The sequence below is a fragment of the Pezoporus wallicus genome, unplaced genomic scaffold (assembly GCF_028554395.1).
Source record: "Pezoporus wallicus isolate ANWC-B61680 ecotype Strahan unplaced genomic scaffold, APGP_CSIRO_Pwel_v1 contig_4722, whole genome shotgun sequence".
NCBI classification, from domain to species: Eukaryota; Metazoa; Chordata; class Aves; order Psittaciformes; family Psittacidae; genus Pezoporus; species Pezoporus wallicus.
In genome coordinates this window covers 2,674,925-2,796,820 of record NW_026641840.1, presented here as the reverse complement: position 1 = coordinate 2,796,820, position 121,896 = coordinate 2,674,925, and the positions used below count along the sequence as shown (strand labels likewise).

Below are 121,896 nucleotides of genomic sequence, written 5' to 3'. Positions count from 1 at the left end.
CACCCCAGTATCTCCCCGAGGGCCGCAGTATCTTGTCCCACATCCCCCTACTCCCTTCTAGGACCCCAATATCCCACCCCAGTACCCTATTCTATGACACCTATTCTGCCCTGGATACCCCCAGCACTCTCAGGACCCTAATATCCTGCCCCACACTCCCTTAATGCCCCTGGTACCCCAATGTCCCACCCCATATCCCTCAGTGACCACAGCCCCCGACTCTCCCAGTGCTTTATTGGTGCCCCACACAGCGCTGGGTGCCGGGGGTCAGGGCACAGTGACGCGGTAGGGGCTGCCGGGGACGTTGTCCTCGCCCCAGCGCAGGATCAGGACGTAGTCCCCCTTCTCCTTCACCGTGTAGGTCACGTTGTAGACCCGGTTGCCCACGTGCTTGACGTACACCTCCTCGCAGGGGGTCTTGGGGCCATGCACCCCCACCATCAGCATGTTGGTACCTGGGGGGGCAGAGCCGGGCCCTCAGGATCACCTGGAGGGGCTGGGACACACACACCCCCACACACCCCACACTGGAGCAGGGAGACCCCGACCACAACATCTGCTCCTGGGTCACCCTGAACCATCACAGCCCCTGCCACAGGGCCCCCAAAACCCATCATATCCCATCCCAGGATCCCCCAGTTCCTCCTTGGGACCCCCATGACCCATCACCTCTTCCCCCCAGCACCCCCAGAACACCCCAGGACCCCTTTGGGATCCTTCCTGACCCATCACGTCCCCTTCCAGAACCCTCCAGTATACCCTTGGGTCCCTCCCAACCCATCACATCCCATCCCAGTACCCCCTGGGACCCTCCTAACCCATCCCATCCCATCCCAGGATCACCACTAGATCCCTCAGAAACACGTCATGGGTCCCACCAAAACCCATCCTATCCTCTTCCAGCACCCCCTGGGACCCCCAAACCCATCCCATCCCCTCCCAGGACCCCCTGGCACCCCTCAGAACCCATCCCGACCCCTTCTAGTTCCCCCAAGGACCAATCACACTCCTCCTAAGACCCCCCCAAGGACTCATCACATCCAGACCCAGGACCCCCCAGAGCCCTCTTGAACTCATCATATCCCCTCCTAAGACCCCCCCACCAAGGACACCCCAGGACCCATCGCATCCCCTTCGCCCCCCCCAGCCCCATCATATCCCCTCCCAGCATCCCCCATAGCCCATCCCATCCCCTCCCCGGACCCCCCCACGCACCGGCCTTGCTGCAGTCCACGGTGAAGTGGTTCTTCTGGCCCAGGAAGGCGGTCGCCAGCCCCGGTCCCCGTGCCACCACCTTGCCCGCGTCCGACGAGAACTTGGGGAGCGCCCCGAAGGCGGGGGGGGCCCGCGCTGCCCCCCCCCGCGTCACCGTCTCCACCAGCACCGTGGAGGTCTCGTGCAGGCTGTGACCCCCCGAGAGGCGCGGGCCTGGGGAGAGGGGGGGCAGCGTCATCAGACACCTCCAAACCCAATGGGAGCACCCTCAAATCCCATAGGGACAGTCCTAACACTGGGGGGACACACCAAACCCCATAGTGACACCCTAAACCCAATGGGGACACCCCAAATCCTGCTGGACACCCTCAAACCTCATGGGAACAACCCCCAGCACCATGGGGATGCCCCAAACCCAATGGGGAGACCCCCAGATTCCATGGAGATACTCCGAAACTCCATGGGGTCACCCCAAATTCCATAGGGACAACCCCCAGCTCCATGAGGACAACCCCAAACCCTATGGGGATACCCAAACCCCATGGGGACATCCCTCAACTCCATGGGGGCATCCCCAAACCCTATGAGGACACCCTCCAACTCCATAGGGACACCCCTGTCATGTCAGCTTGGGGGTTCTCCATCATGTCACCACAGGGAACCTCGATTATGTCACCCGGAGGACCCCTCAATCATGTCACAATGGGGACCTTGGGGAACCCCATTGTGTCATCCCAGGGACTCCCCATTATGTCACCTTGGAGCCCCCCCATTGTGTCAACCTGGGGTCCCTCTGTCACAACACCCTTGGGACGCCCCATAACATCACCTTGGGGACCCCCATCATGTCACCCTTGGGGTCCTCCATCCCATCACCTTTGGAAGGGACCCTCAATCCCACCACGCTGGGGATCCCCCACCATGTCACAATGGGGAGCCCCTGTCACAACACCTTTGGGGCCTCCCCATCTCATCATCCTGGGGCCCCCAAGCATGTCACAGTGGGGACTCCCCCCCCCATTATGTCATCCTTGGGACTCCCTTTCACATCACCTTGGGGTCCTCCACCACACCACCCTTGGGTCTCCCCCCTCCACCCCAGGCACCCTCCATGTGTTCCCCCCCATATCCCTACCGGTGACCTTGGCCTTGAAGGGGCTGCCCACGATGTGGTGGGGGCCGCCGTACTTGATGGAGATGAGGTAGTTGCCGGGGGCCATGGGTGTGTAGGTGACGCGGTGCCCCTCGGCGCACTCCACGCAGTCCAGCTTCACCTTGGAGGGGCCGTCAATGGTGACGGACAGAGCCCCAGGGCCCGCGTTGGCCGTTTGCACCAGGAACTCAGAGCACACCCCTGCGGGGACAGCGCCATGGGTGGCACCGCCATGGGGACACGGCACCGGGGACACCAGCCTTGAGATGTGGCCCCACTGACACCAGCCCAAGACATGGTCCCAGTGCCACCACCATTGCCACCAGACACGGATATGTCCTACAGTGCCTTCACCCCAAGACATGGTCCCATTGGCCATGGCCCCAGTGCCACCACCCCAAGATGTGGCCCCATTGTCACCAGCCATGGCCTCATTGTCATCACACCAAGCCATGGCTCGATGCCAGGTTGTGTCCTCACTGCCACCTTCCCATGGCCACATCCCCATTGCCACCACCCCGGGCTGTATCATCGTACCATGGCCATGTCCCTGCTGCCACCACCCTATAGCTACACTCCTACAGCCTCATCTCATTGCCACCACCTCAGAGCCATGTCTCTATGACCATGGCCATGTCCTCATGCGCATGGCCGCATCTCCCTCGCCACCCTCCATGGCCACAGCATTAACCATGACCATGGCCATGGCCACCACCCCATAGCTACACCCGTACAGCCACGTCTCCGCAGCCACCACCTCAGAGCCACATTCCTATGACCATGGCCACGGCATTGACCATGACCATGACCATGGCCACCACCCCATAGCTATAACCCTCCAGCCACATCCCTATGGCCATGGCCATGTCCCCATCACCACCCTCCATGGCATTAACCATGACCATGGCCACGTCCCCAGTGCCATCGCTGCCCACGGGGGTCACCTGTGACGCCGCCCTCGAGGCCGGGCCCATAGGCGGTGACGAGGCCGGGGTCCCCGGCCTGGCCCTGCTCCCCGACGCGGATGTTGAAGGGGCTCCCGGGTACATGGCGCCCATTGAAGCGCAGGTCAATGGAGTGCACCCCGTTCTCACGCGGCAGGAACCCGATCGAGTACTTGTCTGGGGGGGACACCGGGTCACACACTGCCATGGCCCTGTGGCACCGTGGCCCCACACATCCACGTCTACATCTCCATGCTCCAGCATCCCCATGTCCCCCCAACCCCTCTGTCCCTGTGCTTGTGTCCTCATGTCCCCACACCCCATGGCCTTGTTTCCTGTGTGCCCAAGCCCCATGTCCCCATGTTCCTGTATTCCCATTCCCCATATCCCCATGTCCCCACACCACGTGTCTCTGTGTCCCAATGCCCCCATGTCCCAACACCCCATATTGCATGTCCCAAGTCCCATGTTCCAGTGTTCCTATGTTCCCATCCATATCCCATCTCCCCATGTCCTGTTATCCCCCATAACACTGTCCCCACATCCCCCCACTGTCCCATGTCCCATAACCCCCCTCATGTCCCATGTCCCCATGTCCCATGTCTCATATCCCATATCCCCCCTCATGTCCCATGTCTCATATCCCCCTTCATGTCCCGTGTGCAATGTCCCATGTCCCATATCCCCCCTCATGTTCCATGTCCACCTGTCCCATATCCCCCCTCATGTCCCATGTCCCAATTCTCATATCCCATATCACCCTCATGTCCCAATTCTTATATCCCATATCCCCCCTCATGTCCCATGTCCTATGTCCCATGTCGCATATCCCCCCTCATGTCCCATGTCCCTTATCCCCCCTCATGTCCCATGTCCCCATGTCCCATATCCCCCCTCATGTCCCATGTCTCATATCCCCCATCATGTCCCATGTCCTATGTCCCATGTAGCATATCCCCCCTCATGTCCCCTGTCCCCCCACTGTCCCCATGCCCCGTGCCCCACCGCTGTCCAGCTCGCACACGCAGCACTCCTGCACCGTGCCCCCCGGGGTGTGCACTTTGGCGTCGATGACCCCACGCGCCCCATTGAGCTGCACCGCGAAGGACGCCGGCTGGTTCACCGTCACCTCCTCCTGCGGGGACACACGTGGCACCATGGACACAGCGGGGGACACCGGTGTGGCACCAAGGGTGGCGTGGAGGGGTCCCAAGGGTGACAGGGAGGGGATGGAGGTGGCATCAAGGGTGCCACAGGGGTGCGCGGTGGCCCCGGGGTGTCGTGGAGGTGATACAGGGGACACCCAGAGGTGACACAGAGCACAGAGATGGCACCAGGGAAGGGATAGAGAGGTCCCAAGGGACGCGGGGGACCCAGGGGTGACACAGGGTGGTACCGGGGAAGGGCCCAAGGGTGCCACAGGGGTGCTAGAGGGTGACACCCAAAGGTGCCACAGGGGTAACATCAGGGGTGGGATAGGGATTCCCAAGGTGCCGTGTGGGCTCAGAGGTGGCACCAAGGGTGCCATTAGGGCATCCTAAGTGTCCCATATGGACATAGGGTGGCCCAGGTCTGACCTGGCTCTGCCTGGGGACCCCATGGGCTCAGCGTAACATGGGATGGGGGTGACACCGGGATGCCCATGTACCTGCAGGCTGGTGACAGTGAGGCGCCGGGCATCGTCCGAGGGCGATGCCACCGGCACCACAAAGGGGCTGTCGGGGATGTGCTCCTCATTGAACTTGATGGAGACCTCGTAGTCACCTGAGGGGGACACACAGGGGTCACCCTGGCTCTGGGGGGCTCCAAGCACCCCGGGGAGGGGGGGTCAGGGGGTCCCCATGCCCATACCCGGCTCCTGCACAAGGTAGGAGACGCCGCAGGACCCGTCCTTGCGGTCCTCAAAGGAGATCTCGGCCTTGCTGGGCCCTTCGACGGCGATGGAGAGGCCCCCAGCACCTGCCTCCCGTGTCCAGATGCTAAACTCGGCTGGGGAGGACATGGGGGTGATGAGGGGGTCCCCCGGCACCCTGCACCTCATCCCACCAGTGCACACATAGCACCCCCATAAGCACCCATATAACCCTCATTGCACCCTTATCCCCCCATTGCACCCATAAGCCCTCCATTGCATCCATATCCACTCACTGCACCCATATATCTCCCATTGCACCCATAACCCCTCCACAGCACCCACATGCCCCCATTGTATCCATCTCCCCCCATTTCCCCCATATCTGCCCATTGCATCCATCTCCTCTTATCCGCTCCATACCTGTCTCCTCCCATACTCCTCAACTGCCCATACCCTCTATCTCCTCTCTATCATCCATCTCCCCCCATAGCACCCATATTCCCCATCGCCCTCACACCCAGTCTTCCCCCCAGCATCCATATCTTACCTCATACCCCCTATCTCCCCCCATACCCACCATATCCGCTGTGCCCCATGTCCCCATATCCCCATCTCTCTCATACCCCCCATTTCCCACCGTACCCTCCTATCACCCCTATCCCTCCCCAGCACCCATCTCTCCCCATAGCACCCATATCCCCCCAAGAACCCATATCCCTTCCACACCTCCCATCTTCCCCCATACCCCCCAGCACCCATCTCTGCCCATAACCCCATCTTCCCCCATACCTTCAATACCCCCCATTGCATCCATATTCCCCCAGCACCTATCTCTCCCTATACCCCCCATCTCCCCCATACACCCCATACCTGGCACTCCGGCGACGCCGCGCTGGAGGCCGGTGCCCCCCGCCCGCACCTTGTGTGCGCCGCCCTCGCCCAGCGGCCCCACGGTGAACTGGAAGGGGCTGCCGGGCACGTGCTGCCCGCGGTACTTGACGCTCACGGTGTGCGGGCCCATCTCCTGCGGCACGAACCGCACGCTGTACACCCCCGCGGCGCCCGCCACCACCTCGGCCTCGAAGCGCTGCCCCGAGGGGCTCAGCACGTGCGCACACAGCTCCTGTGGGGAGCCCTCGCCTGTGGGGGGACACACAGAGAGTCACCAGGGCACCAACAGCACCCCATCAACCCATCACCGCAGTGCTGGGCCATCCCAGGGCACAGCAACACCAGTGCCAGGACACACTGACACTAGGGCACCAATGGTACCCCAGCACTCCATCACCATGCCACCGCATCATCCCAGTACTGGGACAACCCAGCACCCAGCACCACTGTACTGGGGCACCCCAGGGCACAGCAACACCAGTGCCAGGACACACTGACACTAGGGCACCAATGGTACCCCAGCACTCCATCACCATGCCACCCCATCATCCCAGTATTGGGACAACCCAGTACCCAGCACCACAGCACTGGGGCACCCCAGTGCACAGCAACACCAGTGCCAGGACACCCTGACACTAGGGCACCAATGGTACCCCAGCACTCCATCACCATGCCACCCCATCATCCCAGTACTGGGACAACCCAGCACCCAGCACCACAGCACTGGGGCACCCCAAGGCACAGCAACACCAGTGCCAGGATACCCTAACACCAGGGCACTGAACCCCAGAAGCCCATCACCATGCACCCCATCACCCCAGTGTTCAGGCACCCCAGCACATGGCAAACACAGTGCTACAGCACCCGGACACCAGGGCACACACCACCCCGTCACCCTGGCACCCCATTCCCCCGTCACCTTGGTGCCAGGGCACCCTGACATTTCAGCACCATGTCACCCTGGCACCCCAATACCAGGCACCAGGGGGGTGCTGGCCCTTGTGCAAGGGCACAGAGTCCCCGTGAGCACACACGGCCCCCTTGCAAGGGCGTTCTGCTGCACCCAGCCCCGGTCCCTTGCGCAAGCCCCAGTGCCCCCCTGCACGCACCGTCCTGGCTGCGGGCGATGGTGCCGAAGGGGCCGAGGCCGTCGCGGGGCAGGAAGCTCGGGAATGCCGACGGGAAGGGGTCGGCGCCGACGCGTGTGGACTCCTCGACGCGCACCTCTCGCGTGGTCTCCCCGCCCCGGGTCTTGCTGATCTCGGTGCGCTCCGTGCGCGTGTACGTGTGGCTGCTGCGCGTGAAGCTGCGAGAGAGCCGCTCCTGCGCGGACACCATCTGGAACCAGCTCCCTGCCACGGGGACAGAACGGGACACGGGGACATGGAGCCATGGAGAGATGGGGATGGAGTCATGGAGAGATGACAACAAGGATGGAAACAGGGATGGACATGGGGATGGAGAAATCAAGGGATGGAGAGGTGGAGGGATGGAGACAAGGATGTTGAAGAGGATGGAGATGGGGATGGAGACAGGAAAGGAAACATGGAGGGATGGAAATAGGGAGGGGTGAAGACATGGAGGGGTGAAGACATGGAGGGATAGAGATGTCAGGGACATAGGGATGGAGGCAGGTGAGGGAGACACGAATGGAGACAGGGATGAATGGAGACAAGGATGGAGATGGGCATGAAGACAGGGAGGGACAGAGGCATGGATGGAGGCATGGAGGGACATGCAGATAGAGGCACAAGGATGGACACAGGGATGGATACAGGAATAGATGTGGGGATGGATAAAGGGGTGGAAGGATGTGAGGATGAATGAAAACAGGGATGGAGAGAGACAGGGTTGAAAGCAGGGATGGAAGTAGTGGTAGATGCAGGGATGGGTAGGCACGAGGATGGAGACATGGATGGACACACAATGGACATGGGTATAGATACAGGGGTGGAGAGATGCAGGGGTGAGTGCAGGGATGGATGGGCACGAGGATGAACAGATATTGGGTGGATGGGAGCAGGGATGGATGGAGACAGTGATGGATGGACACACAGATGTGTGGACACACAGATCACCACCAGCACAAGCAGCCACACATGGACAGATCCACCAATGGATGAAGGCACGAACAGATGAGGAGAGAAGGAATAAGAAGGTGGAATTCAGCTGGAGTGGTCAGGATGGGTCCCTGTGTCCATCCCTACAGAGGGTGATGAGGAGGAGGAGGATGGGGCCATTCCCTACCTGGGATCTTGAGGTTGAGGTCGCAGGTGCTGCCGATGGTGGCAATGGAGGGCGCCTGCCGCCGGCGCGTGATGCTCTCCTTCATGCGGCCCTCTCCCGTCACCTTCACCGTGAAGGGGCTCCCTGTGGGTCACGGGCACCTCAGGACATGGCCACCAGGAGGGGGCCCATGTCCCCAGCCCCCAGTGTCCTCCCCGTGTCCCCACCTGGGACATGCTTGTCAGCGAACTTGATGTTGATGATGTAGTTGCCGGGCTCAGTGGGGCAATAGGTCACCTTGCAGGTCCCATCCTCCATGTCTTCGCAGTTGATGTCCACCTTGCTGGGGCCCTCAATGGACAGGCCCAGCCCGCCATAGCCTGGGGAACCACAGGGACATGATCAGTGGTGTCCCACTGATAGTGTCACCATCCCAGCCATGGTCATGCCATGGCCACCATCCTCATCCTATTCCATCCCATGTCATCCTGACCATAACCATGCCACAGCCATGGTCACCACAGCATCACCCTCTAGGCTATGGCTACACCATGGCCACCATCCCTTCCTGTCCATAGCCATATCATGGCCACCACCCCATGCTGGCCTTGGTCACCACCTCATCTGGGCCTTGGCCATGCCACCACCATGGCCACCATTCACCTTCTGCCTCAGACACCATCTCACATTGGCCATAGCCAGTACTATACCCAAGTCATAACCATGGCCACCATCCCATCCTGGCCTTGGCCATGTCTCCATCCCATTTCAGCTGCGGCCATGGCCACCATCTCATCCCAGACATGATCATCATCCCATCCTGGCTATGCCCACCATCTCATCCCAATCACAACTAAAGCCATCATCTCACCCTAGCCATGGCCATTGGTCACCATCTTATGCCAGCCATGACAGTGGTCTCCATCCCATCCCCACTGTGGCACACCACAGCCATAACTGTGACCACCACCCCATCCTTATGTTGACCACAGCCAGCACATGACCATGGCCACCATCCCATCTTGGCCATGACCATGATCACCATTTCATCCCGGCCATGATTAGGGCCTCCCTCCCAACCTGGCCACGGCCACTACCCCATCCCACTGACCACCCCACAGTCCCCCCAGCCCATGGCCCCATGGATCATGGTCTCACCAGCACTGCGTGTGTCCACAATGAACTCAGCCACCTCAAAGGTGTGCCCTTCCACCAGCCCCTTGCCCCACACCTTCACCCTGCTGGCATCCCCGATCTCTGACTGCCCCACCAGGATCTTGAAGGGGCTGTTGGTGACGTGCTGCCCGCTCTTCTTCACGCTCACCACGTGCTCACCCACCTCCTTGGGTGTGAAGGAGATACCTGGAGGGGGGAAACACCATCAGACACCTCCATCTACCTCCTCCACCTCCAGCCTCTGGCCATCTCCAGGCCCTGGCCACAACCCCCATACGCTGACCCATGGCCACTGAGCCCTGGGCATCCAATACCCCAAAGCCACCCATCCATCTGACCTACAGCCCTGTTGTCCCCTGTCCCACATCCCCAGGTACCACATCCCCATGCCTGTGTACCCACTGTGTACCCACTACTCCGTGTCCCAGTTCTTCTGTCCCCACATCCCCATGTCCCATATCCTCACATCCCATATCCCTATGTCCCATGTCCCCATATCCCTAAGTCCCATGTTCCCCATGTCCCCATATCCCCATGTCCCATGTTCCCCATGTCCCCATATCCCCATGTCCCCACATCCCTAAGTCCCATGTTCCCCATGTCCCCATATCCCCATGTCCCATGTCCCCATATCCCCATGTCCCATGTTCCCCATGTCCCCATATCCCAAATCTCCATGTCCCATGTCCCCATATCCCATATCCCACATCCCCATATCCCCCATCCCACATATCCCCTGTCTCCCGCACCGATGTGGCGGTTGGGCAGCCTCTTGAGCAGGCAGGGCTCCTCGGTGCCGGATGGGGCTCTGATGCTGGCCGTCAGGAGGCTCAGATCCGTCTCTGTGATCTTCAGGGACACATCCGTGGAGGTGCCCACGTTGAGCTGGGACGTCCTCATGGAGTCGTCCCCTGGGGAGCTGCAGTCAGTGGGGCCATCCACATGGCCATGGGATGGGGTCCCCAAGGGCCAGCAAGATACCTGTGGCCATGCGATGATGTCCCCAAGGACTAGTGATGTCCCTAGGGCTATGTTATAAGGTCCTGGTGGCCAGGGATGGACAGGGGCGCCACGGTTTTTTGATGGGGTCCCAGTGGCCATGCAGGGGTCCCCATGACCACGTAGATGTCCCCATAACCACACAGGGGACGCATAACCGTACAGAAGTCCCAAGGACCTTGGTAGGACCTCCAAAGTCCCATGAAGTCCTTATGGCCATGTGGTGGTGCTCTGGTGGCCAGGGATGGACAGGGACACCACGTCTATGTGGTAGGTCCCCATAACCACACAGGGGTCCCCACGGCCATACAAAGCTCCCAGAGGACCTTGTTGGAATCCCCAGGAACATGGTTAGTCCTTCCTCACCAGTGATCTTGGCAATGAAGGGGCTGCCTTTATGGTGGCCACAGCCAACACATGGCCTTGGCCACCATCCCACTTGGCCATGGCCACCATCCCATCCTCGCCATGGCCATGGTCACCATCTGATTCCAGCCATGACCACGGTCCCCATGACCCTGCAGGTGTCCCCATGACCACACAGAGCTCCCAAGGACCTCACTGGGTCCTGGGTCCCATCTCACCAGTGATCTTGGCAGTGAAGGGGCTGCCCGGGATGTGTTTGTCATCGAAGCGCACGATGATGTTGTAGTCCCCGGGCGCAGTGGGCAAGTAGGACACAGTGCACGTCCCGTCCTTGTTGTCCTGGCACGTGATCTCCGCCTTGGACGGACCTTCCACTGCCAGAGAGAGCCCACCTACGGGACACAGCGTTGCCAGTTAGGAGCCATTGAGGGTCTCCAACCCCTTCCCAGCCCTTTACTAGTGTCATTGAGGAGGTCCCAGGACCCTCTTGGTGCCTCCTTTGGCCACTGCTCACCCTCGCCAGCATCCTTGGTGACGATGGTGAAGGTACAAGGCTTGTTGACCATCCCATGGCTCAACCCTGGCCCGTAGGCACTCACATGCCGGGGGTTGATGGCATCCACATAGAACTGGAGGGGACTCCCTGGAGACACAAAGAGCATTGGTCAAAGCCCCCCATGGGGACACCCCACACCATGATGGGCTGCTCAAGGCAGGGCTGCTCAACCCAAGGTGGGATCCACCTTGCTCAGCCACCTTCCAGTGCCCCTTAGTGCCTCCCAGTGCCCCCAGTTTGATGCCTCACCAGGGATGTGGTTGCCATCGTAGCGGATGTCCATCTCGTGCAGACCCTTCTCAGTGGGAGCGTAGCGCACGGTCACCGTCCCATCCTTGTTGTCAGTGATGTTGGGTCGTGCCGTCTTCCCCGAGGGCATCCGCACCTCCCCTACAGTCACCAGGTCAACCGGTCGTCACCATGGGGCTGGGTCCTGCCCCACCATGCCCTACGGCATGGTCAGTGCCCCCCACGCTGAGGTCTCCCCACCACATACCTGTGATCTCGCCCTTCTGCACTGTGAAGGGGATGACCAGGTTGAAGGGCCGCAGGTTCTCAGCGGTGGCCGGGGGCTCCTCTGTGGCCTGAGGTGTGGGGCACAGAGGAGGGGTGAGGAACAAGGTACCCATGGAGGCTGCCAACGCTACTGTGGCCATCGTGGACCCAAAGCTCTGCCCCATGGTGTCCACCATGGTCTCCCAACTCTATGGTTATCATCATGGCCCCAACTCCATGGTGACCATCATGGTCTCCCAACCTCATGATGCCCATTATAGCCCCAGATCTCTGCCCCATCATGACCACCATGGTCTAAACTCTTCACCCCACAGTGCCCACCATGGATCTCCTAAATGTAGGATGACCACTATGGCCCCAACTCTTCCCCAAGATCTCTTCATCATGATCTTCCAACCCTACAATGGCTACCATGGCCCCAGCTCTCTGCCCTATAGCACTTATCATAGACTCCCAACCCCACAGTGCCCACCATGCTCTCCCAACTCCATGAAGACCACTATGGCTCCAGCTCTCTCTGCCATTGTGCTCCTCATGGTCTCTCAACTTCATGGTGCCCCTTATAGTCTCACAGCCCCATGATAAATCCCACCATGGTGTCAGCTTTCTGCCCCATGGCACCCACCATGCTCTCCCTCCTCCATAGTCCTCATTGTGATCTCCCAGCTCCTTGGTGCCCATCATTCTCCCAAGGCCACAATGGTCACTTTGGCCCCAACTCTCTAGCCTACAGCACCCGTCATAGACTCCCAACCCCTTGGTGCCCACCATACTCGCCCAACTCCATGAAGACCACTATGGCCCCAGCTCTCTGTCCCATGGTGTCCACCATGATCTTCCAACTCCATGGTGCCCGTTACGGTCTCCCTACTCCATGGTGCCCATTACGGTCTCCCTACTCCATGGTGCCCATTACGGTCTCCCTATTCCATGGTGCCCATCACAGCCTCCCAGCCCGATGACATCCACCATGACGCCAGCTCTCTGCCCCACGGCACTCACCATGTTCTCCAAACCCCATGGTGCCCACCAAGGTCTCCCAGCCCTACGGTGCCCATCATGGTCTCCTAGCTCCTTGGTGGCTACTGTGGCCCCAACTCTATGCCCTATAGTACCTATCATAGACCCCCAACCCCATGGTGACCACCACGGCCCCAACTCTCTGCCCCATGGTGCCCACCACATCCTCCCAACCCCACATGGCCCCACCATCACGCACCAGGACGTGGAAGGGGCTGTTGGGGACGTGCTCGCCACCGAAGCGGATGGTGATCACGTATTTCCCAGGCTCGGGCGCTGTGTAGTAGATGTCGAAGGTGCCGTCGTGGTTCTCCACCACATCCACGTCCAGCTCGGCCCCGTCGGGGGTGGACACTTTGCAGGTCACCTTTCCCTGCCCGGCCGCTTTGGCGTCCACCGTGATCACCGTCTCCTCCCCGATCTGGATGGTGGGGCCCAGGCAGGCGCCTGGAGCAGGTTTGGGGGGGTCACGGTCATGGGGACACATCTCTAGACCCACAGGTGACCTCCCCAGCCCAGCCCCGGCAGCACTTACCCAGGCCATGGCCCCCAATGGACACTGCGGAGAGACCAGGGAGAGGCACGTGAGAAGGGGCAGGAGCAGGGAGGGGGCCATGGGGCAGCAGGATGTGGCATGCAGATGCCATGGGTCAGTAAAGGATGGCATAGGGAAGGATGGAGATGCTACGGGGCAGCCCAGGGATGCTGTGGGTCAGAGAGAGCTGTTGTGGGGCAGAGTAGGGGTGCAGTGAGACAATGAGGAGATGCCACAGGGCATTGTGGAGATGTTGTGGGGCAGCACAGGGATGCTGTAGGGCAGTACAAGGAATGCCGTAGAGCAGCAAGGGGATACCATGAATCAGCAGGGGCTGCCATAGGACAGTGAAGAGATGATATAGGTCAGCCATGGGGCAGGGTAGAGATGCCATAGGGCAGCAAGGGGATGATATGGGTCACTGGAAGTCAGTATGGGTCAGCAGGGGCTGCCATGGGGTAGTGGGGGGATGCCATAGGGGAGCATGGGTCAGTGTGGGTCAGCACAGGGCTGCTATAGGTCAACATAGACATGCTACGGGTCAGTGTAGGTCAGGATGGAGATGCTATGGGTGAGCACAGGGATGCTATCGTCGGTGTGGAGACACCATGGCTCAGTGTGGACATGCTGTAGGTCAGCACAAGGCTACTATGGGTCAGTATGTGTGCTATGGGGTGCTATGGGTCAGTGTGTGTGCTATGGGGTGCTATGGGTCAGCGTGTGTGCTCTGGGATGCTATGGGTCAGTGTGTGTGCTCTGGGATGCTATGGGTCAGTGTGTGTGCTCTGGGATGCTATGGGTCAGTGGGTTTGCTATGGGTCAGTGTGTTTGCTGTGGGATGCTATGAGTCACTGTGTTTGCTATGGGATGCTATGGGTCAGTGTGTGTGCTCTGGGATGCTATGGGTCAGTGCGTTTGCCATGGGATGCTATGGGTCAGTGTGCGCTGTGGGTCAGTGCATGTACCTGTGACGAGGCACTTGCTGGCGTCGCCCGCGGGCACAGCATGGGTACGGAAGGGCGAGCGCGGGATCTCGTCACCGCCGTACTTGACGGTGCTGGTGTAGCGCCCGGGCAGCGCTGGCACGTAGGACACCGCATACGTCCCGTCCCCGTTGTCCCGGATCGATGACGCCGTCGGCTGCCCCTCGGGGTCCTGCAGCACCCAGCAGGGTCAGGGCACACGTATGGGGCACAGGTGCCCTCCAGGGCTCAGCACCCAATGGCATGGGAAACAGAGCTCAGGACCCAAAGACAGGTGCCAAGGCACTTTATGGGTCCCAGCACCATAATGGGTCCCTGCACAATATGGGTCCCAGCACCCAACACAGCATGCAATGGTGTGGGTTCTAGAGCTGCATATAGGTCTCAGCACTCAATGGCAGGGGTGCCAGGGCACCATATGGGTCTCGGCACCCAATGGCATCGGTGCTAGAGTTACATATGGGTCTCAGCACCCATATGGCCAGGTCACCACATGGGTCTCGAGACCTAGTGGTTTGGGTGCCAGAGCTACCTGTAAGTCTCAGCACCCAATGGCACGGTTGCCAGGTCAACCTGTGGATCTCAGCACCCAATACAATGGGTTCTAGAGCTACACATGGCTCTCAATACCCAATGTCATGGGTGCTGGAGGTGTACATGGGTCTCAACGGGTCCCATGGGTGCTCACCAGGATCTGGACAGTGAGCAGCCCCTCGCCGGCGTCGCGGGCGTCGATGGTGAACTCCACGGGCAGGCTGGCGGGGACGCCGGTGGGGCTGAGCCCAGGGCCGCTGGCTCTCACCTTGCTGGCGTCATGGCCCGGCACTGCCTGCAGCTTGAAGGGGCTGCAGAGGTCATGCAGGTCAGTGGGGTGCTGGGACCCACAGCCCCTGGGGGTCCCATGGTCACCCCACGGCAGACTCCTCACCTGCGCGGCACCTCCTGGTCAGCGTATTTGATGGTCACGGTGTAGGGGCCATCGGTGGACGGGGTGTAGTTGACTTTGTGGGTGCCATCACCATTGTCACGGACCTCAACCGGCTCTGGTAGACCTGGGGAGAGGCGGTCAATGGGGCTGGGGGACCCTAAGGAGGGGGCGATCTATAGGGTTGAGCACCCTATGGAGCAGGACAACCTACAGAGAGTGGGATCTATGGAGCTGGGCACCCTATGGAGCAGCAAACCCTATGGAACATGGGGTCTATGGGATTAGATACCCTATTGAGTAGGACACTCCATGGAGAAGGGCATCCATGGGGTTGGACACCATATAGAATAGAACACCATATGGAGCAGGACAGCCCATAGAGGGTTTCAACACCATAGACCCCACCCTATCCCATAGATAGAACATAGATGGTGTAGAACATCCTATAGAGGGTGGTTCTGTGGGGATTGGAGACCCTATGGAGAAGGTCATCCATGGGGTTGGACACACTATAGAGCAGGAGACCCTACGGAGCATGGGATCTATGGGGTAGGACACCCTGTGGAGGGTAGGATCTATGAGGTTAGGCATCCCTATGGAGAAGGGCATCCGTGGGACTGGACACCAGGGAGCGTGTGCTCTATGGAGCAGGACATCCTACGAAGCACAACACCCTATAGATGGTGGGATCTATGGGGTAGGACAGCCCATGGAGAAGAGCATCCATGGAGCAGGATAGCCCATGGAGCAAGACATCCCAAGCACAAATCACCCATGGTGACCACCCTCCCTCCATGCCCCCCATCCCCACGAGTTCCCGTCCCCATGTACCAGAGGGTCCCAGCAGGGTGACCTCGAGCGGCGCCAGCCCCGCAGCACTGCAGTCCACTGTGAAGGTCTGGGGCACCCGCGCCCTCACGGTGGGGCCCAGCCCCGGCCCCGAGCACTTCACCTTGCTGGGGTCCACCACGTCCTTCACCGGCACCCGGAACGGGCTCCCTGTGGGGTCAAGTGTGGGCAGGGGGACAACAAGGGCATGGGGTCAGATTGTCCATGGGATCAGAGTGCCCATGGGGTCAACATGGCTGTGGGATCAACATATCTATAAGGTCAGTGTGGGCATGGGGTCAATATGTCCATGTGGTCATTGTGGCCATGGGGAGAACATTGCAATGAGGTCAACAGGGCCATGGGTCAGTGTGGCCATGGGGTGAACATATTCACAGGGTCAACATGGCCATGGAGCCACCAAAGCCATGGCCATGCGGCCAGCACAGTAGTGGGGTCCACATGGCCATAGGACCAGCCCATGGTTTTGGGTCGGCATGGGGTGGACATGGGGCCAGTAAAGCCACATGGTGGTGGCCATTGGAGGTCAGCACACCCATACCCACCCCCAGCACCCAGGGAGCCCTTTCCAAGCCCCAGCCCCATGGAGGGTCCCACAGCCCCACACTCTCCCCCAGGACCCCACTGCCAACGCACCAGGGATGGGGTGGCCGCCGAAGGTGATGTTGACGTCGTAGTCGCCCGGTGTGAAGGGGATGTACTCCACCATGCAGCTCCCATCCTTGTTGTCCTTGCAGGACATCTTGGCCTCGGAGGGACCCTCGATGGCCAGGCCCAGCCCTCCGGTGCCCGCACCCCTGCAGAGGGGACACAGATCAGGGGGTGCCAGGGGTGGGGGGGGATGTAGACATAGTGGGGAGATGGAGGTGCCACATCCAACATAAAGGACAGAGGTGGCACAGCCCCATTGCAAGAGGATGAAGGTGTCAGGTTAGTGGCATGGGCATGAGGCGGCACATGCACGGGAGGGGATGGAGGTGCCACATCACATGCAAGGGGATGGAGGTGGCACACCCAAAGGCAAGAGATGGAGATGCCAGGTTGGTGCTGTGGTGGCAGGTCTACGGGAGGGGACAGAGGGGGCACATCCAGTGAAGGAGGATGGAGGTGGCACTTCCATTGGAGGGAATGGAGTTGCCACATCACGTGCCATCACCACCCTCTTGGTGGAGGTGGCACATCCAAAGGCAAGAGATGGAGGTGCCAGGTTGGTGACACAGCAAGGAGGTGGCACACCAACGAGAAGAGATGAAGGTAGAAGGTTGGTGTCATGGTGGATGCACCTCCATAGATGGAGGCACCACATCCAATGGCAAGAATCAGAGGTGGCACATTCATATAGTGGGATGGAGGTGGCACAATAAATGGCAAGAGACGGAGGTGATGAGTTTGTTAATCGAGTGGGATGGAGGTGGTCTCTACTGTGAAGCTCTTGGTGTGTTGGTGAGTCAATGTGTTGGGTTGTTGGTGGGTTGTTGTTGGTGTGTTGTTGATGTGTTGGGTTGGTGGTGGTGTGCTGTGGATGTGTTGGGTTATTGTTGGGGTGTAGTTGGTATGTTGGGTTGTTGCCAGGTTGGTGTTGTGTGGTTATTGGGTTGCTGTTGCATTCACCTGGTCTCCACAGTGAAGTGATTGGGTGTTGGTGTGCCAATGTGTTGGGTGGTTGCTGGGCTGCTGTTGTGTTATTGGTGTGCTGTTGTTGCTGGGTTGCTGTTGTGTTACTGTTGCGTTGCTGTTGGGTTGTTGTTGTTGGCTTGCTGTTGTGTTATTGGTGTGTTGCTGTTGCACTCACCTGGTCTCCACAGTGAAGCGATTGGCTTTCCCCACAAGGCCGCCCTCCAGGCCAGGCCCGTGCGCCCGCACACGAGTGGGGTCACAGCCCTCGGCCACAGCCACGCGGAATGGGCTCTTGGGCACCGGCACCTCATCGTACATCACCTCCACACGGTGCACACCTGGGTCACAGGGACAACAGGACACAGCGTCAGAGCAGGAGGACACGGGGTACGACCCTGGTTGGGTTCTGGGGGGTCTCAAGAGGTTCTGTGGTCCCTGGTTGGGTTTTCGTGGGTTTCAGGGAGTTTGAGAGTCACTAGATGGGATTTCTGGGAGGTCTCAGAGGGCTTGGAGGTCCCTGGTTGCAGTTTAAGAAGGATCTTGGTGGTTTGCGAGTTCCCTGGTTGGGTTTTGGGGCATCTCAAGGGCTTTGGAGGTATCCGATTGGTGTCTGGGAGGGTTTCAAGGGAACTTATGGGTTCCTGATTGTTGTTTTGGGGGATCTCAAGGGGTTTATGGGTCCCTAGTTGGGTTTTGAGGGATCTCAAAGGCTTTGAAGGCCCATGGTTGGGTTTTGGGGGGTCTCAAGAGGTTTGGAAGTTTTGAAGAAGATCTCGGTGTTTTGAGGGGTCCCTGGTTGGGTTTTAAGGGATCTCAATGGCTTTGAAAGCCCATGGTTGGGGTCTTAGAGGGTCTTAAGGCGTTTTGGGCATCCCTGACCATGCTGCTGCATGATCCCTGGCTCTGGGTGCCCATGGGGATGTCTGTGGCCAGGGGGCTTCCCACAGGAAGTGACTATGGGGTGCTGGAGTCTCACCATCCTCGTAGGGGGTGTACTCCACACGGTAGGTGCCGTCGCCGAGGTCGGTGACAAAGGTGTCAGTCTTGGCGCCCGAGGGGTTGATCACCCGCGCGGTGACATGGGGCCCCCCCGTCTTGGTGAGTGCCCGTGCGTCCACCGTGAAGTCGGTGCTCACCTCACGCAGCACCCCTGCAGGACGGGACTCAGCACCCACCCGGCGAGCACAGTGGGTGCCCACACAGGGGTGGTACCTGTGGGGCTGCCCTAGGGGGCTCTGTGTAATGGGGAGGGCAGGGGTGGCCATGGGGGTGAGATGGTCATGCAAGGGTATGGTGGCCATGGGGACCTCCATGAGGAGAAGACATCCATGGGGAAGGCCATGAGGCAGACCTGTCCATGGAGAGGACCTGTCCATGGGGAGGAAACGGCCGTGGAGATATCCATGGGGAGGACAAGTCTATGGGGATGGCTATGGAGAGTAGATAATAGGGATGGCCATAGAGATGGCCACGGGAAGGACATGTCCATGGGGATGGCCATGAGGAGGAGATGGCCATTGGGAGGATGTGTCAATAAAATGGACATGGCCATGGGGAAGACATGACCATGAGAATGTCCATGAAAGGGAGATGGCCAAGGGGAAGACGTATCCATGGGAATATCCATGGGGAGGACACCCCTATGGGAAGGACATGTTCATCAGGAGATGGCCATGGGTATGGGTAGGACACAGACATGGAGAGGACATGAGGAGATGACCATGGGAAAGAGATGGCCATGGACAGAAGACAGTCATGGAGAAGACATGCCTATGGGAATGGCCATGGGGAAGACACATCCATGGGGAGGAGATGGCCATAAGCAGAAGGTGCCCATGGGGAACAGCTACCCATGGGCAGCACCTTCCCCTTGCCCTCACCTCGTGGTTCCACTCCTTTCCCATAGACCTTGACACCGCTGGTGTCCACAGCCGGATCCACGGTGACGTGCACTGGGAACTTGGGCACAGCGCGCCCCCCGTACTTGATGGTGATGGTGTAGGCGCCGGCGCAGGCCGGGGTGTAGGTGATGGTGTAGGTGCCGTCGCGGTTGTTCTGGATCAGCACCTCCGCCTTCACCCCCGCTTCTGAGATGATCTCAATGGTGAGCTCAGCCTCGCCGGCTTTGGAGCAGTCCACCATGAAGGTGGCCACCTCGCCTGCCTTGCCGTGCTCCAGCCCGGGGCCGCTGGCCGTCACCTTGTCCGGGTCGAACACCGGTGTGACCACGGCCTTGAAGGGGCTGCCCGGGATGTGCTGGTCGGCGAAGAGGATGTTGATGGTGTAGTCGCCGGGCTCGGTGGGCAGGTAGGACACGGCACACGAGCCGTCCCCATTGTCCTGGCACTCGATCTTGGCCTCGCACGGACCCTCCACCGTCAGCCCCAGGCCCCCGGTGCCGGCACCTTTGGTGTCGATGGTGAATGGGGCCGGGGTGTTCACGCGCCCGCCCTGGAGACCCGGCCCAAAGGCGCTCACCTGTGAGTGTGAGAGACAGGGGATGAGGGTGCAAGGAATGGGGTGACCATGGGGAGGGTTCAAGGGATGGAGGTGAGGTGGGGAGGGTGTGAGGGATGAACATGATGGAGGTGAAGGTGCAAGGGATGGGATGGCAATGGGAAAGGTGCAAGGGCTGGGAATCTGAGAAGGTGGAGTGGTGCAAAGGATGGAGACGGTGGTAAGCACGTTTTGGCATTAAGTGTGCAAGGCAAGAGCATGCCAGTGACAAGGGTGCAAGGGATGAGTGTGCCGGCCGTAAGTGTGAAAGGGATGGGGGGATCTGAAAAGGGGAGGTTGCAAGGGATGGAATTCGGCAGGTGACTGTGCAAGAGATGGAGTGGCAATGGGGAGTGTGCAAGGGGTGCTGTGCTGGTGGTACGCGTGCAAGGGATGGAGCGATGGAGGGGAGGGTGCAAGGGATGGGTGCTAGAAGTGAGTGTGCAATGCAAAAGCATGCCAGTGGTGAGGGTGCAAGGGATGGGGTGACAACGGGGAGGGTGCAAGGAGCACACACAGGCAGCGTGAGCGTGCAAGAAGCACAAGGGGCTCAGTGGTGCCCATGCTGTGGGTCAGTCGTGCGAAGGGGGTGTCAGTGGTGCCCCGGGGTCCTCGCACTCACCTTGTGTGGGTCAGGGGGCAGCAGTGCCTCCACGGGGAAGGGGCTCCCGGGCACCGGGTGCCCATCGTAGGTGACGTGGACACGGTGGGGCCCCTCCTCGGAGGGGGTGAAGGTGACCGGGTGGGCGCTGCCGGGGGGTGGTGGGGCCACCCTACAGGGCACGGGGCGGCCCGAGGGGCCGGTCACAGACACCTCCACCCGGCCCTGGCCCCCTGCGCCCTGCGCCTGCACCGAGAACTGCTGCGCCTGCCCCACGGACGCCTCTGTGGGGGGATACGGGGGTCAGGGGGGATCATCATTGACACAGGGGTCCCACCACCCCAGAGCGACCATAGACAAGAGGGTCCCACCCCAGGGGGCACCTATCCCACAGAATACAGCCATACCCAAGTGTCTCCAAACAAAGGGTGCACCTTACCCAAGGGTGCCCCCCCCCAAGGGTGCACACCATAACCAAGTGTCCCACCCGTGCTGCACCCCATACACAAGTGTCTCCCCACCCCAAGGTTTCTCCCACTCCATAGTGCAACTCACACTTAAAGGTGGTGTCCCCCGCACCCCATGGTGGCCCATAATGAATAGAGCACTCTCCAAGTGTCCCCTCCACTCCATGGGACACCCCACACACCAGTGTCCCCCTCACCCAAGAGGGTCCCCCACCACCCCAGGGTGCCTCATACCCAAGGGTATCCCTACCCCAGGGTGCCCCCCAACCGCAGGGCCCCATCACTCACTGCTGTTGAGCCCCTGCACCTTGACCTTGCTGAGCTGCAGGGGTGGGGCCACGGTGACAGGGAAGGGGCTGCGTGGGATCTGGTCACCCCCATAGGTGACAGCCACGGACAGGGGACCCTGCAGGGGGTGATGGACACAATGGGGATGGGGTGTCAGGAATTGGGTCAGTTGCGTGCCCCATGGGGAGGGGGGGTCAATGAGGGTGCCTTTATGGGGTGCACATGGGGATGAAGTGCCCATAGGTGCCCCATGGTGATGAGCCCACAGTGGCACCTCATAAGGGCAGGCCTGTGGGATACCCCATGGGGATGGGGTGCACATGAGGGTGAGGTGTCAATGGGGATGGGGTGTCCTTATGGGGACGGAGTTACCCATAGGGGTGCCCCAAGGGGATAAGGTACCCTTGGATGCCCATGGGGTGTCAATAGGGATGGGATGCTCATGGGGATGGGTTGTCAATGGAGGTGCCCATGAGGATGGGGCTCCCCAAGGGGATAGAGTGGCCCGTGGGGATGGGGATCCTCACGGGGATGGAGTGGGCAGTGGGGATGGGGTGCTCATAGTGGTACCCATGGGGGCAGCCCTATGGGCGTGGGGTGTCCATGTGGCACCCATGGGTGCCGGCCCGTACCTGCTGCAGCGCCGTGTACTTGACAGTGTAGGTGTAGTCGTGGTTGTCGATGAGCTCGAAGTCGGTGACAGCAGGGCCCGGCCCCGGCCCCCCAAAGTGCACGTCCAGGGGGGCTTTGCCTGCACCCCGCGTCTGCACCGTGAAGTGCGTCGGCTGCCCCACCTCCACGCCTGCACGCGGGGACACAGCATGGGGACAGCATCAGCATGATGCTGAGCGCACACATGGACCCACAGCACCCGGACCCATGGCACCCACCATCCCTGCTCTAGAGCACTCAACTGCACGGCAGCCAGCACCACAGCACCCAGAGCCACATAAATACAGAACTCATAGACCCCACAGCACCATCCATCTATGCCCCACAGCACCCACAGCACTCACACGCATAGCACCCGTGTCGCACAGCACCCTGAGTCTCTGCCCTACAGCACCCAACCCTACAGCACCCAGAGCCACATACCCACAGCACCATTCACCCCACAGCACCCATCTTCACAGCACCATCCAACTCCAGCCCCACAGCACCTAGCCCTGTGGTTAGGGTCTCAGTCCTATGGCACCCATCCCCACAGCACCCAGGGTTCCTCCCCCATGGCACCCAGCCCCACAACACCAAGGGATCTAGATCCAAAGCATGTAACCCCACAGCACCCATAACACATTGCCTTACAACATCCATCCCTACAACACCCATCCCTATAGCACCCAGAGCCACATCCCCTCAACACCCATCCCTACAGCACCCATGGTCCCTGCTCCACAGCACCCACCCCTGTAGCACCCCTCACCTGTCCGGCTGAGCCCGGGCCCCTCAGCCTTGACCTTGGAGGCGTCATGGGATGGGTCCACCTTGATGCGGAAGGGGCTGCTGGGGATCTCCTGCAGGACAGGCAGTGGCTCAGTGGGGACGGGGACACCCCTATAACCCTGGGGGGTGACCCCGCGCCGTGGGGATGGGGGTACCTGGTTGGCAAACAGCACCATGATGGTGTAGAGCCCCGCGCCCGGTGGCGTGTACTTCACCGTGAACGTGTCGTTGTCGTTCTTGATGATGTCGAAGTCGATGTCGGCCTCCACCGGCCCCACCACACCTGGGGCGCACTTGATCCCGATGCTCACATCGCCTGCAGGGTGGGCACGGAGGGTGTCAGGGATGGGTCACCCCGGGGTGGTGGTGATAGAGGAGGGGAGAGGGGATGTGACGTGGGATTGGGACTGGGGATGGAACAGGGACAACTGGATGAGAGGCCAAGACCAGGGATGGCGGACCAGGGACAGTGGATCAGGACCACAAATGATGGACCATGGATGATGAATGAAGACCGTGAATGATGGTCCAGGGAAATGGATCAAGACCATGGATGATGGACCAGGAATGATGGATCAGGATCAGGGACGTTAGACCAAGTCCAGGGACAATGGACCAGAGATTATGGACCAATACCAGGGATGTTGTACCAGGAATGACAGACCAGGACCAGGGATGATGGACCATGACCATGGACAACGGTCCAGGAGTGATGGACCAAGACCAGGAATGACAGACCAGGACCAGGGATGATGGACCATGACCATGGACAACGGTCCAGGAGTGATGGACCAAGACCAGGGATGATGGACCAGGACCGGGGACAATGGACCATGACCAGGGACAATGGACTGGAGATGATGGACTAAGACCAGGGATGATGGACCATGACCATGGACAATGGTCCAGGAGTGATGGACCAAGACCAGAGTTGCTGGACCAGGACTGGGGACAATGGACCATGACCAGGGACAATGGACTGGAGATGGACTAAGACCAGGGATGATGGACCAGGGACACTGAACCATGTCAAGGGGCCAGGTTGCAGTGCAGTGCCCACAGCGGTGTCCCAGGGGTGCTCACCCTGCCCGGCCTCGCTGCAGTCCACAGTGAAGTAGGTGGGTTCATTGGCCTTGAGCCCTGTCTTCTCCACACCCGGCCCATAGACCTTCACCCGCCCGGGGTGGCTGCCCTCGCCCACCGCCACCTGTGGGCACGGCACTGGGGTCACTGCTCCTGCCAGCATCCCATAGACCACAGCACCCCAAAGACCACACATCAACACCCCGCCTGGCACTCCCAACCCCACCTCTGACACTTCATGGGACTCCCATCACCCATGAGACCTCCATGTCCCCCACATGGGACCCCATCCCTCCCCAGCACCCCATAGGTCTGGGATCCCCATCTCCATGGCCATAGGATGCCTATCTCCATCCTTAGCACCCCATCCCTATAGGACCCCCATCTCCATCACCCCTCCAACACCCCATGGCACGCACCCGGAAGGGGCTGCGGGGGGTGTTCACGCCACCCCAGGTGACGATGATGGTGTGCTTGATGGCCTTGGTGGGCACGTACACACAGTGGTAGGTGCCGTCACCGTTGTCCTTCACCTTGATGTCAATGGGGAAGCCCTCGGCGTCCTGCAGGCATCAGAAGAGGTGAGGGGACCCATTGGCACCCAATGGTGCCCAATGGGACCTACTGGAACCCAACAGGAACCAGTGTCACCCAATGGCTCTCAGTGGCTTGCAACAGGACCCAACATCCCCCAGTGGAACCCAATGGCTCCCACCAGGACCCAATGACACCCAATAGCACCCAGTGGGACCCAGTGGCATACAATGGGACCCAATGGGACCAAATGACTCCCAATGGGACCTAACAGCACCCAACAGCTCCCAACTCCCAGCTGGATCCAATGACACTCAATGGCTGCCAACAGGACTCAGTGGGACCCAATGGGACTCAAAGGCTCCCAATGGCTCCCAGGGGGACCCAACAGCACCTGGTGGGACCCAACAACACCCAGTGGGATCCAATAGCTCTTAACATGACTCAGCGGGACCCAATGGCTCCCAACAGCACCCAATTAGACCCAGCGGAATCCAATGGCTCTTAACAGGACCCAGTCAAACCCAATGCCACCCAAAGGAACTCAATGGCTCCACCATCTCCTTACCTGTGCATAGAGCTTGAGAGGCCCTTTGCCGGCGCCGCGGGTGTCGATGGTGAACTCTGCCGGGCGCTCCACGATGCAGCCGCTGGGCTCCAGCCCCGGCCCAAAGGCCTTCACCTGTGAGTGGGGACCAGGCTGGCTCCGGCACCTCCAGCACCCATGGAGAGTGCAATGGGGTGCAACGGGCTGCAGTAGGGCACTATGGGGCACAGTGGGGTGCTATAGGGTGCAAAGAGGTACACTGGGGTGCAGAAGTGTGCTATGGGGCACAGCTGGGTGCTATGAGGTGGTATGGGGCACATGAGGGTGCAATGAGGTGCATTGGGGTACAGAATGGTGTTATGGGGCATAGAGGGATGCTATAGGGTGCCATGGGGTACCATGGGCTGCAGCAGGGTGCTATGGGGCACAGCAAGGTGCAGTGAGATGCTATGGGGGTGTTATGGGGAACAACAGGATGCAATGAGGTGCTGTGGGTTGTAATGAGGTGCAATGAATTGTTACGGGGTGCAGCAGGGTGCTGTAGTGTGCTATGGGGTGCAATGAGGTGCTATGCGGCACGGAAAGGTGCAATAAAGCGCTACGAGGTACAATGAGGTGTCATAGGGTGCTACAGGGTGCTATGGGGCTCCATGGGGTGCAGGGCAGCACCTTGTCAGGCCAGGAGTCCTTGGGGGCGGGCAGGATGTGCGCGATGAAGGGGCTGTCCTTGATGTCCTCGTCGTCACACACCACATGCACGGCGTAGTCCCCGGGCTCCGTGGGCCAGTACCGCACATCGCAGGAGCCGTCCCCGCGGTCGTCGCACTCGATGCGCGCCTGTGACGGGCCCTCGATGGAGAACCCTGCGCGGGGCACCAGGGGTAACCCAGGGACAGGGTGGGGGAACCCGTGTCCGTGTCCCATCATGGTGACACCCCGGCCATGGTGACCCCCTTCCCACGCCCATGTCCTCACCATGTCACCCACCCCGTAACCGCATCCGCACCGTGGTGTCCTCCAACCCGTACCCGTGTCCCCACCGTGGTGTCACCCACTTGGTGTCCCCACCGTGGTGCCACGCACCCTATGATGTCCTCCAGCCCATGTGCGTGTCCCCACCGTGGTGACACCCACCTTATGGTGTGCTCCAGCCCATGCCCACATCTTCACCATCCCATGGTGTCACCCACCCCATACCCATGTCCACCACCCCATATACCCACCCCACGGTGCTCCCCACTCCACACCCACATCCCCATTAAGATGTCACTCGATCGCCATGTCCTCACCATGATGCCACCCACCCCATGTCTACTCCCCACCATGGTGTCCCCCACCCCATGTCTGCACCATGGTGTCCCTGCCCATGATAGCACCTACCCCATGCCCATGTCCCCACCACATGTCTCCCACCCCACACCCATGTCCCCCCTCAGTGTCCCCATGTCTCACCCAGGGTCCCCACTTCGGTGCCCACAGCCTCCACCACGAAGTCGGCCGAGGCGCCCACGGTGCCGCCCTCCAGTCCCGGCCCCCAGGCCCGCACCTTCTGCCACCCGGGCGCGGGGGACACCTGCACCTCGAATGGGCTGCGCGGCATCACACGCGTGTTACATGTGTCATACGTGTCACACATCACATGTCACATGTCACACATGTCATAGATTTCACACATCACATGTCACGTGTCATACATGTCACACCACATGTCACACATCACATGTCACATGTCATACATGTCACACATCACATGTCATGTGTCATACATGTCACACGTGTCATACATGTCACACATCGCATGTCACATGTCATACATGTCACATATGTCATAGATGTCACACATCGTATGTCGTGTCATACATGTCAAACGTGTCATACATGTCACACCTCACGTGTCATACATGTCATGTGTCATACATATCACATGCATCATGTCACACATCGCATGTCACGTGTCCTACATGTCACACATCGCATGTCACATGTGTCGTACATAGCACACGTGACATGTAATGTGTGATTATGTATGACACATGTGTCATACATGTCACACATTACATGTCACATGTGTCATACATGTCACACACCACATCACATCACACATGACATGTCACGCATGGCCTCATGCAGCCCTTGCACACCCGGCACACCCCCCATGCCCCTTGTGCACCCCACTCGTTCCTTATGCACTCCTCGCCCCTTGCACATACTGCAACCCCCTGCGCCTACCACATGGCCCATGCACGCCCTTTACACACCCCTCGTGCCCCCCACTTGCTCCTTGTGCGCCCCCTCACACCCCCCTTGCACCTATTACAACCCCTCGTTCCGATCACACACCCCTTGCACACCCCCATGCACACCCGCCCGCCCCCGGGGCTGACCCACGGACGGGGATGTCCCATGGGCAGGGGGTGACCCACGGATAGGGGGTGACCCACGGATAGGGGGTGCTGACTGACCTGCGGGGGATGGCGTAGCCCCCCCACGTAATGGCCACCTGGTACTTGCCGGGCACCAGGGGGCGATACTCGCACTCGTAGACGCCGTCACCCACGTCCCGCACCGTCACCGGCTCCTCCGTGCCCTCTGCGGGGGAAGGGGGTCAGTGGGGGCACCCCCATGGGGCACCCCACAGCGGGGCCCACATGGGGGATCCAATTACACAGCCCTGATGGGCACCCACTGAGGTGTCCACCAACCACCGCGTGCATGAGGACCCCACAGTGATGGACCCCACCTTGGGCACCCCTATGAGCCCTCCCAGCCGTGCACCCCACTATGGGCACTCCCCAATATGCACCCATCCCACCCATGGGCACCTCCATGGCGATTCCCAACCATGGGCACCCCAATACTGGTCCCAAACCACGTATATCCCTCCATTGGGACTTCCCAGTGATGGACACCCCCCCCCCCCCAACCTGGACACCCCTATGGACACCACCAACCATGAACCCACCTGCGGGACCCCTATAGCCCCACAGCCATGGCCCCTCTCAAAAACCCCCCTACCATGAACCACCCATGGGATACCCCAACTAGGGGCACCCCCAAGACACCCCCCAATCATGTGCATCCATCCCATGGGCACCCATATTGCCCACAACCATGAACTATGGATGCCTCCACCAGTCATGGACCCCCAACCGTGCACCCACCCCACAGGCACCTCCAAAGCACCCCAGCCATGCACCCACCACCCGTGGGCACCTCTATTGCCCCCAGCCATTAACCATGGGTACCACCCAACCATGAACACCCCCATGTGTCCCCCGCCATGGGTGCCCCCCATCACTCACTGGGCCCCTTGACGACCACGCGCAGGTCCCCGGTGCCGGCGCCCTTGGTGTACACCTTGAAATCGGCCACTTCCTGCACCCGAACCCCCTTGGGCTGCAGCCCCCGGCCCGTTGCGCGGCACGCAGATGGGGTGCACGCTGCAGGGGCACAGGAGACATGGAACAACATGGAATGACATGGAATAGCACAGAACAATGGGGGGTGATGCGGAGTGACGTGGCACCAAATGATGCAGCTTGATGCACGATGACGTGGGATAACATGGCACCGAATGACATGGAACGACATAGCATGACATGGCACAGAATGATAGGGGATGGCATGGAGTGACATGGAATGACACGGGATGACATGGCACCCTCAGCACCCACACCACCTGGGAGCCTGGGAAGGGCTATGCGACACCGGGGTAGAAGCATGGGGGACACTCTAGGGACATACGAGATCCATGGGGACACCCTGAGGCATAAGGGTGCTGTTAGGGACACCCCGGTGACACCCTGTGCACAGACTGATCCCATGGGAACAGCCTGGGCGCAGAGGGGTGATACCCGGGGACAGGGGTGTGCCATGGGGTCTCCAGGGGCATAAGGGACCCACAGGGACACCCAGGGCCACCTTGGAACCATGAGGACAACCTGAGGACAGCGGGGTGCCCTGGGGCCACCTTAGGGCATAAGGGACCCATAGGGACACCCTAGGGATAGAAGGGTGCTACGGGGTCTCTAGTGGCTTTAGGGTTTCATGGGGACAACCTGGGGCTTTAGAGACCCACAGGGACACCCTAAGGAATAGAAGGTGCCATGGATCCAAGAAGGATCCATGAGACCCACAGGGACACCCTGGGGACATAAAGATGCTATAGGGATTCCCAGGGGACACCATGGGAACCAGTGGGTACCATGGGGCACTCTGTGGGCATAAAGGTGCTATGAGGTCCCCAAGTACTTAAGGGTGCCATGGGGACACCCTGGGGACATGAAGGTGCTATAGGGTCCCCAAAGGCATAAGGGCACCTTGGGGACAGCCTGGACCCATGGGGACACGTGGTGAGACGATGGGGGCCCTGGGCCAGGTCTCACCTTCAGCCACGTGGACGCTGAAGGGGCTCTTGGGGATGTTGGAGCCGGCGAAGGTGACGCAGACGGTGTGAGTGCCCTCCAGCACGGGCCGGTACGTGCAGCGGAAGATGTTGTCCCCCTTGTCCTCCAGCATCACCTCCACCGTGTCCCGCCGGCCCTGGGGGTCCACGATCACCACCCCGACATCCCCTGGGCCAGCACCTGCGCCGCAGGGACACGCTCAGACATTGCCACGGCACCAGTGCCACCAGGAGAGCATGGGCTCAGAGCCACGGGGACATGCAGTGGCCATGGCACCACAAGGACATGGTCCCAAGTGTCACCATGAGGACATGGTCCCGGAGCCACTAAGCCTTCCATGACCATGTTATCATGAAGACATGGCCTCAGTGCCACCAGGCCATGCCATGTCCATGGCACCCTGAGGACGTAGTCTCAAGTGCCACTAATCCACACCATTTCTCATGCCACCACGAGGATACGGCACCAGAACCACCAGGCTATGCCACAGCCATGTCGTCACAAGGACATGGCCTTAGTGCCACTCAGCACCTCCATGGCCACACCATCACAAAGGCATAGTCCCAAGTGCCACTAAGCCGTGCCATGGCCACACCACCGAGGGAAGAGGGCACCCAAGTCACCATGCCACGGGCTGTGCCACCACATGGCTATGGCCTTAGTGTCACCCAGCACCACCAAGAGGACACATCCCTCCAGCCACCAGGTCATGCCATGGCCATGGCATCATGAGGACATGTCCCCATAGCACCATGAAGATGTGGCCCCACAGACACCAGGGTACACCACGGCCATGCCACTGTGAGAAACAGAGCCATCAGCCATCCCATGGCCACGGCACCATGAGGACACAGGCTCAATGCCACCAGGCTACGCCATGGCCACACCGCCATGAGGACACGGCTTTGGTGCCACCCAGCACCACCACGTCCACGGCACTAGGAGGACACGGGCTCGATGCCACCAGCCCCGCCATGCCCACGGTACCAGGAGGCCCAAGCTCAGCACCCACCCGCGGTGTAGATGTCGAAGTAGGTGGGTTTGTTGGCCACGTTGCCAGTGGGCTCCAGGCCGGGGCCGCGCGCCGTCACCTTGCCCGCGTCGCCCAACGCCATGGCCACGGAGACCCCAAAGGGGCTCCTGTCGATGTTCTGCCCCGCGAACAGCACCGTCACCTGCAGTGGGGGGGCACGGAGGTCAGGGTGCCCTCGACTGGCACCATGGGGGGACACAATGGGAACCCCGGTTCCATGTGCTGAGGGGTGGCCCCAGCACTGACCCAGCAGGGGCACCCAAAGGTGCCTTCATGGACACTAATGGGAACCTCAAGGGACACCCCTATTGCATTGTCCCCTCATGGACCCCCATGAAACCACCCAGGACCCTTCAGTATGGCCCTCAGGGAGCCACTAAAGTCCCCTCAGGGTTCCCCTATTGCAATATTCCCCCCCCCCCCGAGACCCCCAAAGGCCCTCCACTGGACCTTAATGGGACTCTAAAGGTTCCCCTATTGCAATGCCCTCCCCCAGCAACCCCCAAAGACCCTTCAATGGACCCTAATGGGTCCCCCAACGGTCTCCCCAAGGTTCTCCTATTGCAATGTCTCCCCAAGGATCCTCCCCAAGGCCCCCAGTGGACACACAGAGACCCTAATGGGACCCCAGGGGAATCCCCAGTGCAATACCCAAGGGGATCCCTAATAGGGTCCTTATGCCACCCACCCAGAGACCCCCCCAAAACCCCCCAATGGACCCTAATGGAACCCTCTAGTGGTCTCCCCAAGGTCTCCCTATTGCAATGCCCCCCCCCCCCCCCCCCCCGCAACCCCCAAAGACCCCCAATAGACCTTAGTGTGACCCCAAAGGAACCAGTGCAATACACAAGAGAGATCCTAACTGGGTCCATATGCCCCCCCCATAGACCCCTAGCACCCATGGGTGCCCCTCACCTTATGCATCCCAGCCACCTTGGGCACATACGTGACGCTGTACGTCCTCTTCTTGTCGTTGTTGGGCACCACCTTGGCCTGGGCAAGGGGGGGGATCCCAGAACAGGGGTGATGAGACCTGGGTACCCAGTGGGGGGGGGGGCACCCCAGGGGTACCCCTTACCTCCTCAGTGTGGCCTTCAGGGTCCTCCACATAGACCAGGACCTCACCAACACCAGCATCCAGGGTCTCCACCGTGAACTGCGCCGGCTGCAGCACCACGTTCCCCTGCGGCTCGATGCCTACGGCGCCAGGGGGAGTCAGGGGGGGCCCACAGGGACCCAGGGTGGGTGCCAGCACCAGGGGCACCCATGGACATCAATGGCTTGGGGTGGTGTGGGCGGGGGGCAGAGGGACCGGGGCAGCCTGGGGATCCAAGGGGGTCACTGGGTATGGGGGGGACCCTGGTTACCAAATGGGGGGGTCTCTGGGTATGGATGGCACTTTGGGGTGTCACTGGGCATAGACAGGACCTTAGAGTTCCTTGGGGTGTCCCTGCACGTGGGGGGACCCTGGGGGGTCTAAGGGTGTCCCAGGGTATGGGTGGCATTCTGGGGCACCCTGGGGTGTCCCCACATGTGGGTGGCACCCTAAGGGTGCAAGAGTGTCATTGGAGGACCCTGGGGTGCTCCTGCTCATTGGGGGGGGGCTGGGGTACCCCTTGGGTATCCATGGGTATAGCTGGCACCTTGGGGTATCCCTGGTCATGGTGGGGACCCCAGGCATAGGTGGCACCTTGTGTGATCCTGGGGTGTCAATGGGCATGTAGGACCCTGGGGAGACCCAAGGGTTGTCCCTTGGGTATCCCTGGGTATAGGTGACACTTAGGGGTATCCTTGAGTGTGGGTGGCACCATGGGGGACCCTGGGGTGCCCCCGGCTTGGGTGACACCTTGGGTGTCAAGGAAAGGGTCCCTATTCTTGGAGGTCCCCATCCCACATCTCCAACCCCACATCACCCCACACCCCCTCTTCATGTCCCCCCGTATCCCCTTGTGTGCCCCACTGTGTCCCTATGTGTATGTGTGTCCCCAATGTCCCGCCCAGTGCCCCCCATGTCCCCATTCCCATACCGGGCCCATATGCGCGGGCACGAGCGGGCTGGGGCTGCCGTGGCCTGAGGGGCGCCCCGGGCTTGAGCTTGGCCTTGGGGAACTGGGACAGGTAGGTCATGACCGAGTGCTCATCCACGTTGGGGTCCACGATCTCCTCGGGGGCGATCACCTGGGGGCACCCAACAGCACCCGTCAGAGCGCCTGGGGCACACAGCGACCTCTATGGGGACCCTCAGCACCACCCTCCCCAGCGGCACCCACCCAGGGGTGGTTTGTGCCATGGGGCACCCCAAGGGACCACTCTGCACCCCCAGGGCCCCCCTAAGCCCACAGGCACCCCCCATACCCAGGGACAACCTGAGGACCCTCCTGTACTCACAGGGACCCTCCATGCCCATAGATCCCCCCATGGAACCCCAATGATTGGGGACCCCAACACCCAGAGACACCCCCGGGGACCCCCCAGTTCCCCATGATGGGACTCCCCAGCACCCCCTGCCCCATGCCAGGGGGACACCAGTGCTCCCAGTACCCCCCGCACCTGGGGCACCCCGAGCCAATCGTCCGCCTGCTGCATGGCCTCGCGCGCATTCTGCACCGGCTGGTTCGGGTCCCAGCTCTCCCAGTCTGGGCACAGGCCTGCGAAAAGGGGGGGGTCAGCACCACAGGGACACCCCCACAGCTCTCCAGTGTCCCCTTCACCCCTAAGGTGCTCCCCAAGACCCCTTTACACACCCCAGGGCCGCCCCCAAGCCCCATCTGCCCCCAGTCAGGCCCACCTAATACCCCCAAAGACCCCTCTAAAACCCCCCAAGATGCCTCTGAGCCCCTGATACACCCCAAGACACATCTAAGACGCCCCCCAAGATCCCTCTAAGCACCCCTCATCTAAGACTCCTCTACCCCACCCCAAGACCCTCCTAAGCCCCCTCTGCCACCCCTCTAAGACCCTCCCCAGCCCCACCTGCACCCCATAGCCCCCCACCCCGTGCCCCCGTGGCCGCTGACCGGGCGCGCAGTTGTCCACCAGCGCTCCCAGCGCCTTCCCGTCCTGCCAGTCCCGGTGGAAGTTGGTGATGGGCAACTGCGGGACCTTGTGCTGGATCCAGCCCAGCAGCCGCTGCTTCGGCGTCTGCCGCCGCGCCTCCTCCTCCTCCTCGTCCTCCCACATGGGCATGGAGATGGAGTAGTGCAGGATCAGCGTCCACACCAGCCCCAGGATCAGCTTCAGGTTCCCGTCCACGATCGCTTTGCTGTCTGTAGGGCGGGGGAGCCGTCACCCACCGGACACCCCCATCGCCGGCATCGGGGCGCCCCACACCATGGGAACACCCCAAGACAGCAGGGCAGGGGGGTACGGTTACCCCATTGCAGCGGGAGGAGGGGGACACCCCAAAACCATGGGGACACCCTGAGTCCATGGAGCAGGGACCTGACACCATGGGGGCACCCCGAAACCATAGGGCAGGGGCTGACAGACCATCGTCAGCACGGGGACACCCCGAAAGCATAGGGTAGGGACCTGACACCACACCACCATCATCGGGGCACTCCAAACCATGGGGAAGGCACCTGGCACCATGGGGACACCCCAAAACTATGGGAACACCCAAAATCCCTGGGGAAAGGGACCCTGAACCCTTTGGGACACCCTAAAACCATGGGACAGGGGCCCTGACACTATGAGGATACCCCAATACCATGGGACAAGGATGAGGGGTTCCTGTGACTCTGGGACACCCCAAAACCATGATGGGGACATCCCAAAACCCTGTGACAAGAATATGGGGTCCCACCACCCTGGGGCACCCCAGAACATGGGAAAGGGTCCCTGTCACCCTCGTATCAGGCTGCGGACACCCCAAAACCCCCAAGGCAAGTATGGGGGTCCCTGCCACCTTGGAGACACCCCTAGAACACGGGCAGGGGTGCCTGCCACCCCAATACCAAGAGGGGGACACCCCAATACCCCCCCCACTGCTCCCCTGTCTCAGCAGAGCACCCCACAGCACCCCGACCCCCAGACCCCCAAAATCCCACCAGAGAGTGCTGGGGGGGGGCACACCCTGACAGCACCATGGGGTCCCCCCACAAAGCACCGTCACAACAGCTTGGGGGAGCTCTAAACCCCCCAGCACCATGGGGATCGCCATCAAAGCACCGTGGGGGTCCATTGGACCCCCCTCCCCAGCACCTTAGGGTTCCCCCCCATACCACTATGGGGGTTCCATGACCTCCCATAGGCTCGGGGGTCCCCCCACAAGGCACATTGGGGGTCTCCCTGTGGTGCCCCCGCAGCACCCTGGGGACCCCTGACCCTTGTGAGGGGTCCCTGGATGGGGAAACTGAGGCATTGGGGGGGGGTGTTGAACAGAGGGCGGGGGAGGGGAGCCCCAGGCATTCCGCCCCTCCCCCCCTCCAGCCCTGCGCGCGGACCCCGCGTACCGGCCCCTCCCCCTCCTCCACAGCCCCTCCCCCCAGCCCCCCCCCCCCCCCCCCCCATCAGCGATCGTGTTTCGGGCACGAACCCGCTGCAGATGCGGCCCCCCCACAACATCTGGGCACGAGGGGGGGAGGGGGGAGTGTGCAAGGGGGGGGCACGAGTGGGTGTGCAAGGGGGGGTGTGAAATCATCACCCCCCATGAGCAGGCGGGTGGGAGGTGAGGGCGCAAACGGGCGTGCAAGGGCCCTGCACACGAGGTGAGCGTGCAAGGGGTGAACCCACCAGCGCAGGCCCCGAGCCAAGAGCGAGCTCAGCGCGGCCACCCCTTGCGTGGCCCCTTTGCACACTCACCCCCGGCTCCGTTTGTGCTTGTTCTTTGCTCTTGCACGCTCAGCATCACCCCTGGCCTTGCACGCTCACCCTTCATTTCACCCCATCACCCGCACACACTCACCCCTCACTGCCTCTCGGCCATCACTCCCACCCTTGCACACTCACCCTTCTGCCACCCCTATCCTTGCACACTCACTCCACCCCAAACCCCTCACCTTTGCACACTCACCCCTCTCTTAACCCCTCCATCACTTCTACCCCTGTGCGCTCACCCCCATTTCACCCCACCACACTCACACTCACCCTTCTATCACCTCTGCCTTTGCACACTCACCCTTCATTCCCACACCACCCCAACGCTTGCACACTCACCCCTCACTCTCACTCCTCTCCCAACACCTCCATCTCCTCTACCCTTACACAACCACCCCTTCCCTTGCACACTTATCCCTCACTCCACCCCATCACCTTCACACACTCACCCGTCATTCCCACTTGTCCATCAGCCCTGGCCTTGCACACTCACCCTCACCCCTTACTCCCACTCTTTCATCACCCTTATACTCGCACACTCACTCCTACATCACCCCAACCCTCACACACTCCCCCTTCACTCCCACTCACCATCACCCCCCCTTGCACGCTCACTCTTGTCCATCACCGCAACCCTTCACTCTCACCCTTACCCTTGCACACTCACCCTCACCCTTCTATCACCCCTCCCCTTTCGCACTCACCCTTTACTCCCTCTTATCCATTATCCCTTCCCTCACACACCCACCCTTCACTCCCAAATCACCCCTTCCCTTGCACACTCATCCCTCATTCCACCCCATCACCCTCACACGCTCACCCTTCACTCCCTCTTATCCATCACCCCAACCCGTGCTCACTCACCCTTCTATCATCACCCCCCTTTCACGCTCACCCTCACTCCATCCAAACCCTCTCTCCCATCCCCATCGCACCCCCGTTGCACGCTCACCGATGGACACCAGCTTGATGTGCTCCCGCTCCAGGAACTCGAGGGCCACGGAGACGTTCTCCAGCTTCATCTGTCGGAAGTTGGGGCGCGGGTGGTACTTGCGGCCCATCTTCTTCTGGCTGAGCACCTCGAGCAGCGCGATGAGGCGCAGCCCGTCGCTCAGGTCCCGCTGCAGGTCCCCGATGCGCTTGTGCACGCACTTGAGGTGCTCGTTGCACCAGCGCGTGAACGTGTTCTGCTGGATCTTCTTCCACGGCGCATCCTCCGCCAGGTCCTTCTCGGTGGCCGGCAGCTCCTCGGGCTCCTCGCCCGGCTGAGCCTCCAGTGTCGAGTTCATGCTGCTGGCGATGGGGGGCCTGGGGGTGATGGGGTGGTGCTGAGGCCCAAATGGGGGGGCTTGGGTTGGGTGTTGGGGTCCTTATGGGGGTGCTGAGGGAGGGTCAGTGTCCCAGGAGAGGGTCCTGGGTGGGTGATGAGGGTCCTGTATGGGTAACAAGCTCCTGGGTGATGGCTCTGGGTTGATATTGGGGTCCTTATGGAGGTCCTGGGTGTGTATCAGGGTCCTTATAGTAGTTTTGGGCTGGTATCAGTGTCCTTAGCAGGGTACTGGGTGGGTATCAGGGTCCTTATGGGGACCCTTATGGGTATCAGGGTCTTTATGGGGGCCCTGGGTGGGTATCAAGATCCTTATAGAGATCCTGGGTGGGTATTGGGATCCTTATGGGGGGATTGGGTGGGTATCGGGGTCCTTATGGGGGTCCTAGGAGAGGATCAGTGTCTGCGGGGAGGACCAAATGGGGCCCTGGGTTAGTACCTGTGTCCTGTGGGGGGTCCTGGGTTGGTTTCGGTGTCCTGTGTGGGAGGCCCAAAGAGGGGTCCTGGATCAGTATTGGGGTCCCGGGTTGGGGGTCAGTGTCCTGGGTGGGGGTTCCAAGTTGGTGGCCCAAATGAGGGTCCCGGATGAGAAGCCGAAGGAGGGATCCCGGATCAGTATCAGGGTCGTGGGTCAGTACCCGTGTCCTTGGGGGGGGGGGGGTCCCAAGTCAGTGCCGGTGTCCCAGGTGGAGGTCCCGGATCAGTGCCAGTATCCTGGATGAGGGCCCCGGATCTGTATCGGTGTCCTGTGGGGGGTCCCAAGTCAGTCCCAGTGCCGGGAGGGGGGTCCCGGATCACCCCCGGTGTCCTGAAGGAGTCCTGGGCCAGTCCCAGTATCCCAGCTGGGGGGCTCCCTCCTCAGTCCCGGTGTCCCGATGGAGGTCCCGTCTCAATCCCGATATCCCGACTGGGAGGGTCCCGGCTCGATCCCGGTGTCCCGGTTGGGGGGGGGTCACGGGCGGGTCCCGGTTCCCGGCTCAGTCCCGGTGCCGGGGGCGGTTGTCCTGGGGCAATCCCGGTGCGAGTTCCCGGTAGCGGAGCTGGTTCCCAGTGGAAGCAGGGTCCGGTCTGATCCCGCTCTGTTCGCGGTCGGTTCCCGGCGCTGAATCCGGTCGGTTCGCAGCCGGAGCGGGGCTCAGTGGGATCCCGGCCGCAGCAAGAGCGAGGTCCGGTCGGTTCCCGGTGCGTTCCCGGTCGGAGCAGGGTCCGTGTGTCCGGGGTGTCCCGGGGGGCGGCGGCTTTAAGCGCTGCCCCGGCCCGGCCCGGCCCGCCCCGCATGGGCCGGCCCGGGGGGGCGGGAGTGACCGCACCCGCTATTTATAGCCCTGCCGCACCCCCCTGGGCCCGCACCCTCAAACCAGCACCAACCGGCACCGGTACCCCCAAACCCCAGACACCGGCACCCCCAAACACCGACACCCCCAGACACCGGCACCCCCAAACACCGACACCCCCAGACACCGGCACCCCCAAACACCGGCACCCCCAAACACCGGCACCCCCAAACACCGACACCCCCAGACACCGGCACCCCCAAACACCGACACCCCCAGACACCGGCACCCCCAAACACCGGCACCCCCAAACACCGACACCCCCAAACACCGACACCCCCAGACACCGGCACCCCCAAACACCGACACCCCCAAACACCAGCACCCCCAAACACTGACACCCCCAGACGCCGGTACCCCCAAACACCGACACCCCCAGACGCCGGGACCCCCGAAACAACAGAGACTGGCACCCACAGACACCAGCACCCCCAATCCCCGGCACCCCCAAACGCCAACACCCCAAACACCAGCACCTCCAAAATCTGTCAAGCTGAAACACCGGTAACCCCAAACTTTGGCACCCCCGTACCCCGAAACCCCCGTGCCCTGAAACGCCGACACCCCAAACTCCAGCACCGCAATAGCCCAGACACCCCAACACCCCATTATCCCGATCTACCCGTAGCCCGACACCCCAAAACCCAGCACCCTGATACGTGGGTACCACTCTGGGTGCCCCAACACCCCAGCACCCAAGGAACCCCAATAACCAGCACCCCGATACCTGGCACCCCAATATCCTATTACCCCAGCTATTAGGCACCAGGGCACCCCAATACCTGGCACCCTGAGCACCCCAATACATGGCACCCAGCACCCCAATACCCCAGCACCCTGACACCTCTGGCACCAGGGCACCCCAATACCTGGCACCCAATACCCCGGGGCCCCTGAGCACCCCCTTACCTGCCACCCAGCACCCCAGTACCATGAGCACCCCAATGCACCCCAGCACCATTCGCACTCCAAACCTCCCCCCAGGAAACTCACTCACTCTGGACCCCCTAAAGCCTGCTGGGCTCCCCCAGAGCCCCCCAACATCTTGGTGCCCCCCCCTTTGGTGCTTGTTTAAGGGGGACACACTTGGGTGAGTGCCCAGTGCTCCACATCCGGGTCCTTCACGGGGGGGTGATCTGGGGGGGGGAGGATATCAGCTTCCCCCCAGTTCCGGTGTGTCACCAGCCCTGGAAGCTTCCAGTGGGTGCAGGGGGAGCACCCATGGGTGGTGATTGGGGGGGGGGGGGGGGGTGTCAGGAGTTGGGGTCCTCCCCATGGCACCCCCCACTTTGTGACTCAGTTTCCCTGGGGGGGGCACCCTGCAGTGATGGGGGGTGACAAAGAGGGTGACAAAGGGGGTGACAAAGCAGGGGGTGGCTGGGAGGGGGCACGGTCCCTGGCTCCTGCGCCAGCACCTATAAATAACCCATGGAGTCACAGCCACGCACCCGGCACCCAAAATACCCGGGGAGGGGGGGGACAAGTCCTGGCTGGGGGGGTCACACACACACAGACACATTGGGGTGCACTCATGGGTGACACCCCCATCCCAAGGACAGGGGACGGTGTATAGGGTTCAGGGTGCTCCACTGGGGGGCAGTGGGATGGGAGGTGGCCAGTTGCTCCAATGCTTCAGGAAGGGGAAGATGATGGTGGAGGCCATGATGAAGAGGATGGAGGGCTTGAGGCTGATGATGCTGTCTTGGGGAGGGACAGGGACAGGGTCCATGATACCGCACACGGTGTCTCCCCGAAACCCCTGTGTGCCCCCCCCACCCCGTACCTGGCCCAGGGTCCCCTCGTGGTTGGGGTCAGAGACGTCAATGGAGTCGTTGAAGCAGGGGGAGACGCTGAAGGGGTTCTGGCCCCTGGGGCACCTGCGGGGGGCAGGAGGTGGGGGACAGATGCAGGCATGTGGGGACATGGGGACACCAGCAGGACTGGGGCACTGGGACATGGCCAGGGGACAATGGGGACATGGCCATGGGGCAGAGGGAAATGACTGGGGAGTACTGGGGACATGGACAAGGGGACACTGGGGACAATGGGGACATGGCCATGGGGGCAATTACAGGGACAAGGGGTACCTGGCCATGGGGACAGGGGGGACATTGCCAGGGGGCATAGGGGATATGGACAAGGGGACAAGGGGGACATGGCCATGGGAACAGGAGCCACTGGGACACGGTCACAGGGACAGGGGGGACATGGGCTGGTGGGACATGGCCTGGGGGCAGTGGGGATGTGAATGGGGCCATATCCAGGAGGGAACAACCATGGGGCCATGTAGGTCCTGGGGGGTCCCATGGGGTCTGTGGGTCCAGTGAGTTCGATGGATGCTGTGGGTGGTACCGGTGGCAGCAGACGTGGTGGCAGGGCTGAAGCTGCCCTCCCCTGGGCAGGGTGCTGGGGCAGAGCTGCAGCGCACAGGGCTCCTTCTCCAGGTTCCTGCGGCACCGGTGGCAGCACCAGCTCCTCTGCACGGCCCATGAGGCACACCTCAGCCCCACAGCACCCACCTCAGCCCCACAGCACCCATCTCAGCCCCACAGCACCCACCTCAGCCCTACAGCAGCCCCATGGCACCCACCCCATGGCATCAGCCCCGCCATGGCAAACACCCCCTGTACCACAATGTCCACCACCCCATGTCCACCACTGCCCCATGCCATGCCCACCACCCCATGAGCACCATCCCACCACAGCTACCGCTCACCACACCATGCCCACCACCCATCCCACTGCCCCATGTTCACCATCCCGTTGCTCAATGACCACGTTCTCACCATGGCCACCATCCCACCACGCCATGCCCACCATCCATCCCGCTGTGGCAACCTTCACACCCCACCGTGCCCCCCATTGCTCCTCGCGCGGGGCTGAGATCCGGTCCCGCAGTGCCTGCAGGCTCTCTGGGAGCACTGCTAGTGACGCCGCATAGCTCTGCATGGCACCCACCTCGGGTACCTGCAGCACCCATAGACCTGCTGAACTCAGTGTCCCTGGCCCTGGCACCAGCACTGATACCAGCCTATGGGTGCCCCTCCTTTGGGTGACCAACCCTGGGGTGCCCACAGCGCCTACAGTCCCACTGGGAACAGCGTCATCAACAGGGCATGGACATGGGGACCAGCACCCACCCACGGGGACATCCTCGGGGGGGACCAACCCTGTGGGGTACCCGCAGCACCTGCAGGTCTGCTGAGCACAGCATCACCAACAGGGTCACCATCACCAGCCCTGTGGGTGCCCCTGTTTAGGGTGACCAGCCTTGGGGAGACCAGTCCTGGGGTGACTTTTACCCTGAGGTTGCCAATACCTATGGGTACCCCTCTTTGGGGTGCCCATCATTGAGGTGTCTATCCATAAAGGATGCCAATACTTATGGGCGACCCTCTTTGGGGTGTCCCTCCTTGGGGTGACCACCCCTTGGGTGACCAGCAATGAGGTGACCATTGTTGATGTGCCGTCCTTATGGGGTGCCAATAGTAATGGGTGCCCCACTTTAGGGTGCTTATCCCTGAGGTGCTGGTATCAATGGGTGCCCATCTTTGGGGTGCCAGGCCTAGGGGTGTCAATACCTATGGGTGCCCTTCTTTGGTGTTCCACTTCTTATGCTGTAGCCTTCCTTATGGGTGTCCCAAGTATTGATGCTCATCCTTATGGGATGTCCCTCACCCTGGGGGTGCCAGTACCTGGGAGTACCTCTCTTTGGGGTGCCCCTCCTTATGGGTGCCCCTGTTTAGGGTGACCAGCCTTGGGGAGACCAGTCCTGGGGTGACCTTTACCCTGAGGCTGCCAATACCTATGGGTGCCCTTCTTTGGGGTGCCCATCATTGAGGTGCTCATCCTTATTGGGTGCTCCTGCTTAGGATGCCCGCTCCCATGGGTGCCCGTTTTATGGGGTACCCATTTGGGGGTGCCCTCCCCGGGTGGGGGTCCCACTGCAGCACTTACTGCCCATGGACAGGGACTCTTTAAGCTCCATGCCCCCCCCCCCCGCCTGCAGACCGGGTGCTCCTAAGTCATGGGGGACTGACCCAGTACAGCCCAGTACAGCCCAGTATGACTCATTACAGCCCTATATGACCCAGTACAACCCGTATGACCCACTCCAACCTAGTATAGCCCAGTCCAACCCAACGCAATATGGTACAACCCGGTGCAGTCCAGTCCTGTATAACCAAGTACAGCCCAGTACAGTGTGTTTTGGTACAGTACAACCAGACCTGACCCAGTACAGACCAGTACAGCCTGGGACAGCCCAGTATGTCCCAGTAAAGCCCAGTAAAGCCTGGTATTCTCTAGTACAGCTCTGTACAGTATGGTTTGGTACAGTACAATACAACCAGACCTGACCCAGTACAGCCCGCTGTGAACCAGTCCAACCTAGTACAGTATGGTGCAGAACAGTACAGCACAGTATGACCCAGTCCAGCCCAGTCAGACCAGTACAGTATGGTACAGCCCAGTACAACCCAGCACAGCATGGTTTGGTACAGTACAACCAGCACTGTCCCAGTACAGCCCAGTATGGTCCAGTATAGCCTGGTCCAGTATGGTACAGTCCAGTACACTCCAGTACAACATGGTGCATCCCAGTAGACTCCAGTACAGCCCAGTAGAGCATAATACAGTATGGTTTGGTACGGTGCAGCACAGCCACCACCCCACTTCTCTGCACCAGGCTTTATATGAACCCCCAAGCCCGGGGGGAGCGGGGTGGGGGGGGAGCCCAAACGCCCTTAATCCCCCCGCTAAGAGGCTTGTGCTCATGCTTCCTGCCCCACTGAGGCCCCACGGCGAGGGAGGGGCAGGAAGTGGGGTGCATGAAGGGGGGGAGGGGGGAGAAGAAAAAGAAGTGGGCTCGTCCGGGATTTGAACCCGGGACCTCTCGCACCCTAAGCGAGAATCATACCCCTAGACCAACGAGCCGCTATGTGGGAGTGCGGCGCGGCTGCGTGCTGCGGGGGGGGAACGAGAAACACCCGCACTGCGGGGACACCCCTGAACGTGAATCCCAAATGAACCCCCAATGAACCCCAAATGAGCACACACACCCCTGCAGGGAACCCCAAAGTGACCCCTAAAAGGGCACCCCAAAATGAACACACAGACACGGCAGTGCAGCCCTAAAGTGACCCCCCCAAAAAAGTGCACCCCAAAGTCACCCCCCCATCAATGCATCCCCCCCCGTAATGCATCCCCGATAGTGCACTCCTCAGCACTGCACCCCCAAAGTGAATAAACAGCCATGCATCCTCGGCCCTGCACCCCAAAGTGATGCCCCCTGAAATGCACCCCCAATCGTGCACACCCAGCAGTGCACCCCCAAAGTGATCCCCAGCCATGAGCTCTTCAGCAATGCACCCCCTAGAAGTGCACCCCCAAAGTGAATGCTCCCCTGCAGTGCACCCCCAAAGTAACCCCCAACTATGCACCCCCAAAGTGCCCCCTCATTAATCCCTCCCCCAGGGTCCTCTCCACCTCTATCCATCCCCTTGGAGCTCTAGGACCACCCTGAGGTTGCCCATGGTCCCATTGGGGGCACCCCATCACCTCTTCTCCCCCAAGCCACCCCTGACCAACATCACCCACCTTGGGGTCCCTGCTGTGTCCCTGGGGTGTGAGTGCCCCAGACTCCTCCTTTACTCCCCAAATCCCCTTTACCCCCCCCAAACCCTTTTTTACTCTGCCTTTACCCCCCAAAATCCCTCGGGAGCCCCACAATCGCCTCAGCCCGGGTTAAGGAGCAGGATTAGGACCTGAGCCGGGCTTAGCCCCTCCTAATCCCCAAGTTTGCCCCTGGCTGAAGCCCTGATCCCTCCTCAGCCCATAAGCGGCTTTGGGACAAGGGTATATGAGAAGGGGAGGGCTGGGACCCCCAAGCCCCCCCCCCTTCAGCAGCCCCGAGCACGATGTCGGGTGAGGAGGAGTTCTACCTGTTCAAGAACGGGTCCGTCGGTGGCCCCTGGGACGGTCCCCAGTACCACATCGCCCCGCCATGGGCCTTCTACCTGCAGACAGCCTTCATGGGCTTCGTGTTCCTGGTGGGCACCCCCCTGAACGCCATCGTGCTGGTGGTCACCATCAAGTACAAGAAGCTGAGGCAGCCGCTCAACTACATCCTGGTGAACATCTCCTTCTGCGGGTTCCTCGCCTGCATCTTCTGCATCTTCACCGTCTTCGTCTCCAGCTCGCAGGGCTATTTCGTCTTCGGCAAGCACGTCTGTGCCTTTGAGGGCTTCATGGGGGCCACTGCAGGTAGGTGGCCGGGGGGGTGGCCATGGTCATACAGGGGAGCTGGAGGTGGGGGTGACCACTGAGGGCTGGAAGAGTTGGGTTGGACACCATCAACTTGTAGGGTTGGAGGAGTTGGGGTGACCACCAGGGTCTGGGGGGGCTGGAAGACAGGGTGACCACCATCATCTAGTAGGGTTGGAGGAGTTGGGGTGACCACGATGGACTGATGGGGGTGGAAGACTTGGGGTAGACACCATCATCTTGTAGGGCTATAGGAGTTGGGGTGACTGTCATGGTCTGGTGGGGCTCACGGTAGGGTTGACGGTGGTCTGGGTGGGTTGGAGGAGTTGCGGTGACCACCATGGCCTAATGGGGCTTGACCACCGTGGTCTGCTGGAACTATAGGTGTTGAGGTAACCACTATAATCTGGTGGGGCTGGAGGAGTTGGAGTGACCACCATGGTCTGAGGTAGGCGGTTGAGGTAGGGTTGATCTCCACGGTCTTGCAGACCTGTTGGAGTTGGGGTGATCACTATGACCTGGTGGGGTTGTAGGCAGGGGTGACCACCATGGTCTGCTGGGGTTTAGGAGTTGGGGTGACCCCCATCATCTGGTAGTGCTGGAAGTAGGGTGACTGCTGGAGTTCTGGGGGTTGAGGTGACCACTGCAATCTGGTGGACCTGGGGTGATCACTGTGCCTTTCTACACCTGTAGGAGTTGGAGTGACCATGATAGACTGGTGCAGCTGTAGGTAGGGGTGACCACCATCGTGTGCTGGGGCTGTAGGAGCTGGGGTGACCATCATGCTCTTCTGGACCTATAGGAGTTGGGGTGACCACTATAATCTGGTAGGGCTGGAGGAGTTGAGGTGACCACCATGGTCTGATTGGGCTCGAGGTCAGGTTGACCACCATGGTCTACTGGACCTATAGGAGTTGAAGTGACCACCACGGTCTGATTGGGCTCAAGGTAGGGTTGATCACTGGGGTCTGCTGGACCTGTAGGAGTTGAAGTGACCATGAGCAGCTGGTGGGTAGTTGATCATGGTGGGTAGTTGATCATGCCGGTAGGTAGGGGTGACCACCATCATCTGATGGGGCTCAGAGGCGTTGGGTTGGTCTGACTGGGATCAAGGCAAGGTTGACCACCAGGGTCTACTGGACCCATAGGAGTTAGTTTGAACCCCATGGTCTGGTGGGGCTGCCCGAGCCGGGTGAGCTGGTGCTGGCTGCGATGCTGGTCCGAGCCCCCTCCGCGGTGTCCCCAGGGCTGGTCACGGGCTGGTCCTTGGCCTTCCTGGCCTTCGAGCGCTACATCGTCATCTGCAAGCCCCTGGGCAACTTCCGCTTCACCTCCAAGCACGCACTCGTGGTCGTGGTGGCCACGTGGGTCATCGGCATCGGCGTCGCCATCCCTCCATTCTTCGGGTGGAGCAGGTGGGACATGGGGGTGATAACATGGGGGGACAGGGGGGGCACTGGGGGATAGAGAGGGGTATGGGGTGACATTAGGGTGCCATAGGATGACATAAGGGTGCCATGGAGTGCCACTGAGGTAGCATGGAGGTGACACAGGATGACAGAGGGTGACATGGGGTGACATGGAGGGGTATGAGGTGACGTGAGGTGGCACGGGGTGAAATGGGTAGCACTAGGGTGACATGGGAGTGACACAGGAGAGTCATAAGGTGACATTAGAGTGACACAGATATGCCATGGAGTGCCACAGGGGTGCCATAGGGTTCCATGGGAATGCCATAGGGTACCATGGGAATCCCATAGGGGTGCCATAGGGTACCATGGGATACCACTGGGATGCCATAGGGATACCATAGGGTGCCATGGGGATGCCATAGGGGTACCACGGGGTGCTGTGGGGTGTCAGGTGCGGTGCTGAGTGCGGTGCCCACAGGTACGTGCCCGAGGGGCTGCAGTGCTCCTGCGGCCCCGACTGGTACACGGTGGGCACCAAGTACCGCAGCGAGTACTACACATGGTTCCTCTTCATCTTCTGCTTCATCGTGCCCCTGTCCCTCATCATCTTCTCCTACTCACAGCTGCTCAGCGCCCTGCGTGCCGTGAGTGCTGCACCGGGATGGGACAGGACGGGAGGGAGGGATGGACCTGGAGGGATGGAGACTGAGGGATGGGGATGGAGGTGGAGATGGTGGAATGAAGGAAAGTAGGGATGGCCAAAGGAGGAGAGAGAGTGCTGCTGGGTAGGAGGGAGGGAAGGAGTGATGGAGAAATGGAGATGGAGATGGAGGGAAGGAGAGATGGAAAGATAGATGGAGGGAAGGAGAGATGGAAAGATAGATGGAGCGATGGAGAGATGAAGGGAAGGAAGGAGGAAGGAGAGATGGCCAAAGGAAGGGAGGGAGGGAGCGAAAGAGGGATGGGAAGCAGCAGAGATGTAGGGATGTAGATGTAGGGAGAGAGACAGGGGGAGGAAGGGAGGTGGGATGAAGATGGAGATGTGGGGAAGGAGAGATGGAGGCAGGATGGGGCAGGAAGGAGGCAGAATGGATGTGGGATGGATGCAGGTGCCCATGGGTGTCCGTGCCTGGGTGGAGGTAGGATGAATGTAGGTCAGATGAATAAATACAGGGTGGATGGATGGATGTGGGATGGATGCAGGTGTCGGTGCCTGGTTACAAGTGGAATGGATGGATACGAGATGAATACGGGATGGGTGGATATGGGACAGATATGGGATGGATGGATGCAGGATAGACACAGGTGTTGGTGCCAGGTTGCAGGTGGATGGATGGAGGTGGGATAGATGCAGGATGGATGGATATGGGATGGATGGATACAGGATGAACAGAGGTAGGATGGATGCAGGGTGGATATGGGATGAATGAGGGTGGTTCCCATGGGTGTCAGTGCCCAGGTGCAGGTGGGATGGATGAATACAGGATGGATGGATACTGGATGGATGGATGGATGGATGTGGGATGGGTATGGGATGGATGGATGGATGGATGGATGTGGGATGGATGGATGGATGTGGGATGGGTACGGGATGGATGAATGTGGGATGGAAGGATGTGAGATGGGTACGGGACGGATGAATGTGGGATGGAAGGATGTGGGATGGGTACGGAATGGATGGATGCAGGATGGGTACAGGATGGATGGATGTGGGATGGGTATGGGATGAATGGATGTGGGATGGATATGGGATGGATGGATGTGGGATGGATGGATGTGGGATGGGTATGGGATGGATGGATGTGGGATGGGTACGGGATGGATGGATGCGGGATGGGTATGGGTACGGGATGGATGGATGCATGCGGGATGGGTATGGGATGGATGGATGGATGCAGGATGGGTATGGGATGGATGGATGCAGGATGGGTATGGGATGGATGGATGCAGGATGGGTACAGGATGAATGGATGCGGGATGGGTACGGTATGGATGGAAGGATGCGGGATGGGTATGGGATGGATGGATGCAGGACGGGTATGGGATGGATGGACACGGGATGGGTACAGGATGGATGGATGCGGGATGGGTACAGTATGGGATGGATGGATGCGGGATGGGTACGGTATGGATGGATGGATGCGGGATGGGTACAGGATGGATGGATGTGGGATGGGTACGGGATGGATGGATGCGGGATGGGTACGGTATGGATGGATGGATGCGGGATGGGTACAGGATGGATGGATGCAGGATGGGTACGGGATGGATGGATGGATGCAGGATGGGTACGGGATGGATGGATGAGGGATGAGTATGGGATGGATGGATGCGGGATGAGTACGGGATGGATGGATGCGGGATGGGTACAGGATGGATGGATGGATGTGGGATGGGTACAGGATGGATGGATGTGGGATGGGTACAAGATGGATGGATGCAGGATGGGTATGGGATGGATGGATGCGGGATGGGTACGGGATGGATGGATGCAGGATGGGTACGGGATGGATGGATGTGGGATGGGTACAGTATGGATGGATGGATGCGGGATGGGTACGGGATGGATGGGTGTGGGATGGGTACAGGATGGATGGATGCAGGATGGGGTTGGTCCCCGTGCCTGGCGCAGGTGGCTGCACAGCAGCAGGAGTCGGCCACGACGCAGAAGGCGGAGCGGGAAGTGTCGCGCATGGTGGTGGTGATGGTGGGGTCCTTCTGCGTCTGCTACGTGCCCTACGCGGCCCTGGCCATGTACATGGTGAACAACCGCGAGCACGGCATCGACCTCCGCCTCGTCACCATCCCCGCCTTCTTCTCCAAGAGCTCCTGCATCTACAACCCCATCATCTACTGCTTCATGAACAAACAGGTGACACCCGGGGACACGGACACCACGGGGCACGGCAGGGACGTCCAGGGACACACAGGGAAAGCCGGGTGGTGGGGACAGCACAAGACACATGGAAAATGGGGACACCATGGGACACAAGGGCAACGGGGACACCCCGGGGCATCCAAGGACATCTGGTGAGCAGAGACACCCCAGGACACCCAGATAATGGGAACATCATGGGATACACAGATGATGGTGACACCTGGACAATGTCCTGTCGTGAGACACCTGGATAATGGGGACACCATGGGGTACACGGACGATGGGGACATCTGCTCGAGAATATGTGGGGACCAGGGACATCATGGGATATAAGGATGATGGGAACATCTAAGCAAGGTTGGGCTATGGGGACACCACAGGACACAGGCAGTGGGCACATCCAGGGACACATGGACAATGGGGACATCCAGGGGTTGGGGAACATCTGGAGACCAGGGACATTCCTGGACACATGGGCAATGGAGCATTGTGGGACACAAGCATGATGGGGACACCCAAGGAAACCTGGATGTTGGGGCCATCACGACAATGGGAACACCCCGAGGTGCTCAAGGACATCTGGGGACCTGGGACATGTGGATGATGGGGACATCATGGGACACATGGACAGTGGGGACACCCAGGGGTTCAAGAACATCGGGGGACATAAGGATGATAGGGACATGCAAAGAAACCTGGGTGATGGGGACACCCAGGGACACACAGACAGTGGGCACATCCAGACATCAGGGCAATGGGGACACATTGGGGTGCTCAAGGACATCTGGGGAGGGGGCCACCCCAGGACACCAGGGGAATGGGGACACCACAAGGCACACCAGCAATGGGGACACCATGGGTTTGATGGAGACATCCAATAGCTCAAGAATTATCTGGGGACCAGAGGCACCATGGGACATAACGATGATGGGGACACCCCTGGCTGCCCAAGTATATCCAAAGACACCAGGGCAACGGAGGCACCACAGGACACATGGATGATGGGGACATCCCAGGACACCAGGGCAACGGGGACACACTGGGGTACCCAAAGACATCCATGGACCAGGAATGTTGGGGACGTTTTTGGACCAGGATCACCCAGGGATGCCTATGGAGACCAGGGACACACAGGGACTGAGGACATGAAGGAGCACCCAGACACCGGGGACACCCTGGGTTGCCCATGGGGACAAGGATGACTCAGGGATGCCCATGGAGCGGGAACCATGAACACCTTGGGATGGGCATGAGGGACACTTGGGCATGCCCAGGCCATCTCCACATCCTCTGAGCCAGGAGATGCTACCAAGGTGCCACCAAAGGGGTAGAAGATGGTGCCAGGGATGGGGACCATGGGGCTGATCCCCTCCATTCCCCCCGCAGTTCCGTGGCTGCATCATGGAGATGGTCTGTGGGAAGCCCATGACGGATGACTCGGATGTGTCCAGCTCTGCCCAGAGGACAGAGGTCTCCTCTGTGTCCTCCAGCCAGGTCAGCCCCAGCTGAGGAGCCGCCAGCCACAGCCCCCCCTGCCATGGGGCTGGGGCCACCCCAGGATGTAGGTGCTGGTGGAACAATAAAGCACCACCCTGGTCCCAATTCAGTGAGGAGCTTCTGTGGCCCCACAATGGGGTGGGGATGGGGGGACTATGTGTGGGGCTCAGCCCCACAGTGCTGTGTGCCATGGAGGTGTCACTGTGGGGCTTTGCACCATTGGCCTGCCCAGGACACACAGGCAGGGATGTGGGATGGTGTCCACCATCCATCCATGCGGCTGAGCTGCTCATCTGTGGGGCTGAGGTGGTTCTGGACCCCTCATCCATGGGGCTGGAGTGCTTCTGGATCTCATCTATGAGGCTGGGGTGGTCCTGAGACCCCCACACATGGGGCTGGGCTGGATCCCAGCATGAGATTGAGGCAAGGATGGATCCCATCCATAGGGTTGGGGTGAAGCTGGGGCCTCATCCATGGGGCTGTGGTGGTTCTGAGCCCCATATCCATGGGGCTGGGGTGGTTCTGAGCCCCACAGCCATGGAGCTGGGGCAAGACTGGACCCCATCCATAGGGCTGGTGTGGGGTTGAACTGCATCCATGGGGCTGGGGTGGTGCTGGGAGCTCATCCATGGGGCTGGAGCAGGACTGGATCCCATCCACAGGGCTGGGAACCAGTGGGCAAGACCCCCCCATCCCCACACATTCCCTCATGGTCTCGGGACCCCCCCATCCCAACTCATGGCGGGGGTGGGAAGCGATTCTGGAGCCACATCCACCCTCTCCAGCCACGTAACCACTTCCAAAGGAAGCGATGCCATTGGTGCCCATCCCGCTCCAGGCAAGCCAAGGGGTGGGCACCCCTCCAGGGCCTGACTTTGGGATAAAGCCAAAGGAATTCCATTAGGAGGCAGCGTGGGATGGATGGAGCCGGGATTTATTGAGCCACAGTTGGACACAACTGAACCCATCCCAACAAACACCCAGGGAATAAACATGGTGGGATGAGGGGATGGGAATTTGGGAAGGAAATTAGTGTTTGGAGTCATTAATGCTGCTCCCAGTTTCAAATCCATTTGGGAAGAGGAAGTTGGAGTCAAATCCCAGACCGGGATCACTGCATCCACCACTGAGCTCTACCCAAATCCAACTGGGAAGAGCACCTATCCCTGTGGTTGGTGGTTTAACCCCTGGAGTGGGATTGAGGGCAGAATCCGGGTGGATTTTCCATACATCCCCTCAACCAGTGACTGGCACCAACCTCTCAACCAGAGTCAGATCCATGTTGATGCCAGCTGGTGCCAGGATGGAATCATGACATTCCCGGATCCACATGGTTTAAAAACAAGGGAATTATGGATAATATTAATATTAACATTATTCATCATCATCCTGCCCTGGCTGGGCCGTTTCTCCTCGGAATGGGGGTGTTTGGCTGGATTAAAGGCACTTGGAGCAACATTCCGGGGTGGAAAAGAGGGAAAACACTTGGATGGGCAACAAGAAGCCACCACCACATTGATGGTTCATTAACAGGCCCATTAATGACTGGAGGACACGATGGTGGCCAACTGAAGCCAATGGAGAGGGAGTTTGGTGGTTCCAGCTCTTCCAGCAAGACAAGAGCGGTTGGGTTGGCCAAGCTGGGTCCATCCCAATCCTGGCTCTACTCCAGCTCTGGTTTAGTGCTGGGTTTCCATCAGGTTCAATGGATTTTGGGCTTAGTAAAGTCAATTACTTGGATCTTGATTGGTTGAATTTGTTGGAGTCCACCCCAAGGAGGAAAGGCCAAGAGCGAGGGTGGGTGAAGGGGAAGCCAGGAGGTGGCTTCTTGGGAGGAGGAGGAGGAGGAGGAGGAGGAGGAGGAGAAGTTCCTTCACGTCACACGGAACCCTCCTAGTATAAAACCCAGACAACGTGGCTCAAACCACCAGAGAATGAGTCAATCTAAAAAAAACACCCCCCAAAAACCCCCAACTGAACCCCAAAAGCGCCGTTAAGAAGCGTTGGGTCTCCCAACGGCATCTCCCCATCCCTTCGGGAAGGAAGGAGGAGATGGAAAGAGGACGGGAAGAGAGGGTTTCGTTGGCGACATTGCACCTCAGTGCCTGACCCCACCGGGCTCGGGAGCCCCCAAATGTTTCTGACCATCAATCCCAGGAATTGGAAGCAATAAATTACGTGGGAATGGCTCCAGGCTCAGAACTCGTCGTGTCTCACCAAGGCCTCCCCGAAGTCCGTGGCCTGGCTCCCCACAAACAGGTCGTACTTCTCCACGATCTCCTCCTTGGTCAATTTGCCATCCTGCAGGGAAAGAGGGATATTCCCATCCTCAGCCCTCCATCGCATCCCATTTTCCCATGGTTCTCCCTTCTTTTGGTCTACCAAACCCAACTCAACCCCTCCATGGATGCTCAGCACAACCCTGGTGGGACACCCAAGCGTCCTCCTCACACCACGGTGCCATTCCCACCTTGTTCTGGTCGGATTCGTAGACAAGGTGCCGCGCTTCCGCCTCGGCGTGGTCGTAATCGGAAGGGAGGATCCAGTCTTTGGTTTCCTCTTTGTCCATCCTGCCGTCGTGGTTCTTATCCCGGAATTCCACAAACTGCTCCCGCTCCGTTTTCACCCACTCGGGTTCGTCGGCATCACCGTCGTGGCTGTACATGTCACCTATAGGACACAATTATCTGCTTGGACACCATCCCAACACCTCTTCCCAAGGGAAGAACCACCGCTGAGATGCCTCTGTTGATGGACACGTTGACAAGATGCCCCCTTCCACCTTCAAGTATTCACTTTATATCCCTAAATCCCTCTCCAAACCCACATGGAAAGGAAAGCAGCATTTCTCCTGATGTATTTTGGAGTTAGCAGCCCCGCACCACGGATAAATCCCAAGTTTTGGGCAGATATAGCCACCCCTCTGGGATCTGGGAGCTGCTTTTCCCACCCTGAGCCCCCAGTACCAGGATATAACACAGGAATCCCACCATGAGGTCAAAGCAAGGTCTAAAGTCAGGAGGTCAAGAGAGATAAAATTCCAAGGGGGGAAGGGATGGGACAGCACATTCCAGCAGCAAATTTCAGGCTGGATGAAGCAAAGAAGGGACAACAGTGATATCTCACCTATGTACTCCTCCAGGTCAATGAAACCATCTCCATTCTTGTCTATGTCCTCCATGGTTTCCTGCAAGGAGAGGATGGTGGGTCCCATGGAATCCCCCTCCTTTCCCAGCACTGATCCAGCCACAGGATGTCCAAAACCCCCCAGTATCCAGGATCTTACCACAGGCCAGCTCCTGGTGCCCACCCAACCTTCTCCATCTGCTTGCTCAGTACCAGCAGGACGAGGCCACCCACCTGCACAACAATGTCCTTCATGTAGTCGTACTCCTCGGGGTGCAGGAAGGCCGTGAACTCTTCCTTGGTGGCCGTCAGGTCCCCATCCTTGTCGGCCAGCTTGAAGCGCCGCTCATCCCGCACCATCATCTGCTTGTAGTTGAAGCCATCGTCAGGGTCCGGGTCATCTGAGGGGAAGAAAGGAGCCAGGGGTCAGCTTGGGCAGGGGGAGGTGGCTCATGGGCATGAGAAGCACAACACAATATCAGCAGCGTGACGTGAGGCTCCTCAATGCAACTTCAACATCCTCAATGCTCCTCAACCCAACCTCAACCTCTTCAACGCAACCTCAAGCTCCTCAATTCAACTCCCTCAACCTCAACTCAATCCCGATGTCTCAATGTCCTCCACTGAACCCCAAACTCAACATCCTCAACTGCCTCAACCCAACCCCAACCTCAATCCCAGTATCTCCAACTTAACCTTCTCAACCCAACCCCAACATCCTCAACGCTATCTTAACATCCTCAACTCAACCTCAATATCCTCAATGTCCTCCACTGAGCCCCAACCTCAGCATCGTCAACCTTCTCAATCCAACCCCAACCCCAACATCTCCAACTCAACCTTCTCAACCTAACTCCAACATCCTCAATTCAACCTCAACCCCAATATCCTCAATGTCCTCCACTGAGCCGCAGCCTCAACATCTCCAACCCAACCTTCTCAGCCTAACCCCAACCCCAACATCCACAACTCAAACCCAACATCTCCAGCTCACACTTCTCAACCCAACCCCAGCATCCTCAATGTCCTCCTCTGAACCCCAACCTCAACCCCAACATCTCCAACTCAACCTCAACCCAACCCCAACATCCTCAACATCCTCCACTCAGTTCCAACCCCAACATCCCCACCTCAACCCCCTCAACCCAACCCCACCCTCCTAACCCCTGTCCACAGCAGCCTCACTTTTATCTGCCAGCAGCTACCACATCCCTCCTGCACCAGCCCCAGCAGGAGCTGCCGGGAGCAGCATTCCCAGATCTCTGCTGGACCCAGGGAGCCATGGCAGGGTGGGGGGGGGTTATTTTGGCTGTCACGGGCCCGGCGGCTCAGCCCGGGCTATTTCTGGAGCAGAATGTGTAAGGGGATATTGCTCCAAAGCCCGGGATCCATCACCCACAGCAGGAATAGCTGGGCACATATGGACACCCGATATAGCCACAGCGACAGCAGGATACCGGCAGCAGCTTTGTTTGGGAAGCCTATAGGGAAAAGAGGGATGGAAGAGGCTGGAGCCGAAGGTGAAGTTAAGCAAGAGCCAAGGCCTGGACTAAGATCAGGCTCAGTCCCTTCCCTGTTTTCATCCAGTACAAAAGGGGGGATTCAGCTGCTCTAAAGCACAATTAAACCTCATGTTTCCTATTGTATTCCCGAGGTTTCACCCCAAAAGCAAAGGAAAACCATAGGATTGGATTGAGCTTTAACTGAGAAGCGAGCAAGATGCTGGTTTAACTGGATTTGGGGCTTAAGCTGCCCCCAAATACTTGGAATTTTAGTCTCTCTGACCCTGGTGGCACAAGGGAAATGTCTTCCAGGGCAGGTGGAGGGATTGAGAGCCAGGGAATGACTCTGGAGCAATTCCACAAGCTCCAGTTTTATAGGAGAAACAGGGATATTTGGGGTTTAGCAGCCAGCAGTGAGAGCCTGGGGGGGGCTGAAAGAGGGAAAAAATATGTGTTATTATTATTAGAGTTCCTATTTTCAGGAAGTTTTAAAGGGAGTTTCACTCCCAGATGCAGCTTTGGGACTCTTTTCACTTCAGCATCACATTTTATCTTTGGATGCTTGGGAATGGATTGAAACCTGGCACCAACTTGCTCTGAGCTGCTTCATCCCGACAACGGGTGACTAAAACCATCCCAAATCCACCCAAAAGCATTGCTCCAGGATGACAAAAGGCCGGCATTCCTGCAACCCTCAGCAGAGCAGCAGAGAGGGAGGTGCCTCGGCTCCCACGCGCCGGGATTGGGATGTGCTCACTCCAGGCCGGGATCAGAGGCCTCTTGGCCGCCTCTCAACTCTCCCGAGGTATTTCCAGAGGCATTTCCAACGCTGCTCTGGGTGGAGAGGGGAGCAGGGAGGGGAGAGCTTTGTGCTCTGCTCCAGCAGAGAGGAGAGGTGGAAAAGCGATTCCAGCTGATACAAGGAGCGTGGAAGCGTGGCATTAGGCAGGAGAATGGGGAGATTGGGATGCTCCCAGTGTTCCATATGGGTAAAATACGTGGGAGCAGCTTGATGAGCATGTGCCAAGGGCACTTGGCAGCAGACACCAGGCCTTGGTGGCACCTGAGTGCCCTGAGGCACTCCCCTCTCTTGCTATTGAAGCTTAAGAACTGGTTTCCTCATCGAGGCTCTCCTCACTAAGGGGGTTTAACCCATTAAGGTGGGGTTTATGAAGGACTGTACACCCCCAGCTCATAAAACCCACTGCATGGACCCCAAAAAGCACAATCAAACCATCCTAGGACCTTTCCTCCTGCTTGAAGCCTGGATTTAGAGGAGGAGATAGGCCAGACCTTCTCAACACCCAACTAATGGATAAGAGAAGCTGTCCCAGCCCTGAGGAGCTCAGTGAGACCTGGTGGGGTTTTGGGGGGCTCATTTCTCCAGCCAAACCTCAACTTTCCCCCCAGTTCCTTCCAAAGGAGCCTAGAAACAAGGATGATGGATGAGGCAAGAGCCTCCATAGGTCCTGCAGAGCATTTGACCATCTTTGGCAATATTTAGTCAATGAAAACCTTATCTCATGCTCTCAAGCTGGAGCTCATCACACCATATATGTCAGCGTTCCAAGAGGCAGGAACAACTGGCAGAGGAGCTGGGAGAGCTTCCTCATGTCTTAACCCCCGAAGAGCTTCTTCTTACTTCACTCCTTGGGGTGGTTTAAGTCCTCATGGGGGCTCCTGACCTGACTTGGGTGGCAAAACCTACAAGCTCTGTGGATAAGGGGGATAGGGGGATATCCCCTTGATAAGGGGAAGGAGGGAGATGTGCACAAGGAGAAGACTCTTTGCTAAAGATCTTCCAACGATTTAGGTGGAGACACCCAGAAAGAGGCTTCTACAGCCAGGGGTTAGTTGGTGTCTCTCTGCAGGGGCTAAATGCCACCAGGAGCTTGAAATTCAGAAGGAAGAAGGTGGAATTTAGATGGGATCTGAGGGAGTTCTTCACTATGAGGGTGGTGGGACACGGAATGGTTTGAACTCCAGCTGCCCCATCCCTGGCAGTGTTCAAGGCCAGGTTGGACACAGGGGCTTAGAGCAACCTGCTCTAGTGGAAGGTGTCCCTGCCTGTGGCAGGGGGTTGGAAATGGAGGAGTTTTAAGGTCCCTTCCAACACAAACCATTCTCTGATTACATAATTCCATGCCAAGAAGCACTCCACAAGGGCCTTGCCCCCAACTGAGCGTTGAGCTCCATTCCATAGTGAAGCACATCAATAAAGCAGAGTTAAAGCCACGTGCTGATGCCCAACTTCACTCAGGGGATGGTTTCTCCCCCATCTTTAGTTTTCCCTTTGATTAATGCCACCAGAAGGTCAATTTGGAGTTTTGGGAGGGGGGAGGCTGGAGCTCCTCATACCTCTGCTTTATTGATTCGAGCCCACCACCAGCCGGGGCCACCTCGTCCCTTACCGAGGTACGTGCCATACGTCACGTTCCTGTACTCATCCCAGGAGATAAATCCATCTTGGTTCATGTCAAACTCCTGCCACTGCCGTTCCACACTGTCATACACGTATTTCTTCTGGGCCTTCTTAATCCAGGCTTTGAGCTCCCCCTCGGTCACAAACCCATCCTTATCCGTGTCTATTTTAGCTACAATCACTCTACAAAAACAAAACAGCAAGTTTCAAGCGCCGGCTCCATACAGGTTGTATCCCATGAGTAGGAACCTACCTAAGATGTAGCCGTAGGTGGCATTTTTATACTCCTCCCATGAAATAAGGCCGTCCTCATTGAGGTCGTGCCCCTTCCACTGCCGCTCTACGTCCTCGTAGATCCACCGTTTTTGGGCAAACTTAATCCAGGCTTTGAGCTCCTCCACCGTTACAAACCCGTCCTTGTCTTCATCTATCTTACTTACAATCTTTCTGTGGGGAACGCAGAGAAAAATCCAGCACAAGTTAAAGGAAATGAAGGGGTTGGGTCTATACGGACAGGCCAAGGTGGTTCATCCCCATGACCACATGGAGAACTTGTCTGTACAAGTAAGGAGTGGCTGAGGTGGTTGAACCTCCTTTGCTCACTGCTGAGCACATCAGGGGTTGTGCTCTTTGGGAATGAGGTGTTTTAGGGAGGAATGTTTGCTCCTTAGACCTTGGGAAATGAATCTGTTTACACTTCGGGGTGTTAGTGCATGAGAAGCTCAACAGAATCCATCATGTGCTGCACCCCCCAGAGCATGAGCAGCAGCTCAGGGAGGGGATCCTGCCCCTCTGTTGCGCTCTGGGGAGAGCCCCCCTGCAGTCCTGATCCAGCTCTGGGGCAGCAGCACAAGAGGGACGTGGAGCTGTTGGAGCGAGTGCAGAGGAGGCCACGGAGATGCTGCGAGGGCTGGAGCAGCTCTGCTCTGGAGCCAGGCTGAGAGAGCTGGGCTGGGTCAGCCTGGAGAAGAGAAGGCTCCTGAAGGGGAGACCTGAGAGCAGCTCCAGTGCCTAAAGGGGCTGCAGGAAAGCTGGAGAGGGGCTTGGACAAGGGCCTGTAGGGACAGGCCAAGGGGAATGGCTTTAACCTGCCAGAGGGGAGACTGAGATGAGCTCTTAGGCAGAAGCTCTTCCCTGTGAGGGTGCTGAGGTGCTGGCACAGGGTGCCCAGAGAAGCTGTGGCTGCCCCATCCCTGGCAGTGTTCAAGGCCAGGTTGGACACAGGGGCTTGGAGCAAGCTGCTCTAGTGGAAGGTGTCCCTGCCTGTGGCAGGGGGTGGAGCTGAAGGAGCTTTAAGGTCCCTTCCAACCCAAAACCATTCTGCGAGTCTAAACTGGGAAGGAACACAAAGGCTGTCTCTGGGGCTGAGCACACCCTCCCAGGGCACTGGTGGGACACATCCAGGTCCAATCCCACCCGTTTATCCTGAGGCAGAAACCGGAGCCGCTGGCACGGGGCCGCTGTTATTTATAGCAGCAGCTGTGAGGGAGGAATGTGGATCCATAGGCAGATGCACACGGGCCAGGAGGGGGGAGAGGGTCTGCTTCAGCCTCACCATTCCTCATGGTTTACTCCTAGGAGCAGCCGTGGGGTTTGCAGGGTGCGGAGCCAGCACAACACATCACAGTGCTGGGTGCTGAGGCCCAGAGATGAGAGCTCCAAAGTGTTCTTATCACAGAAAGCAAAGCCCACAGATGGCCCAAAGGGCATTCCCAAAAGGTGGAGAACTGGGATAAAACCATTGCTTAGAGAAGCGTCTTTATACTCCATTTAACCAGTTTGATGACCACAATTTAACCCGTTTGATGACCATGCACCGTGTTTTGGATGCCAGAACCACTTTAATACACATTATTCCTGACTGGTGGGCATCATCCTTCTCTGGATTATCCCACAATGGGCTCTGAGGACTGGACTCCCTGGGGAATTTCCCCCAGCTGCTTCTCGGTGTTAAATCAGAGCCATTGTGGTTTCTGTGATACCAAAGCGCGCAGTGGTTGCAGCAGCAGGAGGTGACAGAGCAGAGGCTACACCAGGAGGCTGGGACAGGGGCAGATACCACATGAACCCACTTTTTGTGGGAATTCTGGCCAGGAATGATGGAACACAGCCCCCAGCTGCAACCTAAGGGGCTGCTGGGCACCGGGACAAGGCTACATTGGAGCAGAACCAGCCTTCGAGCTGGTCTAGCGGCTTCGTGCCCAAGCCCGAAGTTCCCAGGCCGGTTTCCCAGGGCAAGAGCCACCAAATCCATGAGTTTTAGGCAAAATAATCCCGTACTCTAGCACTTTGGTCACGGAGGGAGGGGGTGGCAGCAGCTGCTCTGCAGGGCAGGCAGCTGGAAGGAAGGAAGAGGATTCGTGTGCTCTGTGCTATCACTGAGAAACTCAGAGCATTCCCAGAGCGTTGCCTTGATCCTGAAGCTTTTAAGGAACAACCAGAGCAGGGGAACGCTGTTCTGAAATCCCGATGACCTCACGAAACAGGGAAAAGAGCCACAGTGAAAGGAGCCTGGAAAACCAGGTCCTTCCCACAGCCTTAAAGCCACGGCGCCATCAAAACATTCCAAGTGGAAAGTCTGAGGCAGCCCCGCTCCCAGCTGCCAGCTTGTTCCAGGAGATAACTCAGCAGAACAATGGAATTACAAAGCGTGGAGCAGTGAACACAGCCTCGGGGTCAGGAAAACAATCCGGGGAGGGGGGGAATTCCCAGTGTATCCCTATATCCCAGAGCAACATGTTGCCCTTTTGCATCCGCTCCGGCTTTTAGGGGGAGGGAGAGCTTCTTTCCAAGCTGTTTTCCTTGTAAAAAAACACCTGGATTGTCAATTTTGAAGTTTCGTGGCTGATATGGACAGATCCAAAGGGGTTTTCCCAGTTTAGAGCCTCAGGGTAGGGGGGAAATTCCCATTCCAGCCTCTAGAAAAGCCTCTTTTATAGGAGGTGGCATTGGCTTTGCCTCACCTTTATCATGAGCCAGCAGCCTGGACGGTCCATATGGATGTTAAAGCACATGGGAACGCTCAGGTTTTGCCTGGCAAATCCAGGGCTGGAATTAGATGAGCTCTAAGGCCACTTACAAGCCAAACCGTGGGGAAAAAAATAGGGAAAACAGAGGGAAACCAGGCAAAACTGGAGGGTTAACAGGCAGTTTGGATGGTGACAAACCAAGACCTTCAGCCTGACATGGTGAGGAACATCCCACCACAAAGCCAAGCCTTTTCCAAAGGTTTAAGCTTTCCTAAAGCCATTGGGAACAACTGGGAGAGCAGCTGCTGTCGGGAGCACAAAGGAGGAGGTTGTAGTGCTCTGGATCCAGGGATTTGCCAGGGCTGGAGCTGGGAGTCTCCAATAACCCCCGCTGCTGATGGCTGCAGGTGGGAAGGGGGGAAAAAACACTGGAGGAGAAGTCAGTTTTCAAGGGATTGCCTGTCTTCCCTGACTTGTGGCTCTCCAGCTGCTTCCCAAGTGGGAATAACAACATACAGGAATCCCATGGGCCTTCCAGTGGTAACTGGAGCCCTGTGAGGTCATGTGGAGTACGGCAAAGTGGGGGACGCTTCATATCACATGGAATTCCTAAGGTTTGGGGGCTTAGGAGCAAGTGGGAATGGTTGGGATGACTCAAATTGACCTTGAAGGCCAAGCCCAACATCTCCAGTGGAGAACTCAGCACCCTGCATGCTAAAATGATGCTTTCATGGGTCTACCTGAGACAGCTCAAGGTGCAAAAGACAGAGGTGAAGGCCAAGGTGAGGGTCATGGCCCAGGTGATCCATGCTGGATCGGTTCCTTCCCAACGTGGCCTTACCCCAGCCTCTCCTTGCTCTCCTCCGGCGTGAGCTGGTCGAAGGTCTTGGCCTCATCAGCGCCCAGGAAGGCATCATGGTCATAGTCGAAGCTCTGGGCATCGTCATGGACCTTGTCGCTGAGCTGGGGCTCGTGGTGGACTCGGTCCTTCTTCTCCGTGGGCTTGGAGGAGATGCAGAGCATGGACAGAGACAGGCACAGCAGGAGCTGAGGGATGCTCATGGTGGCTCCGAGGCACCTGCGGGACAGGGAAGATCCAGAAGGTCACTAAGGGAGGATAAAGGAGGGATTCTGGCATCAGAATGGGCAGAGATGAGGGGTTGGTGCAGGATGAGTGGGAAAAGTAGAGTTCATCCAGGTTTTGCACGCAAAGTGAGGCGTTACTGTGGGATATGTCAGGAAAATGATGGATTAATCTGGGTTATGTGGGAAAATGATGACTTCATCCAGTTTATATGGGAAATAAAAAAGGAATTAGTCCATAATTATCCAGGTAAAATGAGTTAATCCAGGTTATGTGGGCATAGTGATGGATTGATATGGATTATCCAGGCAAAATCATGATTAATATGGATTATCCAGACAAAGTGATAAATCAGTGATTATCTGGGAAAAAATGATGGATTAATGGAGACTCTATGGGAAAAATCATTAATCCAGGTTATCCAGGCAAAGTGATGAATTAGTTCAGTTTATGCAAGCAGAATGAGGAATTATTATGGATTACCTAGGAAGAAATGATGAATAGATCCAGATTATGGGAGCAAAATGATTCATTAATATTGATTATCCCAGCAAAATGACGAATCCAGGTTATCCAGGCAGAATGATGGATTAATCCAGGGCATGTGGGCAAAATTCCTACAGATTTACCAGGTAAATTTATGTACAGATTATATGGGAAAAGGATTATTTAATAGAGGAAACCTGGGCAAAATGCTTATTTAAGTCAGGTTATGGGGACAAAGTGAGGAATTAATGGGGATTATCCAGGTAAAGTGATATGTTAGGACAGATTATCCAGGGAAAGTGATGAGCTAACACAGCTTATGTAGGAAAAAACACTGAATGAATCCAGGTTACCCAGCCAAAGTGATGAATTCATTAAGGTTATGTGGGCAAAGTGATGAATTAACACAGGTTAACTGGGAAGAACAGTGAATTGATCCAGTTATGTGGACACAGTGATGAATGAATCCAGGTTATCCAGGCAAAGTGATAAAATAATCCATATTATATGCTCAGAACAATAAAATTAATCCAGTTATGTGGGGAAAATGATGAATTAATCCAGATTACTGGTGCCTGGTTACAGATAACACAGGTCTCAGAGCTTCCTGGTGCCCATGGAACCCCTCTGAAGTGCCCCATCCCACCTCATTCTCCACATAGAATTCCATTGGTGTGATCCTGCCCCAAAACTGCCTAAATTGATATTTTCCCCGGTGGAAATGAGAAGTTTAAGTGTCCATGCAGCTCAAATCACTCACAGAGGTCAGAAAGGAGAAGCAGGAGAGGGGGGGGAAGTGTTTCTAATGGAATAAAAGGAGTTTCCTGCCACGAGGGGTTACTCTCGGTGTGAGGGCAAAGGAATTCCTTTTATTTAAGTCATTCCCATTAATCTGTGCTTGGGATGAGGTGGAGGAGTCCACTGAATCCCCAGGGATTTATCCAGATGCATTTATCTGCACAGGCTGAGGCACTGAAGGAGAGAAGCCAAATGCTGAGGAGGCTGGAGCATTGCCAGGTTTCCTGTTGGGAAAGCTGGAAACCAGGAGGAGAACCCAAAAGCAAGAGGAATCTCATTGCCACGACGGCATCCAGCAACGTGAGGATGCTGAGGGGAGAGGGATGGGATGAGGGTGGAGAGCTAAGAAGAGAATGAGGAAGGATATGTGGAGCCAACCAGAGGGGGAATTATGACATTGGATGTAGGGACAGGACACAGTGAATGGCTTTAAATGGGACAGCAGGGAGAAGATCTTCACTATTAGGGTGGTGGGACACAGAGAAGCTGTGGCTGCCCCATCCCTGGCAGGGTCCAAGGCCTGGTTGGATGGGGCTTGGAAGGACTGGAAAGGAAAGGGGATGAGGAACAACCCTCTTTGCGATCCAAGCTCAATCCACATGGAAAACCCACAATTCCCATCCACCTCTGATGCAATTCAGCATGGCCATGACCTCGGGAATGCCACCAGATCTGTATTTACACACAGCCCAGGCTCTGGCTCGCTCTGAGCACATCCCAGTGCTGAAACCTCCTGCTCGTCCCAAGAGCAGCCCGGCCTGGAGCGTGGGCTGACCTGGAATACTGGAAAGAGCCTGATTTCTATCTCCAATGTCCACACGGAGCAGCCTGGAGATTGCTGAAAGGGACAACCTGACCTCAGAGCCACATCCTGGCCTGGTGCCAGGCGCTGGGAGGCAGGAGCCTCATCTCTGCAGGTGGAAGATGCAGGTTTAGTGCTTGGAATGATGAAACCCCCACAGATCAGCCCATTATGCATCATCAGTTCACAGTTGTGCTGCTCCACCAATGGGATTGAGTCCCAAGATCCCAAATTTTCCTTGGAGCTCTGTGGTTTAGGAAGCAATGAGGCTTTGAGGGGTGTTACATGTTACTCCACAGGGAAGCAAACCACAAACCAGGGATATGGTGGCAACGCTTCCCCCTGTTCCCAGATAAAAGGGTCTTGGCAGCAAACCACAGGGAAGTGGGAAGCAGCAATTAGCAGTGGGAAGTGTTCCCTTGGAGCAGGGTCTCCCGAGGAACTGGGGACTGTGGCTGGTTTGGCTGAGATGCTGCTGGAGAAAATGGGATTCCATGCTGGGCTTGGGGTTGATGTGATATTCCAAGTGGATTCACAGGTGAAAACCCCTTTGGAAGCCTGGATCCAAACCTGGAAGCCCAGCTAACCTCATGGAATAAAGCCCTACAGAGGAGAGAATTAGGCTGAAATTTGGCAATTAGAAGCTAGTTTGGCTTGGAAGAGGTTCAGGCTGTCAGGTAAACCTGGCTCACCAGACAATGGGCTGAACTGGGGAATTCCAAGCATCTGTTTTGGCTTGGAAAGGGTCTGGGCTGCCAGGTAAACCTGGACCACCTGCTAACTGGCTGGAATATGGGAATTAGCCCCTCTTTTGGCTTGGAAAGGGTCTGGGCTGCCAGGTAAACCCAGGTCACCTCTGCAGCGCCCGTTACAACCAGCCACAGCACCGAACGGCCAGGGGGATGCAATGGGAGACACGGTGGGGGGTACACAGAGCCCTGCACCGGTCACAGCTCCTTCGGAAGTCCCTTTGATAAGCTATCAGCAGCGTGTGGTGTCACCAGCGGCACCGACTGAGGCCTTATCTCCACCCATGGGGCTTATCAGGCGCTAAAATATAACAGGGAGAGGGGGGAAACCCCATTTGCACCCCAAAACAACCGCTCACAGAGGAACAGGCCGGGCCCCGGTTGGTCACACTGAGGATGATGGACGGCGGGGGACGAGCCCCCCACACCCCCTCTGCAGCCCGTTATCCCGGTGCTGGATGGGGACACCGGGATCAGGCACCTGGGCCGGGGTTCCAAGATGAGGACGGACCCCGTCGTTCCCCCGGGATGCTGCAGGGACCCGCGGGAGGGAGCAGCCGGCTGCTCTGCCCCCAGTCCCTATGGGAACAACACTGGAAATGGGGTGCGGGGGTCACACAGCGATGCCCCCCCCCGCCTTGTTCCCATAGCGACCAGCCCCGGCGGCGCTCCGAGGCCCAGCGCGGCCGGTCCCGCGGCACCGCTCGCACACAGCGGCCCCGCAGAGCGGCCCCGGCCGCTGCCTTCCCTCCGAGGGCCGCGTCCCGCCCTCCCCGGCCCCGCTCCGCTCCGCTCCGCTCCCGCCGCCCGGCCCAGCCCTCACCGTGACCGGAGCCGCCGCCGCCCGCTCTGCCTCAGCCGCTCCCGCCGACCGGAAGCAGGCGCCGCGCCACGCCGCACGGAACCCCCCGACACCGCGCGATGACCAATCAGAACGCCGCTCCGCCTCTCCCGCGGCTACGATCCGCGTTCTCATTGGTGGGTTCAGCTGTCCATCCTCTATTCCGCCCGCGGACGTTGATTGGCTGGAAAGCGCCACGTCCTCACCCGCGCGCCGGCAGGCGGCCACGCCCACAGCTCTGGCGCGCTCCTCACCGCGCATGCGCCGCGGGAAAGTTGGCGCGGGGGCGCGGACTGCGGTGGCGGGAAAGGGGGTGAGGCGCCACGTTGTGCGGGTGGATGGCGATGGAGGCTGTGGGGTCCAGGCATTAACACTGACCAGCCCATCACCAAACCGTAGCCATAAGCACCGCATCCCTGCCCTAAAGACCCTGAAGTGGTGGTGACCCCACCACAGCCTGTCCCAGTGCTTCACTTCCCATTCCATGAGGAAATGTTCCATAATCTCCAGTCTAAAACCTCCCTTGGTGCAGGTTGAGGCAGTTTTCTCCCATCCTGTGTATAGAGTTGAGTCACCTCACGCTGCTTTGTGTCTGTTCTGTCTCTAGCATGTATGTATCCCATTCCATGTCCCATAGCAATAGAAGCAACAGACTCTGGGCTGCCTCTTGGAATCTCTAGGGAATGGGGATGCTCTCCTTTGTATCCCATTCCCTGCCCAGAGACGCCTCCAGACCCATGGAACCTACTACCTCCTTCATCCTCCTGCCTCTCCCGTGTCCCTCCCTATCCCCATTCCTCTCCAAAGCCCCTTCCCTGATGGAACCGAACACAAACTCAACCCCAGCACTTTCTTTTGTTTTATTTGGGAAAAGCCCTGGAATTCAGGGTCAGTTTGACTGTGTACCTGCCCTAAAACCCTGTTCAATGTGGATCTGTGCTGTCCCATCCCTGGCAGTGTTCAAGGCCAGGCTGGACGGGGCTTGGAGCAACTTGCTCTAGTGGAAGGTGTCACTTCCAACCCAAACCATTCCCTGATGTTTTGTGTCTGCCTTCAGCCTGTTCCCTGGCCCTGCTCCATGTCATTCCCAGAGCGCAGGTCCATGGCATGGAGCCCATCACGAGCGTGTGGTGACTGCATCGATCCCAAAAATAGCTCAGGAGAGTGCGCAGGGATCCAATGCCGGGAGCCGGGAGCCACAGCCCCATCACTGCTGCGTGACCCCATCAGGAGGGAATGTCTCAGTCTAGCACATCCCCCCAGCAGCATCACATCACCATTTCACTCCATGACACATCCCGGCTCCCAGTCCAAATATCAGCGTGGATGAGGTCAAGCCTTAATCCCGTTGGATGCGGTTCAGGCGATGAGACGCGTGTGTCCACATCAGCACTGGCTCCTCTTGGAGTCACTGGGAAGAAATAGGCACTTTCCAGGGCATGATTCATCTCATCCCGCAGCAAATGCCTAAATTAGGGCAGAGGAATGATCCCAGAAGAGCTAGTTTCTCTGGAGGGAGCTGATCCGCACCATCCCTGGCAGATCCTCATACCAGATAGTGCAGGACGCTGAGATAATTCCCACCAGGATCAAGCTGACACATTAAATCCCATCCCAACCATTAGGTCATGGGCTCAAAGGGCCAGTGTGGAAGTTCCTTAAAGCACTCAACGCTTCATCCTCCTTTGGTATCTCTGGATAGCGGAAGATCTCAAGGAGATAATGGGATGTGTAAGGATACATCCCTGTTCCACACTGGGGGTTAATGGTATGTGGTGAACCTGGTATGGGATCAGAAGATAATGGGTTAAAACTGGTTTAGATTGGATATAGGGAGGAGTTACCCTGTGAGGGTGCCTGGGACAGGGGAATGGGATGATGGAGAAGCTGCCCCATCCCTGGCACTGCTCAAGGCCAGGTTGGACACAGGGGCTTGGAGCAAGCTGCTCTGGTGGAAGGTGTCCCTGCTTGTGGCAGAAGCTAGAGCTGGAGGAGCTTTAAGGTCCCTCCCAACCCAAACCATCCCAAGATCCATTCTGTATAAGAATCCTGGTTTTCCAAGGACTGATCACACATTGGACTCTTCCAGAACCATGGAATCAAGAGCACATGTTACTGATTAACTGGCTTTTCATTTGTCACCGTGTTCACCTCTGCTCTGGGCAGCAGAGGGTTTGGACGCATTGACCTTGGTGCCTGGACAAAGCAGAGGGAATTCCATCATCCCATTGGCGTATCCATCACCACCCCCACCCCCCCAGCACCAATCCATGGACCTGGCTCAGGTGCTGGTTTCAGCTCAAAATCTTTGTGAACCCCTAGAGAAACATCTCTGGAGGTGAATCCATGATGGAGAGGGACCAGGAGCCTCCTGCGGGCTGACCCAGCCCAGCTCTCTCAGCCTGGCTCCAGAGCAGAGCTGCTCCAGCCCTCACAGCATCTCCATGGCCTCCTCTGGCCTCGCTCCAGCAGCTCCATGTCCCTCTTGTGCTGCTGCCCCAGCGCGCTGAGCCCCTCACTCAATCCCCAAAGTCAAACCTGATTCATTCCCGATGTCTATGGAGCAAACACTGCCCCTAAACCACCTCAGTCCCAAAGAACACAGTGAGCAAAGGGGGTGCCACCACGTCAACCATCCCTTGGTTGTATGGATGAGTTGTCCATGCGGTTGCATTCCCATCACTGGGATTAAACTGCCTCAGTTCACCCCAACAAGAAACCAACATATAAGACTGCCCAAACACACTCCAGTGGCTCATTCCTGGTTTATTTGGGAATAAGGCTCCTGAAGGGGAGACCTTAGAGCAGCTCCGGTGCCTAAAGGGGCTGCAGGAAAGCTGGAGAGGGGCTTTGGACAAGGGCCTGTAGGGACAGGCCAAGGGGAATGGCTTTAACCTGCCAGAGGGGAGACTGAGATGAGCTCTTAGGCAGAAGCTCTTCCCTGTGAGGGTGCTGAGGCGCTGGCACAGGGTGCCCAGAGAAGCTGTGGCTTCTTCCCATGACGCCTGTGTGACAAAGCCTGAACCCAGAGCCAGGCCCTTGGCTCCTCCTGGGATCCACGTGGATAAATCCTTGCTCGGATCAGCCCCGTCACCACGCTGGCACTGGTGGGGGGTTATAAATACCCTCCATGAGCCGTGCCAGGAGGTGCTGAGAGGGGACAAGCACAAGCCCGCCCTGGGAACAGGCACAGAACAACCCATGGGATCACGGCATGGGATGATGGGAAATTAAAGCTCCTCCAGTTCCAACCCCTGCCACGGGCAGGGACACCTTCCACTAGAGCAGCTTGCTCCAAGCCCCTGTGTCCAACCTGGCCTTGAACACTGCCAGGGATGGGGCAGCTTCTCCATCACCCATCCCAGTGTCCCGGCACCCTCACAGGGATAACTCGCCTCTGATTTCCCATCTCAACCTCCCCTCTCTCAGCTCGAACCCATTCCCTGCTCTGTTCCAGAGCCTGGGGGTGTCGGAGGAGCCAAAATCCCGCTGCCCGGAGCCGGGATGAGTGCAGGCTTTAATATAGCCATGAGCAGCACATCCCAGGGTCAGCGCCCGGGGGCATAGGAATGCCCCAGCTAATCCCGACGGCTATTTAGGGAAGCAGAGCAGAAGGAGGCCCTTTGCACAGCGTCCTGGCATTCCTCCGCGTCCCGCCTGGCTGCATTCCCAGCCCGGCACCCGCTCCTTCCCGGCCGCTCCGGGACCAAACCCGCACGGATCCGGGATGGAGGGGAGCGGGCCCTCACCCCACAGGCACTAACATCCATAGGGATGGGTGAGGAGCGGGTCCCCGGCCGCTCCTCCGCCCTCCCGCGGCGCTCGGGGCAGTGGGATGATCCGTCGGGAAGGCATTCGGAGCCGGTGATCTCAGGGAGCAGCAATGCGAGGGAGCTGCCAACGCGCTGCTGGAGCCCCGGGAGCGCCGCTTCCACAGGGAGAAATGTCCTTGTCCGTGCACGGAGCCGTAACCGGGCACTCGGAGTGGGGCTCCGGACAGGGGATGAGGGTGGGAATGATGCTTCCAGCTCATCCCTGCTCCCACTGCGAGCAGGGTGCTGAACCCCCCAAATCCCTCCCGCTTCCCATCCCAAACAGCTTGCTGCAGGCACAGTGGAGGGGAGCACGGAATGAGTGTGAAATGCCTGAAACTTGGATTAGGATTTGTTTTCCTGGGTGGTTTTTTAAGGAATAAAGGAGTTCTGTGCTCTTGACCTTGCCCCCTCCACTGGGACGCGTCCTCTTCCCGATGCTGTTGAATGAAGCTGCCTTCCCATGCTCCGGGGTGTTGGATTTTCCCATCCCCTGGCTCTCTGCTGAATCAGGGATCTTAAGCCAAAACCAATAGAGAAAACAGGGAATTCCTGTTTCCGGAGCAGATTGATTGAATTAAAGCCATTTAAATCATTCCAGTGAATCTCCAGCTAAACCCTCCAATGAATCCCAGCCCGTAACCGTGGTGTTTGCCTGTTTTAATCAGTTCCTTATGGATACTACCAGGGAGCAGCGACCGGGATGTGCCCACATCCCGACGCAAGGGATGGGAATCCCCTGAGGCCAACCGTGTGTCCCCAGAGGGGCCATCCCAATGCTGCAGGATACCCTGGACTCAATCCATGGATCCCCTCCTCCACCTCTGGTGATGAGGAGCCAAAGCAAAGCTGATCCAGTCTCCCTCTCCTGGAAAACTGGGATATTTCTGCATCATTTCAGCCTCTCAAGCACACAACACCCTTAAGGAGCTCTTTGCCGTGGTGCTTCCATGTTATTCCTCCAAAGGGAAGACAGCAGCACCCCAGTGGCACATGGGGTCTGGTGCTGGTGCCTGCCACATGGGGACCCCTCTTGGTGCTTCCTGACTGAGCTCATCCCTTAAATCAGCGCCGGGATCCGGCCTTGGGATGGATTCAGCCGCCGGGAGTTAAACACAAGCAGCTCCTGCCCATAAAAAGAAAAGGGCTTTGGGCTTGGAATCACGGAGCCGCGCACGCAAGCAGCGGGGAATGCTCCCGAAGGATGGGTGCTGGGAGAAGGGACCTGGCACCGGCCTCACAGCGGGGCTTCATCCCTGCCCTCCGAGGGGGAAACACGCTCAAAGCTTCACTTTGTGTGATTCCACTCTTCGGGAACATGGTCCTGCTGCCCAACACGCATCCCGGACCTGGGGTTAGGACTGTGGAAGTGGTGGTGTCCATCTATTCATCAAGCGGGCCACAGATTCCTGCCTATCTCATGGCACTGGGGCAGAGCTGCTCCAGTCAGGGCACAGCCCAAACTGATGGTCCCTGGGAGCCGACTGGACATTCCTTCCTGGAATGGGGTGAGGAAACCAGGATCAGGACACCAAATCACCTGCAGAATCAGCATTGGGACCCACTGGAGGAGCCTGAATGAGGGGAAGGAAAAAAAGGAAGTCATTCCCATTGGAAAGCCACATGTTCCAGGCAGGAAGACGAACATCACCTCGCTGGAGACATGGCCGGGGAGATCAAATCCACACTTAAAGGGTTGGGTAAGGAGGTGTTTGCATGAGAACAAAGCCAATCCCACCGGTGACCATGTATCTACTGCACAGGAAAACGAGGTGCTGAGGTTCTCCTCATGGATCTCCTCATTGTCCTTGTCATCAGCACTGGGTGCAGTGCTGGTGTCCTCAGCATAAAAAGGACATGGAGCTGCTGGAGCAAATCCAGAGGAGGCCACGAGGATGCTCAGGGGCTGGAGCACCTCCTGTATGGAGACAGGCTGAGAACATTGGGGCTGTTCAGCCTGGAGAAGAGAAGCTGTGTGGAGACCTCAGAGCAGCTTCCAGTATCTGAAGGGGGCTCCAAGGATCTGGAGAGGGACTCTTCATTAGGGACTGTAGCGACAGGACAAGGGGTGATGGGTTCAAAGTGAAACAGGGGAAGTTCAGGTTGGAGATAAGGAAGAAGCTCTTCCCTGTGAGGGTGCTGAGGCGCTGGCACAGGGTGCCCAGAGAAGCTGTGGCTGCCCCATCCCTGGCAGTGTTCAAGGCCAGGTTGGACACAGGGGCTTGGAGCAAGCTGCTCTAGTGGAAGGTGTCCCTGCCTGTGGCAGGGGTTTGGAACTGGAGGAGCTTTAATGTCCCTTCCAACACAAACCATTCTGTGATCCTTCCTTTCCTCTTCTCCTTCATTCACCACCCACAACACCCTCAACCACTTCTGATGTCCCCAGGATCCATCCTTCTGTCCACCCTTAGGTTGATCTCCACCAGCCGGACGGCACGGAGCAGGACAGCGACCTGGGAGCAGGCATGGGCCAGGATGTCCATGAGGGGATCCCCCAGGTCCCGGAGGCCACGGAGGAGCTGGAGCAGGAACAGCAGCAGTGGCTGCAGGAGGCTGCTGAATGTGGCCACCAGGAGGGGCTTCAGGACGTGGTCACCGATGGCTGTCACCAGCCCAACCAGCAGCACCTGCAGAGAGGGGAGTTTGGGTTGAAATACTTGGGTATTTGGTGGCTTTTGGTGGCCTGAGGCGTGGTGGGGACACTGTGAGGAGCAAGTTAATGGCAAGGACCTCCCCAGTCTTCTGAGAGACACTAAAACCGAGACCAAGAGGCAAGAATCTCACTATGGGAGAAGATGGAGGTAACTGAAGAACATGAAGCTTCTCCTCCCAAAACTGGAGTGTTCTGACATGGAAATACCCACAGGAAAGGAAGGAGAAGGTTCGTCCTCAGGGTGGTCACCACCCCTCATCACCTCCTTTTGCCTTGTCCCCACTGAGCCACCCCAGACCGGGCATATCAATGGTGGGATGGTTCCTGGTTTCGTGATGTCACCGGGGGGGTTGGAGAGAAAACCTTCTGGGTCAGCCTCAAACACGGTTCCCGTTGCACCCAACCTGCTCAAGGCCAGGCTGGACACAGGGCTTGGAGCAAGCTGCTCTAGTGGAAGGTGTCCCTGCCTGTGGCAGGGGTTGGAACTGGAGGAGCTTTAAGGTCTCTTCCATCCAAAACCATTCCATGGTTCCATGATTCCACCATCAACCATTTTGTCTTTCTGGCCTTGGGGCTTTGGGTTTCTTTAGAGAACAAGCCCATAAACACCTCCACGCTGAGCCTGAGCTTCAACAAGCCGCAGATCATCAAGGCAAAGGGGACTGATGGATAAAACTCAACAGAGATTCAATAAGATGGAGGAGCCTCCATTTGAGGCTGGAGGGACCAAGTTCTCACCTGGACCACGGATTCACCAAGGAACCGAACCAGCTCGAGCAAGAAGGCAGCGAAACCATTGACCAGAAGCCGTGGGATGGCGAAGCATTCCCTCAGCTTGTGCTGAAGCATCTGCTTGGAGCTGTCATGGAGAGAAGGAGATGTGAACCCATGGAATGAATGGAGCCCAGGACAGCAGCGGTCTTGAGGAGCATTTGGATGTCACAGAAGCCTGGAATGGTTTGTGTTGGAAGGGACCTTAAAGCTCCTCCAGCTCCAACCCCCTGCCACGGGCAGGGACACCTTCCACTAGAGCAGCTTGCTCCAAGCCCCTGTGTCCAGCCTGGCCTTGAACACTGCCAGGGATGGGGCAGCCACAGCTTCTCTGGGCACCCTGTTGTCTCACCAGTGCACACTGGAGCATCTCCCACCCAAGCTGGTTTTGAACCATCCTGGAGGCACCATCCCCAGTGCTGCGGGACCTGGATAATGATGGGATGCCTGGAAAACCCCCTGGAAGAGAGGTGTTTCTCATCCTGATCCAGCTCTGGGGCAGCAGCACAAGAGGGACGTGGAGCTGTTGGAGCGAGTGCAGAGGAGGCCGTGGAGATGCTGCGAGGGCTGGAGCAGCTCTGCTCTGGAGCCAGGCTGAGAGAGCTGGGCTGGGGCAGCCTGGAGAAGAGAAGGCTCCTGAAGGGGAGACCTTAGAGCAGCTCCAGTGCCTAAAGGGGCCAGGTTGGACGGGGCTTAGTGGAAGGAGGCCATCAAATCCGGGATGAGAAGGAGCCAAAGGGGGTGTCTTACCGCCCTTTAATTAACTGATGATTCAGTAACCCCGTGCCCTGAGGCACCCGCCGCATTCCCGGAGGTGGGAATGCCGCGCGCTCCCTCTCACGGCCGCCGGGAGAGACTGAACCGAGATTTCCCTTGCCATGAATACAAACAGAGCTGGAAAACGCTGGGAAGGGGGAACCGGTGCCGGGTCGGGAGCAGAACACGCTCTTGGGGACGGTTTCCGTTCCCGGTGGATGGAGCGAAGGGGGAAGCGTTTCCTCTGGGATTTCATGCGGATAACCCCAAAATACCTTTTTTTTTTTTTCCCCAAAAATAAGAAAATGAAAAGGAAAGTGAACTCTCTGCACTTCCCGGAGCACGGAGCGGGTGGGAACGGGGGTGGGGAGGGGGAAACCCCCCGCCCGTCCCGTTTCCTTCCCCTTTCCCCAACCCTCTGCCCGGAAGCACCTAAAAATACGTGGAAAAGCCCCAAATTTGCAAGTTAAAACCGCGGTTCTCCCCAGAAGGGGAAGCGCGCCCGGCCCCGCACCACGTCACCCCCGCCGAGCAGCGGCAGCGAGCGCGGGCAGGAGCGCGGTGAGTCCCGGAGCCGGTTCCGACGGGTGGGACCGTGTGTGACCGTGTGTGTGTGTGACCGTGTGTCCATGTGTGTCCGTGTGTGACCGTCTGTGATCATGTGTGTGACCGTGTGTGTTTGTGTCCGTGTGTCCATGTGTGTCCGTGTGTGACCGTCTGTGATCATGTGTGTGACCGTGTGTGACCGTTTGTGTCCGTGTGTGTGTCCGTGTGTGACCGTCTGTGATCATGTGTGTGACCGTGTGTGACCGTTTGTGTCTGTGTGTGTCCATGTGTGACCGTCTGTGATCATGTGTGTGACCGTGTGTCCGTGTAACCGTGTGTGTCCATGTGTGACCGTGTAACCGTGTGTATCCGTGTGTCTGTGACCATCTGTGTGACCGTTTGTGATCATGTGTGTGCCCGCGTGTGACCGAGTGTCTGTGTCCATGCCCTGTGTCCCAGTCCCATATTCCCATATCCTCATGTCCCCATATCCCCATGTCCCATATCTCATGTCCATGTCCCCATTACCATGTCCCACGTTCATTTCCCCATACGCACATCCCATATTCCATGCCCGTGTCCTCATGTCCCATGCCCATGTAGCCCCACACCCCCTTGTCCCCCATCAGTTTCGTTTCTCTGCAGCAGCTGCAGGTTCTGCTTTCGGGTGCTGGCTCACGCGCGTGCCCCCACCCATGCCATGAGCTGCCCAGGCCTCAGCCCTCACACACGTGTCACAGGGCAGATGGGCCTCAGCACCTCGTACCCCTGCACACACACCTCACAACCCAGCCAGGCTTCAGCCCCTCACACGTGTCATGAGCCACGTGGGCTCAGCCGCTCGTGCACACACACATTGCACACACACACACACACATGACCTGGCAGAGCCTCAGCCCCTCATTTGCACCTGTCACAAGTTATCCAGGTCTCAGACCCTCACCCATGTCCCACAGCTGTGTCCTGTGTCCCTTAGCCTGTTATCCTGTATCCGTTAGCCCGTGTTATCCCATGTCCTGTGTCCCTTAGCCTGTTATCCTGTATCCGTTAGCCCGTGTTATCCCATGTCCTGTGTCCCTTAGCCCATGTTATCCTGTGTCCCTTAGCCTGTGTTATCTCATGTCTTGTGTCCCTTAGCCTGTTATCCTGTATCCATTAGCCCATGTTATCCTGTGTCCTGTGTCCCTTAGCCCGTGTTATCTCATGTCCTGTGTCCCTTAGCCTGTTATCCTGTATCCATTAGCCCATGTTATCCTGTGTCCTGTGTCCCTTAGCCCGTGTTATCTCATGTCCTGTGTCCCTTAGCCTGTTATCCTGTATCCATTAGCCCATGTTATCCTGTGTCCGGTGTCCCTTAGCTCGTGTTATCCTGTGTCCTGTGTCCCTTAGTCCATGTTATCCCCTGCCCTGTGTCCCTTAGCCCGTGTTATCCCATGTCCTGTGTCCCTTAGCCTGTGTTATCCCATGTCCTGTGTCCCTTAGCTCGTGTTACCCTGTATCAGTTAGCCCATGTCCTGTGTCCCTCAGCCCATGTTATCCCATGTCCCTTAGCTCATGTTAACCTGTGTCCCTCAGCCCATGTTATCCCATGTCCCTCAGCCCATGTTATCCCATGTCCCTTAGCTCATGTTAACCTGTGTCCCTCAGCCCATGTTATCCCATGTCCCTTATCCCACATTATCCCATGTCCCTTAGCCTGTGTTAACCTGTGTCCCTCAGCCCATGTTATCCCATGTCCCTTAGCTCGTGTTAACCTGTGTCCCTCAGCCCATGTTATGCCATGTCCCTTAGCCTGTGTTATCCCATGTCCCTCAGCCCATGTTATCCCATGTCCCTTATCCCACATTATCCCATGTCCCTTAACTCGTGTTAACCTGTGTCCCTCAGCCCATGTTATCCCATGTCCCTTAGCCTGTGTTATCCCATCTCCCACAGCCCAGGGTATACCTGTGTCCCTCAGCCCATGTTATCCCATGTCCCTTAGCTCGTGTTAACCTGTGTCCCTCAGCCCATGTTATCCCATGTCCCTTAGCTCGTGTTAACCTGTGTCCCTCAGCCCATGTTATGCCATGTCCCTTAGCCTGTGTTATCCCATGTCCCTCAGCCCATGTTATCCCATGTCCCTTATCCCACATTATCCCATGTCCCTTAACTCGTGTTAACCTGTGTCCCTCAGCCCATGTTATCCCATGTCCCTTAGCCTGTGTTATCCCATGTCCCTCAGCCCATGTTATCCCATGTCCCTTAACCCACATTATCCCATGTCCCTTAGCTCATGTTAACCTGTGTCCCTCAGCCCATGTTATCCCATGTCCCTTAGCCTGTGTTATCCCATGTCCCTCAGCCCATGTTATCCCATGTCCCTTAACCCACATTATCCCATGTCCCTTAACTCGTGTTAACCTGTGTCCCTCAGCCCATGTTATCCCATGTCCCTTAGCCTGTGTTATCCCATGTCCCTTATCCCACATTATCCCATGTCCCTTAGCTCGTGTTAACCTGTGTCCCTCAGCCCATGTTACCCCTGTCCCTTATCCCCCGTTACCCCTGTCCCTCAGCCCCCGTTACCCCACGGGATGAGCGCCCCTCCGCGCCGCGTGCGGCTGCGGCCCTGGCTGGAGGCGCAGGTCAGCAGCCGGCGCTTCCCCGGCCTGCGCTGGCTCGACCCCGGGCGCCGCCGCTTCGCCATCCCCTGGAGACACGCGACCCGCGGCCCCCCGGAGCCCCCCGACCAGCACAGCATCTTCAAGGTGAGCGGCGGGGGCACGGGGGTGACAGCGGGGACACGGGATGGGGACATGGGCGGGTACGTGAGGGAGGCGATGGGGTGAGAAGGGGACATAGGGTGACAGTGGGGATGGGGGATAGGGGTGACAAGAGGGACATGGGGGACGTGGGCTGGGGGTAGTGGAGGGACAATTGGGACGTGGGGTACAAGACGGAGGTGACATGATGACATAGGCTAGGAATGAAGGGGTGACATGGAGAATGGGGTGATAAGGAGGACATGGTAGATGAGGAGATGATGGGGTGACATGGGAAACAGGGAATAGGGGTGATAGTGGGAACCCAGGATTGGGTGACAGGGAAGATGGGGTGACAAGGGGGACGTGGGGGACACAAGATGGAGGTGATGGGGTGGCAAGAGGGACACAGAACGGGGGTGATGGGATGACCAGGGGGATGTGGGATAACAGCGAGGGGGTGATGAGGAAGAGGTGGGAGATGGGGGTGATGGGATGAGAAGGGAACTCGGGCCGGGGGTGCAGGCGCTATGGGGTGACCGTGGGGACCCGGCATGTGGGTGCAGGCGCTATGGGGTGACCGTGGGGCTCCGCAGGCGTGGGCACAGGAGACAGGGCGGTTCCGGGAGGGGCAGGACGAGCCAGACCCCGCCAAGTGGAAGGCAAACCTGCGCTGCGCACTCAACAAGAGCCGTGACTTCCGCCTCCTCTTCGATGGCACCAAAGCGGTGCCGCTGCGGCCCTACAAAGTCTATGAGCTCTGTGACCGGCCCCCCCGTGGCACCGGTAACGGGGGACAGGGGGAACTGGGGGTTTTGGGGCATCCCGGGGGGGGGGGGGGGGGCAGCACCACACAAGGAGGCAGCACCCTCTGAAGCTCCAGCACCCCATAAGGATGCAGCACCCCATGAGTTCCTCACACCCCATAAAGATCCAGCACCCCATGAGTCCCCCACATCCCATAAAGACCCAGCACCCTACAGTACCCCAGCACCCCAGGATGCTTCAGGTGCCCCATAGTGACCTGACACCCCATGAATCCCCTACACCCCAAGAGGCTTCAGCACCCCAAAAAGCTTCAGCACCCCACAAGGACACCACATCCTGCGGTGCCCTAGCACCCCATAGGGACCCAGGACCCCTCAAAGCCCCTGCACCCCAGGGAGGCAGCATAACCCTATGAAGCTCCAGCAAACCGCAAGTCCCTGGCACCCCATGAGGTCCCAGCACCCTACAAGCCCCCAGCACCCTGTGGAGCCTCAACACTCCACAAGTCCTTAACACCCCACAGCTCCCCCTGCACCCCAAAATGCCCCAGCACCCTATAACCCTCCTGCACCCTAAGCCCCCCCCCCATCCATCTCCCCTTGCAGATGGGGGGCCCGAGGACGACTACGCTGAGGAGGAGGAAGATGTCAACCAGGTACCTGGTGATGGGGGGTCAGGGTGGGGGGACCCCAAAGTGGGGACCCGTTGGGGATGTCCCTGCACCCCAAATCCCCATAACCACCCGTTGTCCCCCTGCAGCTGCAGATGACAGCTCTGAGCATCAATGGTGAGTGGGGGCAATGGAGGGACATGGGGAGCATCAATGGGACCATGGTCACCCTCTGACCCCTGCTCTGTGCCCTAGACACCCATCATGGGGGGGACCTCCTGCCCCCTTTCAGCAATGGCTGCTCCATGGGACCCTTCTTGCCACCCCCCCTGGCTGCGGAGCTGGGGAGCACGCATGGGACCCTGGTGGAGTTGGGGGATGCTTACGGGACCCCCAAGCTGCCCCCCCTGGGGCCACCACCTGCCTGCCCACTGGAGCCACCCCTGGAGGACCCCATCCCCAACCTGCTCATCAGCCCCCACATGCTGCCACGTGAGGACAGGGGCACTGGGGGGTGGCCACGGGCATGGGGTGACCATGGGTCGGCCACGGGTGGGACTGGCTATAGGGCGGCTGGTTGGAGGTGGCCATGGAAGTGCTTGGAGGTGGATGGTTGTGGGTGTGGGGTAGTTGGATGGAGGTGGCCATGTGCATGGGGTGGCTATGGGGTGGCCATGGAGTGGATAGATGGAGGTGGCTATAAGTGTGGGATAGCCATAGGGTGGCTGGTTGTAGGTGGCCATAGGTGTGGGGTGGTTGCGTGGAGGTGACCATGGGTGGTGGGTGGCCATGGGGCAGCTGAAGGAGGTGGCCATAGGTGGAAGGTTGCCATGGCTTGTCTGGAGGTGGTAGCCACGGGGTGGCCACGTGTATGGCGTAGTTGGATGGAGATGGCCATTGTTGTGGGGTGCCTATGGGTGGCAGGTTGCCATGGGGTGCCTGGAGCCGGAGTCCATGGCTGCGTGTGCCCATGGCTTGCTCCCCACCCCTCACCTCTGCGTGGCCCCGGCAGTGACAGACCTGGAGCTGCAGTTCCAGTACCGCGGGCGCCAGGTCTGCGTGCTCACCGTCAGCAACGCGCAGGGGTGCCGCCTGTTCCACGGCAGCCTGGAGCCCAGCGCCGCGCAGGAGGAGCTCTTTGGGCCGCCGGCGCTGGAGCAGGTCCGGTTCCCGGCCACCGACGCCATCCCCAACGAGAAGCAGCGCTTCTACACGCACCAGCTCCTGGACGCGCTGGACCGCGGCCTCATCCTGGAGCTGCAGGGCCAGGATCTCTTTGCCACGCGCCTGTGCCAGTGCAAGGTGTTCTGGACGGGGCCCTGCGCCACGCACCGCGCCGGCCCCAACCCCATCGAGAGGGAGAAGAAGACCAAGCTCTTCAGCCTCGAGGGGTTCCTCAATGGTGGGAGGAGAATGGGGCTACGTGAGGATGTTGGGGGAGATGGGGGGACACGAGGTGGCACATGGGGATGTGGTGGGATGAGGTTGTGATGGGGAGATAGGGCCATGGTGGGACCAGCTTGGAATGGGGGACACCAGGTGGCCCATAGGGATGTGGTAGGACCAGACTGGGATGAGAGCACACCAGGCAGAACATGGGAATATGGTGGGACCAGGTTGGAATAGGGGACACCAAGTGGCAGACAGGGATTTGGTGAGACCACGTTGGTATAGTGGGACACCAGATGGCCCATAGGATGTAGTGGGACCAGACTGGGATGGGAGGACACCAGGCAGGATATGGGGATGTGGTGGGACACCACACGGCATATAAGGATGGGGTGGGACAAGGTTGAGATGGGGGACAACAGTGAGGATGGTGGTGGGATAGGGTTGGGATGGGGAACACCAGGCAGCACGTAGGGATGTGGTGACACCAGTATGGGATGGGGGACATGAGATGGCACATAGGGATGTGGTGGGACCACAGTGGGATGGGGAGACACCAGGCAGCATGTGGCACATATGGTGGGGCACCATGTGGCACACAGAGGCGTGGTGGGATCGGGTTGGGATGGGGGACATCAGGCAACACATGGGGCCATGGTGGGACCAGGTTGTAATGGAGGACACCGGTGTGGATGGTGTTGGGACCAGGTTCGGAGGGAGGACACCAGGCAGCACATGGGGATGCGGTGGGTCCAGGTTGGCTTGGGGGCCACTACATGTCACACAGCGATGCGGTGGGACAAGGCTGGAATGGGGAACACCAGGCGGCACAAAGGGACATGGTGGGACAAGGCTGGGATAGGAGCACACCACCAGAGATGCTGGTGGGACGCACCGATGGGATGTCCCATCCTGCCCCTCACCACGGTGCCCAATCCCTGCAGGCCTCATCCTCTTCCAGAAGGGCCAAACCACCACCCCCCCTCCCTTTGAGATCTTCCTGTGCTTTGGGGAGGAGTGGCCGGACCAGAAGCCCAAGGAGAAGAAGCTGATCACGGTGCAGGTGAGGGGCCGGGAGGACACGGGGGGGGTCCCGGGGTCGCACCGTGCTGACCGTGGTGGTGATTCCCAAGGTGGTGCCAGTGGCGGCGCGGCTGCTGCTGGAGATGTTCTCGGGGGAGTTATCCTGGTCGGCCGACAGCATCCCGCTCCACATCTCCCATCCGGACCTCAAGGACAAGATGGTGGAACAGTTCAAGGAGCTTCACAAGCTTTGGCAGAGCCAGCAGCGGCTGCCACCACCACCACCACCACCAGTGGTGGCACAACCAGCGTCTGGCCCCGCCGCTGGTACCTGGGTGCTGCCCCAGTGATGTGGAGGGACACAGGGAGGTGGGAAGCACCACCATGAAGGCCTTTGGGGTGGTGACCCTCCATCCTGGCACCATCCAGGGCGATGGAGCTGGGGCCACCCATCCCGATCCCTTGGGTGCCACCACCTCCTTGGTGCAGCGTGGAGGTGGGATGAGGCCACGCTGGACCTGGAACCCCCTCAAGCTGGAGTTGTGGCCACCAGCTCAAGCTCCTCAATGAGGAAGCTCCCATGAGCTTGGAGAGAAGACCCAGGGCGGGATTTGGGGTTTTCAGTTCTCTTTGTTCCAGGTTTTTTGTGGTTTTTATTGTTCTCGAGATGGCTACAACACCCCTGGAGGGCCCAGCATGCGCCCCAGCCCCGGCCCCACGCGCAGCTCCACCCCGCCATGAAACCCAGAGAACCCCAAATCAAACCAAAGAAAACCCCAAAACAAGAAAAAAAAAACCCAAAATAGAATATATATTTCAAGAGTCTGGCCTGCCTGCGTCTTCTCCAGGAGGTCACCACCAGGCAGGACGCGGCAGCGCAGGGAGGACCGAGCCGTGGCCTTCCACTAAACCTACTTTAAACCCTGACCTTGTCTCAAATAATGCTCAATTCTTGCTTTTCTTGGTCATTTTTTGCTGCTTTTCCAATTTTTTTTTGGTGTGTCTCCATAGCACAAAGTTCTTCCTCTTCATGCTCTTCTACCGAGCGAATCCGTTTCCCTCTGGTTGGTGTTTTGGTGGTGAGGGGTTGGTTGAGCTGGTTGTTGAGTTGAGCTGGTCGTCGAGTTCAGTTGGTTGCTCTGTTGGTTGTGTGGTTGAGTCGGTTGGGTTTGTTGAGTTGACTGGTTGACTTGGTGGTTGAGTTGGCTGGGTTGAGTTGATTGGTTGGTTGAGTTGGGCTGGTTCATTGGTTGAGCGGTTGACTGGGTTGGGTTGAACTGTGGTTGAGTGGTTGGTTGGTTGGGTTTTCTTCTCCCCTCCCTATTGTTTGGTTTCTCGTTTCGGGAGCCGACCTTCAGGAAGTGAATCCGCCGGGATACTCGCGCTGTCCTCCCGCCAGCTACAGGCAGTGGAAGAGCCCCGTGGCCACGATGAACTTTGCTGATGGTGGGACACGTTCTTGGGGTTTTCTTTGTTTCCTGTCTTTGAATTCAAAGACATTCCTAGGCATGTTGGGAAGAGAAAGGCAAGTCCCTCTTCCCATCTGCCTCTTCTGGGTTGGCACAGCACCATGGATGTGACCAGCACCCACTTGTGGTCTCACTGGTGGCTCTTACCTGGGAGACAGGCGCCATGCCGGAGCTATCGGAACAGGCGGGTGAAGTCCCTCAGAGCCCAACACACTTGTCTACATTCCTCACCGCTGCAAGACAACGGGCAGGACATCAGGGAGACATCATGGGGTGATGTTAAGGGGATGTTTGGGAAGTGGGAATGGTGTCCTGCACCCGGCATGGGACATCTTGAGGGTACACGATAGTGACCAGGAGCATGGCAGTTTGGCACTGGGATGGTGGGCAATGGCAAATGTTGGATTTGCGGTCAAAAGCCCCCATGACCATCACTGGAGGGGACACATAACACGAACCCAGCTCTGAAGGGCTCAGAAGACCAGATAAACCTGCTCAGTGATGGAAAGGGCAACATTGTGCCCCTCAAAGCAAGGCTTTGGGAGTGTTCAAGGCCAGGTGGAACGGGGCTTGGAGCAACCTGCTCTAGTGGAAGGTGTCCCTGCCTGCGTCAGAGGGTTGGAACTGGATGTTTTAAAGTCCCTTCCAATCCAGCCCATCCCATGACTCTCACCTCGTGACCTGCTTGTGGAAGTCCGTGAGCTGTTTGTGTGTAACCTGGATGGCTCCTCCCGTCGTTTCCTTTGGTAGACCCTTCAGTGAGTTCTCCAGCCAGCGACAGAAGGTCTGCAGGAAGCAGGACATAACTGAGGCTATGGAGCCACAGCCAGCTCCTGCATCCTGGTTTGGGGAAGTTTTGGGATCCATCCATGCCCGTCACCACCTCCCCATGCTGTCCCCTCACCGGCCGGTCGATCTGCATGATCTCCCAGAGCACCTCGGCGACGTCAGGCAGGGTATAGGGTGGGAGGCAGAAGCAGCACGTGTGCAGGAGCTGGTTGACAAGCTGCTGGCCCAGTTGGTTCATCACCTGGTTGATGAGCTCCTTTCGCACTTCAAAGTCTTCCTCATGCTGCGGGAGGAAGGAGAAAGGGGGTGAGAAGAGCCTGGGGATGGGGACATGGTGCTCCTTGCTTGATGGCTTGGCTACAGCAGTGGGACAACACTCATTGGGGACAATGGCAAAGGATGATGAGGATGGCATTCCAGCTCCATGGAGGAAGACCTTCCTCACTGAGGAACACAACTCACATCATTGGCCACCCCGGTGTGGATGAGATCCCGTAGGAACTTCATAACGCTGCAGTTGGCATCCCGGTGATCCAAGGTGGTGGCAGCAATGGCCCATTGCAGGATGGGGATCATCACTTGGCTCCGTAGCAAGGTGACAGGGCTGCGCTGGATAAACCTAGCCAGGAAGAGCACACACAGTCACCACCACCCTGCCCATCCCCAGGAGAAGGCAGGACCTTCTCCCACTCTATGATTGCCCCCATGGGTGCTTGAGGACCAAAGTTGGGGTGTCCCGGTGCAGCAGAACGTGGTTACCTGGCTGCTAGTCGAAAGAGGTCATCCACGGTGTCGGGGTGGTTCTGAAGGCCGTTGGGTTGCTCTAGGAGTTGGAAGGTAGGGATGCACAGAGCCTAGGACAAGGGTTGTGGGGAATCCATTAGTTGGGATTACACAACAAACTGCTCTGATCTCTCTGACAGGGAGATGTCCAGCATGGACCACAACAGAGTGGATCAGGCCCTGGGTTCTCCCAACAGCCACCATTTACATTGGATATTAGGAATTCCTTCACCCAAAGGGCTGTCCAGCATTGAAAGAGGCTGCCCATGGCAGTGGTGGGGTCATCATCCCTGGAGGGGTTTAAGAGACGAGTAGATGTGGCACTTGGGGACATGGTTTAGTGGTGGGCTGGGTTAATGGTTGGACTCAATGGTCTTAAAGATCTTCTCCACTCTGTCCACTGGGTGGTTGAGGTGGGAACCCACCTGCAGCATGTCGAGCAGCCCCTGCCTGCAGCCTTCCTCCATGCCGTACTCATCCACCAAGATGCTGCCCAGGTAGAGGAAACAGGAGTGCTGGTGGGCCCTGTAGACATTCACCATCTGTGGGGAGACACAGGAGACACTCCATGGTGAACCATGGGAGGATGAAGCCGTCTGGTGACCTCCCAGCATCTCGAACAGGATCTCCATGATGTTCCCACCATCTCCCTTAAGAAAATCCAGCTCTTGTTGAGCACCAAGACAACATCCCAGCTTGAAAGACCTTCCCCCAGCCCCATGGGATGGTCTGAAGTACTTGCTCTGGTCTCAATCTGGTCCTTCAGAGCACCTCCATTCTGCAGCTCCCAAAGCCAACACAGCTTCTCCTTGCTTTTCACCCTTCCTTAGCCCCATGGAAGCACAAAGAGGACACCCAATGTTGGACTGAAGAGTCACCTCTTCAAGGAGCCTCACCATGTGGAGTTTCACACATACCTTTCAAATCACAGCTACACCTACAGGGCTCCAGCCTACAGAGCTCCAGGCAGAGCTCAGCTCTTTCCTGCAGCTAAAGGGCTCTCTCTGCTCCTCAAGGATTTATGTAGGAGCTTCCCAAGACCACCAGCATCTACCACAGCCTGGCCATGCACCACTGTGTGACCAGCTGCCCACACGACCAACTGGAGACTGGTAACAACTGATGTCCCTAGGGGGTTCGTGTTGGCCTAATCCTGTTCAACATCTTTGTCGTGACATGGACAATGGGATCGAGCAGCCTCAGTGAGTTTGTGATGACACCAAGCTGTGTGCTGTGGTCAACGTGCTGGAGGGAAGAGATGGGATCTAGAGGGACCTGGACACACTTGAGATGTGGCCAGTACTTGAGCTCAGAGTCCCCTTTGTGCTGGGCTGCATCAAAAGGAGTATGAGCAGCAGGTTGACGGAGGGGATCCTGCCCCTCTGCTCTGGTGAGACCCCACTTGCAGCACTGTGTGCAGTGCTGGTGTCCTCAGCATCAGAACGACATGGAGCTGTTGGAGCAAGTCCAGAGGAGGCCATTAGGATGATCAGGGGCTGGAGCAGCTCCTGTATGGAGACAGGCTGAGAACACTGGGGCTGTTCAGCCTGGAGAAGAGAAGCTGCGTGGAGACCTCAGAGCAGCTTCCAGGGCTACGAGGATGCTGGGGAGGGACTCTTCATCAGGGACTGGAGTGATAGGACAAGGGGTGATGGGTTCAAACTGAAACAGGGGGAGTTCAGGCTGGAGATAAGGCAGAAGCTCTTCCCTGTGAGGGTGCTGAGGCGCTGGCACAGGGTGCCCAGAGAAGCTGTGGCTGCCCCATCCCTGGCAGTGTTCAAGGCCAGGTTGGACACAGGGGCTTGGAGCAAGCTGCTCGAGTGGAAGGTGTCCCTGCCCGTGGCAGGGGGTTGGAATTGGAGGAGCTTTAAGGTCCCTTCCAACACAACCCAGTCTGGGATTCTGTTGTTCTAAGAGGTTTCTGGATGCAACCCCCAAGCCAGGGGTGTTGGGGGGGAGAAGAAGGTGCTGAGGAGGTGGTGTCCATACCTGGGTGACGAGGGGCTGCAGCAGGGCAGCAGAGCCTTTGCCCACGCAGCGCACGGCAAAGCGCAGGCAGCGGCAGCACCGCTCCACGATGCGGTTATCGGCACTGTGCTTGTTCAGGGTCTCCGACAGCACGGGCCAGATCTGGGGGTGGAGACATGGGAGAGGGGTTAAAGCTCAACCTGGTACATGGGGTATCCCCATCACGTCACCCTCATCCCTGTACCCTCACGTAGATGCCACTCGTGTCCCAAACCAAGGGGCACCTCTGTTCTGGGACACATAAATCAGCTTTATGGAGGAGTAAGAACCTCAAGAGTAGGTTAACACCTCCAGTGCTCCAAACCTCACAAGAGAAGGGACGTTAAAGAACCTGGGACACTCCCAGGGCCAGGTGGGGTTTGAAGACCCAAATCCCTGCTTCCAGGAGGGAAGGGGCTCCACCAGCAGCTCCTCTCCCCAATACAGAGGTGATGTTGGAGACTTCCATCCATCCCCCTGCGGAAATTCCTTCCCCAAATCCATCCCCAGCAGCACTTACTTCCTGAATGACTTTTTGGCACGGATGGATCTGTCCATTTTCTACAATGGGGTTAGTGTGTCTGTGGAAAGGAGTGAAGATTCCATGTTATCTTTATCAAACGCGTGGGTTTGGTGGCCAGAAGATGGGTTTGGAGCCCCAAGCACCCACCAAGGCTGCTGGAAAAGGACCAAAAACTGCCTTAGAGGGTCTGGAAAACCTTCAACCTGGTAAAGAAGGCCATAAGAAGAAGAACCCCGTTCTTTTTGGGTCTAGAAGGAAATGAGCCACCACTAACTGGGTTTAAGTCCTGGGACGGTCAGGTTGGACTCACAACTCATGTCCCAGCCCCTTGTTCCTTACCTAAATATGACAGCGAGTCGATCCAGGGGCACAGTAGGGTCTGAGGAGAGGCCATTGCTTGGCTCCTGAGAGAGCAGCTGGAAAACAAGGGAAAATGATGGGATCTGGGGACTTTGGGCAGCCCCATTCCAAATGAAGACTGAATAAACACTGCCTGGCACCAGAGCCCACCAGCAGCACCTTCACATCTCCTCTGGACCCGAGCAGAGCAGACAGCTCCTCAGCCCTTATCCAGGCAGGTCCTAGCCTCAGCCACATGCATGAGGTTATTCTGAAAGCTCAGAGCAGCTTCTTTTCGCCTCCTCTCCATTCAGAACCTATTCAAAGGGGTCTCTGAAGGAGCATGGAGAAGAACCAAGGTGGAAGAGAAGCCTGGGAGCTGCTAGGAGCGGGCAGGAGCTCTGCAGAACCCCTCTTGTGCAGCTCCAGGTCACCCTGAAAAGACACAGGATGGACACATCCCTTTTCTTGAGGCTTCCCTCCCTCTTCCTTGCCATTATCTGAGATTTCTACTGTGTTATCGTGGATCTGCATGGAAGTGTCACTAAGGGCCACCATGTTTTGGCAACAGGCGGAATGTGACCTTCTGGGACTATGTGTGCAACAGGGGGGTCAAATTCCCATGTCCATCCTGGAGATGCAGGGTAAGTAAGAGCTGCCAACTGCATTCGAGGTGGCTTCAGGAAGGCTTTTTGGCTTCTAGCACCTAAACTGACATCTAGGGACCGTTTTCTTCTCATTTAACCCATCCCATGCTCTTCCAGCTGCATAGTTCTCATCCAGAAGAGACTTAGGGACAAGTTTGGTCTCAGTTCTGGTCTCCTCATACACCTCTGACTTTGAGGACACACAACTGCTGCAGCAGATCAAGCCACCAGGCAAAGATGGAACCACAGCAACTTGATGGTCTCCATCCATCCCACCCAAACCAGTGATGGACAAGGAGCAGGTCAAGGTAGCTCCAACCAGGATATACCTTCTTGAGCGCCATCACTTGCACGGCACAGAGTTCACTGAGGCATTCTGCTATCTTCTCCAAGGGGAGCCTGGCCAGGACCAAGGCTGTCCCTGCAAGGCAAGACAAGACAGGCTCAAGGAGCAGGAATGCAATGTGGGAATGTGGCTGGGGAAACACAGCATGAGGGAGGTTCTCAAACAGCTCTAGGGAAAATCTTCCTGAGACTGAAACATGCTTCTGTGCAGCCTGTTCTTGGATGGAACCAGACACCAAAATACCTCTGTAGGGCGAGAAGAAGGAAGGGAAGCTGGAATGTGGGAGAATTCGAATGATCCTTGACAGGACAAGAGGAAATGGCTTTAACCTGCCAGAGGGGAGACTGAGATGAGCTCTTAGGCAGGAGCTCTTCCCTGTGAGGGTGCTGAGGCGCTGGCACAGGGTGCCCAGAGAAGCTGTGGCTGCCCCATCCCTGGCAGTGTTCAAGGCCAGGTTGGACACAGGGGCTTGGAGCAAGCTGCTCTAGTGGAAGGTGTCCCTGCCCGTGGCAGGGGTTGGAAGTGGATGAGCTTTAAGATCTCTTCCAACACAAACCATGCCAGGATTCTATGATTTCAAAGTGTTTTCCTCTTACATTTCAAGTTCAGAGCAGGGATGGAGATAGATAATAAACCCACGAAGTGTCTTTTCTACCTCCTAACCGAAGAGAAGACTAAAGGGGACACATGGGGTGCCTCAGGACAAGCTGAGCCACTCTCATCGAAGAAAACCCATGTGAAAACAGGCTTGACCCACAAAATACCCCCAGCTTGATGTGCTCACCCTTGAGGAGCCCCACAGCAGCCTCTGGGGAGAGCGTGAAGGAGTCGAGGGACCGGGCGATCTCCAGCAGCCCATTGAAGTGCTGAGCCATGTGGTCCCGGCACACGGAGCAGATGTTGTGGATGGCCTTGGCCGCCGCTGAAGCCAACCTCCTGTCACACAGCCCCTTCATCAGGTACCCCAGCACGGGATCTGCGGAGGGAGGGAGGTGAGGAGGGTCCTGGAGCCCCTGCCTGGCCATGGGGCAGCGCGGTGGGGTGGCAGGAGGAGACTCACCCAGGAACTGAGGGTTTCTGTCCACCACCTCGCTCATCTCGCCCACCAGCTCGATGCTGGTGTAGCGCACGGCCGTGTGCACTGTCTCAGGGAGGCGAACCACTCCCTCCAGCACCTCCACCAGCGTCGGGTTGTTCTCCCTGGGCAGGGGAAGAGGCAGCCAAGGTGGGCTCCATGGATCAGTTCCATGGGGAAGGTGTTGTAATGAACATGGTCTGACTGCTGGGTTGCTTGGAACCAGCTGGGTAAACACTGTGGTGGGGTGGGTGTTGTTGATGTGGGTTGGGTACAAGCCTCCTGGGAGACCTTAGAGCAGCTCCAGTGCCTAAATGGGCTGCAGGAAAGCTGCAGAGGGGCTTTGGACAAGGGCCTGTAGGGACAGGCCAAGGGGAATGGCTTTAATCTGCCAGAGGGGAGACTGAGATGAGCTCTTAGGCAGAAGCTCTTCCCTGTGAGGGTGCTGAGGCGCTGGCACAGGGTGCCCAGAGAAGCTGTGGCTGCCCCATCCCTGGCAGTGTTCAAGGCCAGGTTGGACACAGGGGCTTGGAGCAAGCTGCTCTAGTGGAAGGTGTCCCTGGAGGTTGGACTCAATGATCTTTAAGTTCCCTTCCAACCAAAACCATTCCATGATTCCATTATTCAAGTCCCCAGTGCATGCAGAAGAGACCCAAGAAGGCCCAACTGCTTCACACAGTCCCAGCTCCATGCTGGACCCATATTCCTGGCCAGGAAGCTGAAACCTCCAAGAAAGAGCCATGCTATGATTCCGTATTAGTGGTGTCCCCACAAAACTCACTTGGAGGCAGGTCCTGACCCCACAGCCCCTACAGACACGAGCAGTGTGGTCATCACTCACTGGTCAACGCTCTTGGCTATGGAGGCCATGATGAAGAGGACAGCTTCCGTCACCTCCCAGGGGGGGTTCCCATCCTTCAGCGTGGCATAGAGCTGCAAGGGAGACGACTGGTCACAGAAGAAGCTACAAACACATCTCAGGGATATGTGGTTGTGAATCCCACCCTGTGAGAGCACCACGTGCTCCTCACCTCCTCCCAAACACCTGAAACACCAGGCTCCAGGCGTGGACCTGCACAATGCACACACAACCCTGGAATGCTGGGACCACAGGAGCTTTCCCATGTGGTGTGAGACCTCCTGCTCCTCCTGGAACTGTCTCCTCCACCTACTTCACTTCCTTGTGCATGAGATGTGTGTGACCTCCTCCTCATCCCAAAGGCCATCAGTGCTTCATGATGCTCCTGCAAACCCACCTGAGCAAAGCACTCCACTGAGCCCACCAAGAAGATGAGGTCTTTGACCAGGTCCGACACCCGCATCCGGAACTCCCCAAAGTCATCTGTCTCCTCTGGGACACCTTCCTAAAGGGATGAATAACAGGGTGTGAAGCTCAGAGGAATCCAGGTTCTCACTCAATCACAGAAGATGATCACAGAAGATCCATCATTCCTGCCCTCTTCTCCCTGGATTAAGCTACTGAAGGGTATTTGAAGGAGATCCATGCACACACACTGTGTATTCCTGCTCCAAAACATAGATGAAGCGATGGGAATCAAGGGGATGAGGAGCTTCAAGGAGGATAAAGCACCCCACAAGGAGGAAGAGCTGTGACTTATGCAAGCTTTATCCTGACCAAAACACCCCTGAGCAGGGAATGAAGCAAGTCCCAAAGTGGGAACAACCTAGGGAAAAGCAGGAGAGGGTCATCCTGCAGGAACCAGACACCAGGTAGCTCTGTTAGGACAAGACTTCATGAGAAGAGCTTTAACACAACAGTTCTCATCACTCCCAATTGTCCCTCTCTGCGGTAACTCCTGAGCCCTACAGCTATGGAAGGTCAGCAGTGAGGATGGGCACATCCCACCATCCCAGCTGCTTCTAGAGGGAAGGAAAACCAAGGCAGCCTTACGTGGTCTGAGTCAAGCTGGCAGTGTCTGGCCAGGGCATGGAGAAGGCGCTGGATGTAGGCTTTGAAGATGCTGTGGATGATGGCATCATCCGTCTTGTAGAGGTGCTCCCCAAGTCTGTACCAGAAGTTAAAGGAAATTTCTACCACCTATTTGGGGAGAAAACTTGTTACCAACACAATTCTCTCTCCCCTTTGCTCTGCTGATGCTCCCTAAACCTCTCTGCATCTGGGGTACCACCAAGTCCAATCAGTGCTTCACCACGAGGAGCAGCTCCAAAAGGGACCTGAAACAGGCTGAGTGCACTTGAAAGCCTGTGAGCAGTGAAGCTCTTCTGCAAACCTAACACTGGAGCACAAGAAACATCTCTTCCTGCCATCACCTCCTTTCACATCATTAAACCTGCCGGGAGGAGGTTTTAATCTGCCTGATCCTGGCAGGATTTGTGCCCTTCTGCTGTCTCTGCTCATCCATCAGGAGGTGTTTAACACTTAGCCTGACCCAATGAGCTACAGAGCATTTTGCTCTCCCCACCAGAGCCACACTGGCGGAAGGATTTCACCACCTACAGCTGATCCCCACCAACCACAGCCTTGCATCTGATGGCCTGATGGCCACCACGGGGTTGGGCTAACAACATGAGGGAGATGGCAACACCATACAGAAGCAAACATCTCCAAGAGAGCAGCTCAGGCTGGAATGGGATGTTGCTCCAAAGCCTGCTCTGGACAGGGCATTAGCTCAGTCTAGACCCACCTCCCATCCATCACTTGAGGGGCTGCATCCCCCCCTTAAGTACAGAAGGAAGGACGAGCATCCCAAAAATCCCAGTTGGCACCCCTCTGCTCCCCACATTGGATTGAGCCCCTCCACAAAGGAACCTCCATCTGCTGAAGTCTTACAGTGCCTAAAGGGGCTGCAGGAAAGCTGGAGAGGGGCTTTGGACAAGGGCCTGTAGGGACAGGCCAAGGGGAATGGCTTTAACCTGCCAGAGGGGAGACTGAGATGAGCTCTTAGGCAGAAGCTCTTCCCTGTGAGGGTGCTGAGGCGCTGGCACAGGGTGCCCAGAGAAGCTGTGGCTGCCCCATCCCTGGCAGTGTTCAAGGCCAGGTTGCACACAGGGGCTTGGAGCAAGCTGCTCTAGTGGAAGGTGTCCCTGCCTGTGGCAGAGGGTTGGAACTGGAGGAGCTTTAAGCTCCCTTCCAACACAAACCATCCCATGAAATCACCCAGGGATCAGCTACTAGGATTTAGCAAAGCTTTGGAAGAATAAATTGGGGTTTTAAGGAGCTCATCTTACACATAAAGCTCTGTACTTAAGGCAGGGTATTTGGGAAGCTCTGATGCACAACGTCTTTTCACTTCCTCAGAGGGCAAAGTTTCCCTGAGCCACACTGCAACCCCCACAGAACTTCACTTGCACACGTGCAGAGAACACTAGGGAGGGTTTTGGTGCTGTACTCACAGCCCCACAAATCCAGAGGCTGGGAAAGGGAAGCAGAGCTGGATTCCTGCCTCAAAACCCAGAGCTGGTGCTCCAAAGCCAGCAGCTCACAGGAACTGAATCCTCCCAAGAATGTGGCCATAGAAGAGGAAGGTTTCCTTCCTGCTGAGTCAACTCTGGAGCAGTGAGAGCTGGTGAGGACAGGAACCCTGACTCACCTCGTACTGCGGGTGTCCCGCACAGATGAGCAGCAGCTCCAGCGTCCTCAGGTCTCCCAGCCCTTGGCCTGGGGTGCACACTATCTTATCCAGGAAGGTCTCGCAGAGCTCGGTGAACACACGGCAGTAGTTGAGCACCCTGGGGAGGAAAAGCAGCAAGTCAGAGGGATGGACGTGGGATCACGCAGCCCAGCATGGAGAGGTTGGGGCTGCGCAGGTAACACGCTCCTGAGCTTCAGCTCAGGCCAAGAAACACCAAGTTCTGCTTCAGCTTTCAGTGAGCAGCTGGGAAACAAAAAAGGGGAACTTGGCTTTGCTCAGTTAGGTGAAAACACCCAGTTCCAGTCAGCAAATGTTATGAAATTCTCACATCACCCATTGCAGCTGAGAAGACTTCTCTAAATCCACAGCATGGGGCAGGGGGACACGTGAGCAGCTTGGGTCAAAGGCAGCCCCAAGAAGGTGCCAAGTTTCAGAAGGCAAAGGTACAAACCTGCTTTAAAAGTACACCCAGAATGTCCCGAAGCCCAAGCACTGGGTGGCAGCAGAACTGCTCTTCTGATAGAAACAGTTCAGTGCTGGAGTTTGAGATGATCTATGAGCCTACTCTGCTTGAACATGGTAATGAAGGCAAAGGGGAATGGCTTTAACCTGCCAAAGGGGAGACTGAGATGAGCTCTTAGGCAGAAGCTCTTCCCTGTGAGGGTGCTGAGGTGCTGGCACAGGGTGCCCAGAGAAGCTGTGGCACAAACTGGCCTGGAATCAACTGGGGCTGAAGGTCGGGGGGGGCCCATCAGAGCAGTAAGCTTTTGTGGCTGCCAACATGCGTAGAGCACGCAGGTCAATGTGCTCCATCAAAGTATGATGGCTTCTGTTTCTCTTGAGACAAGAATGAGGAGCTCTTGACCCAGTGGCACATCCAGTGGGAACAGCTGACCTGGGTGTGGGTATCTGGAACAACAGGTTGCTTCTAAACTCTATTTTAAGGCTGGTAAAGCATCAGCTGCAGCTCAGGACGCTTCCTTGCACTTAACCAGCCCCAGGGAACACCAACACCACACCCAGAGCTGCTGACAGTCCAAACCTGAGCCCAGCCTCATGCCTGGAGCATAAACCGGTGCACCAAGGCCAAGGAAGTCATCTGCACACTTGTCTTTGCTCCACAGACACTTATTTGCATTGCAGACTTCAGAGTGCTGCACGGAAACCAACACCAACTGCATGCAGGTGCCAGCACAGTTAATGCTGGTGCTTCTCCTCCCTTCCCAGGTTGGAAGCTCACTCACTTGTCCAGGTCCTCCCGTGCTACAGCCATGTGATAGGCACTCTCCAGGGTGAGGACCCCCTGGAAGAGCTGCAGGGCCAGGGGCAGGTTGGTCTCCACATTCTCGATGGCATAGAGGGCTGAGCACACGCAGTCCGAAGCGGCTTCGTGGAGGTTTGATGATGTCTTGTCTTGTTGCTGCAAGGAAGGAAGGAGAAGAGCCCAATGATCGTGTTCTGGAGTGACATGGTGATGGAGACACAGGGGTTTGTTCTTCTTGTGCCCAAGATCCATTGTAGAGGTTCAAAACTCCCCACAACTCACTCCCACCAGCCCTGCAAAGCCTGTGCTGCTTCACCAGCCTGGACGCTTGAGGTCCAAACTGACCCCATCCCACTGAGTCTTCCTTGAGGGAGGGGAAAACCCCATCTGAAATCCATGGAAGCTCAGAAGGAAAGAAAACACAAGTGCTGTTCCTCAGGGGTTGTGTTGGGACTGATCCCATTCAACATCTTTGTTGATGACACAGACAGCAGGATCGAGCACCCTCAGTGAGTCTGCTGATGACACTGAGCTGTGTGGTGGGGTCATGCAGGAGGGAAGGGATGGGATCCAGAGGGAGGCAACTGAATCCAGCTCTGGAGCAACAGCAAAAGAGGGACATGGAGCTGCTGGAGTGAGTGCAGAGGAGGCCATGGAGATGCTGCGAAGGCTGGAGCAGCTCTGCTCTGGAGCCAGGCTGAGAGAGCTGGGCTGGGTCAGCCTGGAGAAGAGAAGGCTCCTGAAGGGGTGAAGGGGAGACCTTAGAGCAGCTCCAGTGCCTAAAGGGGCTGCAGGAAAGCTGGAGAGGGGCTTTGGACAAGGGCCTGTAGGGACAGGCCAAGGGGAATGGCTTTAACCTGCCAGAGGGGAGACTGAGATGAGCTCTTAGGCAGAAGCTCTTCCCTGTGAGGGTGCTGAGGCGCTGGCACAGGGTGCCCAGAGAAGCTGAGGCTGCCCCATCCCTGGCAGTGTTCAAGGCCAGGTTGGACACAGGGGCTTGGAGCAAGCTGCTCGAGTGGAAGGTGTTCCTGCCTGTGGCAGGGGTTGGAACTGGAGGAGCTTTAAGCTCTCTTCCAACACAAACAAGGCTGTGATTCTGTGATCTTGTACTCTCTGCTGCTGAGTGCAGTTCATGGAGGTGGAAGGCTCACTGATGGCAGCACAGCAGGAAGGTTCCTGCAGCCCAACACCTCCCTCTCTACAGCAGCTCTGCCTCGGCCCAACACACTACAGGCAGCAGTGACCTCTGCTGTCCCCAGCTGCTTGTGTCCTTCCAGCTCCACAGGAAAAGCCAAGATTCCCAGGGGAGCATGGAATGATCTCATAGGGGTGGGCTGCTGAGCTGGGTGGTTGAGTTCAACCAAGTCAGGGCATCTGCTCAGGAGAGATGTCACAGTCTTTCCAAGAACAGGGAATGGTTCTCAGCTCTGGGCTCATATTCCCTGGATCAATCCAGAAGAAGGGCAGGAAAGAGTAAAACCAAAGGAGCTGCAGAGCCTCTTCCTTCCACACAAACAGCCAAACACACATGATGTTCTGCGATGTTCTGCAAAAGCTCGCAGAATACTTTTGGTCCATCAGCTTTGTCTCCACATCAAATTCCTGCACTAAGGACCAAGTACACAGGCAGAGGAAACTACTAAGGGTACTTTTCATTTCTCCCTTGGGAGCTTGCTCTTCCCTGCCTGCTAGCAGAGCAGGACAACCTGCCTTGTGGAGCTGATGGAGGTAAAAAAGCAAGCAGTGGATTGCTACTCGAGAGAGGAGGGATGAAACCCACCTTCCCCACCTCCTGGTCCTCAAAGCCCATCAAACCCTCATTGCCAAGAGGAATACTCACCAGCACCTCAAACAGGAGTGACAGCAACTTGCTGTTTGCCATGAAGGTGCTGTCCAGGACGCCCAGGTTGAACCAGCTCCCCAGGCACCGGAAGATCTTGATGAGCATCTTCTCGTCATTGCCTGCTTTCTCCACACATGTCATCTACAGCAGGACAAGGAGGAACCAGTTAGGAACCCAACAGGTAACCCCACAAGCAAAATAACATCTAGTTCTTGGAAAGCCATCCTGGAGTGTCCACAGTTAGCATGAAGAACTCCTCCATGAATCTGGCAAGACAAAGGGAGCCTGGGACAGTCAGGACAGACCCCTCCAAGAGCACACACAGCATGAGTTGGGGCAATCCCAAGCACAAACACACGCTGGGAAGAGGATGGATGGAGCAGCCCTGAGGAGGACTTGGCTGCCCCATCCCTGGCAGTGTTCAAGGCCAGGTTGGACACAGGGGCTTGGAGCAAGCTGCTCTAGTGGAAGGTGTCCCTGCCCGTGGCAGGGGTTGGAACTGGAGGAGTTTTAAGGTCCCTTCCAACCCAAACCACTTTGGGATTCTACGAGTGTTCTATCAAGCAGCACTTTTAGACCCATGTGGAAGCAAGAAAAGCACTTTGAGTGTTTTCACTCATTCCCAGTTTCCTACAGGATCCTGTCTCAGACCAGTGGAGCATGGACACAAATGAGTTTCCTACATGATAAGCCCCTAAACTCAATCCCATCTCACTTTACGTTTCTCATCACAAAACAACCATTGCCAAAGAGAAGATGGGTCATGAGGGTCAGATTCACCCCAAAGGCCACCTTGATGACCTGTGAACCATCCTTCCCTTGCCAGGCTGAGGGAAAGGAAGAAGAGGTGGACAGGAAGGACCTGGAGAAGGATCCCAGACTCCCTTTCTCCCAGAAGAGAGCCCGGATTGGCCAAGCAATCCTGACCAGGAGATCCTCCTCACTTGACACTTCAAGCCTGAAGGTAGAATGTTGCACTTCATCACAGTATCCTTTCGTAGATCCCCTTTTTGTCACTCAAGAAAGAGAATTTAGCATTTAAATCCTATGGAGAAGAATTAATTTTGGGATTTACTATAAAAGCTCCTGGTAGAAGCAGAGGAAATCTGAACAGAAACTCTTATGACAGCACTATGTCCCTTGGTGACCCTCACATCGTGCTGGTGAGGCTGGGAGCAGCCAGTGCAAGGTGACACTGCCTGTCTCATTGATGTGACAGCCAGGCTTCTCCCACATGTCCTAGGGAAGGGCTGGAAATTGCTGGGAGAGATGGCAGGACTGCAGGAGGGATGGTGCAGGGACTGCAGGAAGGTGAAAAGGGTTTCAAGAGTGAGAAAGGACTCGTGCAAACTCAAGCCTAAGGAAAAGGTGACACGGGGCTCCCCCAGTGGCTGTGCTGGTCATGGCATGGAGCTCTGCTGGGGAAAATACAGGCGGAAGAGTCTTCTCAAGAAGGTCTGAGCTGCTGTGGAGCAGAGGGAACAGCTCAACTGTGTGACTGCATGTGGAGGATGAGAGGAAATGGCCCCAAGTTGTGCCAAGGGAAGTGGAGACTGGATATGGGGAAAAATGTCTTCACTGAAAGCACGGCCACAGGAGGCCATGGAGATGCTGCGAGGGCTGGAGCAGCTCTGCTCTGGAGCCAGGCTGAGAGAGCTGGGCTGGGTCAGCCTGGAGAAGAGAAGGCTCCTGAAGGGGAGACCTTAGAGCAGCTCCAGTGCCTAAAGGGGCTGCAGGAAAGCTGGAGAGGGGCTTGGGACAAGGGCCTGTAGGGACAGGCCAAGGGGAATGGCTTTAACCTGCCAGAGGGGAGACTGAGATGAGCTCTTAGGCAGAAGCTCTTCCCTGTGAGGGTGCTGAGGCGCTGGCACAGGGTGCCCAGAGAAGCTGTGGCTGCCCCATCCCTGGCAGTGTTCAAGGCCAGGTTGGACACAGGGGCTTGGAGCAAGCTGCTCTAGTGGAAGGTGTCCCTGCCCGTGGCAGGGTTTGGAACTGGAGGAGCTTTAAGCTCCCATCCAACACAAACAAGGCTGGGATTCTGTAATCCTCAAGAGCACAGTTCCTTCTATCTACATCAGCTACAACTCAGGGAACACTGACCAGGAGGATGGGAATGTGGCTGGAAGAAAAACGGGTGACCACAGACCCATGAGTGCAGGGCAGCCAAGCACAGGAAGATCGGGCTGCAGAGCAGAGGAACGGCTGCTGATGAGGTGCTGCAATGGAACACCCCAAACCCTGAGTCCATCTGGAGCCTGGTGTCATTCACAAGTAGCTCAGTGGAATCACAGGCTTGTGACATGCTGCTGAGGGGATGTCATCTTTCTTTCTTTAGATAAGCAGCATGAAAGAGTAGACATTGATGGGAAGCTCTAGGGACTATGGCACATGCTCCATCTGAAGCCTGAGACAGGGTTGGCTGCTCTTTTATGGGGTTGGATGCTCTTTTATGGAGCTCAAACAACGCCAAAGAACACGAGAAGCTTCCCTGGCAAGGCAGGAGCTGGCAAGGAGCATTTCTTTTCAGTCCACAAAGAGATTTATCTCGATGCTTATTCTCTGCTCCCCAAACTTGCTTTCTTTTGGGGTCCACAATAGTCTTGTTCTTTGAGAGCAGGAATAGTCCCTGAATGGAGAAACCTTTGGAGAACCACCAGGAGATTCAGCTACAGTGTCCTGTTTGCCAAACACCAAGCGTGACCTGCAGCAAATGTATAACCTCAGCTTACCACGGCATGGTCAGAAACTGGGCATGTTCTCAGGTCTGAAAGTGAGAAGACAGAGAAAACCCAGGGTTTTAGTATCTGAATGCCTTGCTTCTAAGATACTTGAAGTTCAACAAGGCCAAGGAGCTACAAGAAACCTGGAGAGGGGCTTTGGACAAGGGCCTGTAGGGATAGGCCAAGGGGAATGGCTTTAACCTGCTAGAGGGGAGACTGAGATGAGCTCTTAGGCAGAAGCTCTTCCCTGTGAGGGTGCTGAGGTGCTGGCACAGGGTGCCCAGAGAAGCTGTGGCTGCCCCATCCCTGGCAGTGTTCAAGGCCAGGCTGGACACAGCGGCTTGGAGCAAGCTGCTCTAGTGGAAGGTGTCCCTGCCTGTGGCAGGGGTTGGAGCTGGAGGAGCTTTAAGGTCCCTTCTAACACAAACCAGTCTGGGATTCTGTGATATATCAAGACACAAGATGTCTTCGGGGCGGAGTCTAGTTGGAGGCCTATAACCAGTGGAGTGCCTCAAGGGTCAGTACTGGGACCAGTATTATTTAATATATTCATCAATGATTTAGATGAGGGAATTGAGTGTACTATCAGCAAGTTTGCTGATGACACTAAGCTGGGAGGAGTGGCTGACACGCCAGAAGGCTGTGCTGCCATCCAGCGAGACCTGGATAGGCTGGAGAGTTGGGCAGGGAATAACTTGATGAAATATAACAAGGGAAAGTGTAGAGTCCTACATCTGGGCAGGAACAACCCCAGGTTCCAGTATAGGTTGGGAAACGACCTGTTAGAGAGCAGTGTAGGGGAGAGGGACCTGGGGGTCCTAGTGGATGACAGGATGACCATGAGCCAACACTGTGCCCTTGTGCCCAAGAAGGCCAATGGCATCCTGGGGTGTATTAGAAGGGGGTGGTTAGTAGGTCGAGAGAGGTCCTCCTTCCCCTCTACTCTGCCCTGGTGAGACCCCATCTGGAGTATTGTGTCCAGTTCTGGGCCCCTCAGTTCAAGAAGGACAGGGAGCTGCTGGAGAGAGTCCAGAGCAGGGCAACGAAGATGATTAAGGGAGTGGAACATCTCCCTTATGAGGAAAGACTGAGGGAGCTGGGTCTCTATAGTTTAGAGAAGAGGAGACTGAGGGGTGACCTTATTAGTGTATATAAATATATAAAGGGGGAGTGTCACGAGGATGGAGCCAGGCTCTACTCGGTGGCAAACAGTGATAGGACAAGGGGTAATGGGTACAAACTGGAACACAAGAGGTTCCACTTAAACTTGAGAAGAAACTTCTTCTCAGTGAGGGTGACGGAACACTGGAACAGGCTGCCCAGGGAGGTTGTGGAGTCTCCTTCCCTGGAGACATTCAAAACCCGCCTGGACACATTCCTGTGTAACATTATCTAGGTGTTCCTGCTCCGGCAGGGGGATTGGACTAGATGATCTTTCGAGGTCCCTTCCAATCTCTAACATACTGTGATACTGTGAAGATGTGGAGATCTCAAGATGATGACCTAGAGAGCTACATACACACACCCATAATGGGCTGAAGTAATTTCTGGCTTAGCCCTCAAACAACACAAAACTAGTGCAGCCTGCACAGGAATCCCAGCTTAGCCAATGACTGGACCTAAAATCTAGGAAACTAAAGAGCTCTTCCTGAACTTACAGCACAGAATGCTGGAAGAGAAGCCTCCATACTTGGTACCACCAATGAAATCAACGCAGTGCCCAAGGACAGTCTGGTTGAGAGGATGAGACAGCTGAGTTCCCAGAACTAGCTCTGTTATCAAACCAGTGCTGACAACAAGAACCTGACTCTGATTTTGTTCTTCTTGGAACTGAAATATATAAAACCATCTTGTTTCATACATCCAACCTGGAATAGCCTGGACCAGTGATGTGGAGGGGGAGAAGAACGATGGAGCCTCATCTACAAAACCCATGTAGACGAGGCCCTCAGTGCTATGGGTTAGTGGTGGCCTTGGCAGTGCTGGGGAACAGCTGGACTTGATGATCTGGTTCCAAGAAGCTGGATGAAGCTCCCCAGCAGCTGACCACTGCCTGGTCACTCTCTGGTCTCCTTACCAGCAGAGAGACGACCGTGCTGGAGTAATAGGCCAGATCCTCTATGATCTCGGTGCGGCGGTTGGCTCCGATGCGCAGGGACCGGCTGTGCACCTCCTCCGGCAGCACCGTGAGGATCTCCAGCAGGAAGGGGAGTGATGTGACATCATTGCTGTACCTGGAGCAATGGGGAGGGAGGACGGGCTGTGAGGGCAGGTGACAAACAAGTGTTCAAGGCCAGGTTGGACACAGGGGCTTGGAGCAATCTGCTCTAGGGGAAGGTGTCCATGCCCATGGCAAGGGTTGGAGCTGGATGAGCTTTAAGATCCCTCCCAACCCAAACCAGTCTGGGATACTATGAAAGAGAAACTTTCTGTATCATGGGCTCTTTGCTACTGGGGGCCTTTTTGGACTATGCAGCTCCACCCCCTCCCCATTTACTCAAGGATCAATTTAAGAGTTTGATACAAAGATTTACTCACTTTTCCACCAGTGTTTGTACGCAGCCTTTCCAAGAAGCCATCTGCAGGGCAAGGTCTGCTATTGCTAAAGCAAGCTGGAAGGAGAAGAGGGAAATGGGTTCAAAGTGAAATAGGGGAGATTGAGGTTAGATCTTAGGCACAAGTTCTTGCCTGTGAGGGTGCTGAGGCACTGGCACAGGGTGCCCAGAGAAGCTGTGGCTGCCCCATCCCTGGCAGTGTTCAAGGCCAGGTTGGACACAGGGGCTTGGAGCAAGCTGCTCGAGTGGAAGGTGTCCCTGCCCGTGGCAGGGGTTGGAGCTGGAGGAGCTTTGATAGGCTGAGAAAGTTGGGGCTGTTCAGCCTGGAGAAAAGAAGGCTGCATGGAGACCTCAGAGCAGCCTTCCAGTATTTGAAGGGGGTTACAAGGATGCTGGGGAGGGACTCTTCATTAGGGATTGTAGCGGTAGAAGGGGTAACGGGTTGAAACTTAAACAGGGGAAGTTTAGATTGGATATAAGGAGGAAATTCTTTCCTGTTAGGGTGGTGAGGCACTGGAATGGGTTGCCCACGGAAGTTGTGAATGCTTCATCCCTGGCAGTGTTCAAGGCCAGGTTGGACAGAGCCTTGGGTGACATGGTTTAGTGGGAGGTGTCCCTGCCCACTGCAGGGGGGTTGGAACTTGATGATCTTAAGGTCCTTTCCAACCCAAACCATTCCATGATTCCATGTTTCTATAAATAAAACAGCACATTAAGTGTGGGGACTGATACAATCTGCCCAACAGCTCAGGAGAAGGGGTTCTCTGACCATCAGAGCAGTGCTCAGCATGGGATATTCATCCACATTATTCGTGCCTTGTGCATGATCCTGTGTAACACCCATAGCCCCAGTGGGGTGGTATTACTTGATGGAGCTATTTAAGGGTTGAACAGGCAACTCTGCCTCAGTCTGTGCAGTGTTGGACACCCCTGTGCCACAGGAATTTATGGATAATGAGAATGAAGGGATTTCCAAGGACATGCCAGCACCCTGGGGGAAATCCTCCTGGATATCCAGGGCGCTGCTGGGCAGATCACTGCTCTGTCTGCATTGCAGAGCACAAAGGACAGACCAGGAAGAGTTATTCCTCCTCTCAGCCTCTCCAAACAGCAAAGAAGAGGATAAAGGATTGATTTAACCAAAGGAACTAAATAATGAAGGAATTATGTACTGGGAAACTCAATGGAGGTGGCTGCAGGCATCAACCTTCCCAGTTGTCCATGATGGAGAAAAAGCAACCAAGGGGTTTGCCTCAGTAGAAGTCAAAATGGCAAGAGGTGGAGGTGGCCACCATCAGCATCAATTCTTCCTCCTTCAAGCTCCCCACTGGAATGGCTCTGGCAGGGCTGTGACACCAGCCTGGTACCAGCCTGCTCCCAGTGGGAAGTTAGGACCAGCCCTCGCTGTGTCATGGACATTCAGAGCAGCTTCTTCCACGCCTCTGCTCAGCACCCACCTGGGTTACGATGACCGGTGACAGGTCTTTCAAGTTCTGGATGTGGGACAGCAGTGAGTCCCGTAGGGAAGCGTGGGAATCCGTGGGGAGTTCATAGAAGGAAGTTTGGATCTTCATCTTCATGGTCTGTGCCGCGAAGTAGCAGGATTCCACATCCTGATGGATCTGCAGCAGCTGGTCAGAGATCTCCCAAGCGTGGACCTGCAGGAAGAACAGCCAGTAAGTGAAATCCAATTTCCCTTTGGGAATGATGATGAAAATGGATCCTCTCCCCCAAAATCCCACCCTGATTCTCATCAGGAGAGTCCATTCGCGTTGCCTTCACACCTCAAGTGATGGAGCTGAGATGCTCATGGCCTCAGTTACCACAAGCCCTTCAGGAGAGCAGGTTAGAGAGTGATCTGATGCTCACCCTTGCAGTGAAGAGCATGGAGAGACGGTTTTGGGCTAAGGTGGACAATTTGGACAATTCTTGAGCCCATTACACAGCAATGGAAGCAGAAAGAGCCCAGCAAGGGAGAAATGGGGAAAGGATGGGATAAAAACCTCTTTGGGTCATAATAACGGCATGTAATTGCAAAACTGAAGCCACCAGCCCTGTCCAAGAGCACAGGCTGGGACTGGAGAAGCTGCTGCACATGATGGATGTGCCAAAGAGTTTGGAGGAGGGCCAGCAGTGAGGGAGATGAGCATCTGCCAGGCCTGTGTGAGACTGAAGGCACCAGAAGTTACAAGGAGAGCACTGGGTGAGCCACAGGACCCATAGGCACAGCCTGTGCCACCCTCACCTCACCAGGGTGGGCTCCACATCACAGCACAAGCACTGTTCAGAGCTGCTGAAGCACTCACTACCTAGGGTTTGGTAGGAAAATGAAGCCAGGAAAGCTTGGCTGGGCCACCAATTGTCACCAAACCCCACCACTGCCGCAGCACATCAGCATGGCTTGGGAAGAAACACTTGGATTAAGAGTCTCCTGTTGAGGAATGCTTCAGAGGACTCAGATGATCCAACTGTCTTCCCTTCCCAAACATCAGCAATATTCCAGCTCTGGAAACATCATTCAGCTTTTCCTTAAAAATTAAGTTTTTATTTTTCCACAGCACTTGAAATCTGCATAGTTGATCTTGAAATAGTCAATCTACATCATGTGTGTGACCAACACTGAGCGCCTCGGCCAACTCCTTGGACCAGCACCCCAAAAGCTGCTACACACAAGCCATGGGCACCCAGAAGGAACATGGTGAGCACGTCCACCACTTACCAGACTGTTTGCTATCACTATAATCACTGTTAGAAGGGACCTTAAAGCCCCTCCAGTTCCAACCCCCTGCCACGGGCAAGGACACCTTCCACTAGAGAGCTGCTTGCTCCAAGCCCTTGTGTCCAACCTGGCCTTGAACACTGCCAGGGATGGGGCAGCCACAGCTTCTCTGGGCACCCTGTGCCAGCACCTCAGCACCCTCACAAGGAAGAACTTCTGCCTAAGAGCTCATCTTAATCTCCCCTTGGGCAGATTAAAGCCATTCCCCTTGTTCTGTCCCTACTTTCAATAGGTGCTCACCAAGCTTTGAAGCCCACGATGGTCAAGGAGAGCATCCTTCCAGAGCTGCCTCCTTCCAGACATGCTCCTTCCCTCCTACCAGGCTTTGATCCTTCTTTTCCAGCTGCCTCTGTGCCCAGGGGCTGTCAAATGAGCTTTCTCCTTTAACTCCAGCTATTATTAGTTTAGCCTTAAGGTCCCTTCCAACCCAAACCATTCCATTCATATCGCTTATGTGTTGGCTTATGCACCTTTAGACAAAAGGTTCCAGAACTTTGTAAGGAGGAAGTTCTTTACTGTAAGGATGGTGAGGCACTGGAATGGGTTGCCCAAGAAGCTGCCCTGCTCCATCCCTGGTGGTGTGCAAGGCCGGGCTGGACAGAGCCTTGGGTGACATGGTTTAGTGGGAGGTGTCCCTGCCCATGGCAGGGGGTTTAGAACTGGGTGATCTTAAGGTCCTTTCCAACCCAAACCATTTTGTGATTCTAAGAGCATCCTCAATTGGAAGATGATGTCCTGTGGCCATCAGGCTGTGTGAGGAGGATCTTCACCAACCACCTCAAGGCCTGCGGGTGATACTCACCTTCCTACTGAGAAGATATGACATCATGGGGTGGAAGAGGCTGCTCTGCAAGCCTACAATCCACCTTGTCTTGGCAGACTGGAAAGGAAAAGCTTGTTCCTTGTTTCCCACATGAACTCTTGGCTCCAGCTGGATTTCCAGAGTTCCATGAAGATGAACCAAGCAGCCTGGTGACAACATCCCCTTCCCTACCCACAGACGGTGACACCCACAAGGACCTTGTAACTGCTAGTTCAAACTGAAGCAGCCTTGGCTTTCCACCCAAATTACATTTCAGTTTGGTGGCCCAACACCTTCAGCATCCTACCACATGGACCCTTCCAGAGTAAAGGTGCTCATCTGCAGACTGTTGTACTTGAGGGTCAACACCAACCCTGTTATGAACAGCTCACATGTGATGCTACTACTACTTTACAAAAGGATTTTTACCTACAGTCGAGGCTGCTCTTCAGTCAGAAGCAAAAGTGATCCTGAAGAGACACAGTGAAGCTTTCATGGAGGAAGGAGCTGCTGTTCCCACCTCTAGGGATGAGTCCATGGGCTTCAAGCTCACCTTCCTCCAGTCCCATGTGATCTATGTGCACAGTCTTGCTCACAAGTGTAACATTTATTTTTACCATTGATCCAGCTCCACACTGGGGTTCAAGCCTGACTTTTCATGTAAGAATTAAGCAATAAAAGAAGGCACATAAGGCAAGAAGCCAGCTCAAGGCCTTGTCACTGAGCTCTGAAGACCATCACCCAAAGAGCCCTGCCCAGCACCCAGCTTCCAGAGGCAGATAAAGCCCAAACCCCCACATTGAAGGGTGGAATATCTGCAGCTTAGGGTTGGAAAGAACCTTAAGATCATCAAGTACCAACCCCCCCTGCCATGGGCAGGGACACCTCACACTAAACCATCTCACCCAAGGCTCTGTCCAACCTGGCCTTGAACACTGCCAGGGATGGGGCAGCCACAGCTTCTCTGGGCACCCTGTGCCAGTGCCTCACCACCCTCACAGGCAAGAACTTGAGCCTAAGATCTAACCTCAATCTCCCCTATTTCACTTTGAACCCATTTCCCTCTTCTCCTTCCAGCTTGCTTTAGCAATAGCAGACCTTGCCCTGCAGATGGCTTCTTGGAAAGGCTGCGTACAAACACTGGTGGAAAAGTGAGTAAATCTTTGTATCAAACTCTTAAATTGATCCTTGAGTAAATGGGGAGGGGGTGGAGCTGCATAGTCCAAAAAGGCCCCCAGCAGCAAAGAGCCCATGATACAGAAAGCTTTTCTTTCATAGTATCCCAGACTGGTTTGGGTTGGGAGGGATCTTAAAGCTCATCCAGCTCCAACCCTTGCCATGGGCATGGACACCTTCCCCTAGAGCAGATTGCTCCAAGCCCCTGTGTCCAACCTGGCCTTGAGCACTTGTTTGTCACCTGCCCTCACAGCCTGTCCTCCCTCAATAGGAGGGTTCCCACCTGAGAGGTACCCACAAAGTGTTCCTCTTCCAGAAAAGAGCTCTCTGTGTCCACTCCTTGGCCAAGCAGCATCTCCAAGATGCCCAAGGTCACAATTCCCAAGCCAAGGCAGCTGCAAACCCTTCATCTATTGAGCAGCCTCTCCCTAAGGTCTCATAGAGGCTTTTGAAGGCCGGTTCTAATGGACATCACTACACTGAGCTCCAGCTTTAGGCAGAGAAGGAGCCTTCCAAGACAAGTCTTCTGCTCAACAAGACTCTGAAGATGCCTTGAGAGGGCCACTCAAGGGGACACCTTCCAGGGGAGAGCCTGACAGCCAGGCTTGGGTCTGTTATAGAGGAATACAGACAGCAGCTTGTGTGCTGGAGAGGTGGTGGCACCACGAAGCTGGGGTTGGTCATGGATTGGTCATGACTGGGGCTGGTCATGGATTCCAGCAAAGAGCCCTGGAATATCCTTCCTTTTCCAAATGGAAAGGGAAGAATGGGCCTATTGAACACCAGACAAAGAGATGGACACCAAACCAGCACAAAGACGAAGTGTGAATTGTAGGTGCTGTCAGAATCAAGAGCTTCCACCTGAAAAGGGAAGTTTTGCTGTGGAGCTGCAGGTAAAGCCTTCTTGCAGAGGCAGCTTTTCCTTCTAAACTTCCACCAACTGGTTTAACTTGTCTGTTCCCCCCAAATTCCTCTTCCCTGGAAGGATTCAACTGCTTCCATGGGCAAGCTTCACCACGGAGGATCTATGTTGTAGCCAGGAAGACTTTGAGAAGACAGCAGAGAAACCTAAACCACAGAATCAGGTGGGAAGCAGCAGCCTGGAGATCTCTGCTCAAAGCAGAAGCAACTTCAGTCAAGCCCATTCAGGGCAGCTGTGAAGATCTCCAAGGATGGAGACCTCCTCAACCTGGTCTTTGCGCCAGGGTTTATCCACCTTAATGCAGCTTAGGGGCAACCTGGTCTCCTAAATCCCAAACCCCACTGATTTCCATCCGGTCATCCGAAGGCTGATCCATGAGGTGTTCATATCCAGGAGAAAGGACTTTGAGTTGGCCTTTGATGTTGAAGTCCCTGTTTCTCCACCCAACCAAGATCCCTTGCAAGCAGCCCTGCCTCCAGAACATTAACTGCTCCTCCAACATGGCACCATCCATGAACTCGCTGTGGTGGATCTGTCCTGTCATCCAGTATCTACACTATTATGGATCCTTGAGGAATGTCACTTAACTGGCCACCAGCTGGACTTCAGGTCGATGACCACTGCTGTTTGAGCCCAACCACCAGGTCCATCTCTCTGGTTACTGCAGGACAGTGTGTTGGAAGCCTTGCTAAACGCCATGGAAAAGGACATCCATTGCTCTCCCCATCCACCACATCAGCCAGCTTAGCACAGGAGGCTACCTGGGTGGGCAGGAAACGTGTGTTCTCCAATGCCAGGCCAGAAGACACGTCATTCTCTCTGCCCCAGCCTTTTCTACCCATTGCTTTTGATAGGAGCAGCTCATGAAATGATGCTTTGAGACCCGTGCTGCCTCTGGATGTGCCCAAATGGACTTCCAGATGTCCTGCCACAGCTTTAAGGTCCCTTCCAACCCCAACCAGTGTGGGATTCTATGAGCAGACAACCCCAGACCTGCAGGGTGATGCTGCTGAGATGCAGCTTCACCATAATTTCACCTCTATACCCGTCAGTAAGACTCTGAGGGATGTTCTACCACAGCCAATGGTTCCTTGTACCCCACAGCTCCCATCTACCACAGGGTTAAAACCACTGGTGCCACCACAACAATTACCAACTCAAGCTGCTTCGGTAGGTCACTACAGAGCTCCCAGCATCACCTCTTCTTTTCTGGCCTTGAGCAGGTCCCATGTGTTATCTGTCGGGATGTTAATGCTATCAAAGTGCTCCTGGAAGTTGGAATACACTCAGTGAAGAGGTGATGGATGAAATCAGGTGATTTCCCAGAGCACCCAAAAGGCTGGGAAATCACTTGGGATTAATCCTAATCCTGAAAGGATCAGGCCAAATAAGCACAACTAAAACTGAGAAGCAGAAATGCTGTTAATCTGGAGTCAAACTAAGGCACTGCTTGAGTTTAAACGACCCTGGTACATACAACAGTCAGTCCAAGGAGGGAAGAGATTCCTGAAAGCATTTCTCTTGAGTGGTATTCCTCTCTGAAAAGGAAAGGGATCCCTTTGGTTTCCAGGGCACCCATGGTTTACATTAAAAACAACCTGGATGACACAGAGAAGAGCCAAAGAAACCACAACAGAGCAAAACCAACCCCAACACTTGCCACAGACGGAGAGATCCTGACCTTACGGGTGCTCAGGGGGTTAAAAGTCCTCAACACTCCCAGCTCTGCTCCTGGTGGGACACTTTGTACCCAATGTATCCAGTGTTTGTATCCAGTGTGTGTGGACAGAGATGAGCTCTTAGGCAGAAGCTCTTCCCTGTGAGGATGCTGAGGCGCTGGCACAGGGTGCCCAGAGAAGCTGTGGCTGCCCCATCCCTGGCAGTGTTCAAGGCCAGGCTGGACACAGGGGCTTGGAGCAAGCTGCTCTAGTGGAAGGTGTCCCTGCCTGTGGCAGGGGTTGGAGCTGGAGGAGCTTTAAGGTCCCTTCCAACTGCAGAGTCAATACCTCCCCTTGTGCTCTAAGGTCAGAGTCCTTAGGGTGCTCTGGGTGCCCTCAGGCAGCAAGCAGAGCACTCACTCCCGCAAGCACAGATTTGGGTGGTTTCTGGAACAAAAAGTAGCTCTGAAATAGTAATTTCCCTCTTTTTTTAACCCAAATGAGATCTGTATAATTTCTAATGTATGTATCTGTATATTTATAATATATACATGGGTATAACCACATCCAGCAGTGCTCAGATCCACCAAAGAACCACCATAGGATTGGACGTATCACTGAGCCCCTCCATGGGGCCCAAATTCTGCCCAGGTGCTTTCCAAACGACAAAGCCCCTTCCCAAGAGGATAACACACGGGAAGCAGCTGCTTAAATCCACAGACACACAGACACACACAAGTGATGGGTTTCCAGGTGCAGAAACAAACCCTGCTGCAAACTCAGGGTGGAACAGGAGTGAAGTAGGAAGGAAAAAAGGGGGAAAACCAGGAGTTTGTGTAAAAAGAGATCCACCAGCCCATGGGAAGCTGATGGAGATGATGGGGTTCCAGGAAGCGTGTGTGGGAAGCATGGAGGGAAAATATCCCATAGGATGAAGAGCCCAGCAGGGAGAAAAGGGAGGAAAAGGGGTTGTGGGGAAGAGCAGAGGGGGAAAACTGCTCCAGGGTGGCACAGGCTGGGAACAGGGAGCGATGCTCTAGGAGGAGCTATGGGCTTTGGAGAGGAGAAGCAAAGCCACCCCCAGGTTACAACCCAAAGGGAGCAAATCTGCTTCCACCAGGATGACGTGAGGAAACAAAACACACGTCAGCACCCACATTTAGGCTCTTCGGGGTGAAGTTTGGAGTGAAGGAGCTCACTATGCATCACATAGAGACTCCAGAGATCAGGAATGGGGCTTTGGATCCATCATTGACAGAAAACAGACGTTATCTCCCAGGTTTCGCGCTTTAGAGTGAAGTTCGGGGTGAAGGAGCTCAACATACGCCACGTACCGACTCCAGAGCGCAGGAATGGAGCTTTGGATCCATCACTGACACATTAATTCCCAGGTTTAGGCTCTTTAGGGTGAGGTCTGGGGTGAAGCAGCTCGCTATCTGTCACATAGGAGACTCCAGAGCACAGGAATGGGGCTTTGGACCCATCACTGACCCCTCAATGCCTCTGGGACAGGCGGGCGATGCCCCCCATCTCCCTCACCCCAAACAGCGGGATACGCTCAGGATAAATCCACATTGTCCTCCCCCACACCCCTCCTGGCACCATTTCCTCCCCCCATGCACAGCGAGGGCTCATCCCAACCCCCTCATCCCGTCATTCCCGTTGTTGTGTTGGGAAGCAAACCCCGATCACAAGAGGGTCCGGGGGGGAGGGGGGGGTAAACGGGGGGAGGGGGTATCCCCAAAGCCGCGTTACCCCCATAACGCCCCCAGGGAGCCCGGCCGCGCCTCACGGGCACTGCTGCGGGGATGGAGCGGGGGGGATCACCGGGTCCCCGCCGGGCCTCACCGATCGCTGGAGCTCTCCCAGCCAGCAGCTCGCCCGCTCCTTGCCGCTGGGGTCGGGGTCGTGGTAGAGCGCCTGCACGGCCTGGTACACGACCTGCAGCCCCGGCTTCCCGCCGCCCTCCATGGCCGCGTCCGCTCAGCGCCAACCTCCGCCCGCCGCCATGTCCGGGCCCCGCGCTCCGGTACCGGGCCGGGACCGTGCACCCGCGCAGCGCGGCACCCACCCCCCCCCCCCCCGGAAACACGCGGCCGCTTCCTTCCGTTCCGCTGCGATCCGTTCCGCTTCCTCCCGTCCTTTCCGCTTACTCCCGGCACCGCTCGGTACCGGTACGATCAAACCCGGAGCAGTGCATCCACGCTCGCCCCTCGCCGTTAACCGCCGGTTCCGCCCGCACCGGCTCCGTCCGCACCGGCCCCGCGGGGCTCCTGCGGGTGCGTTGCTCAAAGCTGTCCGGGCGGGCGCGGCCACACGCGGAAGGAGCCCGCGGGCACTCCCCAACCTGCGGCGACGGCACCGGGGGGCTCCGGGCGCAGGATGGGCCCGTTACCGGAGCTGTGACCCCCCCCTCCGGACCGAGACACAGCACCAGACCGGGCACGGTGCTATGGGACCGGGCACCCCTGGACACATACACCGGGATGGGGGGGTCCCACCGCCCCCCCCCCCCCCCATCAACCCGTCCCATGGGGCCCTACTGGGGTACCACCGCCCCCCCCAAGTCCTGTCACTGCCTCCCACAAGGGCTCTGTATCCCCCAGTCCTGTGCCTCCATCCCACCACACCCTCCAATGCTGTCACCATGTGCAGCCAGGGCCCCATTGCCCCCAGTCCTATCATCCCATCCCATTGGAGTCCCACCTTCCCGCAGTCCCGTTAGCCCATGCAACCAGGGTCCTGTCACATGTCACACCCCCCAAATCCCATCTCTCCATCCCACTGGGTGCCCCCACAACCCCAGTCCCATTACCCCATCCCATCGGGGTCCCACATCCCCCCTCACTGTTCAATCACTGCATCCCAATGCCCTACTGCAGCCCCATCTCCCTGTCCCACTGGAATGCCACAGCTCCCCCAGTCCTGTTACGCCCTCTCACCAGGTACCCACTGCCATCCAATCCTGTCACCCCATCCCAATGCCTCCCCCAGGCCCAAGGAGGTTCCACCAGGGAGGTTCCTCCCAGTCCCACTGGGTGCCCCCACACCCCCAGTCCCATTACCCCATCCCATTGGGGCCCCACTACCCCCAGTCCTGTTCCTCCACACACCACCCCCCCCGCCCCAAGTCCCATCACCCATCCCAGCCCCATCACCCCACCCCACTGGGGTCCCACACTCCCTGTCACCTCATTCCACTGGAGTCCTACCACCCCCAGGCCCCCATCCCAGCCTGGCCCACTGTGCCCCCACCATTCCCACTGTTCCCAACAGCCCAGCCCAGGGTGATCCCAGTCTCCTTCCCAACTCTATTCCCAGCCCCTGGGGTCGCCTTATCTCCTGCAGTGGCCTCCCATGAGCCCCCCAGCCCCATAGGGCCACCTCAGCTCCACAGGTGCTTCTCTCCCTGTTTTAGGGAAGGGACCGACCTGCGAGATCTCCTCCCCAGAGCCCTCATCGCACTGAAAACTGGGGAGGAATAACAGGATCTGCAGGGATGTGACCCCAGGGAAGAAGATGGGGTTGCACTTGTAGGTCCAGACCAGGTCCCCTTGGAGTGAAGGAGCTGCTGCAGCAACCCCAGGCTTTGGCTCTGCTTCGTCCCAAGGGATGAGGCTTTGACTCCAGGGATATGGAGTGAGCAGAAGCCCCACATTGGGACTGATGCTGATTTTCCTGCTTCCCTTATGTCCCCCTCCCCAGCAAACCCCTCATGGTGGGTCCATGTGGTGTTTCCATACTGGACACAGCACCGGAGTCACCAGCCCTTCGCCATCCAGTGGGATCTTTGGGTCTGGGTTTGACTCGTTCCCATCAATGTGTCCAGCCAGATGATGAGAAAGAGCAAATCCAGACCCATGTCCCACTGGGGACACACAGTGAGCCAGATCCCCCGTTCCCAGGACTGAGCTGCCTCCAGGCCCATGTTCCAACTCCAAACATGGATGTGGGGCTGATCCAGACTCGAATTCCACCTCCAGTGGGGGACTGGCGCCCCTTTGTCAAAACCAAATAATCTGGCACAAAAAGGAAGGAACAAGACCCAAAATGGAGCCATTTATGGGGTTTCCTGCAGGAAGAGTGGGGGAGACGGTTTAGTGTGAGGTGTCCCTGCCCATGGCAGGGGGGGTGGAACTGGATGATCTTAAGGTCCTTTCCAACCCTAACTATTCTATGATTCTATAAGAGGGTTTGGGACTGGCCGGTCAAGCAGCTTCCTGCATCCAGAAACTTTGGGATCCATCCCAGTTATTATATCAATATATTCATGAAGGATAAACCAAATCCCAGAGCAGAAGTTCATGGGGCACTTGAGTGACAAATCCTGATCAAATCCCAACAAATTGCATTGGAAATGCATCCGGGTGGTATTTAAGGGAATGGACTCTGCTGGTAGGGTCTGGAGAAGGTGTAACCACATCCCAGCCCATCCAGAAGGGAAGGGGGTATCCATCAAGCCATGACCCAACCTCTATTGAGTCCTCTACATAGACCTCTTCAGACTACATGGAGGAGTCATGGAAGGAGGATGCCATCGGGACTGTGGCAATGAGCTCCCCATAGAGCCCAGTTCACTTCTATATGGTCTGGGTGCACCTTGGGGTGGCAATGTTCTCCATGGCGGTGGTCACCATGGGATGAAGCTCTGCTGGCTTCCTCCCTGCTGGATACTGGAGCCACCGCTGGAGATGCACCCTTAAGTTATGGACCCTGTTCTCCATCCTTGAAAGACGGGGGAATTCTTCTCCTCCCCAGGGAATTACACAGCCAAGCACAATCCAGAAGATGCTGATGCTCACAGCGCACCATGATGGGTCAAAGAGGACACCCAGGACGTGATGGCTTGGTCTGATGATGCAAGTCTAGGGCATGGATCATGGATCCAGGTGGAACCATCAAGCAGATCCCTTGTCCAAAGGACCTTGAAAGCGTTGGTGTTGGTCTCTCGAGGAGCACACTCACCCTCCCCATCTCCAATGGCACAATGGTCAGGCGGCTCTGTGCCCACCTTAGGACAACCTGAGGGGTGGTAGATCCTTGTGGTCCTCCTGGCAAGTATTTGTAACATAGACTCCCAATAAATGGGAGGTTTGGGATTAGGACCATGGTTTCTACCCCATCAGAAAATGGATCCTGTTTCTAAAGATGGACAGAGATGGGCTGAAGCCCAAGGAATGTGGTGCCTCTCCAACATCCCTCATCATCCCCAGCACAATGGTTTTCCTGAAGGGACTGCTTAAAACTCAACTGCGAGTTGGCTCTTGGACCTGTGAGCCCCAAACCTCAACCACCTGTATGATGGTTATCTTGATGGTACGGTCACTGCTTTCGCCAACTGGTAGACTATGATGGTCTTCATTGGCCGATCTGGACAGCTTTTGATGACAACTGTGGTGGAACCTGGACTTCAGGTATAAATGATCATAGAATCGTCGAATCCCAGCCTTGTTTGTGTTGGAAGGGATCTTAAAGCTCATCCAGTTCCAACCCCCTGCCACAGGCAGGGACACCTTCCACTAGAGCAGCTTGCTCCAAGCCCCTGTCTCCAACCTGGCCTTGAACACTGCCAGGGATGGGGCAGCCACAGCTTCTCTGAGCACCGCTCCATAGTAAAGAATGAGGATCACCAGTTGCCTGCTGGGTGAACCATCCCGGCTCATCTCCACAAGAAGACCATTCTCCTTCCAAACACCTCCTTGCAGCTCCACACGGGAGGTAGGCAGCTGTCGGAGAAATGAGCATCTCCTTCCCCAGCAGTGGGCAGTGAAACCATCTGCTGTTACTCAGGTTGTCTCCCCCAGATCCTTGGTCTGACCTTATCCCTCATCCTCCTCCTTGGCAATGAGCCTGGAGCCGAAACCAATGTGTGTGCCACCAGGAGCACCCGAAGGAGAGGAGTTTGAGGGAAAACTCCTTTGATTTCCTTTCCCTCTCGTGATCGTTGTTGTATAATGATCAGATCACATCCAGTGATGACAATCATGCTCCTTCCTTCTCTTGATTCAATCAGGCCATCAACCCATCAGGCACCAGCACAGGTTATCCAAGGAAGTTGTGAATGCTCCATCCCTGGCAGTGATGGATAAATATATAGTGTATACTACATACTATCTACTATATAATATATAACATACAAGAAAAATACAACTACTGTGTATGTTCTATGCAATATAAAAAGACCAAGATTCTAATTTCTGCCTGAAACACACAACAAATTATTATCGTGTATTTTTGGCAGCGTTGCATCCACTTACATCACCAGCTGCAATTATCTAGTGACTTATAATCTGCTGATATTTGCTTTATTCTTGGTTTTGTATATACACATATATATGTATCCGCTTGCTTTCCTAGTGCTAATTTTGTAGTGACTTGCAGTAGAGATGTGACATTATTATTTTCTACTCTATTCTATTTGAATTCCACCATTATTTTATATATTATAATACATTATTACATTATATTATATTATATTATAATGTTACATTATGCTACGTTACATTATATTATACATTCTATCTCATTATATTGCATCTTTTACATTGTAATATCATATCCTCAATATGTTATTTTGCATACAGTGTGAAAATATCAATATAATACTTTTTGTATATACCATGCAACGGGTTGTTGCTGTACAGTTCTGTAATTAATGCCACCAGTTTGAATCACCTAATAACTTGCAATATGTATATATTTATTCTCTATCTCTAGGTCTATATCTGTATCTATATCTACATCTTTATCTATATATCTACATGTATCTTTATCTCTCTATATATATTTGTATGTATATATCTATACCTATATCTATATGTCTATATACACACACTTGCTTTCCTGGGGTAATTTTGCACTGACTTTAGTAGACAGATGTGATACTATTCTGCTCTGTTCTGATCTAATTTTAGAGCATATAAATATTATATATTTTATACCCTAAGAATATAAGTATTTTCTATTATGTATTCAATATGAAAATGGAAATATTCTGCTGTTGTATGTAATATGAATCAGATTGGTGCTGTATGTTTTTGGAAGTGTTGTATCCACTTACATCACCAGCTGCAATTACCTAATAACTTGTAATACATTCATATTTACTTCATTCTTGTTATATCTGTATAGATTAAATATAGATATCTTTATAGATTAAAATTAAATCTAAATATTTATTACATTAAATGTTAAATATATATAAGATATAAATGGCCACATTTATATCTTCTTATCTATATATTTATGCATGTATCTGTATCTCCTTGCTTTCCTAGAGGTCATTTTGGGGTTATCTGTAATAAAGATGTGATTTATTCTGTTCTGCTCTTATGTGTCCCATTTATTCTGTCAGAGTCTAGTCTCATATCGTATCGTATCATATCGTATCGATTACGTTGTATTAGGTGATGTGACGTACTGTGATGACGTCATGTGACGTAACGTGACGTGTCTCTCCCGTCACGGACACACTGGAGCGGTCACCCCCTGCCACGGGTAGCAGTAGGCGGGTCTCACCCGTGGTGGGCGGGGCAAGGACGGGGTGGGGTCCGGGCCGTATATGTGGGCGTGGCCTATGCCGATAGGGGCGGGGCTTTGTAATGATGGGGCGTGGCCTCGGGGAGTTCGGACTGCGCCTGTGGGCGTGGTTCAATCTTGCGAGAGGCGGGGCTTGGCCGTGGAGGGGCGGGCCCGGGCGGTGGCTGTGGGCGGGTCCTGTACATGAAGGGGCGGGGCCGGACGGTGGCGCCGCCGCGGCTCTGGGGGCTCAGCGCGACGCCGGAGAGCGGGAGCGTCCGGACACCACGGTGAGGGCCGGGGGCGGGAGCGGGAGCGGTTCCGCGTGTGCCCCCCCCCCCGCCCCGCTCCGCTCCCCAGCCGTGACGGGAGCTGCCAGACCCCAGAGCATCCCTGGGGCGGGAGCTGCTGCCCACTGCTCGGCCCTGTACCGCCCTATAGATACCCCAGACCCACCCCTATAGACCTGCCCCAGACCCACCCCTATAGACCTGCCCCAGACCTGCGCTATAGCTGCCCCAGCTCCTGCTATCTGACTGTCACAGACCTTCCCCTATATGTACCCCACAGACCCTGCCCTTTGTGTACCTCAGACCCTTCTCTATAGCTGCTGTAGCGTCTGCCCTGTATGTGTACCAGACCCTCCCCTATAAATACCTCATCCCCTGCCCATTAGCTGCCCCAGTCCCTGTCCTATATGTACCCCAGACCCTGCCCTATAACTATCCCAGACCCTGTTCTCCAGCTGCCCCAGACCCTTCTCTACAAGCACCTCCCCTGCCTTCCCCAGCCGTACCCTGCCCCTGCCTGCCCCAGCAGGTCCCCCCTCCACCGTGGGGATCCGGTTTCGGGGTGTCCCATTGATGGGGGTGACACATTCGGTTTCTCAGGTGGTGGGTCCGGATGCCGGCAGGATGGTGCTGGTCCCCATCGTGGTGCTCTGGGCCCTGGCTGCTGCAGGTACCCCCGAGCAGTGGGGTGGGGGGTCCAGGACAGAGCCCTCCCATCACCCCTCCCTGAGGACCCCCATATGTGGGCACGATGGAGTCCCAGGGGCAGGGGCGAGGCGGCCGCAGGCAGGGGGGCCGTTCCCTGCATGGTGGTGACTCATGGGGCGGCTCTTGGCATCCCCGGGCTCTCGGCCTTGGCAGGAGCCGCTGCTCAGCCCTATGTGCCAGAACCTGGCTTTAATGGGTCCCCTGTCCCAGCCCAGTGCCAGGACCCAGGATCCAATGTGTCCTGCTATCCTTTGGGGTGTCCAGCTCCATCCCACCCCTATATCCCCATATCTGGGCTCCTGGTGGTACTGGAGCATGGGATGGGTGACCCCACTGTGTCCCCCCAACCCTGTGCCAGGACCCAGCATCAATGTTGCCCCTGTGCCAGCACCAAGGATCCAACAGGGTCCCCAGTGTCCCACTATCCCATGGGGTGTCTTGCTACATCCCACCCCTAAATGCCCATCCCTGGAGCATGGTGATCCCACTGTGTCCCTCCAGTCCTGTGTCAGCACCCAGGATCTAACAGGGACACCTCTATCTCACTATCCCATGGGGTATCTGGCTCTATCCCACCCCATATCCCCATCCCAGGGCTCCTGGTTGACTGGATCATGGGATGTGTGACCCCACTGTGTTCCCCCACCCCACAGACCAGTCCCCCGTCACCATCACCGTGTCCATTGGGGATGACGCCTGCCTGCCCTGCAGCACCCAGCCTTGGGGTCACCTGCGGGGTGTCACCCTCAGCTGCACCCACCACAATGGGACCCACCAACCCATTCCCGTCCTCCGGCACCGCCTGGGCTGGCTCCCACCGGAGCCGGGCTGGAGCCCACCAGAGGAGCCCGACAACCGCTTTAAGGGCCGGGTGTCCTTCTGCGCCGGGGGGCCGGAGGGCGCCGGCCTGGCCCTGCTCCTGAGGAACCTCAGCGATCCCGACTTCGGGAATTACTCCTGCTACGTGGCCGGTGCTGCCCCCCCGCAGCTCCTCTGCAGCCTGGTCCTGCAGCCCACGGCGGGCGGTGAGTGGGGCTGGTGCTGGGGAGGCGGGGGGGGAAGCACACGGAGCAGCCGCTGGGTGGGATCTGCACTTTGGGGGTACCACAGGCTGGGGGGTCCCATCCTGTCCCTGTGATGCTCCGCAGAGGTGCCCAGGGGCGCGGAGCCGGACATGATCACGGTGGTGTGCGTCCTCGTGGCTGCCTTCACGGCGGTGGCCATCGGGGTGGTGATGTGCTGCCGCTGCGGGTGCTGCGGGAGGCGAGGTGGGTGCTGCGGCGGGGTGTGTGTGTGTGTGTCCACTGGGGACATCCCCTTTGGTTGGCGTGGGATTTGGGGAAGGGGGAGTGGTCTGATCCTGGCTGCCTGGTGAAGGTAGAGCTGGGATGGGGAGGAGACAGGGATGGGGTTGGGATGGAATGGGGACAGATTAGAATGGGGTCAGGGTCGGGATAGGGATGGGATTGGAATAGGGACTGGGGCGGGATGGGATGAGGACAGAGATGGGGACGGGATTTGCATGGGGATGAGATTGGGATGGGGATGCGCTGCAATATGAATGGGAACAGGATAGGGATGGGTATGGGGACAGGCTGAGATGGGGACAGGGATGGGGAAGGGATTAGGATATTGATGAGACTGGGATGGGGATGGGAGCAGGCTGGGATTTGGATGGGGACAGGATGGGGATGAGATTGGCATGGGGATGGACCTGTGATAGGGATGGGAATGGGATGGGATTGGGATGGGGACAGGATGGGAATGGAGATGGGCTCGGTGGAGATGGGATTGGGATGGGGATGAGCTGGGATAGGAATGAGATGGGGATGCTGATAGGGACGGGAATGGGGACAAGGGTCAGAACAGGATGGGATTAGGAATGGGAACTGGGATGGGGACGGAAACAGGACAGGGATGTGGGTGGGAGCAGCTCTGCGTGGGGCACCCATGAGTGGCACATGGGGGTCCCACGGTCCCGTCTCACCATCACCCCCATCGCGGGTGGGCGGAGCAGGAGCAGGAGGAGGAGGAGCAGGAGCAGCACCGGTGACTCTGGGTGACATGAAAAGTTCCAGCGTCTGAGGCCACCCCAGCCCCAGCAGCTCCGGTGTGCCCAGGACAGCATGTGGCCCCGGCTCCTTCAATAGGATCTGGGGGGACAAGGACCCTGGGTGGGGGGCAGGATGGGTGCTGGGGGTGTGGAGGGGCAGTCCCCAAATAAAGCCATTGCTCTGGAGAGGGGGATGACCCCTCCTTACAGGGGCACCCCTGCCTGCACCCCACATTCCAGCAGGGTATAGGGGTCCGGGAGCAGGGATGGGGAAAGGGGGAGCTGGGGTCGGGAAGGGCTGTGAGGGTCCCGGGGGGTGGGGATGGGACACGGGGGTCCGGGGGGACATGGGGGGTCTCGGTGCTGGGAAGGAATGTGGGGGCCCCGGTCGACGGGGGTGTCCCCAAGCTCCCCCGAAACCCCGCGCCCGCAGAGGCGCGCTGACGACGGCGGGAAGGAATGGCCACGCCCATGTCCCCGCCCCATCCAATCACATCCGTGATCACGGCCCCTGGTCACGCCCCCTCTGCGTTGGCCACGCCCCCGTCCTTGCCCGTGTCCCGCAGCGCGGTGGCGGCAGCGGGGCGTTTCTGTCCGTGAGCCCCCGTGTCCCCTCTCGGTCCCGGCCCTATCCCGGTCCCGGCCCACCCCCGCAGCCGGTCCCTCCCTCCCGCAGCGGGGTGCACAGACCCGTCCGTTCAGCGGCGCAGCAGCGCCCGCCCCTGGGCACACACGTGTGCAGGCACACGCATGGACAGGCACACACGTGTGTCCAGGCGCGCCCTGCCCCACGGCCAGCCAGCTCCCGGCCTCACGGGCACGGGGATGTACGGATCTGACGGGTGGACACAGAGTCATAGAAACACAGAATCAGCCAGGTGGGAAAAGCCCTTTAAGCTCATCCAGCCCAACCGTTCCCAGCCCTGCCAAGGCCACCACTAACCCATGGCACTGAGGCCTCGTCTCCACGGTGTGTGAACACTTGCAGGGACGGTGACTCCAGCCCTGCCCTGGGCAGCCTCTGGGGAAGGAATTGTTCCTCAGCTCCATCTAAACCTGCCCTGGTGCAGCTTGAGGCCGTTTCCTCTTGTCCCATCCCTTGTTCCTTGGGAACGGAGATCTAGATCTGATGGATGGACACAGAGATCTGGTGGGCGGACACATAAATACAATGGGTAGACACACAGATCTGCTGAGGGGTACACAGGTATCACATGTGGAGGTACAGGTCTGATGGATGAACGGATAGATGTGATGAGAGGACAGTGCCTCCTTGTGCCAACATGGGCACCTTCATCTTCCTCACAGGGGCAGAACCAGTGCTGTGAGGACCAGGGTACGTTCAGCCCCACCAGGACCTCATGGGCTGCCCGAGGTGGCTCTTTGGAGACCCACAGCCATCACTCATGGCATTCTGGGGCCATGGGGGTTTCTTCCGTCAGCATCCATAGCAAACACCTCCTGGGGTGGTGGGGCCAGGGAGTGGCTCCCTGGTGACATGTGGTGGATGCCATCACTGGTGGCCTTGGTGACCCTAAGAGCAAGAAGAGGGGTTTTGGTTTCAGTTCCTCTGCCCCAAGCTCTGTCCTTCCTCTGGGAAGGGCCATGATGGCACCAGCGGCTGCTCCTTGGGGATTTCCAGCCCTAATAAACCCTGGGGGAGAAGAGTAACAGTAATAGATAGGATAGTAAATAGGATAATAGATAACAATGTGAGGGGACTCTCCCCTAGGCAAAGAGGACCCGTCCCATGTGCCTTGGGGATGGGGCAACGGGTGTGTGTGTGTGGTGTGTGACACAGCAGACACACCAAATTAAGGGAAATGGGAAGAAAACCACCAAAACTTCCCATTTTAAACTCAGCTCATAGATTTTAGCAGTAGGGAGAAGAAGTGCCAGGCTTTGGCCTCCAAATCCCCCACGTCTGTGAGGTCACTGGGGACAGAGCATCAGCACTGTTGGGTTTGGGGTGATTTCTGCAAATCTGGGGTCAGAGGCTCGGCTTTGCCCTTTCAGGGAACTCCCAAATCTCCCCATCTGGGTGCGTTTCAGGACTGAAGGATTTCCTGAACCCCAGCTGTCCCCTTGTGTCCCCCTGAGGGCTGTCACAAAGCCATCCTGCCTGGACGGGGGTCTCCGGGGCAGGGACAGCATGATTCGGGCAGTTTTGGGGCTGCGGGATCAGCCGGGAGGGATTCAGCTTGTCAGTCAGCAATGATGGACAAACAGGGTGCGCTGGCCCTTTAAGGCGGAGGTGCGCTGGCCCTTTAACCCGTGAACAGGTGCGGCGGGGGTCTGTGTGTGAGTACCCGGCGGCGGCTGAGCGACGGTGCGAAGAACCAATAGGAAAGCAGAATAGGCTGGACGGACCAATGAGCGGAGCGGCCGAAGGAGGAGGCGGGCCCTGGTGCTCCCTAGCGCTGCGAGGTCTGTAGGCTAGGGGACTGGTTCGGTTCCGTTCGGCTCCTTTCGGCTCCATTCGGTTCCGTTCGCTCCGCTCCGTTCGGCCTAGTTCGGCTCCGTTCGGCTCGGCTCGGTTCGGTTCCGTTCGGCCCGGTTCGGCTCCCCTCGGCTCGGCCATGGAGAGTCCGGAGGCGGGGGGCACGGTGTCCCCCGAGGAGGATTTCTCCTTCGTGAGCCCCATAGTGAAGTTCGTGCTCTTCTTCTTCAACATGCTCTTCTGGGTGAGTGACACCGGGGTCCCCCATACCAGGGGGGTGTCACCGGGGGCCCCCCATACTGAGGTACCCACCAGGAACCCCCATCTCGGGGGCTCACCAGGGACCCTCACCCTTAAGGCTGTCCCAATTACTGCACCCCATGGGACACCCCCATCCCAGGATTCCCCCCATCCCATGACTCTCTTTATCACTGGGGCTATGCGGGGGTTGGCTCGGCTGGGTCCCCCCACCCCACAAGGGCTTTTGGGGTACCTTATGCTCATGCTGTCACCCATGGGTGCCCCCCGTGGAAGACACCCCCCCAAACCTGTTGCTTTCTGCACCCTTTGGGGTGCCACAGCCTTTTTGAGGGTGTCCCCCATCCAAAACAGGGCCACTGGGGTGAGTGGCTGTCAGAACCCTCTGCTGCTCGTTGGAGCCGTCACAAACTGTGTGAGGAGGGTTTGCCTGTTTAGTTCTTTTCCTCCTCCTCGGGCTGGGTGGTCCCGTCACGGGGGGAATCGGGATATCGGGATGTGGCCGGGAGCTGCCAAGTGCTGGCTCCTGCCTGTCCCTGATCCCCTCTGCCATCCCCTGTCCGGGTGCTGCAGGAAAACCATCCCAAACTCTGCCCCTGGATGATGTTCCCCCCCAAAAAGGGGGTTTTCACCCCAAAGAGCACCTTCTAAAAGGTGCCCCCCCCAGCAACTTCTCTCCCCAAAAAGCAGTTCTCCCCCCACCCAAAAGCCACTTCACCCTGTACCAAATGTGACTTGGCACCCAAAAGAGCAATTTCACCCCCAAAAGTGATCACTTCTCTGAAGGACAACCCCTCCAAAGAGTGTGGAGGTTTCTTCCCCCCAAAAAGTGACTTTTCTGCCCAAAACAGTGAGTTCTCACCAAAAAGTAGCTGCTCTCCAAGAACAGTCCCCCTCCCAACTTACTTTTGTCTCCAGAAAGGGACTTTTCTCCCCCAAAAGCAACTTTGCTCTCCCCAAGAGGGACTTTTGTCACTAGAAAGGAACTTTTCTCCCCCCAGAAGTTGCTTTTATCAACAAAAAAGTGACTTTTCCTTCCCCAAAAATAACTTGTCTCCGTCCCCAAATAGTTTCCTCCCCCTAAAAGGGACTTCTCTCCCAAACACGCAACTTTTTTCCCCCACAAAAGTGGCTTTTATTTCCCAAGGTAACTTTCCCCTCCCCCCAAAACTTTGCTCCCCCTCCAAAAAGGATGTTTGTCCCCCAAAAG

At 57.2% G+C, this 121,896-nt stretch overlaps 5 protein-coding genes and 1 non-coding gene across 11 annotated transcripts in view; 2 read left to right on the top strand and 4 right to left on the bottom strand.

Moving 5' to 3' along the window:
- Nucleotides 1-217: 217 nt before the first annotated feature.
- Nucleotides 218-36,908, bottom strand: FLNC (filamin C). Of its 2 annotated transcripts, XM_057425438.1 has the most exons (47): nt 36,498-36,908; nt 33,745-33,993; nt 33,278-33,375; nt 32,755-32,905; nt 31,806-31,924; nt 31,643-31,720; nt 30,707-30,869; nt 29,674-29,874; nt 28,591-28,728; nt 27,751-27,877; nt 26,741-26,877; nt 25,958-26,151; nt 25,310-25,423; nt 24,627-24,770; nt 24,208-24,331; nt 23,280-23,440; nt 23,105-23,195; nt 22,314-22,483; nt 21,682-21,799; nt 20,948-21,210; nt 19,710-20,307; nt 18,806-18,979; nt 18,005-18,167; nt 16,849-17,009; nt 16,195-16,362; nt 15,364-15,487; nt 15,124-15,280; nt 14,418-14,607; nt 13,453-13,476; nt 13,117-13,364; nt 11,878-11,965; nt 11,631-11,771; nt 11,340-11,468; nt 11,044-11,217; nt 10,210-10,371; nt 9,443-9,646; nt 8,512-8,664; nt 8,306-8,428; nt 7,168-7,410; nt 6,038-6,307; nt 5,164-5,301; nt 4,961-5,076; nt 4,318-4,447; nt 3,313-3,489; nt 2,351-2,569; nt 1,216-1,428; nt 218-455 (listed from the first exon to the last, which is right to left on the bottom strand). In XM_057425438.1, exons 1-47 carry the CDS (start codon nt 36,832-36,834, stop codon nt 268-270), a joined length of 8,052 nt encoding a protein of 2,683 aa, XP_057281421.1. In that variant the 5' UTR covers nt 36,835-36,908; the 3' UTR covers nt 218-267. The 2 variants fall into 2 exon arrangements, with proteins under 2 accessions (XP_057281421.1, XP_057281422.1); XM_057425439.1 differs by lacking the exon at nt 13,453-13,476.
- A 6,161-nt stretch (nt 36,909-43,069) lies between these two features.
- On the bottom strand, nt 43,070-43,141 carry TRNAP-AGG (transfer RNA proline (anticodon AGG)). The gene has a single exon. It is a non-coding gene; the product is annotated as a tRNA-Pro (tRNA).
- A 983-nt stretch (nt 43,142-44,124) lies between these two features.
- Nucleotides 44,125-50,311, top strand: OPN1SW (opsin 1, short wave sensitive). Its single transcript, XM_057425472.1, has 5 exons — nt 44,125-44,470; nt 45,717-45,885; nt 46,361-46,526; nt 48,515-48,754; nt 50,147-50,311. The coding sequence occupies exons 1-5, from the start codon at nt 44,125-44,127 to the stop codon at nt 50,267-50,269; spliced, it is 1,044 nt and encodes a 347-aa protein (XP_057281455.1). The 3' UTR covers nt 50,270-50,311.
- Nucleotides 50,312-52,106: 1,795 nt separating this feature from the next.
- CALU (calumenin) lies at nt 52,107-65,086 on the bottom strand. Of its 2 annotated transcripts, XM_057425474.1 has the most exons (7): nt 65,019-65,086; nt 61,118-61,354; nt 57,561-57,754; nt 53,618-53,784; nt 53,384-53,444; nt 52,728-52,927; nt 52,107-52,558 (listed from the first exon to the last, which is right to left on the bottom strand). In XM_057425474.1, exons 2-7 carry the CDS (start codon nt 61,336-61,338, stop codon nt 52,454-52,456), a joined length of 948 nt encoding a protein of 315 aa, XP_057281457.1. In that variant the 5' UTR covers nt 61,339-61,354; nt 65,019-65,086; the 3' UTR covers nt 52,107-52,453. The 2 variants fall into 2 exon arrangements, with proteins under 2 accessions (XP_057281457.1, XP_057281456.1); XM_057425473.1 differs by lacking the exons at nt 57,561-57,754; nt 65,019-65,086 and adding an exon at nt 57,297-57,490.
- An 11,053-nt stretch (nt 65,087-76,139) lies between these two features.
- Nucleotides 76,140-81,076, top strand: IRF5 (interferon regulatory factor 5). The gene is made up of 8 exons (XM_057425485.1): nt 76,140-76,324; nt 76,915-77,104; nt 77,692-77,741; nt 77,846-77,873; nt 77,952-78,188; nt 78,709-79,098; nt 80,030-80,148; nt 80,219-81,076. The coding sequence occupies exons 1-8, from the start codon at nt 76,151-76,153 to the stop codon at nt 80,456-80,458; spliced, it is 1,428 nt and encodes a 475-aa protein (XP_057281468.1). The 5' UTR covers nt 76,140-76,150; the 3' UTR covers nt 80,459-81,076.
- A 292-nt stretch (nt 81,077-81,368) lies between these two features.
- The window catches only part of TNPO3 (transportin 3), a 179,696-nt gene continuing 139,168 nt past the window's right edge, over nt 81,369-121,896 (bottom strand). The window contains exons 2-24 of one of the 4 annotated variants that reach the window (XM_057425443.1): nt 109,268-109,396; nt 101,540-101,740; nt 100,066-100,139; nt 99,605-99,761; nt 94,805-94,948; nt 92,945-93,120; nt 91,659-91,797; nt 89,999-90,145; nt 89,343-89,450; nt 88,928-89,019; nt 88,072-88,211; nt 87,796-87,987; nt 86,995-87,086; nt 86,019-86,095; nt 85,677-85,737; nt 85,139-85,279; nt 83,575-83,691; nt 83,126-83,220; nt 82,829-82,985; nt 82,482-82,649; nt 82,251-82,363; nt 81,725-81,810; nt 81,369-81,610 (exon numbers count right to left, since the gene is read on the bottom strand). In XM_057425443.1, coding sequence (XP_057281426.1) covers nt 81,750-81,810; nt 82,251-82,363; nt 82,482-82,649; nt 82,829-82,985; nt 83,126-83,220; nt 83,575-83,691; nt 85,139-85,279; nt 85,677-85,737; nt 86,019-86,095; nt 86,995-87,086; nt 87,796-87,987; nt 88,072-88,211; nt 88,928-89,019; nt 89,343-89,450; nt 89,999-90,145; nt 91,659-91,797; nt 92,945-93,120; nt 94,805-94,948; nt 99,605-99,761; nt 100,066-100,139; nt 101,540-101,740; nt 109,268-109,390 — 2,775 coding nt within the window. In that variant the 5' untranslated portion in view covers nt 109,391-109,396 and the 3' untranslated portion in view covers nt 81,369-81,610; nt 81,725-81,749. Of the gene's footprint in view, nt 81,611-81,724; nt 81,811-82,250; nt 82,364-82,481; nt 82,650-82,828; nt 82,986-83,125; nt 83,221-83,574; nt 83,692-85,138; nt 85,280-85,676; nt 85,738-86,018; nt 86,096-86,994; nt 87,087-87,795; nt 87,988-88,071; nt 88,212-88,927; nt 89,020-89,342; nt 89,451-89,998; nt 90,146-91,658; nt 91,798-92,944; nt 93,121-94,804; nt 94,949-99,604; nt 99,762-100,065; nt 100,140-101,539; nt 101,741-109,267; nt 109,477-121,896 lie in introns of those variants that run through there. The other 3 variants (XM_057425440.1, XM_057425442.1, XM_057425441.1) reach the window with 3 other exon arrangements.

Bases quoted from the DNA above. Each gene is read 5' to 3' on its own strand.
- FLNC (XM_057425438.1), bottom strand. From the start codon at position 36,834: ATGAACTCGACACTGGAGGCTCAGCCGGGCGAGGAGCCCGAGGAGCTG. The intron at 7,411-8,305 runs GTAGGGAATGGC...TCCCCGTGGCAG, and splicing joins CCTCAACCTCAAGATCCCAG to GGAGCTGGTTCCAGATGGTG. The intron at 5,077-5,163 runs GTATGGGCATGG...TGTCCCCCTCAG, and splicing joins CTACCTTGTGCAGGAGCCGG to GTGACTACGAGGTCTCCATC.
- OPN1SW (XM_057425472.1), top strand. From the start codon at position 44,125: ATGTCGGGTGAGGAGGAGTTCTACCTGTTCAAGAACGGGTCCGTCGGT. The intron at 44,471-45,716 runs GTAGGTGGCCGG...CGGTGTCCCCAG, and splicing joins CTTCATGGGGGCCACTGCAG to GGCTGGTCACGGGCTGGTCC. The intron at 45,886-46,360 runs GTGGGACATGGG...CGGTGCCCACAG, and splicing joins CCATTCTTCGGGTGGAGCAG to GTACGTGCCCGAGGGGCTGC.
- CALU (XM_057425474.1), bottom strand. From the start codon at position 61,338: ATGAGCATCCCTCAGCTCCTGCTGTGCCTGTCTCTGTCCATGCTCTGC. The intron at 57,755-61,117 runs GTAAGGCCACGT...CGTTCCCCACAG, and splicing joins GAGAGCAAGGAGAGGCTGGG to AAAGATTGTAAGTAAGATAG. The intron at 52,928-53,383 runs GTGAGATATCAC...TGTGTCCTATAG, and splicing joins TGACCTGGAGGAGTACATAG to GTGACATGTACAGCCACGAC.
- IRF5 (XM_057425485.1), top strand. From the start codon at position 76,151: ATGAGCGCCCCTCCGCGCCGCGTGCGGCTGCGGCCCTGGCTGGAGGCG. The intron at 77,742-77,845 runs GTACCTGGTGAT...GTCCCCCTGCAG, and splicing joins AGGAGGAAGATGTCAACCAG to CTGCAGATGACAGCTCTGAG. The intron at 79,099-80,029 runs GTGGGAGGAGAA...CAATCCCTGCAG, and splicing joins CCTCGAGGGGTTCCTCAATG to GCCTCATCCTCTTCCAGAAG.